The sequence below is a fragment of the Dasypus novemcinctus genome, chromosome 6 (genome assembly GCF_030445035.2).
Source record: "Dasypus novemcinctus isolate mDasNov1 chromosome 6, mDasNov1.1.hap2, whole genome shotgun sequence".
Lineage (NCBI taxonomy): Eukaryota > Metazoa > Chordata > Mammalia > Cingulata > Dasypodidae > Dasypus > Dasypus novemcinctus.
The window spans coordinates 20,627,944-20,746,061 of NC_080678.1; the positions used below are offsets into that span (position 1 = coordinate 20,627,944).

The 118,118-nt window shown below is 37.7% G+C and overlaps 1 protein-coding gene across 1 annotated transcript; it reads left to right on the forward strand.

The window, feature by feature from the left end:
• The first annotated feature begins 18,607 nt into the window (after positions 1-18,607).
• Positions 18,608-115,390, forward strand: PDZD8 (PDZ domain containing 8). The gene is made up of 5 exons (XM_004471541.5): positions 18,608-20,383; positions 51,543-51,668; positions 62,009-62,111; positions 107,214-107,376; positions 110,747-115,390. Exons 1-5 carry the CDS (start codon positions 19,518-19,520, stop codon positions 112,948-112,950), a joined length of 3,462 nt encoding a protein of 1,153 aa, XP_004471598.2. The 5' UTR covers positions 18,608-19,517; the 3' UTR covers positions 112,951-115,390.
• Positions 115,391-118,118: the final 2,728 nt, after the last annotated feature.

The following is a 118,118-nucleotide window of genomic DNA, read 5'->3' on the forward strand; positions in this document are numbered from 1 at the left end:
AAAATACACATTTAAGTAAATGGTAATAAAAAGTTGTCTTGATTCTATTGGAAAAATTGTTTTCATTCTAACAATGAAAAATAATATTTTTCCTCTATTACTAAAGTAAAGCACCTACTGTTATCTTCATAGTAAAATTGTGTAAGTAAATAGTCATTTGATATATGTATTGCGTTAAGTTGTTTAAAATATATATAAAACAAGGAATAAACTTTAACATTGTCAAACTCTTGTGCATTCGAACCAGGCCTTGTATACATTACAGGTGGCCTCTCCATGTGAGTTATTGGCTAGGCTGGTCACTGACCCCTCAATTAAAAATATGTGCTATATCAGTCTCTGGTTCTGCTCCTGAAGTCGATGGAAACTATATTGCAGTTTCAAGCTCCTGCAGCCAATAATGACTCGGTACAGCCAAGTGTACAATGGATATCGCTTCCAGACTGGCACTGTTCCATGGTGCCAGAGAGCGCTATGCACCAGGCTAGTAGAATACTGGAAAATCTCTCTAAGATGAAGGATGCTGCAACTTGCTCACTGCGTTGAAGAACATGCTAAGTGGAGCCATGATACCAGGAGACTGTAAGTAAAACTTAAACACAATTGGCATTATGGCCTGCTCTCATGGAGAGATAACATGTAAAGTATTACAAACCTGAAACTCAAAACTAATAATGGCAACTCTGAATCCTTATGCATTAAGTAATACATTAGTTAATATTAAGTGCTGTACTTTTATCCTGTACTAAATATATGCCTAATAATTGTAATGTTATCTTTTCTATTTTGGATCAAGTGCAGAAGTATATTAGACATGTTAAATTCCTGGTAAAGTCATTTTCTAAACAGTTAATAACATGTCTATAGAATAAGGTGGCAGTCTCAGCCAGTCTCAGTTAGCAAAAGTGAGGCTTGCTTGCTGATGGTGAGTCACCTATTGAACAAGTCAAAATTGCTAGAAATTGTACAATGAAAACCAAGGTGTAAAAATCTTTATTCTGTAGTTCTGATCACTCCCACAGGTGAAAACTAAGAGTATTTCCAAATTAGTGTTCTAATCCTGAGTGAAGCCAGTTGCCCAAGGAGTGCCAGTTCACCAGGAGCATCTGACAAAGCGAATGAGTGTCAATCATTGAACAGCTTGGAATGTGTCTTCAGACAAAGCTAAGTGTCTGTTGCAAGTTCTCTCTAAAGATGGATAACTTAAAAAAGAATATATGCTGTTCCCACCAGCTTTTAAGGAGTGCCATCTTTATAGGCACCTAACCTTGTCTACCTCTGTAATCCAATGTGTCCTCTTTTAAAAAAACGGGTATTCCAAATTTTTAATTAAGTTTGTTTCTTTCAGAGTGAACATCTTATTAACCATATGAAAACTTCATCCAACTTCGTACAGAATGCCAGATCCATCTTCCTCCAGTTAGAATAAATTAAAGAGTTTTACACCTTATTAGGCAATGACTACAGCCCATGGCCAGCAGGAAGCAGTTACAGAAAAGAGATCGTCTCCCTTCAGCACCCCTTTTAAATTAAAGGTGTAAACTCTTTAAGAGTAAAATAAAAGTAATAGATGGATCTGGAACCTGACTGGAAATCCACGTGAGTGCCAGTGGCAGCAGAATAACTGTGGGAGGCCCCTGCCCAAGATTCTGCTGTCCAGAATGAAAAGTTCTAAACTTCTAAAAACGGTCCTTGATGCTGTACTAAAGACTGATAAATAATCAGTCAAGACAACAAACAGTCATCCACCTCATAGCTACAACAATAATTATGCCAAAGCTTAGCAAGTAAACTTTGACAAAGGGGGGGAATGATGTGGGCTATGGGTGGAAGGCTCTTTGTCTCTTCAGAGATAACTAAGTTGTTTGACTTGTGGGTGTGAAACGGTAAGAGGCTGCAGTCCTGCTCTTAGGGACCAGCAGGCTCCAGTCCCAGGAAATGTTTAACAAAGCAAGGGCTATAAACTTTAAGTATTTAGGGGAAATGCAAAAACCAAGGCTTATCTAAAATGTCTGGAGTCCTTGCTAAAAGCTTACCTAAGATGTGAAAGAGATATATGCTAATTGAAGCCTATTGAGAACTGAAACAAAGGGACCATTTGGCCTTTCCTCTCTGTATAAAAGACGTTTGAAAATCTTGTTCGGGGCTCGGGATTCAAACAGAAAGCTCCCGAGTCCGGCCGGCCGTCAATAAACCATTTTTCCTTCTCAAAATCATTCCTGAGTCCTGGCCTCTCTATACTCAAATAATTGAACTTCTCTTAAATTCCACAACAGTATTGGTCATGGCAGACCTGGCAAACCAGGACAGAAGACATCACCCTTAGATGCGGGCAAGAAGAGAGAGGCTCCTGCCCAGATCCCCAAGCTGTAGAGGACCCCACAAGCTCCACCATACATACGTTAAAACAAACAAACAAGCCTATTAAAGACCACTGTACGTCTCTGTCACTTGGCCTCAGGTGCTCAGCACCGGCACATGACTGCCCCGGACTCTGAACAGCCTCTCTTTTAAGTAATACTGCTTAGGCCCCAGGGAACCCTTTTCCACAGTTCTTGTCATCTGTCTTCCGAACAAAGGTTACCGGGTCCAAAAGCCCTGAAGGTTTGTGGGTCGCTGCCGTCAATACTGATGGAAACTGTTTCAGCATGCAGGGGTAGAAACGCTTAGTAAGAGAAAAGGCAAATGAATTTACTTGCCGATTCTTTCCTCAGAGAGCTGAGTACAATCGATTTTTGTATAGCACAGTATACTTCCCCTAAAATGCCACGCATCTTTTAAAAATCTTTTTCCTTGTGTTTCAATTTGTACTTATGAATTAGGTGCTCATGAATTAGCAAATCATGCAAAAATGCATATGAGCACCTGAGAAACATACTACAATATTAAATAATTCGTATTACTCTTAAATCTGTTATTTGTACATCTAGGCATGACATGAGTGAAGTTTGATACCAATTATTTATATTGGCAACTAAGTAGACAAGGGGGATGATGCTATGATTATGAATAGTTTTATTTTTATAAAATTATTTATTAAGATCTAATTTTATTTTCAAAATTGCAAATAAAAATAGCTTTATTGAATAATTTTATTTAAAATTTTTATGCTCATTAATTATGTCTACATGGCTGTTTAATGTTAATAGGTGGTTTTATTATCTTTCCTATTTAAGAAATGTTTTTTTCTTTTAAATTATTCAATTTTTATTTTTTACATTTTCTTTCATCTACATTGATGAAAACATTCAGGTTTGATACTCTTTGAATATAATTTACATATTATTTTGAATTCTTTGGATCATTAACATCAATGGTACATGGGGAATGTGAATATTTTGATTGTAACCATGTAATTAGTGATTTTTTTCTGGCATGAAAACTAGAAAAATAAATTTTATGAGATATGTAATAATTTGTCAAGTATATCTTTATCACCTATCCAAATATTGCTAGGCCATCAATAGAACTCTCAGACATGTACAATAATAGTTAAATTCAATTGTCTCTGATATTTTGCCAACTTTCAATCATTTAAAAACTATAGTTTTCTAAAAGCTTTTTATTCTGCCATTAGGAAGTTTATTTGTCAATGTAGCGGGACAAAACAAATTGTATTAAACAGCTTGAGTTATCCTTTTTCAACATTTAGACCATTTGTACTCTAGCTCTAGCCTAAAAATGTCAGGAATGGGCCTGATTACTTTTATCAGGTAATCAGATTGTTTTTTCTAAAATTTAGCTAATTAGCCAACCTGTGACCCTAAATATGTGCCAGGCTCTGTGGTAACTATTTTCTATATATTACCTCATTAAATCCTTACGGTAGTTCCACGTCATAGGTAATTTTATCACCCCCACTTTAGAGACAGGAAACTGAGGCTTAGAGAATTTTCCTGACTGGCTCAAGATCACATAGTCATTAAGTCCTGGAGCTGGCGTCTGAACCCAGTAAATTCTAGTCACGATTTTATAGGACTATGCTGTGGATGTGGCAGATGGGCAGAAGGCAGGAATAAGTTGGGGAAAGGGCACTCTGGGAGCACCGACCACGACGGGCATCCCCGTGGGAACTTGGACATGTGGAAGGCAATGTGGGAGGGCCAGATGAAAGGACAAAAGGAAGTTTCTCCCAAGCTGGCCAGAGATTGGATGTCACTTCCAGAGAACACCACCCAAGTACCAGAGGCCACCCAATGCCCAATGTGGAAGGGGAGATACAGTTTACCAATTCTTCTTGTTCTCCTGATTTAAAAAATGGGCGGGTAAGGAAAAGGTCCTCTTTAGTTTTGTTATTCTTTTGAATGCTCAGCTATGCTCAGAGATTTAATAGCTAAATACAGCCTTCCTTTTTTCCTTCCTTTTATTGTTTCTTTCTTTTGGCAAATACTTACTGAAAGTAAGGGTCACATAACTGGGAAAGGCAGTGAGGTATTCACAAAATTCCAAGAATAGCAGAGAACAACAACCTGAAGCTCTTGAACCAGGGACACACATCGTCTCAAGAACGATCTTTCCATTTGCTTCTCATCTTTGCTTGCCCCTGCTGGGCTTCCACTGCAGATAGATATTTTCCACTGGGCACCTCCAGATTGATATTCTTCTAGTGTAGACATCCCAGCAGACAGGTTCTACTTCCTAAGGCTGTAGTTTGGGTCACATGCCCATCCTCTCTAGATCAATTATTGTTGTCATAGGGATTGGGTCCTACAATTGGCCACACTTGGATCATGTACCTATCCTTGAGGCCAGGGGTTGGGAAGTGGAATTGAAATTCCCAAGAGAACAACCTAGAATGGGGAAAGGGAGGTTCCCCAAAGAAAGGAATGCTAAGCAGACAAAAAATAAATCCAAACAACATGTGCCTGCTACATCTGCCAGGCTGGTACCCACAAACTTCTAGGGGAAGCCAACCACCTCTGCTCTCCTGGCCACAGCTGATTGAGCCAGGGACCAGTCCTGGAGTAGCCTGCAACACAAATGAGCTAAATACAAGAGAGGGAGTGGCTCTGAGGTCACTTGACACAAATGTCCCTTGGGGGGGGGGGTTTCATTGAATGATAGAATGATAGTGAGCTGACCAATCAAACTCTTGTTTAGAAATATACATGCTAGTTCAGCAAAAAGGAGGGTCAGCAAACTCATAAACTTATTCAGGTTTCCATAGTGTTTCAAATGAAGTGTATAAGTAGGAATGCACACAGTAAACCTCCTTGGATAAAGAAAAGCCAGGCTTTACTTCTTCACTTTTGCTCCTAAGGAATTTGCCTGACACGATCAGTACAATGCCTGATAGGTTAAAGGGCATTTTTCTCTAATGTAAAAGAAGAGGCAAGGCTTGCAGGGCTGTGTGTAGCTTCAATGTCATCAGTGTCCCATGCTGCTTCTTCCTTTCTGCTTAACCATCTTTAGGGGGTGGCATGTATTCACATGGCTATAAAATGGTCACTGAAGCTCCAGCCAACATGTCTGTATTCTAGTTAGAGAGGAAGGAGAAGGAAGGAGGAAAAAGAAATGGTGCAGGCTAAATAAGAATCTTTAGCGTTCCCACCCAACGACTTGTTTACACCTGATTGGCGATTCTTAGCTGCAAAGCTGGTTAGGAAATGTCATTTCTAAGCTGGACAATTTTGTTTCCAAATTCTTCTACTTTGAAACTAAAGGAGAAGGAATGAATGGGTATTGGTGAGGCAACTAGCAGTGTCTGCCACAAGCATCAGCATATGTGTAGTACAGGATGTTTAGAGAGAGCCAGGAGCCAAGCCCAGGCCTACAGAAAGTCTCCTAGAGAAGGTTTAGAGTTGAAGGATGCCTTGTGGTTGCCTGCAGAGGGAGGAGGGAGACAAGAAGCACCAGGTGCAAAGGCCTGGAGATAAAAGAAAGAGCAAGGCACAAGGAGGAGTCACAAGAAGTTCCGGAAGCCTGGAGCACACTCCTGAGTATGGAAGAGTAGTAAGTGAGGGATGGAAGAGGAAAACAAGGGTTATGGTGAAAGGCCTGAGGGACACAGTTGGGAATTATCACTTCACCCATAAGCCTATGGGAAGATGGTGTGAGATTTTAAGCAGGAGAGCTTAATCTGGTTTGGTCACAGAATGGGGAATGGAGTAAGGAGGGGAAAGTTGGAGGTAAGTAGGCCAATTAGGAGGCAAGAATTGAGGCAAGAGATGACAACTGCCCAGCCTGGAATAGTGTGGAGAGAAGAGGAATGGCTTGGAGAACAATTGTATAGGAAAGTCTATACTGACTAAGGCCTAGTCTATCTGAAAGGGATCTGATTCAAGGTGTCCTGGAAGGGGATGGATCACAACAGCCTTCTGAGCGTCACAGCTCCAGGGTGTAGTGCAGGTTCTGAATTGTAATGAGAGTCAAAAGTGGTAACAGCCTTAAACAAAAGAGAAGACGTTTTGAGATTGGCAAGTATAACAATTAAAGTGTAAAATAGATAGAATTTAGAGCTATTGCTAGACTCTCCTGAATTTATCATTTGAAGCAGTTTTTCACTTCAACTGGGAATGAGAAAATAACCAATCCTTGTGAAGCCAGCTCGGGGAAAGCCTGAGGAGCAGAGAAGAGAAGAGGCCCCAGGAGTGGGGACACCAGTGTTAGGATTCAGGCCCCAGTGCCATCTTGCTGTGTGGCCTGAGAGAAGCCACAGAATCACTCTGGATTTCCTTGCCAGGGTCCTCCCCATTCTCTGGGTCTATACCCAGGCATAGGTGACAGCCCTACAGCCTGTTCCCCCTGCATTGCCCCCATCTTCCCACTCACTCGACTGCAGTTGCCTTTGAGTCCGTCCTCTCCATCCCCCTAACTCCTATCCAGATCCCCCTGATTCTTCCTCTGAAATGTCTCTCAAATCCAACTATGCCACTGCCTCAGTCAGGCCCTGATCAACTCTTGCCTGTATTCTTGCAAAGGTTCCTCATAAGTCTCACTCCCCTCCTATGCACACTTGCAGACTGTTAGCAGATATATCTTAGAACAGTTAATGCACCCATCGATCCATCGATCCAGCCATCCATCCATCGATCGATCGATCCATCCATCCAATAAGCATGCTCCTTACTAGGTGCATTTGGGGACTGAGGATACAGAGGTGAGAACACCATGATTCCTGCTCTTGAGGAGCTCACAAGTAGACACATGAATCAGAGCAAGTAGCAGGAAATCCCAGAACATGGGGAAGAACATGGGGAAGTAGGCTCAGAGTGAGCTCAGGGTGCCCTGAGTATGATGGAGAAACCTCTAATTTAGACTTAGAAGTCAAGAGGGAAGGGGGTGTGGGCAATCAGGGAATACCTTCTGGTAGAGGTGACACTAGAGTTCAATCTTGAGGAAGCCATTTTTCAATGCTTATTTTTTCCCCCCAGAACATTAATATAGTTGAAAAACTATTGAAAAATTGAAAAGTAGGCTTATTAACACTCACAACATTATTTTAAGTTACATGTTATTTATACACAAAGGAGAATTTATAATAATTTTACTTTCTTGACTTTAATAGAAGCAAACTCTTGACTTTAATAGAAGCAAAATCCATAACATTTTCAAAATCTACATCTGGGAAAAAAAATTAACCATTGAAAAATTAATCAAAGCATCTATAGGGGCAGACATTTGTCCTTTTGCCTCAGGCTCAGCATAGTTGGAGACTGTCGGTATTCAAAAGTTTAATACTCTATTCACCATGGATTTTTAATTTAATGTTTATTGTTTAAAATGCTGCATTAAAGAATATTCATCTTGCTTACTGAGTTATTGGCATGTCCTTACATTTCTCGCCTAATTCCTGCCATGGGCTGGAGCAGGAGTAGAGAGACGGGAGGCCAGGCAGGGGGCAGAGCCAGATCACAAAGGCCTGGCTTCCCGTGCCATACCAAGACTGCAACCTAAAGGGAGAATGACCCTAAAACGACAGGCTTTGGGGTTACACAGAGTTTGTTCAAATCTGTGCTCCTCCACTTCTTAGCTGAGTGATCTTTGGCAGGTTATTTATCTGCATTAATTATGTTTCCTCACCCATAAAATGGAGATGATAGTACCTAACCATCGAGTATTGCTCTCCATGCCTGAGAGCCAAACCATTATTATTAATATGCCTACGGGGACCCCCTGAAGGAGTTCTAACAATGAAGTGACACCATAAGGTTTTCACTAGAGAAAACTCACTCTGGCAAGAGTAGCGGAGAATGATTATAAGGAGGCAAGACAGGCAGTGATCAGTTAAAAATAATTGCAAGAGAAAAGAAGAGGACCTAAAATAAGGCCCTGGCAATGTGGAGAGAGAAGGGAAGACAAACTTGAGATATATTAATACTAAGGAATAAGTTAAAATAATGTGGGGAAAAGAGGAGGCAGTCAAAGTTTGGGCATTTGAGTGAATGGCAGGACCATCACTCAGACAGGGAACATAGAGAAAGAGCCAGCGTGGTTGTAGGGTAAATTAGTTAGAATTTGGTTTGACTGAATATAACAGAAAACCCAGGGTTGGAATGGTAGCTCCAAAAAGTCATCAGGGACCCAGACTTCTATTTTTCTGATCTGCCATCTTAAGCATATAGTTTCAAGCCTCAAAGTTACTTCATGGTCCAAGATGACTGCTGGAGCTCCAAAAATCCTAACTGCATTCCAGAATGCTGGACAGAGGAAGAAGAGGGAAGAACAAAATTGCTTACCATCCAGCTGAATTGAATGAAGGGCTCACACCATATGTTTTAATATTAGAAACCAGTCCCATGGCCACACCTAGATGTAAGGGAAATAGGAAATAAGAGTCTTTTAGCTAGGTGCAATGTCATTAAGAATAAAATGGAAGTTCTGTGACTAAGAAAGAGGAGAGAGTGGATCCTGGGGAAGCAACTAACAGTCTCTACCAGAAGGGAGACAAATTCAGTTTTTGTCTGGTTAAACTGGAATCTTGGGAACAGGCTGAAGAGGTGTCAGTTGAAGCCTTTGGAACAATATCATAATCCAGGTAAGGATGTAGAGTGCAAAAAGGAGAGGGCAAAGGAGAATCATGGAAACACTCCAAAATATTATGGACTAGCAGAGGAGTAGTAAGCAATAAAACCAAAACAACCAAAAATAAACAAGAGTATGAGGAGCACAAGAAGAAATTGCTTTAGTAATGTTTTTTTTTCAATTAGAGGTGCAAAATAATGTAGAGATGATGAGATCATTGAATCAATTAAGGTGGGAGTAATGCTTTTTGCTGCATCCTCAATTCCAGGCAAAAGAAGAACTAAGATTGCCTTTTCTTAATTTAGATACACATTGTTAGCAATTGTCAGTCAAAAGAAAATCAAAGACTGTTCCATTACCTAAGCTGATATTCTGGCCCCTAGGTTATGGTCTGAGTTATTTATGTCAACTAAATTGAAGGAGAAATATGCTATGATCATCTTACATGTCCAGTTTCTACAGACTCATCACCCATTATTGAGTACATTCCACCAGTTACAACTCATAGCCCCGAAGGTTTTTCACTTCAGATTCTTTGTAAGGAGAAATAGATTACTAATGGGTGTTGGAAAGCCAAAGACTTAGAAGGGGCTACCTAAGATCTCCAAAGGACAACTAGCCTTTATTCTTGATTGTTGCAGAAAAGCCAGATTCCCACCAAGTGAAAAGAAGCCAGGAGTGCCACAAGAGATGTGAAAAATTTTAGTGGAATTGTAGGTTTACTGTGGCTGTACTTTGACATGACAGTATGTTATATCCCAAGAATATTTGTTTCTCGTATTTTCAACAAAAGGGCATTTGCTTCATTTACATGTTTACGAAAGGTAATATTACCGATAAGGTTAGTGTAATGCAGCATTCTTGCATCCTCAGTTTTCTCTGTGACTAAAATGCTGAAATTCTTTTTATTGTTAGGAATTGTTTATGGTTTCAAATGTTTGAGTTTCTTTGTTATTTGATGTATAGTATTACTAAAAAAGAAAACATCATTGGAAACTGACTAAAGGGAATTGTGTATTGAAGTTAGACTGATACATATGATTTGGTTAAGTTGTGGTCATTACATAAGTAGAGTGTAACAACTCTATCCAGAATATTTACCATAATTATCCAAAGGTGATTTTTGATTAGACTCTCCTTGATCAAAATTCACTTGAGAAGCATCAATTTTAAGTATAGACCATTAATATACATTTTATAATATCCCATAATCCTCTAAATTTGATCTAATAGCAACATCTTTGGGTTTCTAAATGATAGACTGGCCCCATTTAGATCATTAATAATAGTGAAAGTAATACAACATAGGAAAATCAGAATTCCATCACCTTAAACCCATAAAGAGGAAAGAAGACTAAAAGACTAAAATCCAAAGAAGACTATGACAATTGGTGGTTCTAAGCATCTGGAATAATCTGGCTCTGGGTGGAATATCTCTAGTTCAATGCAGACATCTGCATTTTGTAGGGCTCTTGGGTCTATGATCAATTTCTGTGGCCTGTCCACTTTCAGAAGTGTTGGGGATTGAATCATGTACCCCACAAAAGACACATTTAAATCTTAATCCACATTCCTGGAGATGTGAACCTATTTGTAAATAGTGTCTTTGAATATGTTAAGGTGAGACAGCATGTGAACTCATTTATGAACGGATCTTTCAAGGCCCTATTTAGGTGTGGATAAAGAAGGGGTATTAATGTGTATTACTGGAATACTTATAAAGAAAAGCCAGAGTCAGAGAAAGTCACAGGAGGAGACCAAAAGGACATTGCCATGTGATGGTGGACTGCCTTCCCCAGAATGCTACCAACTCCTGGACCAAGTGTGACCTTGCCAACATCTTGATTGCGGGCTTCTAGCCTCAAAACTGTGAGCCAATAAATCCTTTTTGTTTAGCAAAAAAAGAAAGAGAGATCATTGAATCAATTAATACTACCTCTCTCTCCCCTCAGTGGAACATGGGCATCAGGCAGATGGAGATCAAAATGTCAGTTTTATTATTGTTTTAAAGACAGCTGGATGGACATAGCTTAAAAGTGCACACCAGAATTAAATTTACCAGCTCGGTCACAGCCAGAGAGGAAAAACCACAGGTCATCAGCACAGGCACAGCCACCCTTATCACCTGCCAGACAGCTGAGTAGAACACATACCTCGTGTAGATAGGTGGTCTCCCAGGGAAAACTCAGAAGGGACTGAGCCATTTATGCCAAGATTTCAACCAAACTTACCAATCAGATAATTCGGATGCAGAAAGGACAGATGTAGTTTATTATACTTCAGGTCCTTCCGACTGGAAACATGAAACGTCAAAAATAAGGGACCCCTCCCCCCATACAAATAAGGTCACATAATCTTTAATATTCTAATTCTTAGGATCCCAAACAGCTATCCTGCTATCTCAAGGATAAATCTCAGGAGCAGACTCAGTTCAAGGGTTGGGTCCTGACTGCTCTCCCCTCCTCGCTGGAGCCAAAGCTCAGCTGTGTTCCCTTGATGCTGCAGGCCTATATACAATTTGCTATGAGATGCCTGGGGATCCTGGATGTGCTGTGTTGCTACCGCTGCCAACGAAGCCAGAGGTACTGTGTGGCATCGGTTCTCTGCTGTTGATGTGATGGGGTGGTGCTGTTTTCCAACTTTTCCCAAGGGCCAGCTGTGGTTATTGAGAAATTGCCACTGAAGTTGGAGCTTGATTGTTTTCTTTAAACCTGGAGGGTTCCAAAATGCAACTCTAACCCCACATCATGGCTTTCTCATCTCTCTCTGTTTCTCTCTCTCACGCACTCACACACACACACACACAGTTCTTGGTGACCAGCCATACCCAGTTTGCTGACCTAACCTTACCCTAGGGCAATCACAGCACTGTATTGAACCCTGATCCCCAGGTAAAAATCTTCCTTCATACATTTAACAACTATTTTGAGTTCTTCATTAGTCCTTGTTGACCACTTCCACCCATCAGAAATGTCCCAATAACACTGGGTCTCAAAAAGAAGGAATCAGAACAGCCAAAACAATTTTGAGAAAGAAAAACAATGTTGGAAAATTACAGTTCCTGATTTCAAAACTTTCTACAAAACTTCAGTAATTGAGACTTTTTGGTACTGGCATAAGTTAGACATGAAATAGAATTGAAAGTCCAGAAATAAATCCTCACATTTATGGTCAATTGATTTTTGACAAGCGTGCCAAGCCCATTCAAGGAAAGAACAGTCTTTTCAACAAAATGGTGTGCTGAGACAACTGAATATCCACATGCAAAAGAATGATATTGGGGGACGGAGATGTGGCTCAAGCAACTGGGCTCTTGTCTAGCATACTGGAGGTCCAGGGTTCAATACCCAGGGCCTCCTGTTGAAGAAAGCTGGCCTGCGAGGAGAGCTGACCCATGCAGGAGGGCTAGCACATGAGGAAAGCAACAAAAAGAGACACAGAGGAGAGACAAAAAAGATGCAGCAGACCAGGGCGCTGAGGTGATGCAAGAGATTGAGCATCTTTTTTCACTCTAGAAGGTCCCAGGATCAGTTCCTGGTGCTACCTAAAGAGAAGACAAGCAGACACAGAAGAACTCACAGTGAATGGACACAGAAAGCAGACAGTGAGTGCAAAAACAATGGGGGAAATGGGGGGGAAGGTGGAGGGGCAGGAGATATAAATAAATAAATCTTTTTAAAAAAGAAAAAAGAAGAATGAAGTTGGATCTCTACTTCATGCCCAACATAATAATTAGTTCAAAATGGATCAAGGATCAAAATGTAAAGGCTAAAACTATAAAACTCTGAGAAGGAAACAAAGGCATAAATCTTTATGAACTTGGATTAGGCAATGGTTTCTTCGGTATGACACCAAAAGTACAAACAACAAAAGAAAAGATACATAAATTTGACTTCCTCAACAGTAAAAATTTCTGTGCTTCAAAAGGCATCATCAAGAAAGTGAAAAGATAGCTCACAGAATGGGAGAAAGTATTTTGCAAATCATATATCTGATCAGGGACTTCAATCTGTAATATAAAAAGAATTACTATAACTCAGTAATTAACAAGACAAATAATCCAATTTAAAAATGGGCAAAAGGTCTAAACAGGCATTTCTCCAAGGGAGCTATACAAATAACGAGTGAGCACATGAAAATTTTCAACATCATTAGCCATCAGGGTAAGTCAAACCACAATTAGATTCCATTTTATACCCACTGAGATAGCTATAATAATAATAATAAAAGAAGATAATAACAAGTGTTGGCAAGGATGTGGAGAAACTGGAACCCTTTTGCCATGCTGGTAAGGAATGTAAAATGGTGAGCCTACTTAGGAAAAAAGCCTGGCAGTTCCTCAAAAGGCTAAATATAGAGTACCCACAGGGAGTAGTGATTCCACTCTTAGGTACACCCAAGAGAAATGAAAACATGTCCATGTAAAACTGCGACGGTTTGCTCGGTCGGTAGAGGTGGGGTCTGGCTGCGGACGAGGGGTCAGTCCCGCTTTGGACGAGGGGTCGGTCCCGCTTGGGACGAGGGGTCGGTCCCACTTGGGACGAGGGGTCGGTCCGGCAGCAGACGAGGGGTCGGCCTCACAGGGGTTGCGCGGTTCGGCTGATGGGGTCGCCCGGAGAAGCAGGCGATGAACTGGGGACAAGGGTGGCCAGGCCCTTGTTGGGGGCTCTCAGGACTGGAGGGCCCACGGCAGAAGAACTACCACGGAGACAAGGTAAACACGCAAGTCCAACTTTATTGAGGGAGAGGCAACAGTTTTATAGGGGCTGGGGAAGGCTGATTGGTCGAAGCCACGCCCTGCTCTGATTGGTTGTCAGAGAAAGGTCAGTGGGAGGTACTGGACTGGGGAGGGGTAGTGATTAGGGATTGGCTGTTGCTGTTGCTGGGGGAAGTGGCAGGGTTTAGGGATTGGTGGCTGCTGTTGCTGGGGTAGAGGGCAGACTTGAGTTTCCCCGCCCACGCCTGGCTGTTGCTGTTGTGGGGGGGGAGGGGAAAAGGCAGACTGGAATTTTCCGCCCTGCGCCTGCGCAGGGAGAAAGAAGGTATTGTGTGGCGCTATCCGGGAGGAGGGGCGGCTACGGAAGCATGGCTGCCGAGAAGGGGAGACCCGAGGGCACTCTGCCCCCATGCCGAGCTTCCTTCAGGGGTGGCGGTGGGCCCGACCAACCACCCTATTATGGGGGCAGCGGTTTGGAATAGGCCTACCGCGGCCGCCGCCCCCCGCCAGGTCAGCAAACCACACTTCAGCCCGTGGGGTGACCGCATAAAACCTTGTATACAAATGTTCAGAGAAGCCTAATTTATAATATCCAGAAAGTGGAAGCCATCCAGATGTCCATAAACTGATAAATGGATAAACAAAATGTGGTATAATCAATGCAGTGGAATATTATTTGATCATGAAAAGGCAGGAAGTTCTGATTCATGTTATGACATGGATGAAACGTGTGCTCCTGAACCTTATGCTAACTGAAAGGAGCCAGATTGCCAGGTGCTCCTCAGACCTTTGGAAGAGGAGAACTGAGAAATGTCTATTGGCTATGGCCTCAAGGTGGCCACTGGGCCTTGGGCAAGTATAGGATAACGTTGGTGGGGTGGGGGTGGGGTGCAGAAACCAGCTTAAAGTGGGTTGAGGAGTGAATGGAGGGCAAGTAAGCAATCAAAGAGAGTTGCCTACTCCTTTTTTAAAAATCTTGACTCTGTCAAGAGAGAAAAGCTAGAATTTGGAGGGGTTAAGATAGGATATTCTTTGGGTTTTGTTTGTTTTCCATTTGGAAAGAATGGAGAGACTGGAATAGGTTTACATGCTGAGGATAAGGAGACAGATCCTGGAGGGAAGTGGGATACATAGCACAAGTGGGGAATCATCCCTGGACAAAATAGGGATTTTGTTTTCACCAGAAGAGAAGCCTGAAAAGATGGAAGTGTCATGCATCGTGCAGGGGAGTTTTGGCCAGGGGAGCAAGGAGCTGAGCAAAGTTCAGCCTAAGTGCCTCTTTTTTCCCCTTGCAGTGGGGGCTGGATCCTCGGCTGAGCAAGGCAGGGAAACTTGAGAATGATGTTTTGATGGCATTGTAATGGGAAGTAGGGGAAGATGGCTAGGGTGTGGAGAAAAATTTCTGGTTTGCCTGGAGGGCCCAAAAGAGAACAAAAATAATTAATTTATAGATGTAGAGGGAGAAGGTAGATAGCTGTACTGATCCAGGGTAGAGACTTTGCAGGTGGAAATGATGGAAGGAGAAGAGTTAAAGTCAAGCTCTTGCTTCAAAAACCTTTGGAGAAGTTAAAATAACTGCAAAATAGAATCTAAACTTGCCTTGACATTCAAACCCTCCACAATTTGGCTCAGGCCTACTTTACTTTTTAACCTCCATTTCCCTTTCATCCACTCTGCACCAACCCTTTTCCTATCATCCTCCAGTCCTTCTCCTGGTCTCCTCAGTTTCCCTAAGTCAGCGGCTCTTAACCTTTTTTGTTCCACAGACACCTTACTAAGTCCACACTATACCGTGTATTATTTAATTGCTATACCCTGTACCAACACGTCCCCATAAGAATAATGTTTTTTTGAATTTCAATTTTAGCTCAGGGACCCCTTGTTAAGACACCCTGCCCTAAATGTTGCTGGATTTCCTTCTTCTAGGTTTTGGTCTTCTAATTAGAGCACCTTTCTAATCATCAAAGGCCAATGTAAATCCCATTTGCCCCAAGAGTCTCCCACCCTCCAAGGCCAGAATTAATCTCTTCTCTCCTCTTACAGTGGAAGAGGACATGGCTTCTCAGTCCTCTCCCCCTCTTTAAAGAAGGTTGCCCCATCTACCAGTAGTGCTGATGAAGCTAGCTTTTCTTCCTTGTGCACAAATTGGATTGGTGGAGCCACTTGAGATTTCTCTCCCGGCACTTGAAATTGAGCCACATTGGGTGGAAGAAGCCTCTACATTAGGGTGTACAACTGGTGTCTTCCCAAACTGCCTGAATGCTGAGGCTGGCCTGCAGAGAGAGGTGAGATGAAAAGAGACTGGGAGAGGGAAGAGAGAGGAAGGGAAAAGAGAGAAACTGTCCTCTCACTCCCATTTTTATGAGATCCCTCAGTAAACACCTTGCAGCTGAGTTCCTCCTGGAGATGCCCCAGTATCCTAATGTGAATCTAATTCCACTTAAGCCAGCCAGAAGCAATTTCTCTTCCTCACAACCTACTGTCCCAGCTCCTGAGCCAGAAGGCTCTATTTCCATAATACATTCACTGGGTCACTGCTAAAGCACTTTATCATCAGTTATGCGTGTGTGTGTGTGTGCACGTGTGTGTGTGTTTGTCTGATTCTACCTGGGCTGGGCACCCCTGAGGGCAGGGACCCTGTCTTATTCAGGCAGGGTCCCTAGAGCCAGACCTATGCTAGATGTTCAAAAATAGTTGGTGAAATTTAGTTTTGAAAGTTCGCAAAATGGTTAGATGTTTCATTTGTTGGGCAAACATTCTAAATTTCTTTCTGCTTTCCCCCATATTTGGCTATATTTGCATTATTTAACATTATTTCAATCAAATTGCTTTTCATTCCACTCACAAACTCTCCATGTTCACATGCATTGACTCTCATCCTATTTGGTAGTCATCAGGACAGATTTGGATCTTAGCTGCATAAGCGGTGCATGCCTCTCTAGTTGGTGAGAATTCTAGTCTTACCTGCACCTCAACTTCCAGAATCTAACTACCACTATCCTTGAAATACTTCTCGTGAAGGTTATTGGAGTAGCTTAATTTCACTGATGCCTTTAAAGCACATGAAAGGATCAGCAGGCAGGCAAAGTGCAGCTTCTTCAAAAGCTTACTTTGAATCATAGATTTTCAAAGCTGGGGCCAGCAGTTCTTAAGATTGTTGAGTTTGTATAGAAGAGCAAAATTTTTTAAAAATAGAGGTGCCACATTGACATTCTTCCAGGGAAGATCATTAAATGCAACAATAAGCTTCTCCTAACAGCATCATTTCATAAAATAAAGGGCATGTTAATGCCAACTTATCGAGAACATTACCTTTAATTTGAATATTGAATAAATTGGACTATGAGAAACTTGTGACATTTTTATTTTTAAAGAAGGCACATAAGAGTGCTTAACACCATGCCTGACAAATGGTAAATTCTCGATAAATGTTATTATTGTTGTAAGTGTTCAGTAAATGCCAGTCATTTATAACCCAAGGAAAAATATTTTTCTTTTATATTAGCCAAAGGCTTGCTGAGCTTCTTTGTGGATCTGGTGTGGGACCATCAGAGGACAAGTTCTGCCGGGGAGCCAAGTAGATCTCTATAAGGCATTGAGATTTGGGATTCCCAGATCAATCTGAGAAGTGAGGAACAGGTGCGAGGAGGCAAAAACAGGGAGGAGCCTGGGAGATGGAAAGCGCCTGAAGACTTATTCCTTGAACACCACCCACTTTCCTTGCCAGGAGGGGAGGTAGTTGAATATTTTTAAGATCCAGGATGGGTCAATATGCAGTTTGAAGTGTTGGTACCTCAGTGATGTGAGCAATTCTTCCTCCACTCCCTTCCCACCCCCCACTCCCCACTCCCACCCCCAGCTTCTGTGACATCTACCACAATGATGCATGGACATTACAGAATAGGGTTTGGAGTGGAAACAGAGGAAGAGTGTTAATTTGCCCATTTGGGATGACACAGTGTAGAACCAAGATGGCAGCCCAGAAGCAGAAGAGGCCAAGAGCCAGAGCTGACCATGAGGTCCTAAGTTGCCTGGTATTCCCAGGAATTCTGGCATGACTTTGGACTTCCGCAGCATGTGGAATGTGGGTTTTGAGCCTGGTTCCTAAGCAGACACCATTCTCACTTTTTTTTTTTTTTTTGTAGTACTGGAGCTGTTCTGGTCTCACACCTGGGCATGGGGCCCCTAGTGAGAAGGGACCGGTTCCAAAGTCCTGCATCTGCCACAGCTGGAACAGAACCCTATTTTTGTTCTGGAATGGCTCAGAGGCAAGAGAATCAATGGCTTGAAGATCTTCCACGTTCAGAGGAGCCCTACCCAGGTCCCTGAGTGCCGTCAAAATCAGTCTGACTTTTAGGCATGGAATAATTAACCCCTGTAGGACAAGGGGAAGAACTTCCATGGTGTCAATGTGGTTGCAGGGACATATGCATTTATGATGTAAGAACCAAGTGGCCAGAGGCTGTATGGGGGGGGGGGTAACCCTGTTGCTGGGCAACCTGGCTTCATTATTCTATGGAGTTAGTCAAGCTGCTACCCAGTGCACAATTCCCTGAAGTCTTTCCTTATCTCCCGGGTTACCCAACTCACTTTTCCTATACCAAGGAACAGAGAGGCCCCCGTGCAACTCCAGTGATCTCGGAGTCATAGTACAGAGTGTGATAAAAAACCTAGGGTTTAGTGTTAGAACAACCAGGCTCCGCTGTGTGACCCCAGACAACCTCCTTGGCCTCTCTGCGCCAGTGTTCGCATCTGTAAAATGGCTGGGGGCTAACCAAACTTCCTCCTAGAAGGACTAAATGTGATTATACACGCGGGGGCTTTAGCACACTGCAAGAGCTTGACAGCGAGTCACTATTCATCCTCCAATCATCTGGCAAATTAATCTCACTCATCATTCCTCATCTCGGCTCTTCTCCTTACTTCCTCCTTATTTAAATCTGGAATATCCACCTAGGTGGTAAAATAAGCCTGCATCTTTCGCCTCTCTCTGTCCTTCCTTCCCAGCTCCCCCTCCGCGGACGCAGAGCGTCTGCTGGTGGGACTGATGGCCAGCGATGGCGGTCTGTGTGGCAGTCCTCTCTTGTCCTCGGCTCGAGATGTCTCCGGACAGGCCAGGTCCTCGGCGGCGCCGCCCTGCGGGGAAAGTCACCGCCAGCCGGTCAGGCAGGGGCGCGACGGGAAGAACCACACTGCAGCAGAAGTAATCGACCGGGACCACGGCCAGTGACGGGGAAGGGCGCTTTAGAAGACAACGGGACGATCGGGATCAACAGCGCCCCACGCCAACTCCGCCCGGCCCTCCTCCCCCTCCAACGGGCCGGTCCAGGTATCCCCTCCGCTCCCTGCGGCGGCTCCAGAAGGGACAGCCACGCGTCCCGCCAGGTGCTCGCCGCCCCGGAACCGAACGTTGGCGTTGGGGGGCGGGGCTGGAAGGGTGCCCCAAAGGTGAATAAGGACCAGCGTACGCGCGCCCGGGCGCCAGCAGCCTGGCGACGCCGCCGGGAGCGAGCACGCGCATGACGTCACGCGCTCCTCGTCCAATGAGCGGGAGCCGGAGAGAGGCGCCGAGCCCGCTGCTCCCGCCGCCGCCGACGCCGCCGCCGCCACCACGCCTGCGGTGTCCGGCTGCGTCTGAGGAGGTGCGGGCTGCTGCGGGCTGAGGCGCCGCACCGAGTCGGCCGGGTTAGCCGGACGAGGCTCAGGGAGCCGTTCGCCTCGATCCCTCAACGCCGATGTCCCCAAGATGGAGGCAGCGGGGGTGGCGGCGTGAAGAGAGCGGCGCTGTGGGCGCGGGAGCAGGTGCCCGGGCGGCCCGGGTGGCGGCGGTGGCGGGATGGGGCTGCTGCTCATGATCCTGGCGTCGGCCGTGCTGGGCTCCTTCCTCACGCTCCTCACCCAGTTCCTGCTGCTCTACCGCAAACATCCCGAGCCGCCGCCGGACGAGGCCGCCGGCTCGGGCGACGGCTTCCGCTACCTCAAGCCGGTGCCGGGCCTGCCCCTCAGGGAGTACCTTTATGGCGGCGGCGAGGCTGAGGAGCCCTCCGGCGGGTCCCCCGAGGGCGGCGCGACCCCGGCCTCCGAGACCCCCGCCCCGCCGACGCGGGAGACCTGCTACTTCCTCAACGCCACCATCCTGTTCCTTTTCCGGGAGCTGCGGGACACCGCGCTGGCCCGCCGCTGGGTCACCAAGAAGATCAAGGTGGAGTTCGAGGAGCTGCTGCAGACCAAGACGGCCGGGCGCCTGCTGGAGGGGCTGAGCCTGCGGGACGTGTTCCTGGGCGAGACCGTGCCCTTCATCAAGACCGTCCGGCTCCTGCGGCCCGTCGTGCCTTCGGCCACCGGCGAGTCGGACGGCCCCGAGGGGGAGGCGCTGCCCGCCACCTCCCCGGAGGAGCTGGCCTTCGAGGCGGAGGTGGAGTACCACGGCGGCTTCCACCTGGCCATCGACGTGGACCTGGTGTTCGGCAAGTCCGCCTACCTGTTCGTCAAGCTGTCCCGCGTGGTGGGGAGGCTGCGCTTCGTCCTCACGCGCGTGCCCTTCACCCACTGGTTCTTCTCCTTCGTGGAGGACCCGCTCATCGACTTCGAAGTGCGCTCCCAGTTTGAAGGGCGGCCCATGCCCCAGCTCACCTCCATCATCGTCAACCAGCTCAAGAAGATCATCAAGCGCAAGCACACCCTGCCGAGTTACAAGATCAGGTGAGGCCGGGGCGGGGGCCGGGGGCGCCGTTCGGGCCCCGCGGCGGAAGCCCGGCCCGGCGCGCTGCGGCGGCGAAGGCTGATCCCCAGCCCCGGCTTTCCCAGGGCTCCTCCCAGACCTGGCCCGCGCCCTAAAGAAACGCGAGCAGCGGATACTGGGTTTGCTAACAAAAACGGCAGGAGCAGGCGCTAGGCACCTTTCGTCTGTTCCTGGGCGTTCGGGGTGCTGTCAGCGCGGGTGGAATCCGTTTCCTTATAAGCAGCATATTGAAGATGGAGGGGAAGTCCAGCCCGGGACCGCTGAGCTATTTCTGGATGTGATTGCTGCATTGAGGGCAGCGGTGTCGTGGGCTGTGCAGCATCTCCTTGGCCACGTTGAGCAGTTGTTCCTGGATGCCAAGTACTGGCATGATGGGTGTGTGTGCTCAGTGCCCCGGGCTGTTGTATTTTGCAGGTGCAGGCCACTTTTGCTTTGGCAACTTTCTGGGCAGAGGTAGTAGGAATACTTTTCCACAGCAAATTGGAAAATGAGCCTGCATATTACTGTTCTTCTCTATACATTTTGTATTAATGTCATCTGCACAGACCCAGACTTTGCCCTCAGATGTTTACTCTCTGTCTGTAAGTTTCCTTACACAATACCAGAAATCACCTTGCAGAGAGTATCTAAAAGCCGAGTCATGACTTTTAACTTTTTAGAGCATTCTTGCATCTGATAGCTTAGTTTTAATGTAGTATATTAGTCATTTTACTGTTTTGGTTAGTGTAGGAGTTTTCTTTTAATAGCATAGAAGAAGTGGAAGGGGAAGGATAGTTTTACAGGACTGGAGGCTCCGGACTGGGCAGCCCTGTAATTCGGTTGGAGTGAAAGACCGTCATACATGGTCATATGTGGCTGTTTCTTCTGAAGCGAATGAACTTCTAATTTCTCTGTCCTCCTCTAATTTTGTTTTCATTAAAATGACTCTTGGATTTTGCCTTTTGTTATAAAATGTTGAGCTTGAATTTTCATTACCTATTACTCATTAGTGGAAGTTGTATACATTTCTAGGTCACTAATATTCTACCATAGTTTCAAGCATCAGTGACCCAGATAATCAAGAAATATTTTTTGTCTAGGTTTGAAATGGCTTATGTTTATGTATGTGGCAAATTTACTTTACTAATTATGCTTTGCTTTGGTATAGCATGTAGAAGGAGACACTTACTTTGTCATGGACATATTTCTATAGTTTTGCAGAGAATGGTGCTGCTTGTTAACTGTGTTTGATTTCCTGTTCTGGGAACGTACTTTATGAAACCCAAGTCTGTAATACAAGTGGCCAAATTGTGGCCACTTATATATTGATGAGATGTTGTTATAGATTTTGATGTTCTATCACATCTTCTACTCTCATGCTTTGTGGATAGCTTTTAGGTAGTCAAATTTGAACCAGTTTCTGTTATTATTGTGGTTGTTTGTGCAATAGCCAGTTCCAGTGAGGCTCTATATTCTGTTTTGTTTTTCCTTAAGGTGGACTTGGAACTCATTAAATCTGAAAGAAATTATGAATAGGAGATAGGCGGTGTTGAGCAGTTTATTGCTTTGAAGGAGCTTTATCGTTTGTAATATTGAGTAGCATTGCCATTTAAAATATGGTAAAATTGCTTTTCGTTTACTGTACCCCAAGAGATTAAAACAAGAGCACAGCAAAGGTTGTTTGTGATATTTCAACTTCAAAACCTTGAGCATTAAATGATGATCTCCAGTAACAATACACATCTTGGCTCTTTATATGGGGGCATCTCGATGGTCAATCAATTAACCCTGCACAGAAGACATCAATCAATCTGCAAATATTTATTGCACACCTACTATGCACCTATCATTGTTCCAAGGGCTGGGACTTCAATACTGAACAGAAATAGCCTCAATCATTATGGAGTTTAGAGTCTAGTGAGAATTGAATTAGCTATATTTAAAATTTAAACAGGAGTATTGTCAATGGGGTTGAAATTACTAGGAAGCTGATTTTAGCTGAGTAAAATAAAAGAATAGAAGTATCAGGATGAAAAGGGCTCCCTCGGGAGGTGTTGAGTTCTCTTGTCCACATAGCTGTTCTGCCAGAAGTGTATCAAACTAGTGGTATTCAAGTTTCAGATAGGAGAATGAATTAAAATACATCTAAGATTTATCACAATTTTCATTAAGAAAGCCAGTGTTATTTTTTTACTCTTCAGCATGCTGTTTTTAATGGATTTTTTTTTAAAGTAAGGCATTAATATATATGTGGGGTATCTTTGCAAAACAACCAAGATCTCTGAGAAAAATGTGGCTATAACGCTTTTTTTTTTCCTTTCTTAAATTGGCAGTTTTGAGAGAGGCCCCTCTTGAGGTTAAATCATGAGGTGAAAATCTTTGGTTTCTGTCCCACATAGCATTTCTTTTTTCAGTCAAGTCAGTCCAGCAGATTTTGTTTCAGAAAAGAAGTCTTGCTAGTTCATCCTTTTGGCTATTTTTTAGCAGTAAAGAAAATTGTATTGAGTCTTAGGATCCTTTGGCACTTTTAATTATTGCATAACAAATATCTTGCCAGTCAACATTGTCGTACTTCCCCCCTCCCCGCCCATTTATTTTTAATTTTTCATGTTACTAAAGTGAAGTGGACTATCAGGCCTATCAGAACTCAAGTGGTTGCTTTCTAACGACCCAGCTGATTGACAAGTCATTTTTTCCAACTAACACAGTTCATAAAACATTATAATATTTTTTAAATTGAATTTTAATTTGTCAAAAATGTGCTTACGAATTTTTAGAAGCTAGGAATTTCTCAATTCAGCCCCATCAAAATTTTATTCTTAAAATGTATATTTTAAAATAGTAGATTAAAGTAGTAATATTTTTAAAAATTAACCTAAAAACTAACCTTCAGGGAGAAAGACTGATTACCAGTAATGTTCTTGACTGCATGAAGAATCCCTCTACAACATGAAATCTGAGTAATAGTCTTGGGGAATTTAGGGTTAGAGTCAAATATTTGAGATTCTTAACTGATTCTTCTTTTCCTAGAGTATTACTGTTGTGTAGCTAACACTGTTTGCGTATTGGAGAGCCTAATTCAGTTTGCAGGCACATTTTGTTTGTTCACAGTTTTGTTTTTGTTTTTTTAATTGCTAACTTTTATAAAATGGAAGATTATGCGTGATTTGGATTTTTGTTTTGTCTTAAGGAAAAATTGGAAAATCTTGTAGTACCAGGCTTGCATTACTCAGAGCAACTACAGGATGGCCAGATGGACTGTAGCAGTCTCTGCTAGGTTCATACTTAGTGTGTAAGGTCCTATGTGGAGTTTATGGTCCCCATGTACTTGCTACATTTGTTGATAGTACTTGCCTGGCCTGGAGGTGTATGAATTAGAGACTTACTAAATGGGGAGCATTACTCTTGCTAATTAGAGAAAGTAGGAAGAGTTAATAGCTGGATAGGAGAGGATGATAATTTTTACCCCATTTTAAACACTACATTTTTGAAGGAACTTTTATTGAGCAACTTCATTTTATAAAAGATATTAATGTAGTGCTTTTTTTCAATGTAATGACTTTTAAAAATCACTCTGCAAGGAAAAAAATTCCCTTTTTTTTTTTCATTTTTCTGCAGTATAGTGATGTTAAGTAAATAGTGACTGTTGTTTTGGTGGATATTTTGCTTTGGTATGAGATAAGTCATTTAGAATTAAGTATGTTTATAATACTTAACTCCGATCTACAAATAAGGGAGCATCTATTGACATTATATTATAGTTTAATTAGTGAGTATGGAGATATTTAGGGAAAACTTCACTTTTCAGGCCCATAGAATGTCTTCTGAATATTTTTGTCATAACTGATTGTTTTGTTCTTTTACTCCTGAGAAACATTCTCATATTTGTGGAAACATTTCAAATATTCTTAGTGACTAGAGAATGGGAAGAAACATGCCCTCCACTAAAGATGAGAATTAGGGCTCTATTTAGTTGGGTACACAGCCTTTTAGTATTTTTATAATTATCTGTGTCTTCTCTAGATATACCATTAATTTCAGAGAGCTAAATTAGGCTTGTACGGGAAGGCCTCATGTTCCATAATGTGGCTTGTAATTGAGCTATTCTTTGATCTTCTGAGAAAGAAGACAAACATTTATTCTTAATGTTAATTATAGCTTTTTTATTTTACTGATTGATCAAAAGATGTTTTGAGTGATCCATGTCTTCTCACAAACTTTCAAAGCAAATTCACTGAAAGTTGACAAAATTATTCATAAAGTTAGATGTAATGTACTAATCTATTTTTTTACTTGCTCTTTCACACTTTTATTCTTTCTATGTAGACACCTTTTAAAACATACCTTTACTTAGGTTTGAAAATACTTAAAAATAGCTAATAAAATTCCTTAATGATTGTAGGAACCATTGTTTTACTTACAAACGTTGTTAGTAGGAAGTACAGCTAACCTTTGATACTTTGAGAGTCACAACAATGACATTAGTGTGTTGCTCTGGCTGTCTTGAGTAATCATGTAATGTAAGGTTTTTTTTTTAGCTATTTTGCTTTTTCTTATTTATAAACAGGTAAAACCTTTTAGCATGCGATTGCAACATCATTGTCTTACCAATGATAAGTAATTAAGTCATTTTAAAAATAGTTTATTTTCATGAAGTACTTAAAGAAGATTACCAGACCTAGTGTTGTGGTAGATATGGTGAAGGTAACAAAAATGGCTATAACTACTCATTGCTCTCAAGACCATTAGTATTTCTGGAGAAAACAGAACAGTTAAAGCTCATTATAGTTCTCTGTGTTCGCTGTATCTAAATGGCATTTGGATATATTTAAGACCTTTATTTTCCTGAGAAGCAGGGAGTCAAAAACCTGATTTCTTTGGTGTTATAACACATTGTGATCTTAAGCTCCTTAATATACTTAACTAAGACTACTGTAGTTTAGTGCTGGTTTTCCTTCTTAAAATTTGGATTTAAACTTAAGCTGCTTTAAATTGTTGTGATATAGGCATTTAGAACACTAGATGGAAACTAATGTGTTGATAAATATTGATTCTATAAATTTGATTTATACATTGAAGGAAGAAGAGTCGTTATGAGGAGGCTGTTAGGTTCTAATCAATAACTATAATCAATAACTGGCTATCTTGGAAAGCCCCAATTTGTTTCTAGAAATAGTCAAAGCAGATCTTTATAAAGTAGATTTTTTTGGAGGAAAATGCCTATCAAGTACTTAGTATTGAATTACAAGTATTACTAACGACCTGTCATATGAGGCAGGAGTAATAAAATGTTTGCTTACTATACCAGGTACTGGGTGGGCACTCCATATACATGCTGGCTCACTTAATAATTACAACTGTTGTGTGGGAGAGGTTGGTATCTCATTTTTACAGGTGTAGAAACTTGAGACTTAGAGGAAATTATTTATTTTATCAAGGTCCTAAAAAAATTGCTGGACTTTCAAAGCCCAAGCTATGTTATTTCTCTGCAGAACCAATTATTACTCTAACTCCGTTGCGAACTACCAGTGTTAGGCCGGTAAGTTAACATTTGTAAAGGGTTGACAAGAAGAATATCTTACAGATCACATGAAACCACAAATTCTAAAATATTTACTATCTTTTTATGGAATAGTTTGCTATCCCCTACTCTAAATCCTTAAAGCACACACACACACACACACACATCACACATACAAAACTATACTTAAATGCCTTACAAAAGGAGGAGGAAATATATGCCTTTACATTGAAAGTTATAAACGCTTTTTTGAGAGTCCTATCTTTTTGGAGTGCCATTGGAAGCTGTGGATACTCTGCAGGAAAATGCATAAATAAAATTTCATTCAATTTCATGAAATTGATAGCCCCTTTGAAGCCTGCCTACTGTCCTTGGACTCCAGGTTGAAAAGTTAAATGGCACAGGATACAACTTTGTTGTCAGAAATATAACTAAAACGCTAAACACTTCATAATTTTGCTTGCCTTCTAAAAACGTATAAGGGATTGTGTGGTTCAGGCATTTCTAAAAAAGCTAGGGGGAGTCGGTACTCTTTTGGAAAAAGTGTAAATTGTCTCTTTTTCCTTTTATTTTTTGGTAAGATTCTCTTTAGCAGGCAGTGACATTTTCAATCAATAGTTCAGTAAGAATAACTGACATTTCAATTTAGAGTTTCTGTCACACAACACCTTGTTTTAAAAGTTCTACATTTTCTCAGAACAATGTCACCAGGAAACAAGTGCTATAAAATCACTTTGTTACTTCCTCCGAGTAATAGGACCTACTGACACTTTTTTGACCTGGTATCAGAGCACACCATGCCTCATTGGATAGCTATAAAACCAACTACTTGGTCATTATCCAAGTTTTACAGAGTAGTTTCAAAATCTCTGTTGCTGAATTGCATTTTTACGGGCATAAAATTGTATACTTAACTGTATTTTTTCTAGGAAAAATGAGGTATGAGTGTTAATTATTTACCTTCAGATGAGTGGAACTGTAGGTGATAAATAGAGACTGCCAGTACTAAGGAATTATTTAATTCTTTTGGTATGAGGCTGTAAGTTCTTAGGTAGGTTGACTGTTCTGGTATATAGTTTAGGAGCAGTGTGGACTTGACTTTGTGTTATCACCATGACTTAACAGGAGACCTTATTCTCCCTTAGTTTCCATTTCCATATTTGTAAAATGGAAATGGAGATGATATCTATCTAATTGGAAGCAGTAAATGTACATAAATGATAGCTGCTGAACAAAAGTACCTTTATTTACACACATTTATTGATTATCCTTACATATATCAGACACTTGCTAGGTAACACATTAAATTTTTTCCCCTTTCAGTGAGTGATGAGCTCATTGTAAAAATTCAAACAGCTTGAAAATACGTAACAAAAATAAAAGTCTTCTGTATTGTTTTTTTAAAGAAAACTGTTAAATTTGAAGAAGTCTTCTATATTTTTTCTAAATGTATTATAACTTATTATTGATTTATAAAATCATCATACTCCTTACCCATCATTAGCAATGTGCTTTTTTTTCTTACTGTATTTTGGATTTTCTAAATACATAAACTTCATTTGTTTTAATAGATGCGTGGAATTACATTGTATGGAAGTACCATTAGTTAACCAATTCCTTGTTGATTTTCCCCCCACTTTCTCACTATTATCAATAATGGTGCCATAAACATCCTTCTACTTAGAACTTTGTGCAGACACTATATTTTTTTTCCTTTGATATTTTCCCTGTGAATTATTGGTTTGTTTTTTTTTAAATTGTTGCCAAAGTTTTGCAAAAGTCAAAATGGTGTTGAACATAAGGAAAATTAAAAATCTACTCCTCTCTTTTTAAATTTCATACGTCTGGGATACCCGGTGTTAGGTTTGATGTCTACACTTAACTCTGCTCAAACACACATGTATAAGCCACTATAAAAGAGGAGTTTCACTGGCTCTCTCTTTTCTTAATAAAAATATGAGAGTGTAATGTAAATGTTGACGCTGAAAATTGTTTTTGTTTTTTTTTTAAAGATTTATTTATTCTCCACCCCCTCTTGTTTTTGCCTTGCTGTCTGCTCTCTGTGTCCATTCACTGTGTGTTTTTCTGTGTCTGCTTGTCTTCTCTTTAGGCGGCACCAGCAACTGATCCTGGGACCTTCCACAGTGGGAGAGAGGTGTGCAATCTCTTGCGCCACTTCTGGTCTGCTGTGTCTCTTACTGTCTCTCCTTTGTGTCTCATTTTGTTGTGTCATCTTGCTGCGCCAGCTGTCCACATGGGCCAGCATTCCTCATGGGCCAGCAATTTGCATGGGCCACCACTCCATATGGGCCAGCCCTCTACCACTCCTCTTGGGCCATCTCTCTGCATGGGCCTCCTTGCCTTCACCAGGAGGCCCCAGGAATCAAACCCTGGGCCTCCTACACGGTAGATGGGAGCCCCATCGCTTGAGCCACATCCACTTCCCTGCACATTGGTTTTTAAGTGTAACAATCATGGATATCCCTCCAGGTACTCTGTATGGATCTATTCATTAGTTTACTCCAATCCTGGCTATGCTCCCCAGCTCTGACCTTATCTTCCATCACTCTTCTCTTACTTAGTTTATTCTTTCTTACTGTTCTTCACACACTCTAATCATGTGCCTATAGCACAGTCTTTGCTATTTGTTCTTCTGGAATGCTTTTCCCACAGATATTCAAAGCGCTTACTCATCACTTTCTTCAGGACTCTGTTTAAATATCACCTTTTGACCATCCTAGGTTAAGTTTAGCCCTTAAAATACTGAATTTTTTTAACAGACTTTGTATTAAAATATTCCATATGTGTGTGTATACATGTATAAATGTGTATTCGTGCACATGTGCGTATGCAGAAAACTGCCTAAATCCTAAGTGTACAGCTTGGCGAATTTTTTTTCTTCTAATTTTAAAAACAACTTTGTAGTTTAATCTTTGTATAGGTCCTTAATAATTTTCTCATGAAAAGTTCCTAGAAATGAAACAATAAGATCAAAGATTATTCCCAATTTTATCAACATTGCCAAAGTACTATCCAGAAATGAGCCAGTTTATACTCCTATAGGCTGTGTAAGACAGGACAGCGAATGTTGATGACAGGAGGCTTCTCAGTCCTTAACAATTTCTCTTTCAGAGCTCTCTGTGATCTCTAAATAGAGATATTTTGATTTTGTGTCATTGATCACACTTGCCTGCTTTGCACATGTAGAAGGTACCCGTCAAGTTCGTTTCAATCACAGCATGTCATCCTTTTGAAGGGATGAGTTCAGGAGGAGACATGAACTGGCCTCCTCCATTGTTTACCAAGAAAATGATCTTACCATGAAGATCTAAGATAGGTTTGATCAAATTATTCACCTCCTCTTCTTTACGGATGTTGCATTTCATCGGAGTAACTTGAACCTGGCTTTTAGAAGGTAGGCTGGCTCTCAATTCATCTGCAGCAGATTCTAATCTATCAAGTTTACGGGATGCAAACACAGGAGCTTGGTCGCTATGGCCTTCCTGATGCCTGAGCCCCCGCCGGTGACAATGGCCACTTGGTTGTGCAGCACGCCAGGCGCCAGGCAGTTCTTGCCCTTGACCAAGAGGCTCATGGTGGCGGACTGCCTGAGCGGGCACAGGAGAAGCAGATTATGCCCCTGCTTGGTGAATTTTCATGAAGTGAACTCAGTCATATAACTGAAGTGCTGGAAATTTGAATTCATTTTGTCTAAACAATACCTGAATTTTCTGAATTTCTTAATTTTCTGAATTTCTTAAGCAGAATGTATGGAACATAGTTTCACCTTTTTTTTTTTTTTTAAATGGTTGAAGTTCGTTAAAAACACAGGCTGATGACATCTAACTCTATACTGATTGCAAAATATCTCCAACCTCCTATACATACACACTCGCACATACTGGTGAATTTAAGGTCACCAGCAGTTTGTGACTCTGACTTCAAGGTCTTTTGGGGAACTGTAGGGGCACTGTCTCCACCTTCATTCTCACATACAAACAAAAAACCAAACATAGATGTGTTTGCAATCTTCCCTGACACTCCAGAAACCTTGGTCTTTAATTTTACATTTTAGGAAAGGTCAAGAATGAGAAATTGTAGATTATACTTTCCTTGGACTGATATAGATTAACAAACTTGTTATCACTGCTCTGGTGCATAATTATCCATTTTCTTGAAATCAGCAGAATGCTTTAAAATACTTATCTCTTTTTTCTCTAGTCAGCACATTGGGTATTTATGCCCATGAATTCTTCACATATTATAGGGATAATGGAGTTGATATGGTGGGTGGAATACTGAAATGTCTTGACTTTGATTTGCATAATTTTTATTAAAAAGCTAGAGATTCTTTACTCCACAATATAATTCTTCCTTATTGGTATGTACTTAAAACAAAAACACTGTGATTTAGCACAGTAAAAATGTTATACTTGGGTTTATTCTTTTGAATTAGCTACCTCTTACATGTATCTAATCAGCAAGGTATATACAGTAAAGCTGGTATTTGTCAGCTAAGTGTATTTAGCAGTGGTATTTTTCCTAGGATCAACTGCATATATTACCTATATAGCCCACAATTATAAGTGACTTGTTATTTGCTGGGAAATCTTCAGTAGCAAAAATGGGGAAATATAATAGCGTAGTACCTACCTAAAAGAATCTGTATTTTCAAAAAATAACTGTGTTGTGTTCTTAAGACAACAATTTCCTGCAGACATCAGTATGTACTAAATCATGCACCTGGTATTTGTGTTTTATGCATACTTTTTGTCCTTTTCACACAAAAGTCTTTCCTATGTACTAACCCACCTTACTAAGGATGATTTTTGTTGCTGACTACACAGTCTTGCTTTTTCTTAGTCATTAGACCAAGCAAGTAAATAATTTAAAGCTTTTAATTATGTGAAACTCACTATGGCTGAAGAGCTATTCCGTTTTAGCTAATTTCATGTGTATAATAATTATTTCTATAATGCACTGAAAATCTCATTTTGCTCACAATTATTAAGACTAATAGTATTTTCTGAAGAATTTAGGCTAGATAATGTGTGGTGCATTTCAGTATTTTGAAAGGTTATTCTCAATGTTTAACTTCTGAATTTTAAGGCTAGATGGCAAACTATTGACAAAGGAAGAATTTAATGAAATATTTGTAGTAAATTATGCTTCGTTTCGTTTAGTAGTGCTGAAGTGGTAGTAGAGATATTTTGAATTTAGTACAGTTATTTTGAGTTTGGTGAGATCTAAAGAGAAAATTCTTGGCGGTCTTAGTCTGTAGTAAAGTCCATGAACACAATCTGTCTAAACTATAGCCCATTTTTTATTAAATTGCTTATCAAAACATTTGGTAAATTAATGAAAATATTTAAGTAATTTGCTTACTCAAAATTTTTGAACTTCTTAGTACTAGGAGATAGGATTTCATCTGGACTGAATAATTCTGATATTCATGACAGTCAGCAAGCATTTATTGAACCCAGGCTCTATGATAATAATCATTGGAGCTTTGAGGATACTGTGATCTTATGGTCCCTCTTTAAAATAACTTGACCTTCTGGCCAGAAACAATAGGATTAGAAAATGAGGGATTTCTACTTTATTTCTGGAATTGGTATTGATTTGTTGAATTTGTATATCCTTAGGCAAGTCATGCCACTTGTTTTTGAGACTGAGATTAAAACCTAGATTTTTTAAAAGTTCTTAAATAAAATAACTAAACGTAAATTGGCCTTATTCACTCCCCTATTATTTCTGCAGGCTGCATCTTGCCTTGCATAGGTCTAATGTACAGATTTTGCTCAGATATACAGGTATAAATTATTTATCTTAAAATATTTTCATTTAATAATTTCCTGTTGAAGTTAGGCAGTTTATAAACTCAGAGAAGCAGAGATACAGATAGTATTAAAATCATTTACATTTGATTTCAGTGGATACTTTACTAATATTTGGATAGAGAAAGATAAAAAGGCCGGACAGTAGAATCTTGAGAAGTCTTTATTAACTTTCTCTTCATTTCTTTTGCTGTTCCTTACTTGCTATCCAGAAAGGAGGCTTTTGATTTTGTTTTTGTTTTTTTTATTTGATAGATCTGACTGGCTTAAGAAGATCAGATCCCTCTCTGTATTGTGTACTTAATTGTTCATGTCTTTACCATAGTAGGAAGGTGGTCATTTTTCATTAAGATGTTTTATCTCCCCCCATTCACTAGACCTCAGAAGAGATTTGATTTATTCAGTAAATGTTTGGCACTGGCACCGTCTTTGTCAGGGCAGTATGCACTGTAAAGAGAATTAGTGCTAAGAGGGAAAACAGTAAAACAGTCTTTACTTCAGGTAGGTTTTTGTTGTTGTTTTTAAAGCCAGTAGTGGAAAACAATGTACTTAAAGTAAGGTGAGGGGTTACAACTTAGATGTAAGAAGAATTGCCATGACTAATAGTTGCTATTGTCTTAACTCATTAGTTCTCATGGTATGGTTTGGGTGTCCCTGTGTGTCTTCAAGAATCTTAGGAGAATCTACCAAGTCTAAAGTATTTTCCTGATAATATAGAGATGTTATTTGTTTTTTTCATTCTCATTCTGATATAAGAGTACAGTGAAGTTTTCTAGGGACCACATAACTTGTGATGACATCATCACCCTGATGGCTGATGGAATGTGACATTAAATATTCGTATGTTTTAAAATTTTAGCATTTTTAATTCCTAATATGGTAAATATCAGTAGATAGAACCAACATAAACAGCAGCTCTTTGGAGTCCTCCATTTATAAACTTATCAAAGGGGTTCCTGGGACCATGAAGTTTGAGAACTACTACTCTAATATGAAGTTTATTTTTGACATATGTAGAGGCATATCCCTCACTTTCTGAGTGAACCTCACTGATTATTAGATACATAAGTTATTTTCAGTTGATATGTAGTATTGCTTGTATTACAGCTTGTTGCTGTGAGGAGCACGGGGTTAAATGGATCTGTAAGCATTTCTGTTTATACTGTTTACACTTAGTGTAATCATGGACAAGCCACTTGAGCTTCCTCATCCTTAGTTTCCTTTTGTAAAAAGAAGCTTATGATACCCGTAGTTGTGAGTTGTGAGAATGAAGGATGTTTATGAAAGTATTGTGTAATTTATAAAAGTGTTAAAATGTATAAAAGTAGACTGAATTAACTATATAGGTAATATATAGAATAAAAAGGTAGGTTGAATTAATTTTTATATTTTCTTATTCAAAGGCTTATGTTGGGAACCCTGATAGAGAGGAATAGGAGGAGTTGGGATTTGAGGCCAGTTCTCATGGCTCTAACCACCTTAGCTTTATGAGAGTTGAGAACTTTTATTCAGTCTTTTATCGTAGGCTATGGTAAGGGACCCCCATATTGTGAATATAAAAAGATATGAGAGGGAAGTGGATTTGGCTCAATGGATGGAGCGTCTGCCTGCCACGTGGGAGGTCCAGGGTTCAAACCCAGGGCCTCCTGGCCTGTCTGATGGTCGGCCCATGCGTGGTGCTGATGTGTGCAGGGAGTACTGTGCCAAGCAGGGGTGTCCCCCGCGTAGGGGAGCCCCACGCACAGGGAGTGCACCCCATAAGGAGAGCCACCCAGCGCAAGAGAAGTACAGCCTGCTCGGAGTGGGGCCGCACATATGGAGAGCTGGCACAGCGAGATGACATGACAAAGGGAGACGCAGATTCTCAGTGCTGCTGACAAGAATATAGGCGGACACAGAAGAATGCACAGCAAGTGGACACAGAGAGCAGACAACTGATGGGGGGCGGGGGGAGGGGAGGGCAGGGAAGTGGAAAGAAATAAATAAAAAATAAATTAAAAAAATAAAAGATATGAGGTTTATCAGACATGGTAAAGAGAATTCCTTTGGTTCCCCAAGAACTCATTTTATTTGATATCTTATCTCTCTGCTATGTAGGATACCAGTTGACATTAACTCACCTTTGAGTCATCAGCTCTTTAACTTCTGTTGCAAGGGACTTTCAGCCTCACTTGTCACTCTTCTTATTCAGTGTATATAAAACTCCTTCAAAAAGTGTGAGGTGTTTTAGACCTTGATTATTCTATGTGTGGGCCTGTAAGTGCAGAATTAGGAGCTTGGATGAAAGCGAGCATTTCTTAATAGGTAGAGGGTATATGGATGATCAAGAGGGAAAAAAAAATTTTAACACTATTTGTTATCCTTGTTTTTATTACTTCCATAACTTCAGAAGTACTTTTTTCTCCTTAAGAGAACAGAAATTAAAATCATCATTTTCCCCAAGTATAGACTTTTTCAGGATAGTCCACCAAGGAATTCCATAAATAGCACAGTTCTCCATGGCTTTCCTGAAGTCATTTTCTCAGTTTAATAGACGCCTTAGTTATAAAACTTTTAATTATGCAGAGGTAGAAAGATACCTAAGGTAGGGAGGCATATTGACTATTATTAATATGTATCCTTTTACTTACAAGTTGATATCATAGAGGACAAAATTTTTTAAAAAATCATCTAGTATGGGAATTAAAATCATGGCCATGTAGAATTTGAAACCCAAGAGCTTGATCATTATACTTAGTGAATGCTTCACAGTGTAAGTGGTTCACCTTGTGGAAAGAAAGGAGTGTGCTATCTGATGTGTCTCTAGACTCCAGGAATGTTCCAAGTCACTTCCATTTGTTCTCTTCCCATGGAGTTGTAGACAGTTACTTTCCTGACATGGATGTGTGACAGTACACACGGAATATTGCCAACCACAGAAGCCAACCCATGCCGTGGTGACTAGCATTTTTATTGGGACTTGGTCACATAGGTTGATTAATAGCACATGGCTGACTTAGTCTCCAGCCCCTCCAGAGGTCAAGCTGATACCTTTAGTCTCCAGCCCCTAAGAGAGAGAGAGCGTGGATATACCATGTGGTATATCCAAAGCCCCCATCATAAATCACATAATAAGGACACCAGTCATACTGGATTAAAGACCACCCTCTTCTAGTATGACCTCATTTTACTAATTGCATCGGCAATGACCCTGTTTCCATAAAAATCACATTCACATCAGGACTTCCACATATCTTTTTGGGGGACATGATTTAACCCAAAACAGCTATAAGAATAACATTACTTTCACCAAAAGTGAATACATTGTTAGTCTGATACATTTACATATAACTTCCTTCCTGAAAGAGCACTGACCTTAATTAATGTCTGAGTTCTAAGATTTTAGGCTCGTATCTATAGTTTGATTTTGAGCATACCTAGTCTCTTTAGTTTCCAGGGTTTTTTTCCATCACTAAAATGAGATTATAATTCTTGAATGGTATCTGTAGAACCACCTTCCATATTTAGCATTCTATAGAATAGTATTTCAAAGTATTTTTGTTTTAATTATTTTCTCATTTTAAAGATTTATTTACATTTATTTCTCCCCACCCCCTTGTTGTTTTTCACTTGCTGTATCTGTCTTACTTGTTTCTTTAGGAGGTGCCAGGAGTCAAACCCCGGACGTCTGATATATGGGAGGGAGGTTTCTAATCGCTTGAGCCACCTCTGCTCCCTTATTTTCTCATTTTAATGATAATTTTCAAATTGAGCTTGCTGCTCTTGCTTAATTTTTAACTTATTAAATAAGATGAAAAATTGTTACATATTAGGCAATTAAGAGTCAAAGCAGTTGTCTCTAAAAATATCTATAGGAAATTTTCAATTAATAGAGAAGGAAAAAAATGAATGAAGAAAATTAACTGTTTAATAGTTTATAAAATTAAACTTGGACGAAATTAGTGGAAAACAGAAAATCCAATGAGAATAAATTACTCCGAAAGAGGAAGATAAAAAATGAAAACATTTACTTGTATTATAAGTGTGCAGGGCCCTATATAATGAGTAAAAGTGAATGAGACCCAGGTCATACTCTATCTAAGACCTAAGTCTCCTGTAGTCTTGGGAAAAAAATAAGACATCCATATGATTATATAAAATTTTAAAAAATCATCTCAATTGTTGTAATAGAATGGACTGAGATGGTTTACTGTCGGGAATCAAGGATATCTTCATGGAATTCTTCTAGAAACTTCTGATGATTCTCTCAAACTGTAGTTTGTATCATTAAACAGCTTCTTTATTTCAGTGGATATATAGTAAATCCCAGTTTATGTTCCATGCAGTTTGTTTAATTCCATACATTTAAGCTGAATGATAATAACTAATATTTAGCAAAGTGGTTGCTGGCATGAGTTAAGTACTTTTCATTCATTATTTAATGTTTTCCTTGTAAACTGCACTGAAGTAAGTATAATTTTTATCCTCTTGCAAATAAGGAAACTGAGACTTAAAGACAAAGAATTTGTTCAAGGTGGTATTGCTGAGAAGAGGCAGAACAGGATTCCAACCCAAGCAGCCTGCCTCCAGAGTCTGCTCAAACCGCTATACTATACCTATAATGTATGTTTCTTTTCCTCAGTTAAGTCCCAGTTGGGAGGAAAGGAGTGTAAAGGGAGCTAGAAAGACAGACAGGCTGACAGGCTTACAGGTGATTAGTGGTTTTATAGAACTGTATATAAAAGGATTTTAGAAAACAGTTGGGGATGCGATTAACAGGGTTGAGGAGGTGGCACAGACAACAGAGAGGGGTGATTTTGGAAGTAGAACTTGAACAGCAAAAAGAAGCTTACCACATGGAGCTTCTTACAGGGGGTCAGAATGGTTAACAGGCAAATAGTTCTGCAGGAAAAATAATAATGGTGGCACTAACCTTGGTAAGTGTGTAGGAACTTGGTTTAGACTTGTCTTTTTAATGTAATATCAGTTAAAGTGTCTTAAGTGTGGGGGTCCATTGGGTCTCTGGCCCTGACTCCCCTTCACTAAGGGAAACTCAGCCCAGTGTATGCAGACCCCTGCATGCCCCCCGACACAAGTTAAAATGTGACAAACCTCCTCACAAGGAGACAATGTGCAGATGGTGTCTTAGACTGTAATTTTCTCTAGGCTACACAATTCCTTCCTGCAGTTAACATCACCAGACCCCGTTTATGTGTTTCACTCTAGCAAAAACTTTGTTACGAAATGTCTTTGTTCTGAGAACCCATATATTGCCCTTTGTTTTCCCGTCTCTTTGGGGAGCGCAGTCTTCATTCTCTGGAACACTCCCACCAGAGAGAATCTCTCCTGTCCATAAGTCCCAATAAAGCTTATGCCTGACCCTGTGCTGAGTATATCCTTAGGTCTTGCTGGTGCCCTGACCAGTGCCCTTCAGGAGCTGGGTTGCAATACTAAGTAAAATGGGGAATTTGAAATATAGATTCATATATTGGTTTACCAATACATAAAATTAAGAGTTCTTAGAACCACTTGTGCTTTATTTTGTCATATGCTTAATTTTGTATTAGTGTGCCATACTTTGCATAATTATGTGTACCATGAAAGTTATGGCTCATTGAGGTTTTGTAAATTATATTTTAAATGCAGCAGGGGAACTCATTATTTAAATGAGTACTGAGGTTCCGCCAAAGAACAATAAATGAAGAAACATTTTGAAAATGATCTCCCACTATTTTATCCAATTTATATTTAGTTTAGGAGAACTTGCAGAACAGTTGTGTATGTTAGTTCCTAATATGAGAGGCAGAAACCACACAAAAGACTCCTAATTGCCTGTTTATAGCTCTTATAGCTCTTTGCTCTACTCTCTTCCTTAGGCAGGGTGCACTGTTATATGTATTCCTGAGCCTGAAAGAAGACTGTAGTCTCTGAGTGGCTAACTTTGAGCTCTTCATCTCCAAGTAAGCATATTTGTTTTGACATTTGAACTGTTAAAGGATAGTTTAGCTTTAGACCTAGGGAGATGGGATGGAAATACATTGTAGGTAGGAGAAATAGCAAAGGAACCGAACCTGAACACTGTCGGATATCTTCAGGGATTCATTTGAGAAGCCGGTTTAAGGTTCTAGGTTAGAGAAGGAAAGAAAACCAGGATTTAGTTGTCTGTTACATGCCAGGAATATAATAGTTGTTTAACATGTGCAAGCTCTGTAAATCTTCGTTATAGTCCTATGAGGTGAGAGAGACAGAGAAGGATGGGTGGATGGGTTGGTGAATGGGCAGACCAATGGCTAAATATAAATGTTGTCCTAGTTTGCCAAAGGCTTCCAATGCAATATTCCAGAAATGGGTTGGCTTTTATAATGGGACTTTTATTAGGATAAAAGCTTATAGTTCTGAGGCTGTGAAAATGTCTAAATCAAGGTATCATCAAAGATGCTTTCTCACCAAAAGTTGGCTTCTAACAAATCCCGGAGTTCTGCCATGTGTCAAGGCAAGATGGTGGGTCTGCTCTCCACTCTCTTTCTCCTTGAGCTCAGCTATGGCATTCAGGCATCTCTCCCTGGGTCTCATCTCCTTGAGCCTCTTGGGGCTTCTTTTTCTTTCATTAGCTGTTGGCAAACCTGGATTCCTCTCACAGGGCAGTGTCCCTTTCTCTGTGTCTCTTCTTTTCTCTGTTTTTTTCTGAGTTTGTATAAGACCTGACAAGTGGACAGAGATCCAACCTGGATCACGCCTCACTGATGTAGTTCAATCAAAGGGCCTAATTGAAAGTGATCTAATTAAAGGTCCCTTAACTGAATCTAATATAAAAGGTCCCATCTACACTGTATTTACAGGCACAGAAATGGGTTAGCTTAAGATAATTTTCTGGGATCCACAAAAGACAAACCAGGACAGATGCCTTTGTTTTGGTTTTTAAAAATACTCTTTTTAAGAGGAGGAAACATAATTTCAGAAATCACAACATTCTAAATAGTCAGTGAAAACCTGAACCAGGCCAGCTTGAAACCAGAAAACAATAGTAGAAGAGAGATTTAGCAATATGATACAGGAAAATGGTGGTAGAACTGATTAGTTGTGAGGAGGGGAGGAGTAAAGGGTAAATTAAGTCCTGAATTTCCACGTATCTTTGAAATTGGTGTTTTCAGTAAATGAAAACACGGGAATAGGAAGAAGTTTGAAGAAAAAGTATTTAATTCATTTATTCTATTTTTTAATATATATATTTTTTTATTAGAGAAGTTGTGAGCTTACAAAACAATCTTGCATAATGTGCAGAATTCCCATATATCACCCCTTCACCAACACCTTATATTGTTGTGGAACATTTGCTATAGATTGTGAAAAACATCATCAGACTATTTACACTAACCAGGGTCCATAGCTTACATTTAGTATATTTTTTTCCATACATTCCCTATTATTAACACCATGTATTAGTATTGTACATTTTAGTTCACGAGAGAACACTCTCATATTTGGGCTGTCAACCACAATCCATCTTCTACCACATGGTTCACTGTGTTATACAGTCCCATGCTTTATACAGTCTTTCCCAAATGTACACTCAGTAGCTCTCACTTTCATCACAGAGTTGTGCAGTCATTGCCTCAGTAAATTTTTTAATGTTTTCCTTAGTCCACAAGAAAAAGTCCCATTCCCCTCTATTGACCCTTAGCATTGATATAGTACCTTCTTTGACATTGATCCAAGAATATTACAATATTGCTGTAAACTAATTCTCCTAATTCTGCACTTACAGGCTACACATAGAATAATCAAGGTCTAAAACACCACACACTTTCGAAGGAGTTTTATATACACACTGAATAAGAAGAGTGACAAGTGAGGCTGAAAGTCCCTTGCAACAGAAGTTAAAGAGCTGGTGACTCAAAGGTGAGTTAATGTCAACTGGTATCCTACATAGCAGGGAGATAAGATATCAAATAAAATGAATTCTTGGGGAACCAAAGGAATTCTCTTTACCATGTCTGATAAATCTCATATCTCTTTATATTCACAGTGTAAGGGTCCCTTACCATTGCCTATGATAAAAGGTTGAATAAAAGTTCTCAGTTCTCGCAAAGCTAAAATGGTTAGAGCCATGAGAACTGGCCTCAAATCCCAACTCCTTCTGTTCCTCTCTATCAGAGCTCCCAACATAAGCCTTTGAATAAGTGAATATAAAAATTAATCCAATCTACTCTTTTATTCTGTATATTACCTATATAGTTAATTCAGTCTACTTTTATACATTTTAACACTTTTATAAATTACACAATACTTTCATAAACATCCTTCATTCTCACAACTCACAACTACGGGTATTATAAGCTTCTTTTTACAAAAGGAAACTAAGGATGAGGAAGCTCAAGTGGCTTGTCTGTGATTACACTAAGTGTAAACAGTGTAAATAAAAATGCTTACAGATCCATTTAACCCCATACCCCTCACAGCAACAGAGCTGCCTTAATGCAATAAATAGAAGGATTACTAGGAAATGTTTCTAGTGCACCTCACTGTGCCAAGTGCTTTATGTGAACTTTTACATCTAATCTTTACAATAATCATATAAAATAAGTGCTATTATTATCTCACTTTTACAGGTGAAGAAACTGAGGCTTTCAGGTTGTAATAACTTGCCTTAGGTCTCAAAGGTATAAGTGTTAGAGTAAAAATTTTAAAAAAAAGCAAATATTGACTTCACCACTTGTGCACTCAACACTACTTTATACTGTCTTGTCAAACAAAAGCTGAGAAGTGAGGAAATAATAATAGAAAACCCAAGAGAAGAAAGTTAGAGGGAAGCTGAAGATCAGGAATAATGGCTATTAAAAATGGGTGTGGGATACAGCACTGGGAATTAAGGACCAGGAATGAGTAAAGAACTATTCTGTAGTCTTAGAAAGTAGAGGGTGGAGGTGAAAGGGAAAGAAAGGTGATACATTTATTGAGCTTATACCTTGGTTCAGGACACTATTTTATGCTTTATACATACATATGTATATATATGTTGGAAACTTTATTTCAAATATAGTTCAGAGTTAGAGGAAATAGTAAGATGAACCCCCACTACATGCCTGCATCCAACTTTACCAGTTGTCAATTCACGGTCATTCTTGTTTTATCTCTAGCCTTTTACCACTATCCCATGGATTATTTTGAAGCAAATCCAAGGTATTTCATCTGTAAATACTGAGTTTGTTTATATCTTTAAGATAAGAATTCTATCTTACCAAACCTAAAATAAATTTTAACAGTAATTCCTTAATGTCATTAAATATCCGGTTATTGTTCAATTTTTCCTGTTCCTGTAGGCTTTTTTACATAGCTGTCATCATACTCTGCTTTTCCACATAGTGGTTTAACATAAGCATTTTCCTATATTTTATTTCAATTTTGTGAGTAGTTAGGGTACCCTCACTTCTTTTTTTTTTTTTTTTTTAATGAATTTCATTTGTTATGGTCCAGATTGGCTAAGATGTGATAGGTTTATAAGTTTTTGTTGTTGTTGTTGTTGTTTTAGGTACTGGGGCTGGGGTTAAACACAGGACCTCATATGCGGGAAGCTGGCACTCAATCACTGAGCCACATTGGCACCTCTGAGTTGGCTTTTTTGTTTGTTTGCTTTTTGTTTTGTTTTTGTTTTCAGGAGGTACTGGGGACTGAACCTGGGACCTCCCATGTGGGAGGCAGGCACTCAACCTCTTGAGCCACATCTGCTCCCTGCCCTCACTTCTGACACCAATTGCAAATTTAGGGGTTCCCAAGACCACTCTTAGGTTCAATAATTCACTAGGACGATTCACAGAACTCACTGAAAGCTGTTACACTCATAATTTAGTTTGCTACAGCTCAAGAATACAGATTAAATAAGCCAAGAAAAAAATGCACATAGGGCAGACTCCAGGAATGTTCCAAGTCACTTCCATTTGTTCTCTTCCCATGGAGTTGTAGACAGTTACTTTCCTGACATGGATGTGTGACAGTACACACGGAATATTGCCAACCACAGAAGCCAACCCATGCCGTGGTGACTAGCATTTTTATTGGGACTTGGTCACATAGGTTGATTAATAGCACATGGCTGACTTAGTCTCCAGCCCCTCCAGAGGTCAAGCTGATACCTTTAGTCTCCAGCCCCTAAGAGAGAGAGAGCGTGGATATACCATGTGGTATATCCAAAGCCCCCATCATAAATCACATAATAAGACACCAAGCATACTGGATTAAAGACCCACCCTCTTCTAGTATGACCTCATTTTACTAATTGCATCGGCAATGACCCTGTTTCCATAAAGATCACATTCACATCAGGACTTCCACATATCTTTTTGGGGGACACGATTTAACCCAAAACAGCTATAAGAATAACATTACTTTCACCAAAAGTGAATACATTGTTAGTCTGATACATTTACATGTAACTTCCTTCCTGAAAGAGCACTGACCTTAATTAATGTCTGAGTTCTAAGATTTTAGGCTCATATCTATAGTTTGGTTTTGAGCATACCTAGTCTCTTTAGTTTCCAGGGTTTTTTTCATCACTAAAATGAGATTATAATTCTTGAATGGTATCTGTAGAACTACCTTCCATATTTAGCATTCTATAGTATAAATTAGTATTTCAAGGTATTTTTGTTTTAGTTATTTTCTCACTACAGTTCATAAGTTACATGAATTGTATTTTCCCCATGCATCAACATATTCTTACCACCTGGTAATAGTGACGTACATTTGTTATAGTTCCTAGAAGAACATTCTTGCATTTGTTTTATTAACCACAATCCTCATCTCCCTCCAAGTTCACTATGTTATTCAGTCCCTAGATTATTCTCTAGCTTTCCTTCATTGACATTTAAGTCCCTCTACTACCCCTTTTGACCACAACCCCATTTATGAACCAGCTATAGTGGTTATACGTACTATAATGTGTTGCCATCAATTCTGTCCATTTCCACATTTTTACAGTCAAGCTAATTAAAAATTCCTATTTACATTAAGCATCAGTACCCCTTCTCAGCCCTTATCCTACCTCCTAATAACCTATACTCTAGGTTTTAATTCCATGTGTTTTTCATATTTAGCTCATATTAGTGAGATCATACAACATTTTTCCTTTTGTGTCTGGCTTATTTCGCATAGTATAATGTCCTCAAAGTTTATCCATGTTGTCATATGGGTCCCAATTTTTCTTATGATAGCATAGTATTCCACCATATGTATAGACCACATTTTGTTTATGCATTCATTGTTTGATTGACACTTTGGTTGTTTCCATCTTTTGGCAATTGTGAATAACACTGCTTATTTTTAAGCATCAAAATGTGGAATTGTGTTTGAAATGGCAAGCAAGTTCCATTGCTAAAGGAAAGTATAGAAAGAGAAAAGAAACAGGAAGAGAGAACCCAGTTCTTTTAGTATACAGAACAAACCTTTTCTAACTCTTTATTATGGAAAATTTCAAACTTACTCAGAAGTGCAGAGGACATTCCACGGAGCTACAACAGTCCTTATATTGTGGCTGTTTGTTTCTTCTGTCTCTTCCCTACACTCCCGTCCTCTGATTATTTCAAAGCAATTGTCAAATACATATTAACTTATCTATTTGAAAAAGAACTATAATTCCAGTATCACACCTAAAAAATTAATAATTCTTTAGCTTAGGATCATTTTTTATAAAGTCTCCAAATCATAGAAAATGTCAAGGTGTAAGTCCTAATAAATTTTCAAAATTTTCTATTTTATAGTGTTCCTTATGAGAAATGGTGACTGGCATGACTTCTTATTAAAACAGAAATTAGTTTACTCTTAACCACATAGACTCATTTACCGTCTTCTTCTGAAATACTATGGCTAATATGGATCTTTCTGAGGGAAGTAGGATGAAAACGTTTGAGAACCATTAAGTGGCTACATCATTGCCATTATTGGTTTCTACTCCCTCTGTGTCTGTAAGTCAGTATGATTGATAAATCTCAAATTATTACTTTATAATAACAGAGATGAAATTACTGAACAATTTTAGTAAATCCTTTATATTCTATTGAGCATCATAACATAGACAAAATAGTTTGAAAGACAAGAAGGACTATTTTTTAAATCTTGGCATTTGTTAGATATCTGAAGCAAACTTAATAGAGAAACCCATGATTAACACCAGAATTGGCTTTCTTTAAACCATTAAAAATGAGATATGCTGATTTTGCAGAAATTATAGACGATATGTAATGCAGGTATTCATTAGGAAGTGTGGTATAGTAAAAAAGAGGATTGTATTAGGACTTAGTGGCACTCATATCCAACCTTTTTTTAAAAAAATAACTGTTCAAGTATAATTGATGCATAGTAAACTATATATACTTGTGAACCCTTACCTCAGTCAAGATAGCCTAAAAGTTTTCCTTGTGCCTCCTGGTAATCTACCCCTTCTTCTACTCCATCCGCAGATTGTCCCTTTTCTGTTTCTGTTACAATAGATCAGTTTGTATTTTCTAGAATTTCACATAAATGGAATAAACGATATGTACTCCTTTTTGGTGGATTTGATCTGGCTACTTTCTCTTAACGGAATGATTTTGAAATTCATTCACGTTGTCATGAGTATCGATTGTGTCTTTTTACTGCTGAGTGATATATCGTAGTAAAGATATACTATAATCTGTTTATCCAACACCTGCTGATGGCTATTTGAATTGTTTCTAATACTTTGCTGTTAGAAATAAAGCCACATGAGCAGTCATGCAAAAGCCTCTTTGTGGACATATGTTTCATTTCTCAGGTACAAATACCTAGTAGGAGTGGGAATGGCTGAATTATTTGGTAGGTGTATGTTTAACTTTTTAAAGTAATTGTCAAGCTGTTTTCCAAAGAGCTTGTGTTATTTTACATTCCTTTCAGCAGTGTTTGAGAGTTCCAGTTGGCCCACATCCTTGTCAACACTTGGGATGGTCAGTCTTTTTAATTTTAAACAGTCTAATGTGTATGTACTCAAGCTTTTTGATGGGACTGTAATTTGGTCCAACTTTGTTGGAGGACAATGTTAAGTTGTGTATTCTCTTTGGGTTAGCAATACTGCTTCTGGTAACAGTTTTCTGTAGAAATATTCTCACATGCATGTTGTGAGAAATATATTCATGTGCATATTGTGAGCATTAAATGAGTTGATAGTATATGTAAAGCTCTTAGAACAATGTCTATCACATAAATGCTAGATCAGTGTTAGTCTGGGTATACAAAGAAATAGGGGTCAGGCTATCTTACTTAGTTCCAGTGATAGATCTGTTAATAACTGGGTGTGCAGGCAAGTCACTTCACTTCTCAGGGTCATTGGTTCCTTGTAGAATCTGAAGAAGTTGACCTAACTAACATTCAAATTTTCTCTTTCATCTCTCCTGTTCAGTGATTAACTGATAAAAGTCATATTATTATTGAGCATCATATAGAAACAAAAACTGCTTTTAAAAACACAATAATGCTTTTGTTAAAGACTTAGAGTGCTTTACACATGCCATAAATTGAGGCTTCAATATTTCATTGTGGTGAACAGAATGTGGTCCTATATTTAAAAACAGAATCTTACAGTGAGTTGGAATGTACCTCAGAGGTGATATAATTGAATCTTCTTAGACTTTAGGAATTCTCTGTTTTGCAGGTAATATATTTATGGTGCTTTACAGTTTAAAAGGTGCTGGCATATGTATTAATCTTACTCCATCCTTTCTAACAAGAAAGCAGATATTGGGGACCATATGTAGCTCAGTGGTTGAGTGCCTGCTTCCAGACTTGCTTCCAATGTATGAGGTCTTAGGTTCAATCCCTGGTACCAACTAAAAACAAAAAAAATTAATCTTCCACCAGCACACCACCCTTTTAGAAGAAGAAACTGAAGCTCACGGAGATGAAAAACCATGGTGAAATCATGTGCTTTATAAGCAATGGAGTTGGGACTATAATCTGTATTTGTATAATTCTCAATTTTGTATTCTTTTCACAACACCTTCCCTCCTTAACAAATCCTCATCCAAACTCTGCCTGAATATTTCTAGGCTTTCAGTGCATTGAGGTAGCATATATCCTTTTATGACTGGCTCTATTTATTAGAAACTTTTTCCTTTAATTGAACAGAAAACTCTAGCAGATTGATCATTTGGGCAAGGTCACACAAGCTAATGCTGAAGTCAAGTAGACCTAGATATCAAAGTATTTTTTTTTAATGTATTTTTGGCTGCCATACCATTTGTTTTTTTTTTTATTTTTTATTTGTGCCATCAATCCCCCCCCCCCACCCAGTTGTCGGCTCTCTGTGTCCATTCGCTGTGTGTTTTTCAGTGACCGCTTCTATCCTTATCAGCGGCACTGGAAATTTGTGTTTCTTTTTGTTGCATCATCTTGCTGTGTCAGCTGTCTGTGTGTGTGGCATCATTCTTGGGCAGGCTGCACTTTCTTTCACGCCGGGCAGCTCTCCTTACTGGGTGCACTCCTTGCGCGTGGGGCTCCCCTACGCGGGGGACACCCCTACGTGGCAGGGCACTCCTTGCATGCGTCAGCACTGCACATGGGCCAGCTCCACACAGGTCAAGGAGGCCCAGGGTTTGAACCGCAGACCTCCCATGTGGTAGGTGGACACCCTATCCATTGGGCCAAGTCCACTTCCCGTCAAAGTATTTTTATATTGGGTTTATATTAAATATCTAAAGATTCACAGTATTTGCAAACTGTTTTACTGTTGCAGTCTGATGGAGATGTCACCAGCTGACATTCAGGGTGCTGGAGAGCAATCATGAAGAAACATCTCAGCAAAAATATATTTTGAAAGTTAAAAAAGATCCTCTGAGATCAAAGTTATACACGTTTTTAAAAAACCTTTGTTTTTTAAAACTTCTACTAAAATATACCACCTTTTGAAAAGTAAGCTAATCATAACAGTTCAGCTTAGTGAATTTTTATAAAGTGAATGCACCCATGTAGCAAGCATTTAGAAGAAGCATTAGAATATTATCAGCAATCAAGAGACCTCCACTTCCTCCTTCCAGTCACTACCCTCCTCCATTCAATCTAAGAGTAACTGCTATCTTGACTTCTGACATCATTGATTTTTTTAAAATCTGTTTTTGACCTTTATATAAATTGAGCCATACAGTATGCATTCATTTTTTTGTCTCGGTTCTTTGGCTCAACAATGTGTTTATGAGATTAATCCATATGTTGTGTATAGCTGTAGTTAGGTCATTATATTTCTGTATAGTTATTCCACTGTGTGACAGTACCTCATTTATCCATTCCACTTTTGATTGACAGTTGGATAATGCTGCTGTGAATTTTCTTATATATGTCTTTTGGTGAACATTTTGTGCACATTTCTATTGGATATATCAAGGAATAGGATTGCTGGGTCATAGGGTCTGCATCTGTTCAAGTTTAGTAGATACTGCTGAACAGTTTTTAAAGCAGTTATAATAGTCAATGCCAGTAGTTTCATATCCTTCCCATCTTTTGTATTGTCTGTATTTTCATTTTAGTTAATGCACATAATTTAAAAATCAAATGTAACAGAAGAACTTACAGTGAAAAGCAGCAGTTATGTCCCTCATCCCTCTACTTTTCTCCCCTAAGTGACACCCTTTCAAAGCAACTTTTAAGAGACATGGTTAAGAGCAGATTCTGGAGACAGACTGACAAGGTTCTTATCCTGGCTCTACCATTTACTAGCTGTGTAACCTTGAGCAAGTTATTTAACGTCTCTGTGCTTCAGTTTCCTCAACTGCAATATGGAGATTAATAGTAGGTAGAACTGTGAGAATTAAGTTAATAAGTGGAATGCCTTTGACATGGAAAGTACTCAATAAATGTTAACTATAATAATAATTTTTGTGTTAACTCCATATTGCTAAATAATGCCATACAGCTGTGCCTGATTCAACAACTTTAGACATTGTCTACTGATCTCTTGATTCTCTCTTTGTAGCACACCCTTCCTACCACTCTCCCCTTGTGTATTTTTCCTCCCAATCTTGCGATTGTTTCCTTGCTTTGCTTTTATATTAATTGGTAACATTTACATTCTGTTCATAGTTAATCTTCTTGATTGTTCTATGTAAATTAATTCTAAAAGTTCAAAATCTAATAAAACAATTTTATTACTGTGTCTATAAATATTATTTATTACAGAACTGTTTAATATGCATATTTATTTTTCCTTCTCTACACTCCAAATTCTCAACATTGGTGCCATTCAAAGCAATTATATGTTCCCACAGTCCAGTTTGAATTCTTTGTTATTCTTTTTACCAAATTGCCTTAACCAAATTTAACCAAATTTCCTCCCACTCTCTCATTCCTTCTGCCTATCCTGTTCATTCCATTTATTTTTTGGACATCTCCTTCCTGGAGCTTTCATCACATGCCCCAAATTTAGGTTCTCTTTTGTCTTGCCACAGACTTGTCATCTGAGTTTAGAACGTCATTGCCTTCTTGACTTGGATGCACTATTTTATGGATCCTTTTCCTCTTTCTGTCTTATGCTCTCATTTTGCTGGCATCTATCTTCATGGAACTTTTTTTTTTTTTTTTTTTTTTTTTTTAAAGATTTATTTATTTATTTAATTCCCCCCCTCCCCTGGTTGTCTGTTCTTGGTGTCTGTTTGCTGCGTCTTGTTTCTTTGTCCGCTTCTGTTGTCGTCAGCGGCACGGGAAGTGTGGGCGGCGCCATTCCTGGGCAGGCTGCTCTTTCTTTTCACGCTGGGCGGCTCTCCTCACGGGTGCACTCCTTGCGCGTGGGGCTCCCCCACGCGGGGGACACCCTTGCGTGGCACGGCACTCCTTGCGCGCATCAGCACTGCGCATGGCCAGCTCCACACGGGTCAAGGAGGTCCAGGGTTTGAACCGCGGACCTCCCATATGGTAGACGGACGCCCTAACCACTGGGCCAAAGTCCGTTTCCCTTCATGGAACTTTTTAATAAAGGGTGCAATCTCCAGTCAAGCTCTTTGTTCTTCTTGAACCTGGTGTTTCCTTAGCTGTGTGAAGTGAGGAAAGGATTTGCAACCCATGCCTTACCATGTTAGTGTGAGGGTTAAGCACAGTAATATATGTGAAATCATGAGCCTCCTTGTCAGGAACCTTCAGACTGGTTCCATAGAGCATATGATCCAGCAAAAATAAGAGGGTAGTAACCACATCAGCCCCAGAGGCCATAGATTGGGCTCTGGAGTTACTTCGAGATTTCAGTTCTGGCACCAGCATTTATTAACTTGTAATACCTTCAAGACTGTTTCTTTATGTACAATGTGCTAATGCCTATTTTGGCGGTTGTTGTGAGGATTAAGTAAACAAATAAATGTAAGTGCTTTATATAGTCAGCACCTGGCATAGTAACAATTCAATAAATGTTTGTTTTAATTATTTTAGTGGAGTTGTGTCATTTATGATTTTACTTATTGAACCAGTTAATTCTAACCAAACATTTACATATCAAAGTAGAGATAAGAGATATTTCTGGGAAGCTGGGTTGGTTTTTGAGATTTTTGTAGGAAGAGAAAGTATAGGTAGCTTGTTAAAAGACGGCTGTTTTTTGGGACCAGAATGATCAAGCAGGGACACTTTTGAGTTTATAGGCTAACAGAAGGTAAAGGCTAATGAATTCTAAGGAAAGAAAATGTGGTGGGATTAGAAGATAAAAGAAAGGGATAAAGGTAGCCTGCTCCATTGTTTGGATTTCTTACAGATTTGGGACATTTAAGAGGCTTGGGCTTTTTTGTTCTGAGAGATGTTAATGTGTAGATTCTATTTATTGCCTTGGTGAACAAACAGCTTAGTTTTTAACCACTGTTTAGTGTGTTAATTTTAAATGGAATATGTTTTTCTAATTTTAATATATTTGCGTGCATAAATGCTTTTAGCAGAACCTCCTAGAAGCATTAATAATCCCAAATTAGACTTTATTGCATATAATATTCAGCTCACACTCTTGTGGGGAGTTTTTTATTGAATTTTATCTGTGTACTTGACAAGTTAAACTTCAGAGCATCTATGATTTAGCCAACTTGTATTATTATTTTCAAAATTTCTAATGTATGCAGTGGTATTTGTAATTTTTTACAAAGTTACTAGGTTATATGTTATTCAGGAGCCATAGCCCTTGGCTCCAGCATTGTATTAACATGATAAATTCAGTTCCTGATTTTTCCCTCCCTCCAAAAAGGAGGTACCAGTCTGTCTGAATCAAATGACTTCAAAGGCAAGTTAGTTTCTAACTTAAGGGGACTATCATTTTTCCATACTAGTTCAGAAATAAAATCACCTAGCAGTTTGTGTACCTTTTTTTCTTCCCTTTATCCTGCTCACCAGGAAACTGTAAAATAACATTTTTCTCTCTATTATATCTTTCAGTATAAATTGTAGTGGGTTATCAGTATTTTCTAAATGCTTATTCCATTTTTAGTGTTGAATTTTTATAAATCAGCTCAATATTTGAGTCCTGATAGTATATGAAGCAACGTGTTAGATATGTGAAGGATACAAAGAACTGAGATTATATTACATTTTAGTTGAGATTTCAAGGCATAAATGCACTTTAAGTGACTGTAAGATACACGGATGTGAGACCAGTTGTGGGCTGGTGTGCTCTAGGACCTAATGCCGAGCATGAAAGAGGGTAGGATTTGAAGTAGGGAGGACTTTTCAATTCGTAGGAAAGGCCTGAGGCAGGAATATGTAACAGGAAGAAAACAAATTTCCTAGACTGAAAGATTTATATTAAAGGGAAATAATATTGGAAAGATGAATTGTGTTGTTCCTTGAATATGAAACCAAGAACTATGACATGTATCTCTTTTTATTGTGGTCAGTGGTAAGCCATTAAAACTTGCTAAGTGGGCAAATGTCATAAAAATGAGCTTTTAGGATAATAACTCCAGTGGCATGTGTGGAGGGGCTTGAAAACTATAGGGCCCCAAGCTCAGTTTTCTGTCTTTTTCTTTGTCCTTCCCTTTAATGATAGGGTATGAGTTGTTTCAAATAACAGTTATTTTAAGCCTACAATTTTTTAAGCCTACTCAGGACAAGCCTCCCCATAAAAACAATGATATTAACAGTGAGCACATAAATACCTGAACAATTCAGTTATCTGAAGGGTTAGGTAGTTTGAGCTTTGATGGAGCCAAACAGACTAGCTTGAATTCTGGCTTTGCCACTCACTGTTGGACAAATTCCTTAAACTTTCCAAGTCTCCCTCTTCTCATCTGGAGAAGGGAGCTAATAATAAATAATACTACTCTTACAGGATTGTGAACATTACATAAGATAGTGATTGTAAAACTCTTAGCACAATGCCTGGCAAATAATAAACACCTGATGAATAACTCCCTCTATTAATTGCTGTTGATATTATTATTATCCTATACTAATCACTAACTATATATATATTGTTTCCATGGAAAAGTGCATTCTGAATTTGGAATTTTCCTTTAGGAACATTCTTTCCCCGTCTGGTTCAGAAAGGAATCTCTTTTCCCAGCCAAGTTTCAGGGCCTCCTGGCTGCCTCTAGATTTTACTTTCCTTTGTTTCAAGTGCCCAGCATTGTCAGTAAGGGCAAGCCAAAAGACCAGAAGTCCTGGGCGCAACAGATAAGGCACCATTTGCTGCCCTTCATGGGGAAGCATGGTAAGCTTTGCTTTTGTAGGGCACATGCTGTATTAGGTATTTGTTTCATCTTGTGTTGTTCTACAGTAAGATTTTGCTATTATATAAACTGTGACCTTTATTATTCAGAAATTTAGACTTATCTTTACTTTTGTCAGGTTTAAGCCGTTTTTTCCATTCCAATCCTTGCAAGAATTTGAAGAAGATGAAGACCAGCATATCCATATACAACAGTGGGCACTTACTGAAGGCCGCCTTAAGGTTACGTTGTTAGAATGTAGCAGGTATGTTCTTTGTTTTGTCTTTATTTACATTATAGGAAAGAAAGTGCTGTAAAAAATGTACTTCAGCAGTATTTGTGTTTATTTCCCTTTTGTGCTAACTTGGGTTGTATTATCTCAAGTTCTGTAATCGTAAATATAATTTCATAATAGTAGTCTTTTCAACTTGAGAAAAATATAAATGATATTTTAGAAAATATTCTAATCGGGGAGAACCATTTATTCTGTGATAATTCCTAGACTATTTAGATGCATGACCCTTGTTGGCATATTTTTAAAGTTATTCCCCATTGGAGAGCTGTTTATAGCATAATAATTTTGAGAATTTTTTTACAGTTATTGGAAACACTCTGGAAAGTCACAAAACCAAACTTGGAAACCCATATGAGTTCTTAACATTTTAGAGCTAGAATGAATCTCAGAACATCATTCAGGTTCATACCTCACCCTACTACCAATACCTTGCATTGTTTTGAAACATTTTTAACTAATAATGAAAGAGCATCCTTAAAGTATTACTCCTAATCAAAGTATCTTATGTTTGGTGTATTTTCCCCCAATCCATCCTATTACTGTTATTATTATTATTTATATCGTTTATACATGAACATACATAAATAGTGTATAGTACAAGTTGTGAATTTACAAAGCACATTGCATTATACATGTTACATCATGCAGAGGGCCCATATATCAGCCCACTACCAACACCTTGCTTTGTTGTGAGATATTTGTTAAAAATTATGAAAGAATATCATCAAAATCTTACCACTAATTATAGTCCATATCTTACATTTGGTGTATTTTTCCCCCAACCTACCTTATTACTAATTTTTTAAAAGCTTTGTTTATTTCCCCTCATTGTTTTTACACTCGCTGTGTGCTTTCTGTGTCCATTCGCTGTGTGTTCTTCTGTGTCTGCTTGTCTTCTCTTTAGGTGGCACCAGGATCTGATCCTGGGACCCTCTGGAGTGGGAGAGAGACACTCAATCTCTTGTGCCACCTCAACTCCCTGGTCTCCTGTGTCTCTTATTATCTCTCCTCTGTGTCTCTTTTTTGCTATTGTGTCATCTTGCCGTGCCAGCTCTCCGTGTGGGCCAGTACTCTGTGCAGGCCAGTGCTCCTGCGCTAACCACCAGTTCACTGTGCGGTCAGCTTACTGTGTGGGCCAGCTTGCCTTCATCATGCAGCCCTGGGAATTGATCCCTGGACCTCCTATATGGTAGACAGGAGCCCTTGAGCCATCTGCTTCCCTATTAATATTCCCTATTAATATTTTTTAAAATATATTTTTATTACAGAAGTTGTGAACTTACAAAATAATCATGCACACATGCAAAATTCCCATACAATACCCCTCTTAATTTCTAGACTTTCTTCCAAGCCTCTCTCTCCTGCCTTTTCAGACTGTAGCACACCTTTTAGTATTTCCTGCAAGGCTGGTCTCTTTGTTGTAAACTCTCTCATTTTCTGTTTATCTGTGAATATTCTAAACTCACCCTCATTTTTGAAGGACAGTCTTGCCAGAAGTAAGATTCTTGGCTGGAAGTTTTTCTCTTTCAGTGTCTTAAGTATATCATACCACTATCTTCTTGCCTCCATGGTTTCTGATGAGAAATCGGCACTTAATCTTATTGGGTATCCCTTATACATTATGTATTACTTTTCTTTTTCTGCTCTTGGAATTCTCTCTTTGTCTTTGGCATTTGACATTCTGATTAGTATATGTCTCAGACTTGTTCTTTTCGGATTTATTCAGATGGGAGTACATTGTGCTTCATGGACATGGATATCTATGTCCTTCAATAGTGTTGGTAAGTTCTACTACCGTTATTTCTTCAAATACTCCTTCTGCCCTTTTTTCCCTTTTCTTCTTCTGGGACACCCACAACACTTATCTCTTGCTGTCGTTTAGTTCCTTGAGACCTTGTTCAATTTTTTCCTCCCTGCCGGGGGTGGGGCTGAAACCTAGAGTAGGGTTGCAGTTCAGTCTGAGTGGGAAGAAGCCAGTCTCTACCGTCACTTTGATTTTCAATCAGCCCGGCTTCCCCTCATGCCAGGGGTGGAGTCAAAATGGTGGCTACCAGCCTCTTTCTGACTTGGGCAGGTTCAAACTTCAGCTGTTCTTAGGATTATACTTTAGCCTACCAAATTTACCAATCAGTAGCTGAAGTTGGTACCCAACTGTCTCTTCCTCTCCCATTTTTGGGAAATGGAGCTTCCAATTCCAGCCACTGAGTAGCTCCTGAGGCAGCTTGTGCCACCAGTGGAAGATGGATAATGCCTCTGCAGCACAGAACGTTTTTTTCATGAATCTTCTCTGCAGATGGGCAGTCTCTTCTTTCCATTCTTTCAAGGATGTTGCGGGATGCTCTTCTGGTTTCCTGGAGCCTCCAAACGGGTGCTTTAGATAACTCTGGGTGATTACTAACTTGGTTCAGTACTAGCTGACTCTAGGAGCTCCTTACTTTGCCACCATCTTACTGGTTGTTCTAGAGTGTTTGACCTGGTCAGAAATTTTCAAAATAAAGACCAGACTGTTAGAAAGCATGTAATTGAATTAAAGGAGAAAGTATGGAAAATTGTCCTTTTAATCAGTTCTGTTTTTGAGTTAGTCCCATAAGTTGGATTATATAGCCAGCACCTTTCCCTAGGTGGCAACATAATTTTAGAAATAGGCATACTATCTAGAGTTTTCTGAGCACTGTCTTTGTATACCCAAACATGTCAAAGTTACTTAGTGTTGTGGTGCCATATTATTGTCCACGTGGTTAATGCTTAAATGCTTAAAATTGCTTATGAAGGACAAAATAAGGTATTGTTCTCAACTCATCCCTATTTTTTTGTTTTCATATCGAAGTCTAATCATTCTTTCCCTTTTTTCCTCAATAAAATCTTATTCCCATTATTGTTTTTTCTTAAACTTTTCTCTTAGTATAAAAATAAAGCTTTCAATTCAGGTAGATTCCAAGTTACTAGGATTCAAATTAAAGTGAAGGTATTTCTATCCTGTACACATTTCATTTTAATTGTTATTCCTTCTTCTGAATACAAATTCATCACGTGTTCATTGGAATCACTAAAGCAGAAAGAAAGTGACACTGTAGAGAAAATAAGAGAGAAAATAGCAGTGCTTTTTTCTTCTATAGAATAAAGCTATAGAATGATTTTAAAATTTTGAGAACATAAACCAATTAAATATTTCTGGAGACCATGTTGTTTTGAATTAGTATGCTGTCAGTTGAATAGTTCTCTGACTTTTTAGCATTTAGGTGTTTATGTTTTTTCCCTGCTTGAACAAAACCTATTTAAACATTACCAAGTTGTTATAATGTCATATAGATTTATTTTTGTCACAGTTTTAGCTAAATATTTCTGTAAATGTTTCTCCAGCTTTTTAGAAACTGACCTTGAATTAAGTAAAAACAATGTAACTTTAGTAATTTTTCTCCAAATGCGTGAAATAGAATATCATACTCATTCAGAGACAACCACAGTTCTGTGTGAGAATTTATTTTTATTTTTTAAATGGTTTACTTTAAAATAATGAAATGGTTCTGTATAAGGACTTTCTTCTTTTTACTTTAACTGTTTATTTTGAAGTTATTTCAGACTTAACACGAAAGTCTATGTGAGGGCTTTTATCAAATTTACCTGATGTAAGGCTTTAACGAATTTGCCAATGAGGAAACAAATTAGAAGTGCTCATAGAAAACAGTCTATTGGAAATGTTAGTTGTACGACTGAAAGTTTGTGCTTCAGAAAGTAGCATAAAGTGGAAATAATATAACTGTTGAGTTAGAAAGCACTGAGTGCCCATCATAGCCATGTGCCCTTACATTGTATGTCTTTTAGGCAAGTTTCAGAACTGTAAAATGGGACAAAGATACTACTTTGCTGGTAATTGTGATTAGAAATGGGTAAATAAAGCACAGGGCTATCATAGTAAGCTTTTAATAGATGTAGCTTCTTTATTTTGCCTTATAATCACTACAGTATTTATTAAGAAGAAAAGCAGATATTTCAACAATATTGTGTTTATTTTGCATATTTCGTTGTGAGAATCCGATTATGGATTTTATTAATTTACAAAACCTTACACTATAAAGAGAGTTTCTTTTCTAATTATCTGAAATACAGTTTTGAATTTCCCAAACAATAGTTTTGGGGGAGGAGGCAATTTTGTTTCTAAAAATTGGTCCACAGACCTTGTTTTTGTCAAGTGTTAAAAAGCAAAAAACTGTAATCATTCTAAACAGTTGCCTGTTTTTTTGAGTTGACCACAGTGGATTTTTTTTTAACCACAGATGAACTTAATTGTATATTTGTAGAACTGCTATTAGAAGGCTAAATTATTTCACATTAGTGTTTCAATCATATAGTTGATTTTTATATTTTTAATAAATCGTTTATACTTCATTTCCTATCTTAGGAAAGGACTTGAGGTATTTTGCAAAGAAAACATGTCCCCATGTATATTAAATAGAAGATAAAATAAATGAAAAGCAATCATATAGAGAAGAGATCAATTTTATGGCAGCCACAGCAGTGACAGAAACTTGTTGGATTACTCAGCTCTTATTTTCTGATAAACTGTGCTTGAGGAAAAAAGAAATTATGGCACCAGATTCTAAGAGGCATTTGTCACATAGATCTTTATGTAGGAGACATACATTGAGTGAGTGATATAATGGAATTTTTTTTTTGGCTGACTTTATCAACCAGTTATCTTTAAGGAAAGAAAAGTACACACAAAAATTAAGAGCATAGTCAGTAAAGGTGAGGGCTGTAAAGTTTTGTTGTGTGAGAGTTCTGTACTCCCAAGCAGTATATTTAGTATAGCCTGTACTTTCTTTATAGATAGAAATTCTAAATTAAAGTTCAGTTTCCACTGAATCACTCTTCAGCTGTTCTAAAGCTTATATTTTCTTTGCGGGTTTTTGGGTGTTGTTTTTATTGAGTTTAACTGGGTTCCAAAAATATGTCATTTAAAAATTAACATTAAATATAATGCAGATACAGAAAACCACATTAAACAGATGAACAGTTTAATAAGTTATTTTAAGACAAACACCCTTGTAACCCTAGCCAGTTTCAAGAGATAGAACCTCTACTTCTTCCTCATGCCCTTTCTTAAACGTAATTCTACTCTGCTTAGCAACTACTATTCTGACTTTTCTCATAAATCACTTCTTTGATTTATTGTTTTATCACCTAGGTATGCATCTCTAAATATAATAGTGTATCTTCTCTTATTTTTATATGTATTTTAAATCTACATTTACTAATTTAAAATTCTTTTGAAAATATTGTGGTGGTTTAGAATTGTATGTACCCCAGAAGTCTTGTTCTTAAAGCTAATCCATTCCTGTAGGTGTAGACCTATATTGCATAGGTTTTCGTGAGGTTACTTCAGTTAAGGCTTGACCTAGGGTAGGTCTTAATCCTCTTACTGATGTCCTTTATAAATTGGATAAATACAGAGAGAGAAAGCCACAGAAGCAAGAAGGTGAAAGCACTAAAACCTGGAAGAGAAGGGATAGACCAACAGATGCTGCCATGTGGCAGAGGAGTCAAGGATCACTGGCAGTCAGTCTTCGGGAAGAAGGTGTCACCTTGATTTGGACTTTTTCATGGCCTCAAAACTCTAAGCTTATAAGCTAATAATTACCCATTTTAAAAACCAGTGCATATCTGCTTTGAGCAGCTTAGAAAACTAAAACAGATTTTGGTACTGAGAGTGGGGTACTGCTATTATAAATACCAAAAATGTTTTTAAAAAGGCTTTGTAATTGGATAATGAGTAGAGGTGGGAAAAATAGTCAGGTCTTTGATAGAAAAGGCCTAGATTGGCTTTGAAGAAACTTAGAAATATGGACACTATAAAGGTACTTCTGATAAGGTCTTAGGCAGAAATAATGAGTGTGTTATTGCGAACTGGAAGAAAGGTGATCCTTATTTTAAAGTGGCAGAGATTGTGCAAAATTGAGTTCTGATGTTAGGGGGAAGACAATTTGAAAATGTTGAGGTTTTGGATATTTAGTTGATATTTTCAAATTAAGTGTGGAAAGTACTGCCTGTTTTCTCCTTGTAGTTTATAGTAAAATATGAGAGGGAAGATATATAAGCTGAGAACTGAACTCCTGAGTACAAAGAAACAAGAAATTGATGATTTAGAAGATTCTGAGTTTGTGGAAAACAAGTCTCCAAAGAATAGTGCTCCATGTGAGAATTTAACTGAACATGGAATGAGTCAGCCATTTCAGTGCCAGTCAAGATTGGAAGTGCAATTATTCAGAAAGGATTTGTGGAAAGTTCTTTTTGTCTGATGGTTTGGACTTCTGTGTACTACATGTGAAACTAACAAGTTGTTTGCGAGATCTGTACGAAAGGAACCACCAGTAGACTAAAAGGGACAGATTGAAGGAAAGTCACTTGGAGCGCAGCATAATATTTTCAAGGTTTATCCATGTTGTAGCATGTATTAGCACTTCTTTTCTTTTTATTGCTGAATAATATTCCATTGCATGGATAATGCCACATTTTGTTTATCTATGCATCAGTTGATAGATATTTGGGTTTCACTTTTTTGCTATTATAAATTCTTTTAAAAATTGCTACCATCTAAGGTTTTACACCTGTCTTCCCAATTCCTTATTACAAGAAAAGAAATGTACTATATACCATTTTGTTTCAAGGACCCTCTGGCTAACAGAGGCATTCTAAGCAGGAGGTAGTAATTTTAGTAACAAATACAGAGACTCTGAGAACAATTAACTTGTAAATTCAAGTGTTGGGAAGGGCAACCAAACACCCCAAATTTGAGGGGATTTTTCAGATTTCAAATATTTTGTGAATTGTTTAATTTCCAGATAGCTGAGGCTTTTCTAGATGTTCAGGTATACTCAGAAAAGCATGTGTATTTTGTATTTATTGTATACAGAGGAGTCTATAAAAGGTGAAGGGATTGATGGTGTCATTCATATCTTCTGTATTCTTACGGATTTTTTTTTGTCTAGTTCTGTCAATTACCAAATGAGGTATGTGTAAATCTTCTCTCTTTCTAATTTTGCCTTTTCTGAACATTTCGTGTGAATGAAACCATAAAATACATGGTCTTTTATGACTGGCTTCTTTGACTTGGCATAATGTTTTCAAGATTCATCCATGTTGTAGTGTGTCCCAGTACCTCATTTCTTTTTATTGCCAAATAATATAACATTGAACGGATAATACCACATTTTATTTCTCTGTCAGTTATGGACATTTGGGTTGATTCCACTTTGAGACTGTTAATAATAATGCTCTTATGAACATTCAGGTACAAGTTTTTGTGTGAAAGTATATTTTCATGTCTCTTGGTTCTCTACCTAGGAGTATACTTACTGGGTCATATAGTAAAACTCTTTTTAATTTTTTTTTTTTTAAAGATTTATTTATTTATTTAATTCCCTCCCCCGGTTGTCTGTTCTCTGTGTCTATTTGCTGCGTCTTGTTTCTTTGTCCGCTTCTGTTGTCAGCGGCACGGGAAGCGTGGGCGGCGCCATTCCTGGGCAGGCTGCACTTTCTTTCGCGCTGGGCGGCTCTCCTTACGGGGCGCACTCCTTGCGCGTGGGGCTCCCCTACGCGGGGGCACCCCTGCGTGGCAGGGCACTCCTTGCGCGCATCAGCACTGCGCATGGGCCAGCTCCACACGGGTCAAGGAGGCCCGGGGCTTGAACCGCGGACCTCCCATGTGGTAGACGGACGCCCTAACCACTGGGCCAAAGTCCGTTTCCCTCTTTTTAATTTTTTGAGGAGCTCCCAAACTGTTTTTTTAAGTGGCTGCACCATTTTACATTCCTACCAGCCATGTATGAGGATTCCAGTTACTCCACATTCTCACCAATACTAATTATTGCCTGTCTTTTTAATTATAGCCTTTCTAGTAGGTGGAAGTGGTATCTATCTCATTATGGTTTTGATGTGTATTTCCGTAATGATTAATGGTGTTGAGCATCTTTTCATGTGTCCATTGACCATTTGCATATACATATTCTTTGGAGAAATTTCTATTCAGATCCTCTGCCTATTTTTAAACTGGGTTATTTGTCTTTTTATTCTTAGTTGGAAGGGTTCTTTATATATTCTGGGTAAAAGTCTCTTATCAAGGATATGATTCAGAAAAATTTTCTTCCATTCTGTGGGTTGTCTCTTCACTTTACTGATGGTGTCCTTTGAAGCACACACAAAAAATAATTTTGATGTAGTCCATTTAATCTATTTTTTTCTTTTGGTGCTTGTACTTTTTGGTGTCATATCTAAAGTCATTGCCTAATCTCAGGTTACAAAGATTTACTTCTATGTTTTCTTAAGAGTTTTATAGTTTTAGCTCTTACATTTAGGTTTGCGATCCATTTTGAGTTAATTTTTGTGGATAGTTTTTTATTCTTTTTCAAAAGTGTGCTATAGAATAAAACTTACTTCAAGAGAGAATTCTCCTTTCTCATTCCCGAATCCCAAAGATTAATAACTGTCAGGAATTTGGAAGCAGTAGCTGGTGTTGGTAGCCTTCTCTGCATTTTAGTCAAAGCCCTAAGATAGTTCACTCTTCTGAACAGAGGATGGCAGCAAAGCTTTGGTGAATGAAGATTCTTGTTCTAAACTTAGTATTTATAATTATGAATCTTCTTAAAGTATTTGCCCTGCCTTATTTTTGGTCATAAGTTGTTAAGCACTAAGCTTTTTTTACCTTTAAGATTCTTTGATAATTTTTTAGGTTTTACCATGAGTTTACTCAGACTTCTCAGTTTATGAGATATCAACTTGATGATTTGCTTAAGGTATCCAACCTTAGAACAGTTTTCTGAAATTTCTCTAATGTGTTTTATCTACTTTTCTTTGATTATCTCATTCTGACCCCATGTTGTTTGTATAGAGATAAAGTCATAGAGTGACAGTAGAAATATTGGTCAGTGCTAAAGCTATTTTCAAGCTTATTCGTGAAACAGATTGGTAGGCTTCTGTTCTGATTTTGAAGAATGATTAAACAGAAGTTGGATGCTTGGGTACATAATTTTTTTCTAATTTTTTTCTTCCATAATAAAAACTGCTTTATATGTCTTCTCAGGATTAGACTTAAGGTTTCCTTTTTAGATCTAAATATTTAACAGTAAAATTAGACAATGCCATTATACCTTAACTATTGTTTTCAAGATAATAGAAATACATTTATTGAGTATTTATTGTTTACTAGGCATTATGCTAAGTGCCTTGCATGCATTGTTTCTTTTACTCTTATAACACCTCAAAGAGGTCAGTACTGTTTCTGCCCTGGTTTTTCAGGGGAGAAGCTGGGTTTAGAGAAGTTAAATAACTTGCCTAAGGTCACATAAATAGCTGGAGAAGAGTAGATTCAGACGTAGGTCTGTTTGACCAGAACTTGTGTACTCTTACAAATCCTGCCAATACTGTTCTGCCAACTCTGAATTAATTCTCTGTGAGATGAAAATCTGAGTATGACCTGATAGACGTCTGTGTAAATGATGTGCAGTTTACTCATAAGACCTTCCCAAGCAATACTAGACAATATAAGAGAGGTTTTGTTTGTGGGTGGTGTTTTTAACTTTTACAGAGGTGATAAACTATATGCATTACTTTGCAACTTTTTTTTTTTTAACATTCTAATTTCAAGATCTATAGCTCTTACTACTACATATATCTAGTTAATTTCCTTTTTTTTTTTAATATATTTTTTTAAAGATTTATTTATTTATTTACTTCCCCTCCCTTGGTTGTCTGTTCTCTGTGTCTATTTGCTGCGTCTTGTTTCTTTGTCCGCTTCTGTTGTCATCAGCGGCACCAGAAGTGTGGGCGGTGCCATTCCTGGGCAGGCTGCACTTTGTTTCGCCCTGGGCGGCTCTCCTTACGGGGCGCACTCCTTGCGCGTTGGGCTCCCCTACGCGGGGGCCACCCCTGCGTGGCAGGGCACTCCTTGCACGCATCAACACTGCACATGGGCCAGCTCCACACAGGTCAAGGAGGCCCGGGGTTTGAACTGCGGACCTCCCATGTGGTAGACGGAAGCCCTAACCACTGGGCCAAGTCCGTTTCCTAGTTAATTTTTTGATAAGTAGATAATACTTTCTATTTGACTAAGCTGCTGAAAAATCAATTCTTGTCTTGGAGTATCACCTAATTTCAGCTTTACTACACTTTTCCACTAGAGGGTGTGCTAGCTATTTATTTTTCTCTCACCAAAAGTTTAATAATAATATACTAGTTACAGGTGTAATGAATGGAAAGAAACAATTTAATGTGTATAAATGGTATAATACTCTCCCTGTTTTATTTTTATACTGCAGGTTGCTCATTTTTGGATCCTATGACAGAGAAGCAAATATTCATTGCACACTTGAGTTGAGCAATGGTGTTTGGGAAGAAAAACAAAGGAGTTCTATTAAGACGGTAAAATGGATTTGCATAGATTTATATCTGTATAAAGTTTGTATTCTAAAAACAAGCTTTTGTTAATGTTTTCATATTCCTAGAATTACTTGTGGTCATGTTTAAATAGTTATGAACAGTTTTTATTTGTCTTGTGGTAATAGCATTAGTAATAGATGAATCACGTAAAACTACAGCATTCAGATTGCTTATATAAAAATATAGTTGTTAGTTTTCCTTCCAGAACTTTAAAATTGTTATATGATTATGGAATTAGAAGGAAATAATTCTGCTAAACATTTTAGAAGGCATCTAATTTCAGAGCATTCAACAGGTACTTTTTGAGCACTTACTTTTTGCTAGGCACTGTAGAGGAATAGTTCAAGATAAGAAAAGGCCCTAGTCTTGTAGACGCTAACATGGAGTAGAGGTATGATGTGGGGTTAGAAGAGGGGACAGTGAACTACATGTTATAGTATAAGGATAGATCATAGAAAGTGAGTAAACAAAAGAGGTAAACAAAGTAATTTCCAGAGATTGTCAAGTAATATGAAGAAAATAGGGTAACGAGTTATGACAAAAGAAACCCTTTAGATCTGGCAATAAATAGGGAAGGCTTCTAAAGCCTGGAGCAGGGTTGTCAGAAATATAGGATGCCTAGGTAAGTTTGAATTTCAGGTAAATAATAATCATTTAGTTTAAGTGTGGTCCAGATATTGCAGGGAACATACTTACATTTAAAATTACTTGTTGCTTATCTGAAATTCAAATTTAGCTGCTTGTCCTACATTTCTATTTGTAAATCTGGCAACCCTACGCTATGTATGAGACATAAATCAAGAAGAGGAGCAAGATATGTGGAGATTTTGGGAGAATGAGAAAGTAGAAGGCATTTCAGGCACTGTGAACAGCACTGTAAAGGCAGTTGAGTTCGAGTAATGAACTTAGTGTGTGTGAGTTACAGAAAGAAGGCCAATATAGCAAGAGCATAATAAGTGAGGAAAAGAATCATATTTAATCTCACAGGCTATGGAAAGGAATTTGAATATTATTGTTTGTAGTAGGAGGGTTTTAAGCTGAGGCGTGATCTTGTATACAGTTTGGAAAGAATTTACGTTAAATGCTACAATTAAAAATTTAAAAAATAGTGCTTTACTCTCATTTACATGTTTTAATTTAACTCGGTTTCTGTGGGCTCTTAAATGAATAAAATCACTATTATTTAATTTGTCTCTGAAGATGAATTGGTATTTTCTAAATATTCTGTGTAGCAGTTTTGATAATTATTATGTTTCTTAGAATTTGCCTAAGTCTAGTAGCCCAGTAAAGTTTTAGCAGCATTATCAAAATATTGTCTACAGAATTAATACTAAAATTTTATGACTGAAATAGAAAAAAGAAAAAAGGGAACCAGAGCCCCATTATTTTATTTACTAAGCGTATTCTTTGAAATATTAGTTTTGATAGTAATAAGATTCCAAGAGTGATTCTTAGAAATACCAAACCTCTCTGGAATTTATACTGAGTTTTTTAAAAGGTAAGATCTATTTAACATGTCAACAGATTTTTGTAGGGATAAATTATAGTTGTATTCTTTAACAGCACCTCAAAATCTTTTTAAAAGTACCACCTTGTCCTACTTATTTTAAAAATGTTAAACATGTATTTAATAACATATTTAATTGTTATATCACATTAAATCTTGGTGGCATTATAGCCAAGCCTGATTATTATTTGCTGCTGGCATTTAGGAAAACGATGTCTCTGTTATGTCTTATTGCACTGATGAGTAGGTTTTGTTGAACTATATAACTTAGCTGTTGTTTAGTAGTAGTAATGTACTCTTGCTATTTCCATAATAGGCTCTTAAATTCTTAGCATCATTTTTAAAATTGGTCACAAGTTTCTTTTTTTAAAAAATTCATATTCTTGAAGAGCATGATTTTTAATGGTTATGTGGTATTTTATAGATGCTCCTTTGACGTTTAGATTGCTTCCAATTTCTTTTTATCATCACTCTTTTATGAATATCATTACACAAAAATTGGGGTGTATGAAATCCTTTTGGAAGAAATAGAGTAACTTTGATTAGAATGGGGACATAGGGACATGTGAAATTGGAAAGGGAGGTTGTGCTGACCCCTAGAGTTTGAATGACACAACCATAATAATCATTTTTAGGAAATTTCCTTTTTTCTTTTCTTTTTTCCCCCTTTCTTCTTTTGAAAGGTTGTATCTCAAGCAAGACAACTTTTAAATAACCACTTTTAGAATTTGTTCTGAAATACATGACTAAATAAAAAATATTATTGTTTTGCCAGGTAAATTTTGGCTTTACTTTGAAATGATTATAACTTGTCATGGCTATTGGCATTTTCAATTTCCTTTACTATATTTGCAAAGATATGAGGTTAGACAGCTTTAATATTTTATAGAAAGGTTAGTAAGATTTTAATCTTGAGTCATTACTTTAGATATTAGCATACGTCATAGGTAGTTTTGAAGAAAGAAAATTCTAGCTTACTAATTACATCTGATGTTGAAAATGTCAGCAACAGTCTCTTCAGGCATTAAATTACATATGTCTGAATCTAATAAATCTAGGGAGGAGAATTAGTTTTCTTTGAGACAACATAAAACATGGAGCAATAAGATTTGATAGTTTTAGGTATATCACAAATTTGGGTAGATGATAGAGAACCATTAAAAGACAAGTATGCTAAAACATTTGATGAGTTTTGAAGCTATCTTTGTATAAATCTTCAGGTTCAAATCAGGTTTTTAGATGTTGAAATGTATTTAATGAAGTTAAGCACTAATTCCAGAGAAGATGCAGCATGAAAGAAACTTCTTTTTTTAAAGATTTATTTTTATTTCTTTCTCTCCCCTTCCCCCCTCCCCCTGCCCCAGTTGTTTGTTCTCTGTGTCCATTTGCTGTGTGTTCTTCTTTGTCCAGTTCTGTTGTTGTCAGCGACATGGGAATCTGTGCCTCTTTTTGTTGTGTCATCTTGCTGTGTCAGTTTTCCATGTGTGTGGAGCCATTCTTAGGTAGGCTGAACTTTCTTTCACGCTGGGCAGTTCTCCTTACGGGGCGCGCTCCTTGCGCGTGGGGCTCCCCTATGCGGGGGATACCCCTGCGTGGCAGGACACTACTTGCGCACATCAGCACTGCTCATGGGCCAGTTCCACATGGGTCAAGGAGGCCCGGGGTTTGAACCTCGGACCTCCCGTGTGGTAGACGGATGCTCTATCCATTGGGCCAAGTCCGCTTCCCAATGAAAGAAACTTAATTCCTTCCATATTTTAAATGTGCATTTAAGCATTATCATCATATACCTTGTCATGCTGTTATCAGGAAAGGTCAATAATAGATGGAAAGCTTTAGATTTGTAGCACTTGCAAAAATGTTGGGGGAAAATAAGTGGAACAAATAGAGTGCCATAATTGTAAATATTACCAAAATCCAGTTACTAATACCTTATACAACCAAAAGGTTTATTTGTCTTGTATGGTAAGCTCAGGGTTAGGAAGGTAACTCAACAATATACTAATCAAAGACCCTGGCTCTTACTGGTTTTCTCCTCCATCATCCTCAGCATAGGCTTTTTGTTTTCATGTTTACAAGATTTCTAACGCACCCCTAGGTATCCACCTTTCTAGAGAAAAGGAGAAGTCTGAGGCAGGGTCAAAGATACATGTCAGTCAGGTTTGTTCTTTTTCAGTGCTTTCCTGGAAGCTCCTGTAAGGGATTTCCACTTATATGTCATTGGAAGTGGGTCACATGGCCTTGCCTAGCAGCAAGGGCATATGGGAAACAGTTTTAGTTTTTCAGCTGTTGTAGAAGTAGAAGGAAAAGGAAAAGGGGGAAAAAGATGGCTTTAAGGTAGCCAATAAAGTCTTGCCACAGGAAAAATCCCTTAAATCTATTTGCTGACTTTTTTTTCAGGGAAGTTTTCTTTACTTAAGATGAGATGGAGGGAAACGGACTTTGGCCCAGTGGTTAGGGCGTCTGTCTACCATATGGGAGGTCCGCGGTTCAAACCCCAGGCCTCCTTGACCCGTGTGGAGCTGGCCACGCGCAGTGCTGATGCGCGCAAGGAGTGCCGCGCCACGCAAGGGTGTCCCCCGCGTGGGGGAGCCCCACGCGCAAGGAGTGCGCCCCTGAGGAAAGCCGCCCAGCGTGAAAAGAAAGAGCAGCCTGCCCAGGAGTGGCGCCGCCCACACTTCCCGTGCCGCTGACGACAACAGAAGCGGACAAAGAAACAAGACGCAGCAAATAGAGACCAAGAACAGACAACCAGGGGAGGGGGGGAATTAAATAAATAAATAAATCTTTAAAAAAAAAAAAAAAAAGATGAGATGGAAATACTGAAAAGAAATAATTTAACAAACAACCTGCATAAAGCCTACTTATGTTTGGAGCAAAATGAGATACTCAGATCAATGTCCTACTTAACTCATTTGCAAAATGAAGGAACTCATAGAATAAATAAGGTACCTTGTGGCTTTGTTTGTTCTTTAAAAATAATAAATAAGGAAAGATCTCTCATAAGAATCCCATTAATGGTAACAGATGAGGTGCAAATAAATTCACTATTAGGCTTAAACAAAAATGAGAGGATCACCTTGCAAGAGATGATAGAATCATACTAAAAATATCTTCACATGCACAAATAAGAGTCAGTGCAGTTTGTGATTCAGTTCAGTTCTTTATACTTATTCAGGTTCAGTGATGATAATTGTCTTCTTAGTAATGAACAAATTTAAGGAGTTCTCAGATTTTGAAAAAATTTCAGACTACGACAGCAAACTGTGAACACTACCTTTAGAATTTTTAGTGCTTCTCAAATAAAATTCACAATAAAATTAATCTGGCATCTAGTAAAATGCGTATAATCATTATTATGTGCTTGGTCAGGGAAAGAGATCACATAAATGTCATGTTAACACTATTATAAAGAGAGAGATTCTGAATCTTACTCTTCAGAATTATTCTCTTGCTGTTGACCGCCCACTTGCTTTACCCCTATTTTCAGACACAAATAGCTTATCAGTAAATGTTCTTTTCCCTTTCCTTCCCTCTGCCTATTCCAGCTTTCCTGCCTATGTGATCCATGTCTTCTATCATTTATCAGCATGGTCACTTGATTCTTCAAACAGTTGTTCTATGTACAGCCTGGAATGTTTGAGGCTATTTGGGGAAAAGAGAAGGTACCATGTAAGTAGGCTGTGGAACCTCCAAATCTGGGAATTCCGGGGTAGAGGGAAGGGCAATGGGCGCCAATATAAGCACCCAGCTGTTCTGTCTAGCTCTTTCCCTGGTTCTTCTTCTGAATAAAAGGATGAAAGGAACTTTAATTTTAGAAACTAGCTTTTGTATACATTGCCCAATACTGAACCTCCTCCTTTTCTTACAAACCACTCTGTACTCAGACACTTAATAGCGGTTGCCTTTCATAAGAGATCGTCTTTCCTTCTACACCTCGAGATAGATGGTTAAAAATCCAAATAACTGGGAAGTTGATAGATTGGTATAAATATGTCACTATCAAAATAGAAAGAATGATGTGGATTTCTTCCTGTTTTGAAATAGAAGAGGAATTTGAAAGGAAAGTTCCAGGTCCTTGACTGTTAAGTACATAGGCAAAAGAGAGATACTGGAACAGTCACTTGTTTTGTAAATATAGAAATAGTAAGAAGTACTTCATGCCTTATGTACCCCAATATGCAGGTACCAGACGGACCTATGGCTAAAGGCTTTAGGACATATGATAACATTGCAGATCCTTCTGAAAAACAGGAAGTGATAAATCCCTGAAGAATATTGAGCTAACTATTAGGGAGATAAACGGTATTATGGGACTCTTAAAATGAGTGTATACCTTTCAAAGGATTAGATTTTGTCAGAACTGATAGCTCATGATTGGCAACTGCTCTAAGTAGGGTCAACCCTAAATTATGAACTTGAAAGAATTCACCTCCTAGATTCTGGGCTTTATATTTCTGTTTGGCTTGAGTGGTATGTTTCCATCTCCCCACTGCTGCTTCCTTATCAAAATCTCATTTTCAGAAAGAACCTGATTCTGAACAGTAAATAATTGATATCAGATTCTCTTCAGTTTTCTTTTCACACACCCTTATAATTAAGGAGACATTAGAGGATATGACACCTGCTTTCTAAGAACTACTGTTTGGTAGGAAAAGAGACATACAAACCAAATATTTAACACACATAGTACCTTGGGATCTATGAAATACTTTCCCCATATATAATGAACAAAAGTCTTCTGACTACAGATTCTATACTCGTTCCACTAAATCCTGCTCCCTCTAGCAAAACTTGGACTGTGAATGGTGTTCTGATAATTAAGAATCAGTTTTGGGGTGGTGATAATGGGATCATTTTAGAGATCTGATACTATAGGGAGATGGGATTTGAATGGAAAAACTTTCAGAATATGATCAGCCATATTCACTTACCTCAGACTGAGTATGATTCAGAGTGAATTGGCTTATTATAGAGCCCAGTGGATCTCCTTTTGTGAGTTAAGATTAGGGCAATTGAAAACAGGAGATCGTTGGTAGAATAGGGTAATCAGTTAAGAGAATACAATATATAGGGAAATCATGTCTACTATAGGGATGCTAAGTAAGCATATAGAAGATACAGAAACAGAAAATACATGTTTAGCTTTCAGAAAGCTCTTGAAGAGAATCTATATCAAAGTTTCACAAAACACCTAATTATTAGGAGAATATTTTGTCACAGATATATATGACTTAAAGATACAGGAAGTAGGGTAAGGATGATTGTATAATACCCAAATGATTGAGTCTGGGATTTAATCAGTTTTCACAAATGATCTAAAATAGTACTGTACAATAGAAATGTGATACAAACCACATATGTAATTTTATATTTTTTAGTTGCCACATTTTAAAAAGTAAAAATAAACATAAACTTAATTTAATTATGGTTTGTTTGATCCATATATCCAAAGTATTGTCATTTAAACATATAATCAGTATAAATGAAGTACTTTATGTTCTTTTTTTTCATGTAAACTCTCTGAAATCTGGTGTATATTTCACAATTACAGCAAATCTCAATTCAGCCTAGCCACATTTCAAGTGCCCAGTAGCCTGGTATGGGTAGTGGCTACCATATTAGCAAATGCAGTTCTTAGAAGAAGGAATATATAATATAATCTTCATATCTGCACCATGGCACTAAGCTTTTCTAAGAGATGCCAAGTTAAGAGGTAAAAAATGAAGGAAGTATTTTTAAGGCAAGTATGTTAGAAAGAATTCCAGACTGTATTTAAAATATGGAATGTGATCTAAGAGAAGGATCTAGAATCCCTTAAGGAAATAGACAGTGTCACTCAAGGAATTCAACTTTCCATGAGAGTTGGTATCACAAAGTGAAATATTCTTTACACTTATTTAAAAACATGAAATTCTCAGAAGAAATCAGTTCTTCGTACATTTCTGGTTTCTACAATACAAGAAATTTATAAGAGCTGGATAAGGTAAAGAGAGAGAAAACTAAAATTAACATGGGAATGAAATAGCTATACAGCAGCGGACTTGGCCCAATGGTTAGGGCATCCATCTACCACATGGGAGGTCCGCAGTTCAAACCCCGGGCCTCCTTGACCCGTGTGGAGCTGGCCCATGCACAGTGCTGATGCACGCACAAGGAGTGCCATGCCACGAAGGGGTGTCACCCGCGTAGGGTAGCCCCACTCGCAAGGAGTGCGCCCCGTAAGGAGAGCTGCCCAGCGGGAAAGAAAGTGCAGCCTGCCCAGGAATGGCGCCACACACGCAGAGAGCTGACACAACAAGATGACGCAACCAAAGAAAACACAGATTCCCAAGCCGTTGACAACAACCAAAGCGGACAACCGGGGTGGGGGGGGGGGGCGGGCGGAGGAGAGAGAAATAAATAAATAAATCTAAAAAAAAAAAAAAAAAAGAAATAGCTGTACGAAGATAAATGGATGGGTAAGAAATTAATGTTCTTCAGCTGAAAAGACAAAGGTGGGTGAGTGATTATTGGAAGCATATAAATTCAAAAAGTAAACAATAGAATGATCAACAAATTCACTGAGGAAGGAACTTAAATCTATGGTGCTATGAAGATAAATCTGATGTCCCTGGTGATAATCAGATGATAAATGTTAAAAGAAGGATATTTAAAAGGTCTTTGATATTACTGCATGCTACAAGCTTGCTGGTAGACTTGCGTAGGGGCACGGGCATGCCATATTTTTTTTATGTCTCCTGCACCTAGTAGAATTTCTTAGCATGTTGCATAGTGGTTTCTCCCAGAATAAGGACAAATTCCTTGATATGGCAGGCAAAGCTTTCCGTGGCCTGGTCCCTAACTATTTCTCCAGCTTGATCCCGCCCCCACCCTGTTCTTAGGCTGTTCGTGTTTTACTCCTTTTTACTTGGCCATACTCCCTTTCCATTACTTAGCCTTTGTGCATGTGAACCCTCTGTCCTACACATATTTACACACACATACATTCGTCAAATCTCTTCTTGGGCCAGACTATAGCCTATTTGCCCTCAGATATGTACTTGGACCCTACCCTTGCTCAGTGTCACTAGAGGGCTGCCCCTGCAGATTGTATTTCCAAGGTTTCATATCAGCTGAATTTAAGCTAGGTTTGACCAACGTGAAGCACTGGTGGGAGATGGGAGTGGACTGGGGAAGCCAGAGTATTCTCCCTCTCCTTCTCTACCTTGAACATCATGTCTGTAGCATGATGGCTCCCTGCTTCTCAAGAGAAAAGTTTGTTATGATTTCAGCTTCTGCTTGATGGCCCCATCTCTTGGCCTCTACTAATACCACTTCCTCCTTTTGTCCTTTCAGCCTAAGAATGGTATTGGTGTAGTTGCTGTTGTTAATATTTGAGTTGCCTCATGGTCCCCTTTTTAGTTCTTATGTCTTCCATCACCAAGTAGCCATTCCCCTGTTTTAAAGTCCTATTTAAATACTTAGGTGGTTTCTTTTTATTAGCAGACCCTGACTGATAGATATTACCAATTAATCATCACTTTCTCTGGGAAACCTTTCTTAACTAGCATTAAACTCCTTGGTAATACTTATCACAGCTGCAATTTTATGTTTATTTGTGTGTTATCTTCACCAATATCTTCTGCTATAGTAGGTACCATGTTTGTTTTCAATCACAGCACCTGGCATTTAGTTGGTATTCAGTAAGTGTTTCTTGGAATAAAGCAGGCCATGAGCTTCCATTTACTCTCAACTCTTTTTTTCCATACCTTGAGGTTTCATCATGACTTGTAGTCCCACTTCTGTCTCTTTTCTCCCTTCAAGACCTTCTCTGATATATGTTTTAATGGAATGAAAATGTTTAGGTTGAGGACATCCATAATTTATTGCTCAATATTTCTTCTTTGCAAAGCCTTGGTAATCAGAATTTAGATTACAAATATGGTACGTAGTGGTATAAATATTTTATTTCTGGCATTATTAAAAATGGTGAAAGAACCTCTTACTCTGTGTATAATTCAGTGTAGTCTCAATAAAATTATTGTATATAATATAAACGTTTACTTACCCTACTTCCCTTTTAGATTTGGAGAATTTTAGAAGTCTTGCTGAATGATATTGAACGAACCTACAGAGTCCAGATATTCATGTATTTTTGAATGTATGTACAAAGGGTCTAAACTAAGGAACTCCCTAAAGAACTGTGATTTCACGTAAGAACATCTGAGACAGACCAATTTATAAATATATTAGGTCAGATGCCTAAGAGTTGGCATTTTGGTATGCTTGTTTAAGGCCAAATAGCATTTTGGTGCTCCTATTTAACTGTTTGCCATTTACAAGCTTAATCTTATCAAAAGGAAGAGAAAGATTAAAGCAAATAAAGCTTTTTTGAAAATGTCAGTTTTTATGAAAACTCGGGTTTAGTTCAATTTGGTAATATTTGTGAAAACAGTAGGGACTCAATGAAAATTTAACCATATATAATGTTCTATAATTTGGCTTTAACTAAATACCTTTGAACTTTAGTAGTAAATCCTATGCAGCATTTCCATGCTTAAAGTTCATCTTGATTAAAAATAAAAGATGCAGTTCTCTGTCTCAGGTGTTTTAAGTGAGTTTAGAATAATTGTATAATGCTGGAAAAGCATAAGAACTTTTTAAAAGATAGAAACATCAACTCTCTGAGTTGAATCAATGTAAGGCACTGCATCAGCCAAAAGGAGTGCTGATACAAAATACCAGTAATTGGTTGGTTTTTATAAAAGGTACTTATTTCAGGTAGGAGCTTACAGATACCAGGCCGTAAAGCATAAGTTACTTCCCTCACCAAAGTCTATTTTCCCGTGTTGAAACAAGATGGCCAACATCTGTGAGGGTTCAGGCTTCCTGTTCCTCTGGGCTCAGCTCCTTTTTTTTCTCCACAAGGTCAGCTGTAGACTATCAGGCAAATGGTTCTGTCTCTTTCCCTCGTGCTCCAGCTTAGGACTTCAGCATCAAACTCCAACATCAAAACTCCAACATTAAGAACCCTTGCATCAAAAGCTCCAACTCTGTCCTTTGCCATGTCTTTTATCTATGAATCTCCACTCCTTGGTGGGGGGGGGGGGCAGGGAACTAATAACATGGCCCAATCAAAGCCCTAATCATAACTCAATCATGCCTAGTAATAGACCAGATTGCAAACAGAATCCAATATCTATTTTTGGAATTCATAACCATATCAAACCACTATAGGCACTGAGAACATAAGGAAGAAGAAACTGATTTTTGCTGTAAGGCTGAGTTTGCTCCTTCCCTTCCCGGAAGATGAGTAGTAGGAAAATAAGATCAACATTACTATTAGTTTAGTAATTACTATTAGCATATTTCAGAATAAAATTCTATGAGATTCCGGTGAAGGAGAGAACATTCTTCTGGGAAAACCAAAAAAGAATGTGTGGATGACATTTGAGCCAAGCCTCACAGTATGCATAGGATTTTGAGGTGGCAGGGAAGGCTTGTCAAGGTAGAGGACATGCATTAGCCTAAATAAAGAGAATATTTGAGTGTGTTTAGGACACGGTATGTTGTCCAAAGAATATGGTAGTATAGGGAGATTATGTAAAACAAGAATATAAGAGGGTTGGACCATATTATAGAAGTTGTTAACTACCAGGCTGAAAGGTTTGGCCATTATTCTGTAAGATAGTAGAAACTATAGAGGCTTTTTAGTATAGAAGTGATCTCATCAGAATCTTGCTTTAGGCATTTGGGGTAGGGATGCCAGGAGACTTAGAGCTGGATTTAAGTCTTTAGCTAGGCTAATTATTGGCAGCATGACCTTAGTCAAAGTTCCTAAACCCATCTTATTTACTCTAGTACTTTATTCCTCTATGAAATGGGTCTAATCATGCTTCAAATGGTTGTATGAGGATTAAATGTGATTATGTATATTGAAATGTCTAGCACAGTACTTGGTAAATTATAGGTGCTCGATAAATGTTTATTGAATCTGGCAGCCATGGATATAGTCAAGGATGATTTGACAAGGAAAAAACTTGAGGAGGACTTTCGAAAATAGTAGAGGCGAGAGATAATGAAGGTCTGAACCAGGATGATGACAGTGGAAATGTAAAATAGAATCAATGTGGATTGGATACCACTGAAAATGAAGACATTTTTTGGCAAGTGAGAGAGGCAGCCAGAATGACTGGAGCCGTGAGGAGAAAGAGGAAGAGGAAAAATATCTTATTCTGAACATTTTGGGCTTGAGATACAGTGACTATCAAAGCTCATTCCAGAGGTAGAAATTTTTTGTGTGTGTGCTGCTATGATCTACTGGATTTTTGTGTTTTTATATTTTCAATGCTGTTATTTCAACTAGAGAAAGTGAAGTTGAACACTTTATTTGGTGTTTATGCTCTGCTTTTAGATCTCTTATTTTCAAAAGGATAAAGAGAGGCAGTGTGGTTTCAGAATAAAGTAGAAGGAATCGAGGTTTTTTAAAAACAATTTTTGAGAACGAGTTTTGGAAGTAATATTAATAAAACTTAAAAATTATTTTTAGGTTCTCTTTCTCCAGACCCCCTAGTATACTGTGGTTCAAGGAAAAGAAAACTGATTCACTTAGTATATATTTCTTCATGAACTAAGACGTCTAATTCAAGGCACAGTAGCTCCTTCCCATAGAAACCCACTTAGTCAAATAGCTCATTTGCTGAGTCATAACACTCAAGGTTGTAGGATGCAGAACTGGGAGATAAAAGCAATTTAGGAAAGCATTAGAGAGGTGTTATCAGAGATCCAATTGTCATATCAAACTTTCTGCCCACACTTATTCAGTCTATTGGCAGTTAAGGAGCAATAACAAGCACTTATAAGAGCAATTTCTCTGGGCCAGTCGTGGTTTTAAGACTTTATGCACATTTACCTTTTATCCTCACAGCAACACCAGGAGACAGGCACTATTATTTCTGTTTTACATATGAGGAAACTGAGACATATAGAAAGTAACTTGCCCAGATCACCCAACTAGCAGGTTATAAAGACAGCCTGTAAGCCCAGGCTCTGTCACTCCAGAGCCAGCATTCTTAACTTCTATAGAAGTTAAGTCTTCTCCATGAGTGGTGCCCTGCATTCAGACTGGTGTTCTTCTACTTCCTAGCTCTGGGACTGTGAGCATGTTATATAATAATCTCTAAAATACAGTAATATCATTTACCTTCTAGGGTAGTTCAAATGTATGTGAAGCATTTGGCACAATACCCAACACATAATAACTATAATAGTAACAGTTATTATTAAACTTGGCCTAAATGTCACCCCTTTTACACCTCTGTTTTCAGTGCTACCTCATATTTTGTATATCCTTATAAGTCTCCTATTCCTATTTCCTTTTAAATCATTCCTATAACAAGTTAAGGAGGGCAGAGGGAAGTTCTTCATCATGGGATGATATTTTTTAGGACAAGAGAGCCAAATAGTGACTTTTAAGAACATCAGCAAGTGTATTATGGACCGTTATAAGGAAGACAGAGATCAGATGCCCAGATCAACTGAACATAAAATATAAACAAACATATTGCAAGAAGGCTTAAGATAAATTAAGAACTTTTTAGGAATAGAGTGTTAAAGTCATAGCATAGAAAAAAACTTATAGTAATCCAATTAATAAAATAGTTTTAGAATATTCAGAAAGTATCATGATACTAAACTGGGTGCTCTAGCACCCACTACTTTTTTTTTTTAAAGGAGGTGCCATGGATTGAACCCAGGACCTCATACTCGGGAAATAGGTGCTCAGCCACTGAACCACGTCCGTTCCCCACACCCACTACTTTTGTATATTTACTATAACTGAAATTCTCTCATTTACTGTTTGAAGGTACTTTAAAATGAATAGGCTAAAAGTAAAACTAGGTTAATATTTTTATAGGTGGAAAAGGGTGGCTAGAGCAATACTTAAAACATGTGTCCTATTGTATCTGGTTTTCTTGGCATTTCCACTGGGATTTGTATATTTCTCCATATAATATTGAACATGAGTTGAGTTTGAAGTGGTTTTGGGGACAGCTGTGTTTCCCATTTGTAAGTATGTTGATTTATGTTGATATTGGATCATACTAGACAAATAGAAGGCTATATTTGAAAGTTGTTTATATATAAACAGTATGCTCTATTCTGGAAGAGATAAGAATGCTTTATTTATCTCTAAACAAGTTGACTTCTGGGTAAGTCATTATGTTTCTTTAAATGTTATCTAGTGATTCTTAAAAATATGGACAGATGGTTTGTTTTCAAAATGAAAGATGTTTGCCTTATCTTTCATAAATTGATCAACATTCATTCCTGAAAATGTTGTCAGATTCTAAGTAGAGAGCCATTAAATGTAAGGAAGTAGGTATCATAAAGCAAATTTTTAAAATTTTTGTGTTGTAACACTCATTTGTAAAATCTGAGGATGGGAAGCAGTTGTGGCTCAACTGATAGAGCATCTGCCTACCATACGGAGGGTCCAGGGTTCAATACCCAGGGCCTGCTGGCCCACATGCAGTGTTGCCTGCGCGCAAGGAGTGCCGTGCCACGCAGGGGTGAAAAAACCACAGCCTGCCCAGGAGTGGCACTGCACATACGGAGAGCTGACACAACAAGGTGGCACTACAAAAAAAAAGCAACATAGTTTCCTGGTGCCGCATAACAAAGATGCAAGCAAACACAGAAGAACACACAGCAAATGGACACAGAGAGCTGACAACGGGGGGAAAGGGAAGAGAAAGAAAATAAACCTTAAAAAAAAAAAAACTGAGGAAGCATGCATATTTTAACAAAATTATCAATTTCTTTAAGATAAAATGTATGTGTTTGGAAATTGATAAGGCAGCTTTCTTTTTGCCCCATTTTTTTAAATTCAGAAAGCTATAAAGAAGACTGCAAAAGTCTGATCTGACTACCTGAGAAACCATTACCTTTACAGAAAAGCTTTATAAACACACACCATTCAATACAGAGTAGTTATATGTGTCTCTAAAGAACAAAATGGGGCGGCAGACTTGGCCCAGTGGTTAGGGCGTCCATCTACCACATGGGAGTTCAAACCCCGGGCCCCCTTGACCGGTGTTCTGCTGGCCCATGCGTGCAAGGAGTACAGTGCCACGCAGGGGGTGTCCCTCGCATAGGGGAGCCCTACGCACAAGGAGTGAGCCCTGTAAGGAGAGCCGCCCAGCGCGAAAGAAAGTTCAGCCTGCCCAAGAATGGTGCCGCACACACAGAGAGCTGACACAACAAGATGACGCAACAAAAAGAAACACAGATTCCCATGCTGCTGACAACAACAGAAGCGGACAAAGAAGAAGATGCAGCAAACAGACACAGAGAACAGACAACCGGGGTGGGGGGAGGGGAGAAATAAATTAAATAAATCTTTTTTTTAAAAAAAAGAACAAAATGGGCTCATCTTTTAGTTTATAACCTGCTTCCCCCTCATATAACAATATATTGAGGACATATTTCTCTGCCTAAGTAGATATGCTATCGTTTTTCTGCCTGAATGATATTCTACTGTACTATAATTTATCAGTCACCTATTGATGAACATTTATGTTTTTTCCAATTTTTTGATATTTTAAAGAACTTTATGACAAATGTCAGTATACATATATTCATGCACATTTCTCTTCAAGTCGGTTTGGTATACTTTTTCTGTAAATGGCCATTTAGTAAATATTTTAGGCTTTATGGGCCAGTCTCTGACACAACTACTCAACTCTGCTGTTTCAGCCCTAAAGCCACCATGACAATACATAAACAAATGGGCACAGCTGTTTTCCAGAACAACTTTTTAAAAACTAGCCAGAGATCACTATTGACTGAACCCTAATTTAAGTGATCCCTTGGTCAAAGATTTAACAAAACTATAAGGCTATTAATACATATTGCAAAACTGCATTCCAGAAAAGTTGAAACCATTTTTGCTTGACATGAATCTTGGCCTGTGCACAGTCAAAAAGTGTTATTTGAGGGAAACGGACTTTGGCCCAGTGGTTAGGGCGTCCGTCTACCATATGGGAGGTCCGCGGTTCAAACCCGGGGCCTCCTTGACCCGTGTGGAGCTGGCCATGCGCAGTGCTGATGTGCGCAAGGAGTGCCGTGCCACGCAAGGGTGTCCCCCGCGTGGGGGAGCCCCACGCACAAGGAGTGCGCCCATGAGGAAAGCCGCCCAGCGTGAAAAGAAAGTGCAGCCTGCCCAGGAATGGCGCCGCCCACACTTCCCGTGCCGCTGACGACAACAGAAGCGGACAAAGAAACAAGACGCAGCAAATAGACACCAAGAACAGACAACCAGGGGAGGGGGGGGAAATTAAATAAATAAATAAATCTTTAAAAAAAAAAAAGTGTTATTTGATATCACTTGAGGCAGGCTGCTAGTATATGGGAGATCTGTTCTCGGGTGGCTTTTATTTATTTTCTTTAGAGAGTCATTTACTCCATAATTGACTGAATATACCTTCTTTAAGAAAGAGTGCTTACTATAAGCCCTGAATTTTATCGTATTAATAAATCAATATTAAAAAGGTAGACTTCTCAATCTTTTTAAACATCAGTAAACATTGACCTAATTATTACTAGAGTTATCTGGTGGAACATAATTGTTAGGTTTGTTCATCTTTCTTCATTTCAGTCTTCTGGTAGTGATGATCAATAGAATGAATGTACTGAAATTTTCATCTTTCTTCATTTCAGTCTCTGGTAGTGGTGATCAATAGAATGAATGTACTGAAATTTTAAAGTTTCCTTCACATACCAACATTCAAAAAAATAATTCAACTTTCCTCTGAAATCTAAACTAAGAAATATAATGAAAAGATAATAAATCTTTTGAAAATTATTCTATAATTTTATCTCATCACAAACATTATTAGCTTTTTATTTTTAAGAGTTTGTTGTATCAAATGTATCAAATTGGGATTCTTTTACATTAACTTGATTTAAACAAACCAAAAAAAAAAACCAAAACGGTTTAATGGATGATTTTCTAGAACTAATTACTTGTTTAACCTAGGATGTTAAAAGTACACAGCTTCCTTGTTTATTCCCAAATTTTTTAGTGCATTGATTTTTCTCCCCTTGAGAACACAAAGGGAGATCAGCCTAATCACAGGGAATTACAAGATAAAATTAAATATTGAGGGGTGAAATTAAGGTGATTTTGCAATATATCATCAAAATGCTGATCAGAAGCTGGGTTACTCTCTTGTCAAACTTGGAAATTTATTTCACTTTCATAGCAAATACCTAATGAGATTTCACATTTCTTTTTGCTTTCAACAGTGATATTTAATTTTAAAATGTATTTATGTATTGAACGTATAATATATGCCCATAAGGAAAAAATTTTAAATAAAGAATATATAGTGAAAAGTAAGCTTTCTCCCTCTTTCCCCTATTCATTGAATCCTGGCCTCCCAATTTCAAGTCCCATTCCTAGAGGTGGTCACTATTATTGATTTCTTATTTATCCTCCTAGAAATAGTCTATGCGTATGCATATCTTTAATTTTAATTTTCTCCATTAATAGGACCATTTATCTTTAAAAATATATCAAATTATTACATGATCAAACACTTAATATAGAAAGCTGTACAGCAAAATTTCTGGTAATGGTGATGTAAATTTTGATTGTGATGCTCACACTCCTCTCCACCCTCAGCCCCCACCCCAGGCAGCTTCAGCCTTGCTTTTGTCTGTTCTGTTTTAGCAGGAATACCACAGAAGTGATGTTGTGTTCCTTCTCAGTAAATAATATCAGGAGGCACATGATATTGGTTTATTTCATTACGGGTGATGTTAACTTGAGTCATTTGATTAAGATTATGTCAACTAGGTTTCTCCATTGTCAAGTTATTATTTTTCCAGTTGTAATTAATAAATAATTTGTGGAGAGGTACTTTGAGAACAAGTCAATATCCTGTTCCTCATTAAACTTTTAGGTGTGATATTAGTATGATTCCTGCCTGAATCATATGATTCATCTTATGATGACTGCCAAATGGTAAAAAAAAAATTTTGATAGTTTTGTTACTGTCAGAATTGGAGCAGGTCAAATTTGGGACAATTTGAGCATTAAAATAAATAATGAATAGTAACAAATCATAAATCAATGAATAAAATAAGGGTCCATACAAGAGAAAAAGATGAGGGAGAATATTTATTAGAAGTACTTATTAATACCTGTCAGAAGTATTTCTAATAAATGCAGAAGGAATGATGGAGATTTTTAAAAATGACAGCTAAATGTAACTTGTAATCATCCTGGGTTGGATCCTGAAATAGAAAAAAATTATTGTACATATTTTTTCTATAAAGGACATTACTTGAACAGACAGCAAAATTCCAGTAATATCTGGAGATAAGAAAATAGTATTGGGGGCGGTGGACTTGGCCCAGTGGTTAGGGTGTCCACCTACCACATGGGAGGTCCGTGGTTCAAACCCCGGGTCTCTGAGCCGTGTGGAGCTGGCCCATGCGCAGTGCTGATGCGCGCAAGGAGTACCGTACGGCGCAGGGGTGTCCCCCACATAGGGGAGCCTGACGCTCAAGGAGTGCGCCCCGTAAGGAGAGCCGCCCAGCAGAGCCGCCCAGCGGGAAAGAAATTGCAGCCTGCCTAAGAATGGCACCGCCCACACAGAGAAATGACACAACAAGATGACGCAGCAAAAAAAGATACACAGATTCCTGTGCCGCTGACAATAGAAGCAGACAAAAGAACACGCAGCAGATGGACGCAGAGAGCAGACAACCAGGGTGGGGGGGAAGGGGAGAGAAATAAATAAATAAATAAATAAATAAATAAATAAATAAATAAATAAATAAATAAAAGTATTGTATCAACATTAATTTTCTGGCTTTGATAATGGTAAAAATGTTAACAATTGGGAAATCTAGTGCAGAATAAATAGAAATTTGCTGTTATTATTCTTGCGACTTTTTTCTGAGTTTGGGAAATTATTTCAAGATAACAAATCATAAAAAAAAAGTTCTGTCCTCGAGGCTGTCACACTTCCTTAGTAAGATGTAAATCACTCTGCAGAAATATAGTGATAATATGTGAAGCTGAGGTTGGCTTGGTGATTCAGAATCAGAGCAGTTTCTCTTTGACAAAAGAATTAAGAAGGACAAGAGTTCTCCACTCTGCTTAGAAAATAACCTCAACCTTTGCATATTTTTCAGAGCTTTTTATTTTACTGGAATGGTTGTATAAATTTAAATTAGTTTCAAAACATTAATGGAGACTTGAATAAATTTGAGAGAGAGGAAACCTGAGTGTATTGCAGGATAATCTTCAGATATTGTCCTAACAGCCTTTTGACCTGGGCAGAGTATCCTTTTTATTCACTTAGGGCTTTTTGGTCAAATGTATTTGTGTAATGAAGTTTACCTAGATCTTTGTTGTCAATCAGAAGGTACGGTCTTGATTTACCATCCACTTGTTTAGAGACCGCGTTTTCAGATGACCAAATTGTCATTCTATTTTGAAAATAAAACGGCCTCACTTGTGTATTCACCCCAAAGGGGGTCTTCCTAATCCACCTGAAGGGGAGTAATGGAATTGCTTGGATTGTGCTATACATTTATGCCCATAGTCTCATTTAATCTTGACAACATCCTAATGTAGTAGTTACTATTATTATTATAACTTTTTTGCAGGTGACACCTAGGTTAAATCACTTGCCTGAAATAGATCACAGCCTAGGAAACTGAAGAGCCAAAATTCAAATCCACCTTTGAGTACAAAGCCATCCCAGAGGCCCTTCATTCTATTTTCAGAAAAGTTTACAACTGTCCTAAGTGCTCAGGAGAGCCTGATTCATTGGTTTTTCAGTTATCTCTTAAGAGTTGATTACTGAAAATGCAGACATTATACTAACAAGGAAACTGTTTACATATAGACTATTGTTTAAAATACCTTTTAGCCATACAAGGATTCAAATATGCCCATTTAAGAACTTTTTTAAAAAAGTCTTTTCATCATTTGGGACAGGCAGGGGATATGAAATTTTACTTCTGCAGTATTATTTCTTATTAACTGACAAGAACTGTTCTGATTTATATAGCTTTATGAATTGGTTGAGTTTTAATGGCAAGTCTTTGAAAAGACTTTATGGTAAATTTTATGCCAAGAGGTAAAAATAAGACAATTTGTCATCATATGTCTATTTCAAGGTATTACACTTTCTATGAAAAATATGCTGTGATTATTTGTACTCAAATTGTTTATCCTTTCTGTTGATAAATATTTTTTAAGAACTCAACTAATAAATATAGTATTCCTTTTTTTCTATTAATGGGGCAGGAATGGAATATGATTGAGAATTCAGTTGGGTCTTTGGTTCAGTGCTGGAAGGTAGACACACCCCATTAGAAGCAACATACATTGTTATCAAGTAGTAGTTGAGTTTACCATGAACTATTTCAACTTGGATCTTCTGTGTTGAAACTGCTGGGGCTTAAAGCAGACTGAAGCTAGAGTGACCCTTTACAGATTAATTAATGTTTTACTTCATGTGAATTTCTTTTTTTATTCTAGTGTTGTGGAATTTAAGAGAAGTTTAATTATTTGAGTATAGAGAGGCCAGGACTCAGGAATGATTTTGAGAAGGAAAAATGGTTTATTGACGGCCGGCTGGACTCGGGAGCTTTCAGTTTGAATCTCGAGCCTCGAACAAGATTTTTAAACGTCTTTTATACAGAGAGGAAAGGCTAAATGGTCTCTTTGTTTCAGTTCTCAATAGGCTTCAATTAGCATATATCTTTTACATCTTAGGTAAGCTTTTAGCATGGACTCTAGACATTTTAGATAAGTTTTTAGCGTATTTGGTTTTTGCATTTTTAAACATTTCTTGGGACTGGAGCTCCTGCTAGTTTCTAAGGGCAGGACTGCAGCCTCTCACCGTTTTACACTTACAAGTTAAACAACTTAGTTATTTTTGAAGAGACAAGGAGCCTTCCACTCATAGCTCACATCATTCCCCCCTTTTGTTAAAGTTTACTTGCTAAGCTTTGGCATAATTATTGTTGGAGCTATGAGGTGGATGGCTGTTTGTTGTCTTGACTGATTATTTATCAGTCTTTAGTACAGCATCTAGGACTGTTTTTAGAAGTTTAGAACTTTTTATTCTGGACAGCAGAATCTTGGGCAGGGGCTTTTTGCAGTTATTCTGCTGCTACTGGCACTCACGTGGATTTTCAGTCAGGTTTTAGATTTATTTATTTTTATTTTACTTTTAAAGAGTTTACACTTTTAATTTAAAAGGGGTGCTGAAGGGAGAAGATTTCTTTTCTGTAACTGCTTCTTGCTGGCCATGGGCTGTAGTTATTGCCTAATAAGGTGTAAAACTCTTTAATTTATTCTAACTGGAGGAAGATGGATCTGGCATTTTGTACGAAGTTGGATGAAGTTTTCATATGGTTAATAAGATGTTCACTCTGAAAGAAACTTAATTAAAATTTTGGAATACTTGTTTTTAAAAGAGGACACATTGGATTACAGAGGTAGACAAGGTTAGGTGCTTATAAAGATGGCATTCTTTAAAAGCTGGTGGGAACAGCATATATATATATTTTTTAAGTTATCTATCTTTAGAGAGAAATTGCAACAGACACTTAGCTTTGTTTGAAGACACATTCTAAGCTGTTTAATGATTGACACTCATTCGCTCTGTCAGATGCTCCTGGTGAACTGGTACTTTTTGGGCAACTGGCTTCACTCAGGATTAGAACACTAATTTGGAAATACTCTTAGTTTTCACCTGTGGGAGTGATCAGAACTACAGAATAAAGATTTTATACACTTTGGTTTTTATTGTACAATTTTTAGCAATTTTGACTTGTTCAATAGGTGACTTACTATCAGCAAGCAAGCTTCACTTTTGCTAACTGAGTCTGGCTGAGACTGCCACTTTATTCTATAGACATGTTATTAACTGTTTAGAAAATGATTTTACTAGGAATTTAACATGTCTAATATACTTCTGCACTTGATTTAAAATAGAAAAGATAACATTACAATTATTAGGCATATATTTAGTACAGGATAAAAGTACAGCACTTAATATTAACTAATGTACTACTTAATGCATAAGGATTTAGAGTTGCCATTATTAGTTTTGAGTTTCAGGTTTGTAATACTTTACATGTTATCTTTCCATGAGAGCAGGCCATAATGCCAATTGTGTTTAAGTTTTACTTACAGTCTCCTGGTATCATGGCTCTACTTAGCATGTTCTTCAACGCAGTGAGCAAGTTGCAGCATTTTTCTAGTATTCTAGAGATTTTTTAGTATTCTACTAGCCTGGTGCATAGTGCTCTCTGGCACCATGGAACAGTGCCAGTCTGGAGGCGATATCTATTGTACACTTGGCTGTACCGAGTTATTATTGGCTGCAGGAGCTTGAAACTGCAATATAGTTTCCATCGACTTCAGGAGCAGAACTAGAGACTGATATAGCACATATTTTTAATTGAGGGGTCAGTGACCAGCCTAGCTAATAACTCACATGGAGAGGCCACCTGTAATGTATACAAGGCCTGGTTTGAATGCACAAGAGTTTGACAATGTTAAAGTTTATTTTTTGTTTTATATATATTTTAAACAACTTAACGCAATACATATATTAAATGACTATTTACTTACACAATTTTACTATGAAGATAACAGTAGGTACTTTACTTTAGTAATAGAGGAAAAATATTTTTCATTGTTAGAATGAAAACAGAATATTTTTAATAGAATCAAGACAACTTTTTATTACTATTTACTTAAATGTGTATTTTGCAGTGGCCTTCAGACAGGTTTATTATCATGAAGTTATTTCTGCTACTAATACTAATCTAAGTTTTTTTAGTTAACAATGACTTTTACAATTAGAACTATTTAAACATTTTCAGTTTGGAAGATGTTTTACAAACTCTTTATAATTGACTATAACTGCATTGACTAGACACTTCATGTTTAAATAAACTTACTAATTTACAATTACTAATGAAAGAAATTTACTTTTTATTTAAGAGAGCATATTTACAATTTTTTTTAGCCTAATTTCACTAATGTGAACTTACAATTTTTATTACTGTAAAGATTTTGTACATATGTTCATTTAGTTTATAAATTAACTATGGGAGATTACACTCAAGTTAAATAAAATTGAAACTATAATAGTTTATGCAAGGAATGTTCTCTTTTTCTTTTACAGGAAGCTAAAAACTTTTTTTCTTTAAGTTATGAAAATTATTAATTTAAAAGCATAACTGACTACCAGGTTTTAAAACACATTACACAATTACTTAATTTTTTAAAAATTATAACTCAGGAAAGATTTCTTTATAGTTTTTATGGACTTTTTTTTACTTACTGAAATTTGTTAATAGAGCTACTAATTACTTTATTTTGTTGGAAAGAAATTTTCTGGAAGAAAATAAGGCTCACCAGATTGTGGAGAAGAAAATAATTTATTTTTAATCTTGCAAGAAGGGGCGCAGAGCTAGATATGGCTGGTGCCCTGAACAAAGAAAAATGACACAATTTATACTCTTAAGCTTAGCATGCAAGCTTTTTTTCTGTTTTTCTATAGATTGGATACTTCAGAAGTTACAGCTTATCTGAGATTTAACTTTTCTACGCAAAAGTTTGATTTAACTGCTTTCTTTATCACATTTTAACTATTTTAGTTTTTACTTGCTCTCTTCTTTTTTAAATAAGGAATAGAATTTAGTGCTGAAATGGCACCGACTTAGTTAGCTCTTTCTTGGGCATCTTTTTACTGCCCATAGGACTGGCTTAAACTGGTCTCCACTGCTGTCCAACCCGGGAGTGGGAGACTGAGGCAGCAGGCCGCCAGGTTACATCAACATTTTTCTTATGTGAAAATTAACTTAATCTTTGTGTGTTTTTTTTTTTTTTTTTGCAATTTATGGCTGACAAAGGTTTAAACTGGGAAATTACCAGGCAAACTGATTCTCAATTCCCTAGCCTAGTAAGATAGGTTTAATCTGCCACACCTAGTCTTGCCTTAAAAGCTCTTGCAAAGAGGAGGCCCTTTCCCAATTGTTTCCATAATCAGATTTCTATGACTTTTTCATCCTGCTTAGTTCAATTTGGGCTTTAAGAATATTTATAAATATAACTGCATATTTAATTTTTAACAATTTGAATAGACCTCTTTTAAGAATTTTTATTTGTTAATTTGATATTATCCTGATGTATGAAGACATACATTGAGCTTTTTTTTAAAAATGGGCAGACACAAAGAGTTAGACACAAACACAACTCATTGATATTACTTGTAATTTGCATTATTTTATATACTGTTTAGCTTAATTAGGGGTTTAGAAATACATATTATTTATATAACTGCATATTTAACTTCAACAATTTGAGCAAATAGGCAGACATGAATAGTTTGACACAACAACATGACTTTAGTTACTTTAAACTTTTCAAAGACTTTTGAAACTCTTCTTAATTTGCACTATGACTATGCAGTTTACCACAAGAATTTTTTTTTTTACTTAATGGATTGTAATAACTAAAATGTTTTCAATGCTTTAGCACCATTTTGTTTTAGAACTTTATATTTTACTTTGAAATTAGCAGAATTTTGGATAAGCAACAAGATTAATTTTATATATATTTACTGAGGCTATTTGAAGCCTCAGGGAGACAGACTGCTTTCTCTCATGAATTGCTACTTTTAGGAACACTGACTGTCAAGGCAGGAGACTTTTCTTCTTCTACCTCCCTTTTGGTTTTGGAGATAATAAAACTCTAGTGGTCATTTAACTTTATTCTATCAGGCAGCAATTTATTTAGTTTACACTTGAATTCATGAGAGAAAGGGTTACTAATACTAGAAGAGGAGACAGTGATGTTCTAGCTCTTTTCAATTATGAAATAACTATAGGCAAAGGCAAAGGGTGAGGTTAGGCTTGAAGTAACTATAAACAAAGGAAAGGTTAGTGTAGAATTTACACTTAAATAATAGTTTTAGGCTAAATTCACCTAGCTATAATCTCAGTTATTGTCTTTCTACTGTTTTATAATATAAATGTATTTATAAATGATTTTAACTCTTAGTTACAGTTTTTATTAATTTTTTAAAACTTATTAATTTTATAACACTTTTAAATACTTTTCATTCAACTTATAACATATTAAATGAACTTAACTATTACTTTAATTTTTTTTTTTAAAGTAAAAGAATAAATCTCTTGCAGTTAGTTTGAAATAAAAGGCTACTTTTCAGGATTTGATTTCTAGAACATAAAATGTTCTTTTAAAAGAGGTAAGACTCGGGAAACGGACTTTGGCCCAGTGGTTAGGGCGTCCGTCTACCATATGGGAGGTCCGCGGTTCAAACCCCGGGCCTCCTTGACCCGTGTGGAGCTGGCCCATGCGCAGCGCTGATATGCGCAAGGAGTGCTGTGCCACGCAAGGGTGTCCCCCGCGTGGGGGAGCCCCACGCGCAAGGAGTGCGCCCGTGAGGAGAGCCGCCCAGCGTGAAAAGAAAGAGCAGCCTGCCCAGGAATGGCGCCGCCCACACTTCCCGTGCCGCTGACGACAACAGAAGCGGACAAAGAAACAAGACGCAGCAAATAGACACCAAGAACAGATAACCAGGGGAGGGGGGGAAATTAAATAAATAAATAAAAATCTTAAAAAAAAAAAAAAAAAAAAAAAAAAGAGGTAAGACTCTTCTTTAAACATTGAGGATATGATGAGGTTAAAGCACAAGAAGCTATTGATAAAATATTTTTTTTGTATATTGATTTTACTCAATTTAATCATAAAAATTTCCCTTCTACAAACTTTTTACACTTTCAGTATTCATTTAGGTTCTGTCTCACACTCTACTCTTTTTAATAATTAATTATTTTATCTTAGGACAAAATCATCTTTTGTTGCTTTAACAATAAAAACACACTCTATATATTTCACATGGTAAGTTACCAGGCAAACTTCTTACAACATATAATTGCCATTAATACTAAACAAGTTTGTTAAAATAATGAACTTTTCTTCTTTTTAAATACTTAGTAGCATGTAATACTAGAAACAGTTTTTTTGGAAGCAAGTTGGCAGGGGAGATTGGCTGCTGAAAAAGTTTGTTATAAAATTGCCTTTTATTATTATTATTATCAATTTAGTTTTGTTAAATAATGACTTTCTGCAATTAGCCACTTAAATACTTTAAACAATGCTTTGTAAAACTTTTATAATTATTTATACTCTTAAGACAGATTTTACTTTCACAGAACACATTCTCTCACTTAAGGTTACTACAATACCTTTTAAGAACCTGAGCAGAATGCAAACGTATTTTGGCTTTGACACCCTAAGGAGGGAAATTTACTGCATTTATTCTGATTCTGCTTTTCACTTCTTTTAATTCCCCCCCCTTTCAGGCAGTCGGGTGCACAACAAACAGGAATGCGGCTTATGAATAGAAGGGTGGACTCACTGGAAAGGGGCAAGCCGCTCTCCGATTTCTAGCTTTCAGCCAAAATGGGCAGACAGAACTTACTTAAATTTGGCAACTCTCCCAGGAACTCAGCCGTCCCGACTGGGACATTCTCAACAAACTTGGGTGCTTGGCACGGACACAGATGGCCTCTAAGCCCCGGCAAAGGGCCAGACCAGAGACAAGACAGCAGAACATGCACAAACATCTAGACTCCTCAGCTTTTGCCCCAGAATTATTTCACCCCCTTGCCAATGGCAAGGGAGGGCTCTAGCTCAGCTGTAATTCTACTTTATGTAAGGACACAACTCTAACACTAACATTGAGCTGACACAGACAGAAGCACAAAGGTCACTAATCTGACTCACAAGTTTATATATTTATTTTCACTATGGCTGCCCCCACAGCCATCACAAACTTTAGAACACTTAACATTTGGTATAAAGCGAATTCATTTACAAATTAGCACTATAACAAAAGATTTTAGCTAGACTTTTCTACTGTTTAAACTTTACATCTAGACTAAGCTCTACCAGAAAAGCCGATCCATTTTCTTGTAACCAAGTTTTGTTTTCTTTAATCTAGACTAATTTCCAGGATATTAGGACTTGAACCTATAAATACTTTTCTTATTAAAATCGAGACTCTACTCCTTTAGTGGATATAAAACTAGTACCAGATTTTAACATGCAGTTAGACAAACTCAAAACACCAGGGCTTTTCCCCGGTTTTCTTCTTTTTCTCAAGCCTAGAGAGAACGGCTTCCCCCCAGCTTTCTGGGGCTACTAGGGTTCTTTTGGGAGGTGATCAGCCTCCCCTTCTTAGCAATTAAACTAGGGCCTTCCAGACTGTGCTCACCCGGGGAGTCTTACCTTCTTCCATGTTCGGAGTTTTTTTTCGTTCCCAGAATCTTTCTCTTCAGACCTTACATTGCCCTCGATTTTTGTCGGGAAGATTCTGGTGGAGCCCACATCTTTTCTGGATTAAATTTAATCTAGGGGCGTCCAGATTTGGGGTTCACCCGAGTCCTCCCGGCTTCCTCGGGGATTTGGAAGGGGCAGCAAAATGCTACCGTCTCTGGCCTTCATTTATTGTCCCATCTGGGTCGCCAAATATGTTGTGGAATTTAAGAGAAGTTTAATTATTTGAGTATAGAGAGGCCAGGACTCAGGAATGATTTTGAGAAGGAAAAATGGTTTATTGACGGCTGGACTCGGGAGCTTTCAGTTTGAATCTCGAGCCTCGAACAAGATTTTCAAACGTCTTTTATACAGAGAGGAAAGGCTAAATGGTCCCTTTGTTTCAGTTCTCAATAGGCTTCAAGTAGCATATATCTTTTACATCTTAGGTAAGCTTTTAGCATGGACTCTAGACATTTTAGATAAGCCTTTAGCGTATTTGGTTTTTGCATTTTCCCTAAATACTTAAAGTTTATAGCCCCCGCATTGTTAAACATTTCTTGGGACTGGAGCTGCTGCTAGTCCCCAAGGGCAGGACTGCAGCCCCCCACCGTTCCACACCCACAAGTCAAACAACTTAGTTATCTTTGAAGAGACAAAGAGCCTTCCACCCATAGCCCACATCACTAGAACTTATAAATTGTTTTATTAGCTTCTCAAAATTATAATTTCTTGAATGTATTTCTAAACAGAAAGTGACAGTACTCTAGTTCTAACTAAATCATTTTACTTCAAAATTGAGCCAAATGTTAACTTGTGTTACTTTACACCCATGTGTATATGTGAATGAGAGAGAGAGAGAGAGGGAGGGAGAGAAAATGAATCAAGAAGGACAAGAGTATGTGCTGCTTCTTGCGTTTAGCATTATATTAATGAAGTTAGTGGGAACTTCAGTTGTGGTTATAGCTTGTCATATATTTGTGCCCTGTAGTCAGTGAATATTCGCATTCAATGAATTGACCAGGACCGTACATCTCTATTAATACATTCTGTGCTGAGTATGTTGTACATAGTTGACCTTGTAAACAGGTCAGTAACTTTATCTCTTATATGTAAGGGAAGTTGTTCTGATTTTAGAAAGCTTGACCTCTCAATTGCAATTGTCTGGGAAGAAATCTTCAATGCTTTGGCCATGATTGTCTGGATCCCTGCTATTCAGAATTCATTTGTCACCAAGCAAAGGTGATATGTATCCTGATCCGTTAACATTGATGGATTTTGATTGCTTTTGAAGATCCTTAGCATGTAGAGTTTTGGTTACTTTGACCACAGGAAGCTGTGTTTTATTCTGATGAACACAGGCACCAAATATTTCAAACCCAAGAAGCTTTCTTTTTTTGCTGCCTTAATAGAATGCCTTTTGAAGTCCACAGGACAAACTATCTAAAATATGAACAATCCCAGAAAATCTGGGGTATTTTGTTGCCATAAATAGTTCTTTAAGACATCTGTTTTCCAAAACTTCAATTTTTAGAATCTCTATACTGCCAGAAAGCCCTTAAAATAAACAAGATAGGGTACTTCTTTTCTGGAGTAATGAAGAATTGAGAAACAGGGGAGGAAATCCAGGTTGTGGCACTTTTTAAAAGGAGGGGAAAGCAGACCATTCTCTGAAACTGTGAGAAAGCAGGTGAAGCTAGAGCACTGGCTTGGTACTGAGAAGACCTGGAGGAGGGGCAGAGGGTAGATGCCTTTGGGGTTTCCCACATAAATAGTTCTGTATAGGCTCTTTGGCTAGTCTACAAAAACCCATGTTATAGCTATAAGAGTATATGTTTAAAATTTTTTTTTAATGTAGGAAATAAGACCACTATAGCACTAGTAGTTGAATAAAAAGGAGAATAAAGCAGTGAGTAAGAAATGTCCTTTCAAAACATGTTTAATGATGGTGGTTGACCTTCAGGGCTCCCCTCTTCTAGAACTAGGTGTTATTTTCACTTACCCATCTCACATCACCATGCTTCTCAAGAAAGAAATAAGTGAGCTCGTGCAGGAAGTTCTTTGCTTGTTCCAGGCAGCCCCTGGCCACCCGGAAGGAGTGTGTAAAGTATAATTTCTTCTCCCTATTTAACTTTGTTGTTTAGGGAAAGGAATGAAGAGATAAAAGGGAAATTAAGTTTAAATCAGCCCAGGTAGGTGGGAAGGAGGTTGTCCATTGCCTTTGGATCCTGGCCCTGGGGCAGGGCAGAGGCAGTAAGGCTGGGCTTAATTAGACAAAGAACTTAAAGTTAACACTCTGGCTTCTGAATTTAGACCTGTTTTTACCATTTTGTCCATTATGTTTAGGCATTCAGAAGTTGGATATTTATCTTCTCATACATCTCAGGAATCAGTTTACTCCAAGTTGCAGGTGTTCACATCTCAAGTGGAGTTTTCCCTGAGAAAAATAAGAATTTTGCTGATGACTTTATTTTTAGGGCCTCAGCCTTTGTTTAGTGATTTATAAAGTGCATTATTTCACATCTTGATTAGTGTATCCCTGGGAGAAGTCTGTTTTCAGACTCTCCAGATTTGTGCTTTATGTTCTTGGATTTTAGGTTTAGATTATTTGAACTTTGTGAATATGATAATGTAGAAGTGGCCCAAGAAAGAAGTCCTCTGATGGTTTTAAGTATATGTACTATTTCTTTATGAAACGTTTTATAAGTAGTATGTTTTATAGCCAGTAATAAAACTTTTAAGCAATCTGAAATACATTTTTAAACATTTGACTTTTTAGTGTTTTTAAGAAAGCTATTATCTAATATATGCAATGTGGTATCTATTATCGCCCCATTAAAATCATCCATTCATGCTGATCTTTATGAAACTGGGATTTTAAAACATAGAGATTGTTTAGATTTGAAGAATCAGTGTGGATTAAACATTTGCATTCAAGTTTCCAGTCAGTAATTAGCACATTCACATGGTTCTTATACCACAGTTGCCATTTACTAGCTTTGACCATTATGAACATGAAACCGGAGGATGAATTGATACTATGATTCTTTTCTAAGGTCTTTTAGTTGAATGAACCGAGATTCCCTTCCTCTTTTCGTAGATTGAACTTTTCCAATAATTATATTAGTGAACTTTTTCCAGTTCTTCAAAAATATCAACCAACTCTTCAGAACTGCTGCTCTCCTTCAGACCCGCTGCTCTCTGTTAGATGTATTGCCTCCGTTCCTGCCCTGACCTAGCCAACTTCTACTTACTCGTCAAGTGTCTCCTTAATGTTTGGGGACTCCTTTTTTAAGTCACACATTATTGTAATTACTTGTTCATGCCTACCTTTCCTTGCTTCCATGAGGCCAGAGAAGTTCTTCTGTGTAGTTCATGGCTGGGAGTCTCAGACCCAGTGCACAATGCCTAAATATTTGCATGAGTAGATACATCAATTAGTGCCCTTATTTCAATTACAAGTCAATTTAGTCTTTCACTTAGTAATCCCTTTATTGTTCTTTGCAGTTTGTTTTTTTCTTTTCTGCTCAACATTACAAGTTCATGTAGGAGAGAATATTTTGTAAAGTAAAAGTTATACTGGTGTGTTATTAAAATATGTCCTCTTCCTATCCATTGTATAATGGATAAAATTGTTAGTATTAGAAAAGGATAAAAAAATAATGTTATTTTTCCACGGAGGTGAAACTAAGGTATCCTAGTAGAGTCTAGGAAAGGCTGAAAGAATATCAGAATTCAAGCGCTCTTAAAGACTATCAGTGCTTTTACTAAATTGCTTTCTACCAGAGAGATGTACATACAGCTAGCATATTTTAATCTGTCTGACATTAGTGGAGTTAAATCCAAGCTGTTCACAATCCTGTATGTATTGAACCCTGTGATTCAGCTCCTGAAATTGTTTAGTTAGCATGTGTCAGCAATTCTTGACAATTTATAAACTTTTTTTATATGCCATAGAAAAATTTTCTACCCCAACAGAAATTCACATCAATTTACACAAACTAAACACTTTGCATCCTGCCTTTAATATTTGTAACTTTCCAGTTTAATAAATACCACGCTTTGAGTTTAAATGAGATATTGTATGTGATGGTCACTAGCACAATGCCTGGTAAGCTAGAACCCGTTTGAGAGAAACAGGTATCCATTTTAAGTTTAGCCTAAGGAAAAGAAGAAGCACTTATCCGGATAGTAGAATGTTTCATGGACCCCAGAGCCCTCACTGTTCGTGATTATTTGGGTTTAGGCACCACATCACTTTAATGAGAAATGTAGCCCAGAAACAAACCAGAACCAGGGACTGAATCACCATCAGGTCTCTATCTCCTTTCTGTTCCTTGTTGTTCATGCACTTCTTTTATTCTTCACATTTTGGACTGGCTTTCTCTGCTTCCCAGTCCATAGTAAGATATACAGATGCCTGCAGCTACAGCTATGTTTATTCCATTCAGGGAATTCCAAATATCCCAGAAGAAATTCTAATTGGCCCAGATTGGGTCAGGTGTGTGCTCCAAGATCATGTAATGAGGCACTGTTGTGGAATTTAAGAGAAGTTCAATTAATTGAGTATAGAGAGGCCAGGACTCAGGAATGATTTTGAGAAGGAAAAAAATGGTTTATTGACGGCCGGCCGGACTCGGGAGCTTTCAGTTTGAATCCCGAGCCCCGAACAAGATTTTCAAACGTCTTTTATACAGAGAGGAAAGGCCAAATGGTCCCTTTGTTTCAGTTCTCAATAGGCTTCAATTAGCATATATCTTCCACATCTTAGGTAAGCTTTTAGCATGGACTCCAGACATTCTAGATAAGCCTTTAGCATATTTGGTTTTTGCATTTCCCCTAAATACTTAAAGTTTATAGCCCCCGCATTGTTAAACATTTCCTGGGACTGGAGCCCTGCCAGTCCCCAAGGGCAGGACTGCAGCCTCTTATCTTTCCACACTCACAAGTCAAACAGCTTAGTTATTTCTGAAGAGACAAAGAGCCTTCCACCCATAGCCCACATCATTCCCCCCTTTCTGCCAAAGATTAACTTGCTAAGCTTTGGCATAATTATTGTTGGAGCTATGAGGTGGATGGCTGTTTGTTGTCTTGACTGATTATTTATCAGTCTTTAGTACAGCATCCAGGACCGTTTTTAGAAGTTTAGAACTTTTCATTCTGGACAGCAGAATCTTGGGCAGGGGCCTCCTGCAGTTATTCTGCTGCCACTGGCACTCACGTGGATTTCCAGTCAGGTTCCAGATCCATCTATTACTTTTCTTTTACTCTTAAAGAGTTTACACCTTTAATTTAAAAGGGGTGCTGAAGGGAGACGATCTCTTTTCTGTAACTGCTTCCTGCTGGCCATGGGCTGTAGTCATTGCCTAATAAGGTGTAAAACTCTTAATTTATTCTAACTGGAGGAAGATGGATCTGGCATTCTGTACGAAGTTGGATGAAGTTTTCATATGGTTAATAAGATGTTCACTCTGAAAGAAACAAACTTAATTAAAAATTTGGAATACCCGTTTTTTAAAAGAGGACACATTGGATTACAGAGGTAGACAAGGTTAGGTGCCTATAAAGATGGCACTCCTTAAAAGCTGGTGGGAACAGCATATATATTCTTTTTTAAGTTATCCATCTTTAGAGAGAAATTGCAACAGACACTTAGCTTTGTCTGAAGACACATTCCAAGCTGTTCAATGATTGACACTCATTCGCTCTGTCAGATGCTCCTGGTGAACTGGCACTCCTTGGGCAACTGGCTTCACTCAGGATTAGAACACTAATTTGGAAATACTCTTAGTTTTCACCTGTGGGAGTGATCAGAACTACAGAATAAAGATTTTTACACCTTGGTTTTCATTGTACAATTTCTAGCAATTTTGACTTGTTCAATAGGTGACTCACCATCAGCAAGCAAGCCTCACTTTTGCTAACTTGAGACTGGCTGAGACTGCCACCTTATTCTATAGACATGTTATTAACTGTTTAGAAAATGATTTTACCAGGAATTTAACATGTCTAATATACTTCTGCACTTGATCCAAAATAGAAAAGATAACATTACAATTATTAGGCATATATTTAGTACAGGATAAAAGTACAGCACTTAATATTAACTAATGTATTACTTAATGCATAAGGATTCAGAGTTGCCATTATTAGTTTTGAGTTTCAGGTTTGTAATACTTTACATGTTATCTCTCCATGAGAGCAGGCCATAATGCCAATTGTGTTTAAGTTTTACTTACAGTCTCCTGGTATCATGGCTCCACTTAGCATGTTCTTCAACGCAGTGAGCAAGTTGCAGCATCCTTCCAGTATTCCAGAGATTTTCCAGTATTCTACTAGCCTGGTGCATAGTGCTCTCTGGCACCATGGAACAGTGCCAGTCTGGAGGCGATATCCATTGTACACTTGGCTGTACCGAGTCATTATTGGCTGCAGGAGCTTGAAACTGCAATATAGTTTCCATCAACTTCAGGAGCAGAACCAGAGACTGATATAGCACATATTTTTAATTGAGGGGTCAGTGACCAGCCTAGCCAATAACTCACATGGAGAGGCCACCTGTAATGTATACAAGGCCTGGTTTGAATGCACAAGAGTTTGACAATGTTAAAGTTTATTCCTTGTTTTATATATATTTTAAACAACTTAACGCAATACATATATCAAATGACTATTTACTTACACAATTTTACTATGAAGATAACAGTAGGTGCTTTACTTTAGTAATAGAGGAAAAATATTATTTTTCATTGTTAGAATGAAAACAATTTTTCCAATAGAATCAAGACAACTTTTTATTACCATTTACTTAAATGTGTATTTTGCAGTGGCCTTCAGACAGGTTTATTATCATGAAGTTATTTCTGCTACCAATACCAATCTAAGTTTCTTTAGTTAACAATGACTTCTACAACTAGAACTATTTAAACATTTTCAGTTTGGAAGATGTTTTACAAACTCTTTATAATTGACTATAACCGCATTGACTAGACACCTCATGTTTAAATAAACTTACTAAATTACAATTACCAATGAAAGAAATTTACTCTTTATTTAAGAGAGCATATCTCCAATCTTTTCCCTTTAGCCTAATTTCACCAATGTGAACTTACAATTTTCACTTACAATTTTCATTACTGTAAAGATTTTGTACATATGTTAATTTAGTTTATAAATTAACTATGGGAGATTACACTCAAGTTAAATAAAATTGAAACCATAATAGTTTATGCAAGGAATGTTCTCTTTTTCCCTTACAGGAAGCTAAAAACTTCTTTTCTTTAAGTTATGAAAATTATTATTAAAAGCATACTGACTACCAGGTTTTAAAACACATTACACAATTACTTAATTTTTTTTAAAAATCATAACCTAGGAAAGATCTCCATAGTTTTTATGGACTTTCCTTTACTTACTGAAATTTGTTAATAGAGCCACTAATTACCTTATTTTGTTGGAAAGAAATCTTCTGGAAGAAAATAAGGCTCACCAGATTGTGGAGAAGAAAATACTTTATTCTCAATCTTGCAAGAAGGGGCGCAGAGCCAGATATGGCTGGTGCCCCGAACAAAGAAAAATGACACAATTTATACCCCTAAGCCTAGCATGCAAGCTCTTCCTGTTTTTCCATAGATTGGATACTTCAGAAGTTACAGCTTATCTGAGATTTAACTTTCCCACGCAAAAGTCTGATTTAACTGCTTCTTCTATCACATTCCAACCATTTTAGTTTTTACCTGCTCCCCCCCTTTGTCAAATAAGGAATAGAATTTAGTGCTGAAATGGCACCGACTTAGTTAGCTCCTTCTTGGGCATCCTTCCACTGCCCATAGGACTGGCCTAAACTGGTCTCCTCCACTGCTGTCCAACCCGGGAGTGGGAGACTGAGGCAGCAGGCCGCCAGGTTACATCAACATTTTTCTTATGTGAAAATTAACCTAATCTTTGTGTGTGTTTTTTTTTGTTTTTTTTTTTTTTGCAATTTATGGCTGACAAAGGTTTAAACTGGGAAATTACCAGGCAAACTGATTCTCAATTCCCTAGCCTAGTAAGATAGGTTTAATCTGCCACACCTAGTCTTGCCTTAAAAGCTCTTGCAAAGAGGAGGCCCTTTCCCAATTGTTTCCATAATCAGATTTCTATGACTTTTTCATCCTGCTTAGTTCAATTTGGGCTTTAAGAATATTTATAAATATAACTGCATATTTAATTTTTAACAATTTGAATAGACCTCTTTTAAGAATTTTTATTTGTTAATTTGATATTATCCTGATGTATGAAGACATACATTGAGCTTTTTTTTAAAAATGGGCAGACACAAAGAGTTAGACACAAACACAACTCATTGATATTACTTGTAATTTGCATTATTTTATATACTGTTTAGCTTAATTAATTAGGGGTCCAGAAATACATATTACTTATATAACTGCATATTTAACCTCAACAATTTGAGCAAATAGGCAGACATGAATAGTTTGACACAACAACATGACTTTAGTTACTTTAAACTTTTCAAAGACTTTTGAAACTCTTCTTAATTTGCACTATGACCATGCAGTTTACCACAAGAATTTTCTTTCTTACTTAATGGATTGTAATAACCAAAATGTTCTCAATGCCTTAGCACCATTTTGTTTTAGAACTTTATATTTTACTTTGAAATTAGCAGAATTTTGGATAAGCAACAAGATTAACTTTATATATATTTACTGAGGCTATTTGAAGCCTCAGGGAGACAGATTGCTTTCTCTCATGAATTGCCACTCTTAGGAACACTGACCGTCAAGGCAGGAGACTTCTCCCCCTCCACCCCCCTTTCTGATTTTGGAGATAATAAAACTCCAGTGGCCATTTAACCTTATTCTATCAGGCAGCAATTTATTTAGTTTACACTTGAATTCATGAGAGAAAGGGTTACTAATACCAGGAGAGGAGACAGTGATGTCCCAGCTCTTCTCAATTATGAAATAACCATAGGCAAAGGCAAAGGGTGAGGTTAGGCTTGAAGTAACCATAAACAAAGGAAAGGTTAGTGTAGAATTTACACTTAAATAATAGTTTCAGGCTAAATTCACCCAGCTATAATCTCAGTTATTGTCTTTCCACTGTTTTATAATATAAATGCATTTATATATGATTTTAACTCTTAGTTACAGTTTTTATTAATTTTTTTAAAAAACCTATTAATTTTATAACACCTTTAAATACCTTTCATTCAACTTATAACATATTAAATGAACTTAACCATTACTTTAATTTTCCTTTAAAGTAAAAGAATAAATCTCTTGCAGTTAGTTTGAAATAAAAGGCTACTTTTCAGGATTTGATTTCTAGAACATAAAATGTTCTTTTAAAAGAGGTAAGACTCTTCTTCAAACACTGAGGAAATGATGAGGTTAAAGCACAAGAAGCTATTGATAAAAGATTTTCTTTATATATTGATCTTACTCAATTTAATCATAAAAATTTCCCTTCCACAAACCTTCTACACTTTCAGTATTCATTCAGGTTCTGTCCCACACTCTACTCTTTCCAATAATCAATCATTTTATCTTAGGACAAAATCATCTTCTGTTGCCTTAACAATAAAAACACACTCCATATATCCCACATACTGAGTTACCAGGCAAACTTCTTACAACATATAATTGCCATTAATACTAAACAAGTTTGTTAAAATAATGAACTTTTCTTCACTTTAAATACTTAGTAGCATGTAATACCAGAAACAGTTTTTTTGGAAGTAAGTTGGCAGGGGAGATTGGCTGCCGAATAAGTTTGTTATAAAATTGCCTTTTATTATTATTATTATCAATTCAGTTTTGTTAAATAATGACTTTCTGCAATTAGCCACTTAAATACCTTAAACAATGCTTTGTAAAACTTTTATAATTATTTATACCCTTAAGACAAAAATTTTACCTTCACAGAACACATTCTCTTACTTAAGGTTACTACAATACCTTCTAAGAACCTGAGCAGAATGCAAACGTATTTTGGCTTTGACACCCTAAGGAGGGAACTTTACTGCATTTATTCTGATTCTGCTTTTCACCTCCTTCACTTCCCCCCCTTTCCAGCTTTCAGCCAAAATGGGCAGACAGAACCTACTCAAATTTGGCAACTCTCCCAGGAACCCAGCCGCCCTGACTGGGACATTCCCAACAGACTTGGGTGCTTGGCGCGGACACAGATGGCCTCCAAGCCGGGGCAAAGGGCCAGACCAGAGACAAGACAGCAGAACATGCACAAACATCTAGACTCCTCAGCTTTTGCCCCAGAATCATTTCACCCCCTTGCCAATGGCAAGGGAGGGCTCCAGCTCAGCTGTAATTCTACTTTATGTAAGGACACAACTCCAGCACTAACATTGAGCTGACACAGACAGAAGCACAAAGGTCACTAATCTGACTCACAAGTTTATATATTTATTTTCACCACGGCTGCCCCCACAGCCATCACAAACCTCAGAACACTTAACATTTGGTATAAAGCAAATTCATTCACAAATTAGCACCATAACAAAAGATTTCAGCTAGACTTTTCCACTGTTTAAACTTTACACCCAGACCAAGCTCCACCAGAAAAGCCGATCCATTTTCCTGTAACCAAGTTTTGTTTTCCTTAATCTAGACCAATTTCCAGGATATTAGGACTCGAACCTATAAATACCCTTCCTATTAAAATCGAGACTCCACTCCTTTAGTGGATATAAGACCAGTACCAGATTCTAACATGCAGTTAGACAAACCCAAAACACCAGGGCTTTTCCCCGGTTTTCCTCCTGTTCCCAAGCCTAGAGAGAACGGCTTCCCCCCAGCCTTCTGGGGCTACTAGGGTTCTCTCGGGAGGTGATCAGCCTCCCCTTCCTAGCAATTAAAGCTAGGGCCTTCCAGACTGTGCTCACCCGGGGAGTCTTACCTTCTTCCATGTTCGGAGTTCTTTTTCGTTCCCAGAATCTTTCTCTTCAGACCTTCCATTGCCCCTCGATTTTGTTGGGAAGATTCTGGTGGAGCCCACATCTTTTCTGGATTAAATTTAATCCAGGGGCGCCCAGATTTGGGGTTCACCCGAGTCCTCCCGGCTTCCTCGGGGATTTGGAAGGGGCAGCAAAATGCTACCGTCTCTGGCCTTCATTTATTGTCCCTTCGTGGTCGCCATTAATGTTGTGGAATTTAAGAGAAGTTCAATTAATTGAGTATAGAGAGGCCAGGACTCAGGAATGATTTTGAGAAGGAAAAAAATGGTTTATTGACGGCCAGCCGGACTCGGGAGCTTTCAGTTTGAATCCCGAGCCCCGAACAAGATTTTCAAACGTCTTTTATACAGAGAGGAAAGGCCAAATGGTCCCTTTGTTTCAGTTCTCAATAGGCTTCAATTAGCATATATCTTCCACATCTTAGGTAAGCTTTTAGCATGGACTCCAGACATTCTAGATAAGCCTTTAGCATATTTGGTTTTTGCATTTCCCCTAAATACTTAAAGTTTATAGCCCCCGCATTGTTAAACATTTCCTGGGACTGGAGCCCTGCCAGTCCCCAAGGGCAGGACTGCAGCCTCTTATCTTTCCACACTCACAAGTCAAACAGCTTAGTTATTTCTGAAGAGACAAAGAGCCTTCCACCCATAGCCCACATCAGCACAGCACTGAAATAATGTTATATAAGCCTGACTATTCCCACTATAATCATGAGGAGATGGGGAAGGACTTGGAAGACATTGGTGTCTTTTATCCTAAGCATATAGTTAGTGCTTTAAAGTATTAATTTCATTCCTTCTTACAAAAATGTCAGCCATGTCACAAAGTCCAGGTTTATGGAGCATGTTTATAACAAATAGGTGTGTTTATTACAAGATAACATACTGTAGGATATTTTATTTACTAGATAATTAGAATATATATGATTGATATAGTCTATGACATATTCTATGAAATGCTGCTTTTTCATAGTAAAATGTCTTCTATTATAAGCAGGTTAGGAGTTTTCACTCACATTTAATCTCAACTGATATATCATGATAGTTTTATTTCCTGTTGTGCACTGAACTCTTTTCTATATCTCTTTGCTCTAACAATGTTACCATGGCCTGGAATGATAGTCTCTCCCACCCCCAACCCAAGCACCACACCCTACCCCAATTCTAAGACTATCTTTTCAGTTCCTTTCTTGCTTCAAGATATAACCTAAATATCATCCCCTTATATGAAGCCTTTCTCAGACCATTCGCCCAGAGGCAGTATTCAACTCCCCTGAATTCCCATTCACTTTATCCATATATATTTTGTGGTCCCTTGTGGTCCATTGTGCTTCAGTCTTGCAGTATAGTTAAATACTCCCCAAAGCAATACTAACCAGTATTTATATTATTGACCACAATGAGTCCACCCATCTGGCAAAGGTAAGGGCCTTGTGACCTGAGCAGTCTCAGAACCCTGGAGATGATACCACTTTCATGGCTACAGATTTGGATTTGGAGAGTTTGGCCTAAAACTACCAAATAAATTCTGGATAAAATGGAAGCTCAAGCAAATCAAGATGGCTAGTAAAATCATTTATCATTCCCATTTCACATAAGAAATACAGTTTTCCTAAAGGTGATATGTCTTTATTCTCCTGCATAGAGGATACTTCCTAACATGTTGAAATTTTACAATTTTGGAGAAAGTAAACCACCTTTATAATTTCCACTCTCTGAAAGTACAAGTCATGATTGAACCCATTACTTTTAGTAGGTTTGAAACGTTGGTTGTTGTCCCCTTAATACTGTTTCCTGATATTTCAGTCACCATCTTTGTCTTCTCTACTAAGACAGTTTTAAATCATGTAGTTGTAAATTATCAAAATTCATAGGTTACATTGGGTTGTATGTATGCCTTTTTCTCAATCTTTGATCCTGTAAAAGTAAATTAACAATAATATGGTCTGGATATTCTAATGTCTTGAATTGATGTTTGTTTCATAGGTTTGCCTTGTTTTCTAACTGGATATTGAGTTCATTCACAGTAGAGACTGGTTTTTAATTTCCTTTTTTATCTCCCTTTTTGACTAGATCTTGTGGTATTACTATTACTAATAATAGTAATAATCGATGTTGAGCCTTTTGATATCACCCCATCTGAGAGATTATTTACCAGTGAAGTTCAGAAGGTTTAAATCATTTGCCTCAAGTTGTAAAGTTAGTATGTGTGCATTTATATGAACTAATACTCAAATTCAGTTCTGATTTCTAAACCTGTGTTCCATTTTTTTAACAAATCAATTTTATTGATATATATTAATAAAGCATGACTCTATCCAGATTATACAATAGGTTGGCGTTAGGTATATTCACATAGTTGTACATTCATCACTTCATCTTTAGAGCATCTTCATTATTCCAAAAATAATTATAATAATAAAAATCAAACAAAACTCATCACCTCTCAGTCTCTCTGTTCTTCCCATGCTGTACATAGCTGCTATTCTGTTTCCTTCTCCCTAGTATATTTATATTTTGTAAAAAGTCTTATAGCATTATCACCCATATTCATATTTTACATGAGGTTTCACTGTTATACGGTCTTATGTTACATTTTTTAGATTCCTCGTGCCACTGATAAGGATAGAAGCGGTCACAGAAGAACACACAGTGAATGGACAGAGAGCAGACAACTGGGGGGGGTAGTGGGGGGGAAGGCGAGAGAAATGAAGAATAAATAAATAAATAAAATAAAAAGTGGTCTCTACTGGCCAGATTCACTGAAGAGAAGCCCTCGACACACCCTCCCCTTCCCTTCTAACAGCTGACAGGGAGGAAGACATCTGTTCCCCTCTGTTGGCTGCAGTGAGCCAGTGGTTTTACCCTGGCTTAATAGCTTGGTTGTGGGCGCAGGGAGCCCTTCTCAACTGCTTCACAGGTTTGGTAACTGATGTTTGTTGTTTTTGTTCTTTGTTTCTCTGTCCCTTGCCCTCCTTGGAGTTTTCTTTTGTTATATCACATCGCTTTTCTATGCTAAGAAGTACTAAGTAATTTTCAAATTTTTTTCTTAGAAAAAAATTAAACATACAGGAATGTTGAAAGAATAATTCATTGAATACTGTATGCCAACTCACCTGGTTGTAAATTGAATGATTATGATTATATCTGTGTGTGTGTTTTTTCCCTTGGTAAACCATTTGAAAGGAAGCTGAAGATATCTTATTTGACCCCCAAATATTTTACTATTAATCCCCTATAAATAAGGACATTCTATATAACCACAATAACCATTACTATAAGAAAATTAACAATTCCCTAATCTCACCTAATTTTCAACCTGTGTTATATCCCAGAAGTATTTTTTGCATCTTAAAAGACTATAGCAACAACAACAAAAAGATCCAATCAAAAGTCATGTTACATTGGGTTGTATGTCTCTTTAGGGTCTCTCTTGTATTTTTGTTGTTGTTGTTGTTTTTTAATCTAAAACAATCCTTCGCCTTTTTGAGAAAGTTACAAAGTAGTGATTTTTCTAGTTCTGTCACTTGTCCTACATTTATTAACTGACTTCTTTTGCCAGGGTAGATCGAGGGATAAAAAAGAGCTTCCTTTCAACAGAGCACTAAATAGTTTAATACATAATTGAATGGATGGATGAATTTAAGAGCTAATCATAGAAGCAGTACTTACATAAATTCTACATTTAAATGAAAACTATTGGGGGGGGCGACCTCCAGGAAAAACTAAAGGTTATAAGAAAGAAAATGTAATAATGCCCAGATTTGCAATATACAATATTTTCATAGTCATAATGTTATAAACATTACTGATATGTAGCTTTTTAAAAATCAAATATTAAGCAGCTTTGATAGCTTAATTATAATTAGAAAACTGATAACCAACTTTGATGGTAGAGTTTAGAAGGTAGAAAGTATAGAGAGAATAGGTGAAAGGAAGGAAGGATAGAAGCCCTAGTATCAAAAGAAATATTGTCTGTAGTTGATGGAAAAAGGTATAGGGGTATAAGTGCATTGATTAAAGTTGGAAAAAAGTTATCAAGAAGAACTAAAATTAGTGATGTAACTCTCCTGAAATTTGGGGGAAGGGAGAATAGGCTCTGTCCTCATCTGTTAGAGTAGGAATTCAAAATATTTTCTAAAATTTGACATATGGAAAAATGACAGCATATGCATATTATCTAGAGAAGAGAAGGTAACCCCTAGAACAACTAAAAATAGAAACCTTTATAAAGAGTTGAAAAAGTGTTTGCTATAGCATGGGGTGGGGATGAGGTATGGTTTAGGGAGTCAAGTTTGTTGCTTTATGTTGTATGTTCAATTGTGTATTTTATTTAACTACATACAAATACTTGATAAAATTTAGAAGTTTATTTTAATTCTTTTAAGATTTAACAGTAAATAAAATAGAACTTTTGTTATTTTCTACATGTTTTTTCTTTCAGACATACATATGTTGTTTTATGTCTTGTTAAACCCTGTATTTACAGTTGGTAATTCCAGTTATCTACAGTTAAAAGTCAGCATGCAGTTTACTGACATAAGTTAAAAGGAAAAATTACTCAATACTGCTCTCTTTCCTGATCGATTTAAGGAACATCTAAATTTATGCCCAGGTGTTTTTATTAGATTAGGTAAATCAAAAAATGAAGAGCTATCTAATTAGTGATCTGTATATTTAGGTATCTTAAGATTATAACAAAGGCACAATCAGGACTTTTGTGATTTTCAGGGCTTTGTTTTTTTGTTTTCCTTTTAATAGCTTCATTCAAGTATAATTTAAATACTGTAAGTTCACAAAGTATAGAGTATGATGAATTTTGGTAATTGTGTACAGTCATGTAACTTCCATCTCCATAGAATATTTTCATCACCTCAAAAATTTTTTCTTGTTTGCCCTCAACCTCCAGTCCCAGATCTTCATTCCCTGGCAAGTGCTAATCTGCTTTCTGGCGCTATGATTTTGAATTTCCTAGAATGTCACACAAAATAAATCATAGAGACTTTTGTGCTTGACTCCTTCCACTGCTAACAGGTTTTGAGACTTATCAGTGTTATTATATGTATTAATATTTTATTTCTTTTAGTTGCTGAGTAGTATTCCATTATATGAATGTACAACTAATTTGGTTATTAATTCACCATTTGGTGGATATTTGGGTCAATACCAGTTTCTGGCTCTTATGACTACTGCTCCTTGAATAATTGCATACAAGTCTTGGTGTAAACGTGTGTTTTCATTTTTCTTTCATAAATACCTAGGAGAAGGATTGCTGGGTCATATTTTAAATGTATATTTAATTTAATAGGAAACTCCTAAATTGTTTTCCAAAGTATATGTATTATTTTTCATTGCTACCAGCAATGTATGAATTACAGTTGCTTCCCATCTTCATCAACTATTGGTATTATCAGTTTTTAATTTTAGCCATTCTAGCGGGTACGCGATAGTATTATCTCGTGGTAGTTTTAATTTATATTTCCCTAGTGGCTTTCTAGTTCAGGATTGTTTTACCTCTTCTAAGTTTTTGCTTTTCTATGTAAGTTTTAAAATTAGCTTGCCAGTGTCTTTGAAGAAGTCTGTCGGGATTTTTTTTTTTTTTTTTAGAGAAATTGTGAGTTTACATAAAAATCATGCAGAAAATACAGAATTTCCATGTACCTGCACCTTCCCACTCAGTTTGCCCTATTATTGACTTTTGCATGATTGTGGTACCTTTGTTACAATTGATGAAAATATATTATTATAATTACACTTTTAACTATAGTCCTAGTTAAGGCTCACAGTTTCACTCCTATGGTTTTTTTCTTCATTTGTTATTTTTATGTTTATAGGACTCAGACTCATACAGTCTAGTTTTTGACCCATTTGCCATTTTTAGCCTTCTGTAATTAGAAAAACTTATACTCTAAATTTTAGCTTTGACACTCTATATATTAGATATATATATGTATAGATATATATTTATGTCCACCTATTTGAGATAGTATATTTTTAAGTGCTTTGTTAACTGAAAAGCATTTTAACACTATAAGGTGATTATTTACTATATCTACTATAAGGCAGGTATTTGGCAAATGTTTTTGTAGGCTTAAGCACAATTGATGTCTTTTGGAGAGACTGATTTTTGTTTATTTTTGTAAACCTTTAGGTAATTAAAAACTTGACCACATTTCCCATTTCTTGAGCATGGCATGATTAAGATTTTCTTTCCTTTAAAAGCAACTATACAAAACCTATATATATATCAAAATTAAAGAACTTCTAATAAGAGCTCTTTTACCAACCAGCATTTAGGGAGGAAAATTAAATTTCTAGCTTTTAAAAAGGACTTCTATATTAAAGCAATGCAGGTGGTAATATGTTTATTAGCAGGATATTTGGCAAAGTCCCTCATGAGATGTCCTTGAAGAGTGGGCAGGATGGTAATTAGCCTAATTTGTAATTGGAAATAAACACTGATTGTATTCTTGTCATGTCGAGGGATGTGACATTCTATACTGGTCCACATTTTATCAATGATTTGAATGACAAATAGCATGTTTGTTTTTTAATTCACAGGTGACATGAATCTGAGATAAATATTCCTGATAAATTGGATGATAGACTAGTTTAGAAAATAAAATGATCTTGATACGTTAAAATAGGGAATCTTATTATTAATAACAAATAACTCGTAATAAAGTGTAAATGTATAAAACTTCTTTCCTTTGTACTCTCCTGATGCCAGAAAAGAAAATTTAACAATATGCCATTTAAAATGGAGTTTCAAAAGCATCCTAATGACATCATAAGAGTATTCTCATTTTTTTAAAAAAATTTCAAATTTAGAACTATATTCACAGTGAGATCTCAATTTTGTTTTAAAATATATTTTTAAAATAACATTTCTAAATAGTATGATTAGGGGTGGTTTTCTTTTCTTTTTTTTTTTTTTTTTGCCTATTTATTTCCAAATTTTCTAAAGTGAATATGGATCTTTAATAAGATACACTGAAGATAAGGAAATGTTTCATTTTTTTGATGGCCTGTATGTACAGTCTGAAAATACATTAACTTATATTGTTACTATTAAGATTTCTTCCTCCTTTGTCTGTAATAGTAGTTACAATGGTACAAAAGTTAGCATCAGCTGTAGTGTGCTGCTAACAGTATTGTTGCTTTCTCACTCCACTATTGTGAATCCACTGAATCTGTTTTCCTCTTTTTCTGTTTATCAAAGGTTGAATTAATAAAGGGAAATTTACAAAGTGTTGGACTTACACTTCGTCTTGTCCAGTCAAATGATGGATATGCTGGGCACGTCATAATTGAAACTGTAGCCCCAAACTCACCTGCTGCAGTTGCAGATCTTCAGCGGGGTGATCGACTTATTGCTATTGGAGGTAATTATACTAACATGCAATATACTTTACATTCACAGAGAAACTAAAAATTAGAGGTTTAGTTTATTTTCCCTCTCTTCTTGCATCCTTATTGCTATAATAAGCACGTATAAATGGAAGAAAGTAATAAATTTTAGTTCAAGTAAAAATCTGAAAGAAGCCTTAAAATACATGTGCCATTTTAGTCCTAGTCTGTAAGACTTTAAAATACTCTATCTTTAGACCACTTTTATATGACCTTCCTAATTTTCTTCCCTTCCTACCTTCTCCTCCTTATCCTCTATTTTTTATTGAATATAAAAGTAAGAGCAAGTCCACAATCACTTTCTGGAATGACAAACATCATCACCATTCTGAGCCTTATATTGGTGGTATTAGCACTATTATCCCTGGTCATTTCAGACTAGATAATGAACAGGAGAGAAATTAGTATTCCTTCTCCATGAGCACCTGAGCTGTCCTGTGGACTCCATGCTGTCCCTGAATATCCAGCCATGTCTTAGGATGCTGTCACTCAGAATTCAGCACAAATCACTATCACTCATAGAAAAATACATCACTTCCATGCCTTCCTTACAATTGGGTTGTTAGCATTAGCAACAAAAACTGGGTGGATTTCTCATTTATGCATATGTTAAGCTACAGTTTTGCTGAAACATAGTGTGTTTAGAACTGACCAATAACGACTGATTGAATCATGAAGGGCTAGCCATATTAGGAAGTTCTAAATTTCAGTGCGATGAGTTTGTAGGCTATAGGTTTTTGAGTTGAAGTTTTAGGCAGCACTGTATATGGTAATTAAAGTAGAGAAGGTCTGAGTGAGGTATTGCAGTTAAGCGCTGTTTATTACTGTGATGGAGGCCAGTAATCAGGAGGATCTGAACAGGGAATGAAGATGGATTAGAACTCCAAGTTAGAATTGACAGCTGGATGGATATAAGGAGTCATCTATCTCCAGGATTCAAATTGGGAGGGTGGCACATTCATTCACATAAGTAATGAGGGCAGGAAGAAGAGACAAAGAGGAGTTCTAAGTACACTGAATTTGAAGTGCCAAAGAAATACCCAGGTGGTAATATCTAGAAGCAGTTGGGAAAGTAGGACTGAAGCAAAGAAGAGGGGAAGGCCAACTACGGAAAAAGTTAATAGTTGAAACTACTGGAAAAGATATAACCATCCAGAGATAAAGCAAAAGGGATAAGAGAACTAATGACAGAACCTTGGCAAGGGAGAGGGGGGTTTAGATTTGCATATCAGGAAAAGGTATATAAAGAGGAAAAGAAACCAGAGGAGAGCTGATGAGAACCAAACTAGTAGAGTATCATGGAAACCAAGGAAAAGGAGTGTTTTAAAGAAAAGAAGGATGGGGAAAAAAATAAGAGAGAAGATAATTGGTAGAGCAAATTCTTGAGATAGGGACATAGGATCCAAAATACAAGTAAAGGGGTACTTGTTCCTCTGAGATAGTTTAATTCTGAAAATTGTTGGCAGATGAAAAGTGGCTTCATGTTTATCCTTTCAGTAAAAAGGCGACATCTTCTTCAGAGTGAAAAAACATGGGGATCATGAACTACAAAGGAACAGGAAAGGTTTGGAGCCAGTGTTTTAAAGACTTAGTTGATTGGAGATCAAACAAAAGATTCCTGTGCAGCACTGAAAGCCACCCTGAAGGAGGGTAGCAAAATTTGATGCTACATCCAGCTCTAAAGCTCAGGACCGGAAAAGGAGAATTGGTAGGGTTTAACAAAATTAGATATCAAAAAAGGCAAAGAGGGAAAAAGAATTGAAAGTGTTGAGAGCATCATAATTGCCATGGAGTTATCCTGAATGATACTGTAGGGACAGATACAGGACAGTGTATATCCTGCCATAACCCACTGCATGGACTGGGAGACAGTGTAAACTACAATCCATGTGGTATAACAGTGCTCCAAAATGTATTCACCAAATGCAATGAATGTGCCACAATGATGAAAGAGGTTGTTGATGTGGGAGGAGTTGGGGGATTGAGGGTGGGGAGTGGAGGGTATATGGGAACCTCTTATATTTTTTAATGTAACCTATTTTGTGATTATGTATCTTTAAAAAAAAGACAAAAAAATAAACTCTTGAGCCTTAGGTTGGGTAGAAAAGAAAGTGGTGTCAGGAGAGCAAGGGAGAAATAATTGAGCCTAGAAGCTACCTGCAAACAGATTCAGTTAGCAGACAGGATTATAAGAGGTTGAAAATAGGGGATTGTGATAAGAGATTAATTTCCAAGTGAAAGATTCTAAGTGATGACCAGATTGAAGGCATGATTTGGCCGGGGCAGCTGAAGTAGGAGAGCATATAAATTAAGGAACTCTCAAGTCAGGTTGTTAGAAAGGTAATGTACTTTGATTTTGCATGGACCTAGATCTTTGGAAAACGAAGATCCCCTTCTCACCTTTCTCTTAAATCCTATGTAAAGGAATAATAAAGTAGCAGGGGTAAATAATGTTTGAGGGAAGATGGAGTACATGGCAGGAAACAAATAGAGCTTTTAAATGAGAACACACCTAGACTATCTCTAGAAGAGCACACTGGAAGTTGATAACACTGCTTGCCTCTGGGAAAGGACAGTGTGTCTGGGAGATAGAGGGAGAAAGGAGATTTTTCACTGCACATCTTTTTTCACCTCTGGAATTCTGAATCATTGTTAATATAGCGTCTATTAGAAAACAGTACAGTGAAAGCTTAAAATATATACTATAGATACAGATGCAGGTAGAAACCAACTTGGTTAACTTTAAAACAATTTAGCCCTTACTTGTTTTTTTTCTGGTCCCAAAAGAGATTAGTTTGATGGGAAGCGCTAATAAAAAGAACTGAAAGAGTCCATTGTTCATAGTATATATAATGTTTTACTAAGTTATTTCAAGCATTGGGTCAATTTTTTATTTGAATTATCACACTGCTGATAATCCCTGAAATGTTTTGGAATTTTCTTCAGTAGAATCAGTTTCCATCATTCTAAGTCTGGTTTAACCTTTAGCAAAATCCTTTTAAATTTAGATCTTACTCAATTCACTTCCTCAATTCAGACTGAAAAATGTCCTTTAACCTAGGAAAGAATACAAAGCAATTAGGAGTTAGCAACTTGGCACCCTTCTAGGGATTTTTGTAGTATCGTTTAGTTTGAAAGTGTCCACGTGTCCAGGGTATAGGTGTATTCCCTACATTGATAATCAGTGCACTGATGAGTCCAATCATGAAATAAAATGTTTTTGAGGTTTCCCTAATACTTTTCTGTTCATTAAATCATTATGAATAATTAGCAATTATATGTAGCAAATATGGGTAATTTTCATTGTAGTATTTACATATTTTCCCTTTTAAAATCTTAAAACAGGTGTGAAAATCACATCCACCCTGCAGGTGTTGAAGCTTATCAAGCAGGCTGGTGACCGAGTTCTGGTATATTATGAAAGGCCTGTTGGTCAGAGTAATCAAGGTGCAGTGCTGCAAGATAATTTTGGACAGTTGGAAGAAAACTTTCTGTCAAACTCATGCCAACCAAATTATGAAGAGGAAGTAGCTGGGTTGGCAGTGGATGCTGAAAATAGAGACCTAGATTCTGAATTTGAAGACTTGGCAAGTGATGTTAGAACACAAAATGAGTTCAAAGATGAGGCACAGTCATTGAGTCATAGTCCCAAACGTACTCCTACAACCCTTTCTGTTAAACCCCTTGGAACTATATCACCAGTTTTAAACCGTAAATTAGTTACAGGAAGTCAGCCACCACCACCAAAGCTTCCATCCAAAGAAGGAAATAAACCCTTAGTCCTAAAGTCTTCTGAGATTACAGACCCAGTACAAGTGTCAAAACCAACCCAAGGATCCACTTTAAAACCACCTGTGCCACCACGACCACAAGTGAAAATTACTTTGCCTTCTGCTGACACCCAAAATCAGGCAGAACCAGATGTTCTTGTTGAAAAGCCAGAGAAGGTGCTACCTCCTCCTTCTGCAGATAAACCTGCTGAAAAGCTAGCAAAAAATTTAGATCACATAGATGATGCATCTGCAACTAAGCAGTTTTTAGTAAAGCAAGAAATGGCTAAAGATTTTACTTCAGAAAGTTCTTGCCCTATTAAGGAAAGTTCAGATGATCTTCAGACGTGGGAATCATCAGAAATTCCTTATCGTAATAAGCTAGGAAAATGGACAAGAACCAGAGCGACCTGTTTCTTTGACATAGAAGCCTGCCACCGATACTTAAATATTGCACTGTGGTGTAGGGATCCTTTCAAATTGGGAGGTCTCATCTGTTTGGGGCATGTTAGTTTAAAACTTGAGGAGGTGGCTTTAGGATGCTTAGCTACGTCAAACATGGAGTACCTTTCAAAATTCAGATTGGAACCCCCATCTCCTAAAGCTATGGTCACTAGAACTGTACTACGCAATCTGAGTATGCAAAAGGGATTCAATGACAAATTTTGCTTTGGTGACATTACTATTCATTTCAAATATTTGAAAGAAGGAGAACCAGACCACCATCCAGTTACTAACTTAGAGAAAGAAAAAGAATACCATTTGGTTGAAGAGGTTTCTGCGCTACCTAAAGAGGACCATTTTGTTGGACAGATGGGTTTAACAGAAAATAAACATAGTTTCCAGGATACTCAATTCCAGAACCCAACTTGGTGTGATTATTGTAAGAAAAAAGTCTGGACTAAAGCTGCTTCCCAGTGTATGTTTTGTGCTTATGTTTGCCATAAAAAATGTCAAGAAAAGTGTCTAGCTGAGACTCCTCTCTGTGGAGCAACTGATAGGCGAACTGACCGAACCCTGAAAAACCTCAGACTGGAAGGACAGGAAACCCTCTTAGGCTTGCCTCCTCGTGTTGATGCTGAAGCTAGCAAATCAGTTAATAAAACAACAGGCTTGACGAGGCACATTATCAATACTAGCTCTCGTTTGTTAAATTTGCGCCAAGTCTCTAAAACTCGCCTTGCTGAACCAGGAACTGATCTAGTAGAACCTTCACCAAAACACACACCCAACACATCCGACAATGAAGGCAGTGACACAGAGGTCTGTGGTCCAAACAGTCCTTCTAAACGGGGAAATAACACAGGAATAAAGTTAGTAAGAAAGGAGGGTGGTCTGGATGACAGTGTGTTCATTGCAGTTAAAGAAATTGGGCGTGATCTCTATAGGGGTTTGCCTACTGAAGAAAGAATCCAGAAGCTAGAGTTTATGTTGGACAAACTGCAAAATGAAATTGATCAGGAATTGGAACATAATAATTCCCTTGTTAGAGAAGAAAAAGAGACAACTGATACAAGAAAAAAATCACTTCTTTCTGCTGCTTTGGCTAAATCAGGTGAAAGACTGCAAGCTCTGACACTTCTCATGATCCACTACAGAGCAGGCATTGAAGATATTGAATCTTTAGAAAGTGTGTCTATAGACCAGCACTCTAAAAAAATAAGCAAGTACACAGATGATACAGAAGACGACCTTGGTAATGAAATAAGCCAACTAATAGACTCTCAGCCATTCAGCAGCATATCAGATGACTTATTTGGCCCATCGGAATCTGTATAACAGTCCATTTAAACTTTCACACAATTTGGAAAAATTTGCACCTCAAGTACCACAGATAGAACCATGTTTAAACCCTCTTATAATGTACTTTGGCCTGCTTCTCCAGTTATTTGCTTGTACAAGAACAAGAATGAAAGTGATTGTTTTCCCACAAAAACATGACCAGCTCACTGAATTGGTTGTTTCAGATTGCATTTATAGTTATATGCTTTTTGGGTTTATACTGGGAATTTATTTTTACTAATTTATTTTTAACTTTTTCTAATTATGTAATTATGTTAGCTAACTTTTCATGTATGTATGTGTGATATCTCACTATGTTATTTCCCTTTCCTCTTAGTTTTTGAATTAATGTTAAACAGGATACTGTCCAGATTCTTCAAATACTTTCTTTTCATCATGGTTTTAACAAATTTGCTGCATGCCCAAATTGACAACAGTAATCATTGAGGAAACAGGTTTTGAATTTTTCTTTTGTGGTATGAAGTTTGTCTTTTCACTTGCTTGAAATTTTTGTTATTTTGGATTTGTTGGGTGATTTTTGTTTCATTTTGTTTTTGCCAAATGTAATATGAAAGCAGATATTGAGGCCTAGTCTGTCATGCTGATTTAGTAAAAATCATTTACATATATTGCTTGCTTTATAGGCTTCTGTGAATTTTTTTTAAAGTTTTTATGATTAATTTGAAGAGCTTGTAAAATGTAATAGGCAATAAATATAGAAGCAATTGGTCAAGAATCTTCTAGAGAGGATACCAAAATTTAATTATTGAAAGCAGTAACCAGTACGATTGAAATACAACCTTTCAAAATATCAGTGCTTTCCTTTTAAATGGAGGTTCTAAACATTTATGATTATTTTTCATCTTTGCTTCTCCCATAGGAAATAAAGCATGTGCAAGGTTACTTAAATTTCAGAGGACTGTTCTTAAAATGACTGTGTTGATAACTTGTTTTGGCTGATTTTGTTTTATAAACATTTTCACATAGGAGTTTGGAGGAGAGGAATCATGCAGTTTGTTGCTTCACCTGACATCTTGCTTTCAGGCTTAAAGGAATGGTGATTATTCTGAATACTTCTGTAGTTCAGATTATCTTCATTCATTAAAAAAAGAAAAATGTAAAGTAGTACAGATAGGAATTGAGATCAGTTCTCTGAAAATAAAAATCTAGTGATAATGGATCCAGCTTGTGGGTCCCATGCATACCACACAACCAATGATAAACGTGTGAGCGTGACCTCTGTTTTATAGTATACTGTAAACATTTTGATTTTTTATAGACCTATATAATATATATGCATATGTTTTCCTTTTCATAGATAACTACCATGATAATGTATATATTAAAACTTAAGTGAATTTAAAACTAGATGGAACAGCTTCTGTGGCTGACAGGAAGAGGTATAATCTAGTATGAAGGATTCTGGCCCAGGTCTAAAGCCCAGGATTCCATACTGGAGTCTGAGTTCAGGCTCTTTCCTTAATGAACCATGCAGCCATGAGCAAGTCACAAAAAGGCCCTTGCCACAATTTCCTCATCTGTAGAATGGGAATGATATTTACTCTGCCTCATTGGTTTATTGTGAGGAAAACAGTAGCATAATTGCAAAAGTACTTTGAAAACTAAAAAGCTATACAAATAAAAGGTATTATTTATATGGGTGATAAAAAAATTTTGAGGGTAGAAAAGTTAATCCACTTTTAAAATCAATAGCCAACTCTCACCTGTTTTTATTAAGTGAAATATTAAAGTACTAAGTAATTTTTGTTGGCCAAGTTTATAACAAAAACGTATGTGTGTTACTCCCCCTTATTTTGTGGTTTAAGCATGCTGTGCATTTTGAAAGAACATTGCTATAGAAGACTTTACACTAAATTCTCTAAAAGCTGAAATATTGTTCTCTAATAAATGCTTGAAACAATCAGCCCATTACAATAAACAGGTGTCATCTTATCATAAAAAATAACTTACCATTGATAACATGGAAGGTGCAGTATCTGTAAATGGCTGGTTTTTATGGATTATACCATGGAAGTTTCAATGGCATCCAGGCATGATGAAAGTGATGGATTTGAAAGAGCTGTAGAAATAATGCAAAACTTTGGTTTCATAAGAATCTACTTGTGTTTTAAAAATATTTTACTCTATAGAACCATAATTATGTAAAGCTCAGTAATGCTGCTAATGATACTTGTAAAATACACATTTACTGTAGTGTGATATTTTTATATATACGGGGGAGAGGTAGTAGAGGCTTTAGAGTTGCTCTTTTCGGGTTGTGGGGGCAAGGAGCCTGCCAAACAGCCACGGTATAGTAAGATATGAGGCATCAATGGAAAAAGCTGTAATATATTACATTTCTAATGTAATCTTGCTGCCATGCTATGTTATCAATAGCTCAATAATAATAATAATAAATAAAGACTGCCACAGAAAATGAGAATATCTTCATTTTGATGATATCTAGAAAAATGTGATGGCTGCTTCATCTCTTGGATTATAGCCTGGTAAAGTGTGGCCATGCAGACTAACTTAACAAAGTTGCCTTAAAAGCATTAAAATATTTTTTCTCTGTTGTTTCCTTAACCTGTGAAATACTGGATTTATGGATTTGCCTCTGCTATATACTACTAATTTAACTATTTAAAATCCATTTTTCACTTGGTATTTAGATGAATGGATTAGAAAAACTGAGCAACATTATAGCATTACTTTTCAATTGGAATTAATATGCTATATTTCTTTTTTCTTTTTTAATTAATTTATTTTAATTAAAGTTAATAGATCACAAGAAATGTTACATTAAAAAAACATAAAAAAACCAAAAATGTAAGAGGTTCCCATATAAACCACTCCCCACCCCCTACCACATCATTTTTGTATTTTTTTTGAAGATATATACATCACAAAAAAAATGTTACACTAAAAAATATGAGGTTCTTGTATACCCCCCACCGCCACCCCCACCCCACTCCTCCCACACCAACAACCTCCCTCATCATTGTGGCACACTCATCGCACTCGGTGAACACATTTTGGGGCACTGCTGCACTATACAGATAATAGTTTACCCTGTAGTTCGCACTTTCCCCCAATACATTCTGTGGGTTATGGCAGGATATATAAAGTCCAGCATCTGACCCTGCACTATCATTAAGGACAACTCAAAATCCCCAAAATTCCCCCACATCACATCTCTTCTACCCTCTCCCTGCCCTCAGCAACTATTGTGGCCACTTTCTCCACCTCGATGCTAAAATTTCTATTACTCATCACAATAGTTTTATAGTAGAATATCAGTAAGTCCACTCTAGTCCATATTGTATTCCTCCATTCTGTGGACCCTGGAATGGTGATGACCCCTCCACCTCTAGATCAAAAGGGGGTTCAGATTCCACATGGATGATGGATGCAATTCCTCTGCTTACAGTTGTCGGCACTCTTGATTCCCTGGTGTGGTGGTTGACCATCTTCATCTCCCTATTAGCTGACCTGGGTAAGACCAATGAACCAGAGAGTAGGAGTCACCACTCTGCTGAGGCTTGGCCCAGCTGGCACATGGGCAATCCAGAGATTCAAGTCTCCTAAGTATGGACCATCCCTAGCGCTAACCACAGGTTCAGTAAAGGTGACAGAAGAGGCATGTGTAGAAAAATCACATCTGAGTCCAGCTCTGTCACACTCAGGAGCACAAATTCCAAAGTAGGGCCCTCTGACATGGCACAGAGCTCCAAATCCATCTGCCATGACTATATACCCTGTGGATCTCCATAGCCTTCAGGAGAGCCAGTACCTTGGATTGTATCTACTTTGGCTTTTTCTGGGGTCCTGCTGAGGCGTGCGTAAGTGCAACCCCTCTGATGACCTCCCGACTCTTTGGAAGACTCAGCCATATCAATTCATTTGTCTTTGCCATTTCCCCCTTTTATTCAAGGTCAAAGAGCAGTTTTTAACACTTGATCCAACATGTAGGCTGAGATATTCTGCTGGTCTGAGTTGACCCTTTTATTCAAGGTCTCTTTCTAGTTGCTTCTCCAGTTAGTGATTGGTAGTAATCCCTCGGCGCTAGGGAGGCTTATCCCCAGGAGTCATGTCCCATGTTGGAGGGAAGGTAATGCATTTACATACTGAGTTTGGCTTAAGAGAGGGGCCACATCTGAGCAACATGGAGGCTCTCAGGAGGTAACTCTTAGGCACCCTGCAGCTCTAGACCTAGTTCATATTTCAGGCAGACAGGCTCCTAAGCATAGTCATCAGTATCAAGGGCTCATTATTGGACCATCCTTCCTTGTTGATCTTTGCCGTTGCACTTGAGGGATTATTATTGTTCCATCATGGAATGTGACAGAGCTCCCCTGGGTGGGAACTCAGCACTCCCTCAGTTGACATTTGTAACTGTAACTACTATAAAAATACCCAACATATATCCTAACATATTTATGTTCCCTATATACATGCCTGGAGAACTACCCCCCCCCAACCCATGTGCTCCCCATCAATAACACCCCACACCAGAGTTTCTCCCCTGCCGTAGTTGAACCTCTCTGTGGTCCAAAACTTCAACAATGAATCCTAATATATTGCCAAATTCAATTAATTGGAAATTGAAATACAGTGATGGTTTTAAGTTTAGAAATAGAATACATAGTAATTTAGAAATACTAAAATAAAGTAAAAATAAATTGGTGTATTAATAAAATGAAAAATATTAAAAAGCTTTGTTTCTAATGTTTTGCTTTCATCACTGTAATAGTTGCTGCCCTGTATGTACAGTGGCAAGAATATGTTATATTAATATCAAGCCTTATAGTCTTCAATATCAAAACTTGTTGAAATGCCATATGGCTAGTTTGTGGGGGAAAAAAACAGGCTAAAAATTTTGGGGGGTATTGTCAAGTTCTAAATTTGAGTGTATATGATTATTTTGAAAGGTAATTTGAAAATATTTGGCAATTACTATTAAAAGCTTAAGTCCCCTAAAATGAATAAATTTAAAGTCACCTTAGTTTAAATGCATATTGTACTAATTTCTAAATTGAGATAACCTAAAAAAAAATTTGGGATTCCCTAAATCGTTTTTGAGTCATGGATCCTGATCCCCTTTGAGATCTGATTAGAAATATGGGCTCTCATCCCTGAAAGATGCACATGTGCATACTATTCAG

Bases quoted from the DNA above. Each gene is read 5' to 3' on its own strand.
- PDZD8 (XM_004471541.5), top strand. From the start codon at position 19,518: ATGGGGCTGCTGCTCATGATCCTGGCGTCGGCCGTGCTGGGCTCCTTC. The intron at 62,112-107,213 runs GTAAAATGGATT...TGTTTATCAAAG, and splicing joins AAAGGAGTTCTATTAAGACG to GTTGAATTAATAAAGGGAAA. The intron at 107,377-110,746 runs GTAATTATACTA...ATCTTAAAACAG, and splicing joins TCGACTTATTGCTATTGGAG to GTGTGAAAATCACATCCACC.